Source organism: Manis pentadactyla, chromosome 13, assembly GCF_030020395.1.
Source record: "Manis pentadactyla isolate mManPen7 chromosome 13, mManPen7.hap1, whole genome shotgun sequence".
Classification (NCBI taxonomy): domain Eukaryota; kingdom Metazoa; phylum Chordata; class Mammalia; order Pholidota; family Manidae; genus Manis; species Manis pentadactyla.
The window spans coordinates 78,743,479-78,887,657 of NC_080031.1; the positions used below are offsets into that span (position 1 = coordinate 78,743,479).

General features: G+C 37.6%; 1 pseudogene; it reads left to right on the forward strand.

Moving 5' to 3' along the window:
- Positions 1 to 10,830: 10,830 nt before the first annotated feature.
- Positions 10,831 to 53,858, forward strand: LOC130680246 (olfactory receptor 5F1-like; annotated as a pseudogene).
- The last annotated feature ends 90,321 nt before the right edge of the window (positions 53,859 to 144,179 follow it).

The window sequence follows — 144,179 nt, forward strand, 5'->3', positions numbered from 1 at the left end:
TCTTTTGGATTGGTCACTCAGTTCTCTTACCATTGTTTCATTCCTGGTGATCCTTTTATCTCTCTCTATGTCAGCTTCTATGTGTTCCTGTTCTCTGGTTTAACTTCCATCAATGGCCTCTTGCATCCTATCCATTCTGCTTATAAACCCTTCCAGAGTTTGTTTCATTTCTGTAACCTCCTTTCTGGCATCTGTGATCTCCTTCTGGACTTCATCACATATCTCTTGCATATTTCTCTGCATCTCTTTCAGCATGTTTATGATTTTTATTTTGAATTCTTTTTCAGGAAGACTGGTTATGTCTTTGTCCTTCTCTGGTGTTGTCTCTGTGATCTTTGTCTGCCTGTAGTTTTGCCTTTTCATGGTGATAGGAATAGTCTGCAGAGCTGGGACGAGTGACGGCTGGAAGAACTTCCCTTCTTGTTGGTTTGTGTAACTCCTCTCCTGGGAGAACAGTGACCTCTATTGGCTTGTGCTGTGTAGCTGTGCGCAGACAGGTCATCTGCTTCCTGCTCAGCTGCTATGGAGTTTATCTCCACTGTTGCTGCGTGCATTGCCTGGCTCTGGCTTCTGCTCCAAAGGGGTGGAGTCTTGGGAGGGGGAGTGGCTGGGAGGCTATTTATCTCCGTAAGTGGCCTCCCTGCTCCCTGCACTCCAGGGGATTAGGGTACCCAGAAATCCCTGGATTCCCTACCTCTGAATTAAGTGTCCTGCCCTACCCCTTCAAGACTTCCAAAAGGCACCCGCCAAAATAAAACAATGACCAAAAAAAAAAAAAATAAGAAAAATAAATAAAAAATGGCCGCTCCTTTTTCTTTATTCTCTGGCACCAGCCTCTGGCATCTGCTCACTGGTCTTACTGCCCTGTTTCCTAGTATTGGGGTCCCTGTGCCTTTAAGACTTCCAAACATCGCTCGCCAAATCAAAACAGAAAAAAAAAAAAGAAAAAATGGCTGCTCACGTTTCTTATGTCCTCCAAAGCCAGCCCTACGGTACCCACTCAGTGTTCTTGCTGCCCTATTTCTCTAGTATCCATGGCCCCGCGCACTCACTGTGTCTGTGCTCTGGTCCGGATGGCGGGGGCTGGGTGTTCAGCAGTCCTGGGCTCTGTCTCCCTCCCGCTCTGCCTACTCTCCTCCCGCCGGGACCTGGGGGGACGGGCGCTCGGGTCCCGCAGGGCCGGGGCTTGTATCTTACCCCCTTTACGAGTCACTGGGTTCTCGCAGGTGTGAATATGTTCTGGTTGTTGTCCTGTGTCCTCTGGTTTTTATTCTAGGAAGAGTTGTCTTTGTTATACTTTCATAGATGTATGTGGTTTTGGAAGAGATTTCCGCTGCTCTACTCATGCCGCCATCTTGGCTCCCTCCTCTTTTAATTCATTTTTATTGAAGTATAAATAACATACAATATTTTATTAGTTTCAAGTACACAATATAGTGATTCAACAGCTCTACATAGTATTAAATTCTCACCCAACTAGTGATTTATTATGTCATCATAAGATGTTAGATTTACTGACTACATTACATATGATGCACTTTCATTTCCATGACTAATTTGTAATTGAGATTTTGTGCCTCATTACCCACTTCAGCTATTTCACTGACCCACCCTGACCCCTCTCCCACAATAACCACCAGTCACCTCTGTGTCAATGAGACTGTCTGCTCAATTTTTTTTTAGATTCCACATATTAGTGAAATCATGTGTAATTTGCCTTTCTCTGCCTTACTAATTTCACTTAGAATAATACCCTCAAGGTCTTTCTATGTCCTAAATATAGCAGGTATTCTTTCCTTTTTTATGGTTGAGTAATATTCCACTATATTTATGGGCTGCATCACTATCCATTCATGTATTGATGGACACTGATTGTTCCCACATCTTGGCTACTGTAGTTAATCTGCCAATAAACATAGGAGTGCATATATTTTTGAATCAGAGAGTTTTGTTTTCTTCAGGTAAATTCCTAAAAGTAGAAATAAGGGTTCATAGAGTACTTCTATTTTTAGTGTTTCAAGGAACCTCCATACAGCTTTCCATGGTACCTGCACCAATTTACACTCCCACCTAAAGTGCAGGAGGGTTTCCATTTCTGCACATCCTTGCCAACACTTGTTACTTCTTGTCTTTTGGAGAGTGACTATTCTGACTGGTGTGAGGCGATAACTCACTGTGGATTTGATTTGTATGAACAGACATTTTCAAAGAAGAAATACAGATGGCTAACAGGCACATGAAAATACACTCCAATTCGATAACCATCAAAATTTTAAGCTCTTCGAAAGGCAATCGTAAGAGCATGAAATGAGTAGCTACCAAATGTATAAAACAATGGCAAAACATGTAGTCAACAGAGTATTTTAGCATAAATATCTAAACTCAATAATAAAGCAAAACTAAAAATTCAATTAAGACATAAGAAAAATACACGAAGAGTTATTTCACTGAAGATGTACGCATGGCAATAAGCAATTGATTTTAAAAATTTACATTTATTACCCAGTAAGGAAATGCAAATTAGAATCACAATGTGTTGATTTCAGGGCTTCTCAGCCATAGTGCTATTGATATTTTGGATGTATAATTCTTCACTGTGGAAGGCATGTCCAGTATATTCTAGGATGTTTAGCACCATTCCATCCTCTACCTACTAGATTCTAGTAGCCCTCCTCTCCCTTCAGTCATGATAATGAAAAATCTCTTCTGACCTTGTGAAATGTACTCTGGGGATAAAATTTTCCCCTAAAGCCATCATGGAGACCCACTGATGTAGAGCCTACTACTGTAAATAACCAATGAAATAATCATACATGCCACAAGTAGGTACTAAGAAGAAGAGATATTTAGTCCCCACACAATGAATAATCCTCCATATGAAGTACCAAAGGAGGCATTTAAAACAACTTTAGTTTTCTGCTCATTAAGTTAATTTATAGGTTATTGAAGAAGAGCGGCTTGTAAGTCACAATCTGTTATCACAGCAGAGACCTGAATATATAGAGATTGCATGGCAGCCTCGTACCCAAGATGGCAGGTTATAGAAGCAGAAACTTTTAAAGGATCAGTTGACCCTTAGTGATGAAAATATATTTTCATGGACTGCTTACTGGCTGTGTTTCATCAATCAGCGTATTGCATATGCAGTCTGATTTTATAGTGGCCCCAAAGTTACTTGCACTTTTTAAAATTCAAATAGTTTTATATGAATGGCATTACTAAACTGTTTATTGTTTTACCCAATATACAAAAATGTTACAGAATTTGCATCTGTGATCACTTTAGTGTCAAAACTGCATATGAACCCCATTCTTATTTAGAATTCAAATAATTATCATTTCTTCTTTATTTTTGATGTCGGCCATTTTATGAAATGCCTATTGAACTAAAATAATCAAATGCGAAGAAAATTAAACTACAAAATGATATCATTAAACATCTATCAGACTGGTGAAAGTAAAAAGAATGTCAACCCCAAATACTGGAAATGCTTCAGAGTTACCAAGTAACTCACATGTTGCTGATGTGAAAATAAAATGGGACAGTCAACCTGGAGAGTAGTTTAGCATATCCGTTAAGATAAACAAGCAACTATCACACAATCCAGCAATTTCATCTGGGACATTTACCCCAGAGAAATAATTTGGTTCACAGAAAAATCTCTTCAAGAAGACTTACAGGAGCTTTATTCATAACAGCCAAAACCTGGGAAGAGCTCTTTCGCCCTGGTACAGGTAAATAATTAAAATAAAATACAATGATTTATGAATAATATGAAATACTCCACAATACAAAACAAGAAACTGTCCATACATGCAATAACCTTGTTGATCAGGGGCATTATGCTGAGTAGAAAAAGGCCAGTCTCAAAAGTTTATATATTATATGATCTCATTAATAAAATGTTATTAAAATGACAAAATTGCAGATATATAGAAGATGTTAGTGTTAGCCAGGATTCAGGTGGTGGTGTAGCTATTAAATCGCAACATGAAGAATCCTTGTGGCTTGGGAATGTTCTGCATCTTCAATGTCAATATCTTGGTTGTGATACTGTACTTCAGCTTTTTAAAATTTTATTTGATGTGCAAAAAGGGTATGTGGTATTACATAAATCTACAAATTCATGTGAATCTATAAACTTAAAAATATTTTTAACGAATTAAATAGAAAAATTATCAGAATAGGTGATTTCATTATCCATCCCTTGTATCTTAGATACTATTTAACTGCCTTTCAAATATGTTATATCAGTTTAGCATTCAAACTGTAGGCATGAGACTAGCTTTAGAAAGATACTTGGGATCATTATTATCAGTCCTTTAAATTGTTAGGCTGAGTAAAAACCTGTTTGTTTGCTTGAAATTAATTAATTGTAACTAAAAAAATTATTTATGTTTTTGTATATGTAAAGTTTATTTAGAAAAATTAAAAATCTCTCAATTTGATTTAAAGTATTGTTAAAAATCTTCCATTTTCAGCTCTGTCTTTGAGCTCTTGGTTTTATACTTCATGCTCATGCTTCTGCCCTCTGGGCTCTGGGCTCCACCAAGATTCATCTTATTTTTTCTGAAATGTTGGTAAACAACTGAAAATGAGTATTTCTACCATCCCGCTTATAGAGAGCATAATTTGCATATGTATAAATTTCATGTCCGTCCAGGATACTCTTTCACTTTTTCAGTTCAAGCTCAGCAGGCAGTTTTTCCTGATTCAAAATTGTCAAGAATAAAGTGAAGATTGCATAAATTTCATGGATATTCACTCCACTGCACAAAAGCCAAATTGATATAAAATTGATACACAAAGAATTTCTATAATTCCTTCTCTATTGTTGGCTTTTGTTGAAATGGCTGAGGAACAGACTCTTAAATACCCTACATGGCCTCTAGTTTGAAAAGATTTGTGAGGAGTATCCTTCCTCTCTTGTGAATAAATACTCTATTTCTATCTTCCCAAGTTTCAGAAGAATGTAGTAAAGCCACCCACTAAGTTTTTTTTCTGTGCAATGCTTTCAGCAGACATTTCAGAATTTTTGCTTCTTTTTTTTTTTGGTCTGGGTATGGTACAGCATGACCATTTCTCATGTAATCAAATTCTAATTATTTTATTAAACATTAAGTCTCTCATTTTATGACTTTCCTAGTTTATTATAAGCAAAGAGGATCCTAGGTGCAAGTCCGACATATTCCTTGGAAATATCATCAGCAAAATATTCAAGTTTACATGTCGGAGTCCTGCTTCTCACTAAACTGTAGAACACAATTTAACTAAGAGTTATGTGACTGCATACCACGGAGCCCACTAACTCCAGGACCCAATAACATATTCCACTTCCACCTAAACTCACCTAGAAGCAGTCTCACAGTAGGATTTCTGGCATCAGTCTGCCAACATTACATTTATTAGATTTTCTCCAAGGTGATTTAGGAGTTTTCGATAATGCTGTCCCTTCCTTCTCTTAAAAACAAGACAACAGGCCCTGCGTGGAGTTGCGTATGCTAATTTCCACATCACTAACTTGAGACTTAATTACAGTTTGGTTTCACCAGGAATGAAATCCTAAAGGAGTCACAGGAATCTCCTGATTGTTATTAATTAGGTAATTTGCCTAATAGATATCATCTATCCTCTAAGGAAAGTATCCTTGAAATATCTAATCTGCTCTTTTTCCCACTACAGTTTCCTCATTCCTTCCCCCTTATGCATATAAAATATCTTGCCTTCCATAAAACTCTTCAAAGCCCCTTTGAATGTGCTAGATTAAATGCTGACTCATGGATCACTAAATAGGGCCAATAATACCTTTAAAATTTGTTCAGTTGAATTTTGTTTAACATTACTAAGCTCTCACCAGTGGCATCTTAAATGTCTGTATTTCAACTAACAGTCTGATTCAGGAAAGCTACGTTTGCTCCATCTACACAAAATTATATCCTCTCCCTCAACATGTATTATACTGAATAACATTTAATGGCTATTTCTGCTTAATAAAAATACTCATATATCACCAATTGTATGTTTGTTCCTAATGTTTACACATGATATGATATTGTGTAAGCACAATTTATAATATTACATTTTAATTCCTTAAAATTCATGACCATCTCAAATTTTATCCCCCCCAGCTCATGATAGTAATTTCAGAATATTGTATGACTCCAAGAAAAATCTTGTTTCGTGTTTATTTGGATTTCATTGATTTATTTGGGAAGGAATGAAATCTCCAAAACATTTCATTAGACAAAAGAATATACATGATCCCTGCTGTAAAGTCAAATTAAATTCTATTGCTTAGTTCTGATTCATTTTTTCTTATATATGAGTTACAGATTTTTAAAAACAAAACTATTATTCACTTACTTCGTCATTATGAAAACAAGTTAAGGTTGTTGACTTTTATACCTTATCCTATTTGGGGTTTAAATCCATATAATCATTGTGTCCTACAGGGCACATGAGACCCATTGAATATATCAGTTATTACTTATACTTTATTTATTCTTCCTACAAGCACAGTGAGATGTGGAAGATTTTCTATAATCAAGAAGGTCCCAGAATTAAAGAAGTACATTGTTAATCATTTTTATCAGAGCACAAATCTCACTCATTTTGTCCACTACAGAAACAAATTTCAAACTGTTGCCAGAACCCTCTTTTGAGAGAAGCTAATTACATCAGGATTTTTCTAATAGTTTAAGTGTTTAATTATTTAGTGGAGCCATTTTTTTTTTTACCACTTTATTTTCTCAGGCATGGCTAAACCTTCATTCCACTCCCATTTTTCTTATACCCTCTCATTTCATTAGAACCGTAGTTAGAAACAATTAAGGCTTCATCCATTCACAGAGAGAATACTGACTGACAAAGCCCTTAATGGGCTGAAGTCTTTTGTTATATAAAGTCTTGGAGTTTTGCTCTTACAAATACCTATAAAAATAACTCTTCTATAGTGGAGGCTGTCACTGGTGAGGAAATAACTTTTTCTGACCATAATTTTCATTATGATTTTAACTGTTGATTTGACAGGTAAAGGAATAAAACCGATCTTATTTTTTATTAAGCTTATACGCAAATAGAAATTTTCATGGCTGTAGAAAACATATTAAGAACAAAAATATCAAAAAGGTTTACTGACAACCCACCCATTACAAATAAATGATACACAGTGAAAGAGAGCTTCGGCGAAGCACAGCATTTTTCTATATAAGCTACGGTTTTTATGTGTGAGTGAAGATGCAGCTGGAAAGCAACAGCTCTTTCAACATCAGGGCTTTATAGAAAATATGCCACTGGGCTAGCTGACAAGGATTTTTGTTGCTCTGAAAGCTTTCTTTCCTCCATTAAGAACACAGAATGAGCAATAGCCTTCCATTTTCTTCTGGAATTGCCGCCAGCCCACTGGGCTCTTTGGGGAACGTATCACATTCCTAGACCCCTCCAAGCACCACCATAAATCTGCTCACATTAAAGACCGAATGCCCCCTACTTGACAGGGCTGCTCTGGCATCTGAAATGATGCTACTCGCCTTCTTTGAAGGAGTGACATGATCAGCATCCTCCTCTACACAACAGAAAGGTGCCTTGTAAACGAACGGGCAGGGAGCGCGAGGCGCGGCTCTGCCTCTCGGGATTCCCCAGCAGGAGAAACGCCGGCGCCTCCCCCACCGACTCGCGAGAGGCTTCTTTCCTGCTGCGTGGTAGGCTCCAATGTATTTCTTCCCCTCTCTATCCTCTGTTTTGGTCTTGAATCCTAGAAACAGAGATCTAACTGCTTGATGGATGACGGTTCTTTTCTCTCTGGTGTCCTCAACAACCTCGATGGCAACACTGGTTTCCTTATTTTTAAAAAGTTGGAGCTCTTGTAAACGCTGCTCTTCTTCAGCTGTCAGAACTGTAAATACATCTTCTGAAGGATCCTCCTCATTCACAGGGACGGACAAGTTATCCAAATGGATGATTTTTCCATCTTTTCCTATTTCATGAACCACGACGTCAGAATACCTGTAAGATTCCTGAGAGTCCTTGATGGGCGCTTACAGACTTGGGGACGCCCACGTCCAGTTCGGTGAGGCCAGGCTCCTTCACGTCTGCCGAGCTCTCGGTGTCCTCCCTTCCTCCCCTTTCTCTGAAAGGCCGTCCGTCCCCTCCCCTTCCCGTTCTTCCCGCCGAGCCCCCGAGTTCTCCAGGCTCTCTCCTGCGGGCACAGCCTCAGGTGGCCCAGCACGCCTACACTGCGGGGAGGAGAGTCATTCTCTAGAACATCTGGCCCTTTGGTCACACAGCATTCTGAGACGTTCTGTCTTTTTGCTTCTTCGTTATCTTCGACAGCAAGGGAACCACGCTTCAGTGACACAACAGTCATTTCAGTCATCTCCATTTTTAAGGTTCCAAGAAAACATTTAAGGGAACCAGGGGCCTGGGAGCGTGGGCGCCCCTCGAGCAGAAGGGCAAGAGAGAGGGCGTGCGGCTCCCGGCGCGGGAGCGCGGCGGCGGCCCCTCGGAAAAGCAGGCTACGAGGCGAGCTGCGCATAGGTAGCGCAGTGGGCTCTGCTGGGCCGGAACGCTCGCGCAGACTAGCCAACTGCCGCGCTCGCAAACCTGCCGCGCAGGGACGCGCGAATGCTGGGAGGCCCCATCCACGGGGCGGAGCCCGGGCCTCCGAGGCCCCGCCCCACCGAGGCCCCACCCACTTCCCGCAGCTCAGTGCCGGGAGGCCCTCTTCCGGACATTTTTGTTTTCACGTCATTAGAACTTGGAAAGGCTCTGATGACTATGCAAAAATTCTGCCAGATGGAGTTTTTCTTTTCCCTGTTTTTTCCTTGAAATTGGTCAATATTTTGCTTCAGTTGTTTATTTGTTTTGTGGGACTGCTAATGATTCCGAGTAGCATATATTAACAGATAAAGATCTTTAAAAGAGTCACCAATCCTTTCACTCTTTCCTTAAATGAAATTGTCACCTTGAAAAAATTCCCTCCACTCTCTTTCCTAAAATTGTCACTGTGAGACAGGGACCATGGGCTTAGACAGAAGAGGGTGAGGGCCTCCGGAAAAAGCAAGGCAGGATATTTACAGTCAGAGCAATGTAACCACATGCAAGGAAACCCCCTACCAAATCTCTGTGTTAAACATTAAGCACTAGAGTCATTCTTCAGTGAGATAGGTTGATATGCCCGAGATAAACAAAAGTAGCCCATGTTTTTATTATGCTAATCGTTTGTAATCATGTGTAAGATTCACTTTAGCAAGCTAAAATGGACTTAATATCTCATCAAAGACAAACATCCTAAGGCCACTTTTAACAAGTCCACACCCTAAGCCCTTTATAAGTTCACAAAAATCCTCAACTGCCTATAAATTCCCTAGACAATGCACCACCTAGGACTATCTTGTCTCCTCCTGGCATGAGCCAGGAGCTCTGTCCTCTCACTGTCTGTCTCGATAAAAGCCACTCTCTCGCTCTCCTACTTAGTGTTTACTAAGTTCATTCTTTGACTCCACAAACAAGAACCCTGGCGTCAACTAAAGAACACATTCTTGGTAAAATTGATTTCTCTCTCTCAGGAAAATACAATGCTCAATATATCATACATAAACTCTTCTCTGTAGACCTATGTCTGCAAACTGAATGTTGTGCACATCGTAGAAAAATATACCCAGTGATTTTTATATTTTAAGCTTAGGTTTTGGGATTTTACTCAATTACTTAAACTCTAAACCTGTGAATGTCCAATATGGCAGCCACCTGCCACATGTAGCAGCCTACATTTAAATTAATTAAAATGAAATTCAAATCTCACTTTCTTTAACACGTTAGGCATATTATCACCCTGAAGGACGGCTATTGGATGGTACTGTTCCATATCATTCAGCTCCATCATTTGTTTAATTCAAAACTTTCTGGTTCTGTGACATCAGTTTGCAGAGCCCTCTGAGCAGTCTCTCTAGTGAACACATGGCTTCAGAAGCTCCCTAGAGAAAACTTAACTATTGATTTCTCAGAGCCTCTCTGAGAACATCACTTACAAGTACTTTTTTAAAATTTCTATCCCTTCCTTGCTAGATAGCCAGTTAAAATTACCCAATCTTTCCCCAAACATATGTTGTTTAAAACCTACCCCTCTCCCTGTAATATCTTATAGGTGAGAGAGATCACGTGAAATATTTAACAATGGAAAGATATTTTGCCAAAAACTACCTTTCTTAAGGCATCTTTGATGTCTTTATTCCTCAAGCTATAGATCATGGGATTCAGAGTTGGAGGCATCACAGTATAGAAGACAGAAAAAAGAATATTCACCAGTGATGAGATATCTGACTTGGACACCAAATAGGGAGTAGTGCCAGTTGAGAAAAATAAGATTATGACAAAAAGTGAGGAAGGCAGGTGGAGAAGGACTTTGATCTGCCCTTTGCTGATGGGATTTTCAGCACAGTATGACATATGTAAGTGTAGGATACTATGATGGAAGTAAAGCACCCCAAAGCCAAGAAAAAAATTATGGCAGTTATGACATTCTTCACAATATGTGTCCCAATGCATGAGATTTTCAGTAAGGAAGGAACATCACAGAAAAATTGTTGTATTAGAAAGCTGCAGAAGGTTAATGAGAAGGTGCTAGAAGTGTACATGCCCCCACCTATGCCCCCACTGAACCAAGAAGCTGTGGCTAGGCACACACAGACCTTCCTGTTCATGAAGGCTTCATAGTGTAAGGGATGGCAAATGGCCACATAGCGGTCATAGGCCATCACTTTGAGTAAGACCAGCTCCGAAAATGCCAGGTAGAGGACCAAAAACAGCTGTGTGGCACAGCCTAGGAAAGACATGGTCCTGGTGTGTGTTAATGAACTGATGATAGATTTGGGTACAGTGACTGAGATGAATAAAGAATCTAAGAGGGAGAGCTGCTTCAGGAAAAAGTACATGGGAGTAGAAAGGCGCTGGTCCACCGAGGTGAGGGTGATGATGAGGATATTACCCAGGAGAGCGGTCATGTAGATCAATAAGAATAGGATAGCATGTAAGATTTGAATCTCATGAATCTCTGAGAACCCCATGAGGATGAAGTCTGTCATACCAGTGAGGTTGGCCATTTCCAATGTGTAGGTTCCTCCAGCTGGTGAAAGAAAGGTCAGTGTTCAGAAAGAGAAACAGGGTCCTAGCAAGGTAAGCCAACATCTCACTTATGATATCAATTATATATAATCTTTATTACACAGACGTGTGTGCTTTAACAACCAGTAATTTCACATTTATTCTTACATATATTTCTATTGACAGATAAACATGTTTCATGTGTTTATGAGAAAATAAAAGACACCCTTATACAGAATCATCAATGACATATTTACATAACTCAAAATTTAAATGTGCTTTCATTAGTCCTTGCAAAGAAAGGTTATATATTACATGCAATTCCTATCATATACCCATTTATATATTTTAATCTTTCTACAATTCTGCTCTCGTGAATGTACGTGTAGATGGAAAACCTTTGTATACTGTGCAAAGCATCTATTCAGAAATATCTAAATAATCAACTTGGGATGTATACTTTCACATTCTTTTTACTTGGATTCAGCTGCTTGCCTTACACTTCCTTGTACTTAATTACAGTGAACAAGAATGATAACCAGTTTATTTACAAATATGATCAATGACAGTCTGGGTGGTATACAGATCTCAGTTAGTAAGCCACCGGTCTGCTCTGTGAGTTTTGCAGAATTAGGACAGTAAATTCACTAAAATCAAAGTCCTAAGAAAATAAAGAGCCCAGAGGATCAGTCCTTTGAATTGGAGCCTCATCACCAAATTTATTTCACCTATTTAGGATTAATTTAAGGGTATTGCATTTCTAATTAAGGCTCATTTCTTTTTTGCATAATATGTAACCACATAATGACATGGAAATAGGTATCATGATGACTAATATTTCTTTCCTGTCTTTTTTGCTCAATAGTTACTTTTTTTTTTTCAATAGTTACTTTTAAAAATTTATTTACATACATGTTTTTGAGGGTAAGATGCTGGGACTATTAGAATTCAATGTATGTTGAGAATATGACATATGCACTGAGAATGAACTAAACGCTGTTAGTGAACAATGTCATAAAATATGCAACAAGATTATAAAAACAATCTTGGGCCACATTAAAATAATGTCAGTGTTATCATCTGAACTCTAGTTATGGATCAATTCTCGATATAATGATTATAAGGTAGAGCAACAGAATAAGTCAAAATGAAGCCATCATTTATAGGCAGCCTGAAATATCAAAGAGGTAACAAGGATGAATAAGAGCAAAAAACTGAGTTTTTTCTAAAGCAAACTTAGTTCAATTTCTATAAAAAAACTGAGATATTTCAATACTGGATATATTTACTCTTCCTAGAATATTTAATTAATTTCATGAACATTCAAATTAATGTTTAGCAAAACATAGTAAGTCAAGTCTTATAGATAGAAAGATGGGAAATGGGAATAATTTGAGAGTATAATAGCATTACGTTTCTGTTATTGCAGCAATAAATCATGCTTTAATCAAGTTCTGTCATTAACATATTCTGTAATCTTAAAATATTTCCCTTTCCATGAGTTGCCATATTCAAAATTACCTCTAGAATTTCTGAAATCCTGATAATACAGCTTATCTCTGCCAATAAGTGACTGTTACTTACTACATCAAGTCTAAATTTCTTAATTTTACTTTTTAGTATGGGGTGTTCTACACCTTACACATCCTTATTCATTTCTCGTAAATTCCATCATGAAAACTTTCTTGAAGTATGACATATTTCAAATTCTTTAGAATATCTTACGTTCCATTATGCCTTCACTATATCATTCTCCCTTTCATATAAGACAGACAGACATAAGGTACACTGAGGGTTTTTTTCCAAAACTAAACAATCTTACACTTTTTTATTGTCAATACTAAAATTAGCATTTATTAGTAGTATGTCAAAATAGTAATTTTCTATAAAATGTTTTCCTTTAAATAAGTGTTCTTACACAATGTCTATGGTATTTTATCCCTGAAATTGTTTCAAGCCTGTTAATTGAGGAATATGAGTATTACCTCAAATGTCAATATAGAAAATTTAATTAACACTTAATGTTATAATAAATTCTCAGAGAACTTAAAGTGAATAACTTGCAACTTGGCAGGCTTGTGATTTGTTCTGGCTATTTTCTTCAAGACTACACTTTACTTGAGAAAAGGATAAACTCACTTGATAAACTTGCCCATCAATTTTGGTTAAGCTACTACATGAATGATGAAATCCACTGTTGGCTGAAAAGAAATTCAATTCTAAAGACATATATTTTCCTCTTTTCTTCAGGGTAATATGTCCAAAGTAATGTATTAGATCACCTCTTTGTTCCTCCAGCAGCTTTTAAAGGTTTGCCCGCTCCCTTCCTTACCAGAGTAGGCACGGGCCTCACCCTGGAAAGCAGATTATGTCACATGAAAACAAGTGCTCCAGAGATTTACTCCCAAGAAATTCAACAAATCAGCAATTATGATTAATTGTCTGGTTTGGACCATTTATGAATCGTGATCGCAAAGGATCACTTTTTCTTGTGAATAGCTTTATTGATATTTTCCAAATTACAAAACATATTCATGAACTGAATTTCAAACAGTTACTAGGATGCTTCTATTTTATTAGCATTTTGATAAGCATGCTTCGTTCCATTCTTCCCTCCTGCTATCCCTCCCACAATTATTTATTTAATTACTGCTATGTTATGCAGGGAAAAGTCTGAGGAATGGTATGCTAAGCAGAGAGGAAAGCAAGCTCAAAATCTTGGATTTTTGGTGATTTTGGGGCACTGCAGTTGGGGTCCTGTACCTTAAATACTGTGAGTGATAGGACAAGGAAAAAGTGCAAGGTGATTATTCATTGGTAGCCAAAAGCCAAATAATTATGTCAAAGTGTTCACTCTCTGTGATTTATTTCCAGACTTGGAGGTTTTGTTAAATACTAGTAGGAATTTGCCATCTTATTGAAAGAAGCTTTGGGAAAAGCCCTGTAAGTACTGGACTCTTGTGAGGGAAAAAAGTGATAGATTATTGCATTAAGCATCCTTCCACCACTCAAAAGTTTCACCACCATTCTTCTTAAGTTAGTCAGCTTTTTAAAGATATTGGAATACATTATGCTATTTTTAATTCTCTATTTTCTGTTCATTGTAAGGAATGGCAAACTATAAGAAAAATATTCACTTTTGGGAATTGAGTTTCTATAATTAAAATAGGGAAATATCTGTTATATACTAATTCTTTATTATAAATTGATATTGAATACTACATAGTACAGCCTTATATGTATTAGTGTCATCAAATGTAATTTTTCCCACCAAGTATATTTATGCATATTAATTGTATTTCTATTATTAATGTTTTTTATGAGAAGAAAAGCAGCATAGGTAACTAAATTAGAAAATTCTTAAGAAGTAAAAGATTCAGATTTGTTGTGGGCAAACAGTGGGTATTGTAAATGAACTTTATCGTAAGTACTATAGCTACATGAATCCAAAAGATGTCGAGCAGTCAAGACAAAAAAAGGCAAAGTAATCCATATTGAAGAGAAGAGGAAAAAACATCCTCTATTTGAGGGCATAGATGATGTTGATTTGAGATCTTTCGTCTTGACGTATGCATTGACAACTATGTATTTCCCACTGAAGACTGCCTTCACTGTATCCTGTAAGTTTTTAGATGCTCTGTTTTCATTATTCACCCCTAAATATCTCATAATTTCACTTGTGTTTCTTTTTTGTACAACATGGTTTTTTAGAATGTGTTGTTAAATGTCCAAGTATTTGTGTATTTTCTGGTTTCCTTCTGTTTTTAATTTCCATCTTCATTACTTTGTGGCTGGAGAAAGTATTAATGTAATACCAGAAAATTTTCAATATATCCTGGCTTGTTTTGTGTTTACCACATAGTTTTCCTAGGGCATATTCCATGTGAACTAGAGAAGAATATGAATTATATCACTGTTGTTAGACTGCACTATATATGTTTATAAGGTCTCTGTTTCATTGTGCTATACAAGCCCTCTAATTTTTTTTATGCTTAGATGTTCTATAAATTATTGGAAATGAAGTATTGAATTTACCAAACATACTATAAAACTATTTCTCTATTCTGGCAAAAGTTGCATTATACATTTTGTGGTTCTGTGGTGTAGTGCAAATATTTATATAATTGCTACATCTTCATGAATTAATACTCTATCAAAACATAGAGATATTTTTCACTTTTTAAACTTTTTTGTCTTATAAGCCTATTTTTTCCAAGGTTAGTTTAGTAAACCTAACTCCATGTTTGCTACCATTTGCATTAAATATATTTTTCTGTCCTTTCATTTTCAGTCAATTTGTATCTAAAACAAGTATCCAATGGATGTCCCATAAAAGGATCACATTGTTTCACTTATTCCACTAATTTTGACATTTGATTAGATAGTTTACCACTTACACTTTTAGTGATTATTGATAAAGGACTTAGGCCTGACAATTGCTATTCTTTGTGTATGTCTTTTTTACTTTTTATATCCTCCAACACTGATTCCATTTCTATTTGCCTTTGTAATGAAATGTTTTGTTTCCCTTTGCTATATATTTTTTGTATATTTTAATACATGTTTACTGTTACATTGAAGTTTATTTTTCCCATTATAAATTTACAGCCATCAAATTTGAACTTATGAGAACTTAATATCAATAACATAAAGCTATTTATATGCTCTGTTTCTGTGTTATTGCTGTTGCAAATTACATCTTTTTACGTTGTGAGGCCATTGACATTAATTTTTAGCATTTGTTTTGGAAATCATGTAGAAAATTATAATGCAATTACTCTCTAAAGAAGCAATTATTCTGTATTTATATTTTTCCCATATATTTAACACTATCAAATCTTTAATTTCTTCACAGGGCATTGATTTATTCTCTAGTTTCCTTTCATTTCAGTTGGAATTATTCACTTTAGCATTTCTTATAGGGCAAGCCAACAGGTGACATCTCTCATGTTTTATTTTTCTGTGAATGGCTTATTTTCTCCTCATGTTTAAAGAACAGTGTTACTGGATATAAAATTCTAGTTTGAGAGAGAGGGGGAGCCAACATGGCGGCGTGAGTAGGACAGTAGGAATCTCCTCCCAAAAACATATATACTTTTGAAAATACAACAAACACAACTAGCCCTAAAAGAGAGACCAGAAGACGCAGGACAGTGGCCAGACTGCAGCTACACCAGCGAGAACCCAGTGACTGGTGAAAGGGGTAAGATACAAGCCCCGGACTGCGGGACCCGAGCGCCACTCCCCCCAGCTCCCGGCTGGAGGAGAATAGGCAGAGGGGGAGGGAGACGGAGCCCAGGACTGCTGAACACCCAGCCCCAGCCATCCGGGCCAGAGCGCAGACACAGTATGTGCCCAGGGGGCCCTGGATACTGGGGAAACAGGGAGTAAGACCTCTGAGCGGGTGCCGAAGCTGATGCCCCTGTGACAAATAAAAGCGGGGGCTTTTTGAAAGTCTTAAAGGGACAGGGACTTAACAGCTTGACGGAAACAACCCAGGTCACAGTACAGCAGCTGGAAATTACAGGGAAAACCGGGTGCACTAACCCCCTGGGCAACAGATCTGAGACCCCTCATGGAGGTAAACAGTTAAGCAGCTCCCCCATCCATTACCCGACCCGGCACTGCGAAAGCAGAGAAGCAGCCTGAGACAAATTCCGCCCACTGAAAGGGAAATTTCTCCCTCCCGGCCAGGCAAGACACAAAGACCCACTCTACACACAATTACCCAACGCAAGCCACTAGGGGTCGCAGTTGTCCCAGTAAAGAAAGGCCAGTAGCAAGTGAAAATTTTGGCCCTCCCAGCTGACAGTCAATAGCACCTGTCAACATGAAAAGGCAAAAAAATATGATCCAGACAAGACTAACCCAGACAGCTTCGGCATCTGCTACATCTTCCCCTGAGAAGGAACCTGGGGAGATAGATTTAGCCAGTCTTCCTGAAAAAGAATTCAAAACAAAAGTCATAACCATGCTGATGGACTTGCAGAGAAATATGCAAGAACTAAGGAAGGAGAATTCAGAAATAAAACAAGCTCTGGAAGGAATTCAAAACAGAATGGACAAGATGCAAGAGACCATTAATGGACAAGAAAACAGAGAACAGGAACGCAGAGAAGCTGATGCAGAGAGAGCTAAAAGGATCTCCAGGAATGAAAGAATTTTAAGAGAGCTGAGTGACCAAATGAAAAGGAACAATAAAAGAATCATAGGTATTCCAGAAGAAGTAGAGAGAGAAAAGGGGATAGAAATGTCTTTGAAGAAATAATTGCTGAAAACTTCCCCAAACTAGGGGAAGAAATGGCCTCTCAGACCACAGAGGTACACAGAACTCCCAGGACAAGGGATCCAAGGAGGGCAACACCAAGACACATAATAATTAAAATGCCAAAGATCAAAGACAAGGACAAAGTATTACAGGTAGCCAGAGAGAAAAAAAAGTTTACCTACAAAGGAAAACCCATCAGGCTATCATCAGACTTCTCAACAGAAACCCTACAGGCCAGAAGAGAATGGCATGATATACTTAATGCAATGAAACAGAAGGGCCTCGAACCAAGAATACTGTATCCAGCACGAATATCATTTAAATATGAAGGAGGGATTAAACAATTCCCAGACAAGCAAAAGTTGAGGGAATTTGCCTCCCACAAACCACCTCTACAGGGCATCCTACAGGGACTGCTCTAGATGGGAGCACTCCTAAAAAGAGCACACAACAAAACACCCAACATATGAAGAAGGGAGGAGGAGGAATAAGAAGGGAGAGAAATAAAGAATCATCAGACTGTGTTTATAATAGCTCAACAAGCGAGTTAAGGTAGACAGTAAGACAGTAAAGAAGCTAACCCTAAACGTTTGGTAACCACAAACTTAAAGCCTGCAATGGCAATAAATTCATACCTTTCAATAATCACCCTAAATGTAAATGGACTGAATGCACCAATCAAAAGACACAGAGTAATAGAATGGATAAAAAAGCAAGATCCATCCATATGCTGCTTACAAGAGACTCACCTCAAACCCAAAGACGCGCACAGACTTAAAGTCAAGGGATGGAAAAAGATATTTCATGCAAACAACAGAGAGAAGAAAGCAGGTGTTGCAATTCTGGTATCAGACAAAACAGACTTCAAAATAAAGAAAGTAACAAAAGACAAAGAAGAACATTACATAATGATAAATGGCTCAGTCCATCAAGAGGATATAACCATTATAAATATATATGCACCCAATACAGGAGCACCAACATACCTGAAACAAATATTAACAGAACTAAAGGAGGAAATAGAATGCAACGCATTCATTCTAGGAGACTTCAACACACCACTCACTCCAAAGGACAGAACCACCAGGCATAAAATAAGTAAGGACACAGAGGCACTGAACAACACACTAGAACAGATGGACCTAATAGACATCTACAGAACTCTACATCCAAAAGCAACAGGATACACATTCTTCTCAAGTGCACATGGAACATTCTCCAAAATAGACCACATACTAGGACACAAAAAGAGCCTCAGTAAATTCCAAAAGATTGAAACCCTACCAACCAACTTTTCAGACCGCAAAGGCATTAAACTAGAAATAAACTGTTCAAAGAAAGCAAAAAGTCTCACAAACACATGGAGGCTAAATAACACGCTCCTAAATAATCAATGGATCAATGACCAAATCAAAATAGAGATTCAGCAATATATGGAAACAAATGACAACAACAACACTAAGCCCCAACTTCTGTGGGACACAGCAAAAGCAGTCTTAAGAGGAAAGTATATAGCAATCCAAGCATATTTAAAAAAGGAAGAGCAATCCCAAATGAACGGTCTAACGTCACAACTATCGAAATTGGAAAAAGAAGAACAAATGAGGCCTAAGGTCAGCAGAAGGAGGGATATAATAAAGATCAGAGAAGAAATAAATAAAATTGAGAAGAATAAAACAATAGCAAAAATCAATGAAACCAAGAGCTGGTTCTTCGAGAAAATAAAAAAATTAGGTAAGCCTCTAGCCAGACTTATTAAGAGGAAAAGAGAGTCAACACTAATCAACAGTATCAGAAACGAGAAAGGAAAAATCACGACGGACCCCGCAGAAATACAAAGAATTATTAGAGACTACTATGAAAACCTATATGCTAAAAAGCTGGGAAACCTAGGAGAAATGGACAACTTCCTAGAAAAATAAAACCTTCCAAGACTGACACAAAAAGAAACAGAAAATTTAAACAGACCTATTACCGGCAACGAAATTGAAGCAGTAATCAAAAAACTACCAAAGAACAAAACCCCTGGGCCAGAAGGATTTACCTCGGAATTTTATCAGACATACAGGGAAGACATAATACCCATTCTCCTTAAAGTTTTCCAAGAAAAAGAATAGGAGGGGATACTCCCAAACTCATTCTATGAAGCTAACATCACCCTAATACCAAAACCAGGCAAAGACACCACCAAAAAAGAAAACTACAGACCAATATCCCTGATGAACTTAGATGCAAAAATACTCAACAAAATCTTAGCAAACCGATTTCAAAAATACATCAAAACCATCGTACACCATGACCAAGTGGGATTCATCCCAGGGATGCAAGGATGGCACAACATTCGAAAGTCCATCAATATCATCCACCACATCAACAAAAAGAAAGACAAAAACCACATGATCATCTCCATAGAGGCTGAAAAAGCATTTGACAAAGTTCAACATACATTCATGATAAAAACTCTCAGCAAAATGGGAATAGAGGGCAAGTACCTCAACATAATAAAGGCCATCTATGAAAAACCCACAGCCAACATTATATTGAACAGCGAGAAGCTGAAAGCATTTCAGCTGAGATCGGGAGATAGACAGGGATGCCCACTCTCCCCACTGTTATTTAACATAGTACTGGAGGTCCTAGCAACGGCAATCACACAAAACAAAAAAATACAAGGAATCCAGATTGGCAAAGAAGAAGTTAAACTGTCACTATTTGCAGATGACATGATACTGTACATAAAAAACCCTAAAGACTCCACCCCAGAACTACAAGAACTGATATCGGAATACAGCAAAGTTGCAGGATACAAAATCAACACACAGAAATCTGTGGCTTTCCTATACACCAACAATGAACCAACAGAAAGAGAAATCAGGAAAACAACTCCATTCACAATTGCACTAAAAAAAATAAAATACTTAGGAATAAACCTAACCAAAGAAGTGAAAGACATATATTCTGAGAACTACAAGTCACTCTTAAAAGAAATTAAAGGGGACACTAACAGATGGAAACGCATCCCATGCTCATGGCTAGGAAGAATTAATATCATCAAAATGGCCATCCTGCCCAAAGCAATATACAGATTTGATGCAATCCCTATGAAACTACCTGCAACATTCTTCAATGAACTGTAACAAATAATTCAAAAATTCATATGGAAACTCCAAACAACCCGAATAGCCAAAGCAATCCTGAGAAAGAAGAATAAAGTAGGGGGGATCTCACTCTCCAACTTCAAGCTCTACTATAAAGCCATAGTAATCAAGACAATTTGGTACTGGCACAAGAACAGAGCCACAGACCAATGAAACAGACTAGACAATCCAGACATTAACCCAGACATATATGGTCAATTAATATTTGATAAAGGAGCCATGGACATACAATGGCGAAATGACAGTCTCTTCAACAGATGGTGCTGGCAAAACTGGACAGCTACATGTAGGAGAATGAAACTGGACCATTGTCTAACCCCATATACAAAAGTAAACTCAAAATGGATCAAAGACTTGAATGTAAGTCACGAAACCATTAAACTCTTGGAAGAAAACATAGGCAAAAACCTCTTAGACATAAACATGAGTGACCTCTTCTTGAACATATCTCCCCGGGCAAGGAAAACAACAGCAAAAATGAACAAGTGGGAGTATATTAAGCTGAAAAGCTTCTGTACAGCAAAAGACACCATCAATAGAACAAAAAGGAACCCTACAGTATGGGAGAATATATTTGAAAATGACACATCCGATAAAGGCTTGACGTCCAGAATATATAAAGAGCTCACACGCTTCAACAAACAAAAAACAAATAACCCAATTAAAAAATGGGCACAGGAACTGAACAGACAGTTCCCCAAAAAAGAAATACAGATGGCCAACAGACACATGAAAAGATGCTCCACATCGCTAATTATCAGAGAAATGCAAATTAGAACTACAATGAGGTATCACCTCACACCAGTAAGGGTGGCTGCCATCCAAAAGACAAACAACAGCAAATGTTGGCGAGGCTGTGGAGAAAGGGGAACCTTCCTACACTGCTGGTGGGAATGTAAATTTGTTCAACCATTGTGGAAAGCAGTATGGAGGGACATCAAAATGCTCAAAATAGACATACCATTTGACCCAGGAATTGCACTCCTAGGAATTTACCCTAAGAATGCAGCAATCAAGTATGAGAAAGACCAATGTACCCCTATGTTTATCGCAGCACTATTTACAATAGCCATGAATTGGAAGCAACCTAAATGTCCATCGATAGATGAATGGATAAAGAAGATGTGGTACATATACACAATGGAATACTACTCAGCCATAAGAAAAGGGCAAATCCAACCATTTGCAGCAACATGGTTGGAGCTGGAGGGTATTATTCTCAGTGAAACAAGCCAAGCAGAGAAAGAGAAATACCAAATGATTTCACTCATCTGTGGAATATAAGAACAAAGGAAAAACTGAATTAACAAAACAGCAGCAGAATCACAGAACTCAAGAATGGACTAACAGGTACCAAAGGGAAAGGGACTGGGGAGGATGGGTTTGTAGGGAGGGATAAGGGGGGCAGAAAAAGAGGGGTATTAAGATTAGCATCCATAGCGGGATGGGAGTAAGGGGAGGGCTTTACAACACAGAGAAGACAAGTAGTGATTCAACAACAGTTTGCTACGCTGATGGACAGTGACTGTAAAGGAGTATATAGGGGGGACCTGGTATAGGGGAGAGCCTAGTAAACAAAGTATTTGTCATGTAAGTGTAGATTAATGATTAAAAAAAAAAAAGCAGTTCCTATGTGGTGACCTCTAATGAGTTCTACACAACGATATAAAGGGCATATAAAAGTGTAGGCAAAGGGTCTGTTTGTGTTTATACAGAGGATCAAAGCCTAATTTGGCTACCCCGAAAATGAACTAAGATACGATATGAAAAAGAACTTCCAACATCAGCACTCTCGGGAAGACTCATGACAGAAGATGATCAGCAAAAAAAAAAAACTCCAACAAAGATCCATGCACTGCCACAGATGTAGTTGCACTCATCCCACCAGTTCCTGGACTTGCCATGGGAATGATGAAGGAGATATCTAAGCTGGCCTGTGCATACAGTAAAACAAAAAATTGGACTGGATCTATACTGTTGGAACTAAACTAAGAATTAGGAGAAGTGCAAATTGTAGCACTCCAAAATCTTACAACCACAGACTATTTACTGTTAAAAGAACATATTGGATGTGAACAGTACCCAGGAATGGGGTGTTCTAGTTTATCTGAATTCTCTCAGACTGTTTAAGTTCAGTCGGTCAATATCCACCATATCATAGATAAGTTTTCACAAATGCCTAAGGTGCCTAACTGGTTTTCTTGGTTTCACTGTAGATGGCTGGTAATTACAAGTATGCTTTGGTTAGGTAACTATATTCCTATTATGTTAATGTGTGTGCACAGTTTAATTAGTAGTTTAAAACCTATCCATGCTGAAGTTACTCTACAAGAAGATATGTCAAAGAAATAATCAATCTTCCCATGTTTTCTTCTGCCTGCTACCTCTATAGCTTTTCTTCTTCCTACCTAATCACAACCTTTAAATAGAACTCGTGCCACATGTCGAATTTACCGAGTATCATAATTCTTCCAAGTGGTAAAGACACCTCAAGACAAATGCTGGGCATAGAAGCCACAGGGCCTAAATATGCAAAGAAGTAAAAAGCCAACCTTTTCAAACAAAAGGCTTCTCTCTCACTTACCAACTTAACATTTCCCTGTATGGCCCCGGAAGATGACTGGTTAGCCAGAGATGGGTAAGTTTCCTCAAGGGAGGAACAACCTAAGACAGGCACAGTCGCGGGGGGCCATCTGGTGAGAAAATGGGGAGCAGCGAGGTGAGGCTTAGAACTCCCCCCTCATGTTCTGAGAGAAATCTTCTACATACATGGATGTTTATTGCCCTCGTCTAGCTCGGATTAACACATAGTCTACAGGCACACACCTGATCATCTACATTTGCTGTCTTACCACTCTAAACTCTGTTTTCTACGTTTATCTGGTATCTACCTACCACTTCAGCATTTTATTAAAAATAATAATAATAGAGAAATGTGGTATCCACATATAAATCAAGTTTAAAAATCAAATGAATATTCATATTTGAACTGACTGTGTATAATTCATAATGCATGAACAAAACCGAAAGCTTCTATGATGACTGCCCTTGCACTGTTCACCATGTAACTTATTCACTATGTAAGAATTTTTACTCCATGTAAGAATTTGTTCGTTATGCATCAGAAGATTGGAGACTGACGAAAATTAGGCTTGGGGTGGATTAATGATTGTGCATTGAGTATTGACCCCCCTATACAGAAATTTATTGTTGTTAACAACTATTTGATCAATAAATATGAGAGATGCCCTCACAAAAAAAATATATATATACATATATATATATATATAAACACACTTCCAATTGTAAAATAAATAAGTAACCGGGATGTAATGTATAGCATAAGGAATATAGCCAAAATATTGTAACAACTTGGTATGGTGTTAGCTGGTACCTAGAATTATCATGTATATAAATGTTGAATCACTGTGTTGTACACCTGAAACTAATGTAATGTAATACTGTTGTCAACTACCCTTCAATAAAAATAAATAAATAAATAAATATACCTGGATTGCTATAAAAAAAAATTCTAGTTTGACAGGATTTTTTTCCTTCAGCATTTTGAAAATATCATCCACCTTCCATCCAGTCTGTCTGCTTTCTAATTAGCAACTGACTGCAGTCCACAGAATATCCCCAGTCTGTGAGGATCTGTGTGATACTGGCTTCTTCTAGAAACAGCCTTTGTCTTGGGGTCTCTGTTTTTGCCTTCAACCCCTTTCTTGTAATCTCAGTTGTCAATCTCTTTAAGTTTTTCCTATTCAAAGTTATTTAAGCTTCATGAGTAAATTTGTGTCTTTCATCAAATATAGGGAATTTTGTGCAATATTCCTTAAAACATTGTCACATTCTCTTTTCTTCTTAGAACCTTGCACTCTGTGTACTGGCCTCCTTAATGGCAGAGTATTCTTAGGCTCTAGTCATTTTTCTTCATTTATTCTTCATTCTTGTCATGAGATTCAATAATTTCAATTGTTGTATATTCAAGTTTGTTCTTTTATTTCTCTGCTCATATCTGTTGTTAAACTTTCCTACTAAATTTTTCACTGATTGTGTTTTTCAGCTATAGAATTTTGTTTGGTTCATTTCCATAGTTTCAATAATTTCATTAATAATATTTTGTTAACACATCATTTTCCTATTTTTCTTTATTTTTGGTTTAGGGCTTCTTTTAGCAAGTTGAGCATATTTTGCCTTTGTTATAAATCTCTCTTCAGTCGTTTTAAACACTGAGCTTCGTCAGCAATGGTATTTGTTATTTATTTTATTCCTTTGGGACACAATTTCCTATTTTTTTTGTATACTTCTTAGGTTTGTGTGTGTGTATGTCTGTGTTTATGTGACTATTGGACATTTTCTTATTATGATGTGGTAACTCTGGAAGTCATATTCTCACACCTTCCCTCAAAAATGGCTGATTTAAAAAAAATTATTGAAGTCTCCAATAGTTCATTTGTTTAAGAACCATTCCAATCTTTTTTTAAACAATTTTCCCTGTGTGAAGTCACTGAAGTCTGTCCTGTAATATACCTTCCTTTGTATATATATTGCTCTGTAATATACTTTAGCACACATTTTAACAGACATTCTGTTGAATTCCAGGAAGAAGAGAAAAAGAGAAGAAAAGTAAAAGACACAGCTGCACACTGCTGGTCTATGCACACTGACTTTCTATTAGATACATCCTCCACTCTGGGCCAGCATTGCACTGCTCACTGGTACCAGCCTATGTTAAAAGCTTTGCATCTTCTCCAATCTTTTCTCAGCACATGTTGCCATGACCATTCATATGGATTGCTATAGTGCCGTGTATGCATGACTACTTGTGAATGTCCAAGATTTCCAATGAATTTCCAGAGCTTTCTTGCCCAAGCCTTCAGTAGTTAATTCTGTTTTACCAGTAATATTTTCCTAGTTCTCTGTGATCTGTCAGTGTTCATTGCAATATTTTTTAGTAACGTTTACCAGTCTTCCAGTCTGCATTCCATGTTAGGCAAAACAGGTAAGTCCCTTATGGTTCACTTTCAGATAGTTCCCACACTGGTTTGAATACATACACACACACACACAGATAATAAGTGAGTTGGAGCTGCTCTGTTCCTTCCCGAACCAGTGATTAAGGTACCTACTGGGGATGTGGTCTATCACTGCTTTGGACTGTTGCTGATTTAATAATCCACTACTGCACAATGGAGGAGATTGGGATAAAGGAATTTAAAAATAACATACATAATCCTACTCTGTGCAAGTTGCCTTTTTTCAACTTTCAGCATTTCTTAGGTTGCTGGGAAATGCTGGACATTTTTCTGGAGTTATGATCGCTCTTGATCTGAGAGTTTCTGCTCAATTTTCAATATTTCTTAAAAGAAAAAGCTCTTGGAGATGCTTAATCTGCCACTTTGCTGACATCACACTTCAGGTTTTTTGTAGTTTTAAATAATGTCATTGTAATATTTTAGTTTTTAACTTCTAATGTTTTCTCTCTTTAGAAATGAATTTTATACTTTATACCAACTGTGTAAGTTTTAGCATATTTTTGTTTCTTCAACAGTTAATATAATCAATAATAATGGCTTAATTTAAAAGTTAAGCCAGTGTTTCATTTTTAGATATTACAACACATACTTTGTCTTTGTTTAATTAATGGCTGGTTTGATTGTTTTTTCAGTGTTACTGAACATAGTGTCATATAATTTTAATTTTTGTTTTTCTGCTGAACTTGTATGTTACCCCTGTGAAGGTTTATAAAAGGGGTGCCTCGTGTTTTATAAACAATAAAAAGTTACAGGTGATGAAGTTATTTTTAAACATACTTATTAAGATATTCTGAAGTGATCATCAATTAAAAATAAATTAATGTTAAACTACTTATGCTATGAAACAATCTGAAAAAATAAGAAAAAATAGGAAATATAGAGTTTAAATATTGTGATACTGAAATCTTAGTCATAAGTATGGTTAGAAGAAAAAAATTGAAGACTTGAAATAAGGAATACTCTATATTTACCCAGTTTACATTCATAAACATTATTTTTTTCAGTGTTTTTTTTTTTTCAGTACATATAAGCCAAAAGAAAACATTCAGTAAGTGCAAATAACAACCTGAGGTGCATTTTCTGTGGTATAACTGAATCAAATCAGCGATCATAAGAGAAATGTATGTCAAAATCTTCAAATATTTTGAAAAATTTAAAATGAATATAGATGAAGAAATGACAGACACATAAATATTTTGTGCTTTTTAACAAATGTATTATCAAAAGAGAAATACAGTTTTAAATGCTGACACAGGGAAATGAAATTTATAAGACGAATCTTCTACTTTAGGAACTAGAGAAATAAGGACAGATCAAAGCAAGGTAGGGTAATATAAAGAAATAATTATAAAAACAGAAATCAATGAAATACAAAGGAGAAACATAGAGAATGTCAATGAAATTTAAAATTGGTACAAAAAATATTAAAATCAAAATACGGAAGTCTGTTTCCTAGCTAATCAAGAAAAAAAAAACTTTCAGTATCAGGAATTAAGGAAGATATACCAGGCAGTAGAAAGATAAAAGTATTACAGCCTGCTCTGCCAATAATTGCAACAACATAAATGACATTTACAAATATCTTAACAGACACAAATCATGACAATTTCCTCTATAAGAAATACAAAACCTGATCGGTCATATTTTGGAAATATACTGAATAATAAAATATCCTTCCAAATCATTTTATTGAGCAGACAGTGATGTGAACTTATCAAAAGTAAATAATTTTGAACCCTTCATTAATACATTTTGTGAAGAAATAAATACCCTCATGGACCCCTAAGCATATCAAATATTCCAAAGTATTCAAAGATAACACAACATGACCAGATGAAATATATTTAAGAAATGTGAAGCTGCTTTAACATTTGAAAACAGGCAATGCTACTTTCCATACAAAAATAAGTGTTAAAAATGATAAGAATGTCTCAATAGAAAGAAGGATTATAACATATGAGAATTTCAGCAGTGTTCTGTGTTTCAATAACAACAGTCACAGCAAAAACACTCTCAGCAAACTATAACAGAAAGGGATTTTGTTAATCCTTTAAAGAGCTTCTATTAAAAAAAACCTGTACCTAACATCTTAGTTAATAGTGGAAAACTGAAATCCTTCTTTCAAGAATAGGCACAAGGTACGTCCAAACTCAGTATTTCCACTAGAGAGCCTCAAAATAAGGCAAGATGAATGATGAAGGCACAGTTAAAAGTCAGCATATTAAGTTGAGAGAATGAAGAAAACTTTATTTGTAAATAAAATTATTGTGTATATATGAAATCACAGAGACTATGTTTTAAAATTTTACTAGAAGCAGCAAATTAATTTATACAAATCACAGATTACAAGGTCATTATACAAAATCAAATGTATTTTTACATTCAAACAACAAAAAGTAGAAACTTATATTTGGAAAACACTTTTAATAACAATAAAATATTAAATGTAAAGGATAATTTTTAAAAAGCAAGAGGAATACCTTACAAAATATTGCTAAAAGAAATTAAAGAAGGTCAAATAAATGGTAAAATATGCCATGTTCATATTCAGAAGACTCAAAACTCCAGAAGATGTTTGTGTGTGTGTGTTTTTAAGTTGATAAGCTTCTTGTGAAATATTTATGGAAATCTATTGGTTTAAATAGGGCAGAACAATTTTTAAAAAGTAAATCAAACTTGGAGAAAAATGTGGAATTGAGATCACTTCAATCACCTGTTATACCTGTACACCAGGGAAGAAACTACATTGACTATAACACTGAAAATGACCTGCAAAATTCATAATAAACCATCTATAACTGGCAAGGAAGGCAAGACCACACTGAGAAGGGTAAGGTGGCATAGCCATTATCATCTGTGACCCAAGCCATCCCCTTATAAAAGCCCACAATCAGGAGGGAGAGAAATGGAATAGGGAGGGGATAATCAATTGGTAATGGCTCTGGAGATAAGAACTGGGAAGAAGGGTACACATTGAATTGGGGCTTGATGATCAGCAGGACCATATGTCAGGGAGAGCTGGAGCTATGGGAAGGAGAGCAAGGCTCCTCTCACTTGTGGAGGACCAGTGTGCTCTGTCAGTCCTGTTGGGACCCAAACCAGAGCTGGCAGCCTGAAATATGTGCTAGATGTTGGAAGTGTGCTACAATGGCAGGGTCTGAGGGAGCAATCTCTAGAGAGAGGAACACATTCCCAGCTGCCCTCAGACCAACTGGACAGATGTTTTCAGAAACCAGTTCTGCTGTTCTACACCTGCCCCTCTGGTTCATCTCCAGCTTTCCCTTGGAGACCTGCCCCACCTAAAACTCTAGGCCCATTAGAGGTCTGTCATTAATAATAGACATTCCCACTGGGATTCCCAAAAGAAATCCCTCACTTCAGACAAAGGACAAGCAGAGGCTTGTTGTGGACCCACCATTAGTGGCAGAGAAGTTGAAAGGCAAGCCCCATCCACAGACCACCAATGGCAGACTCTCTTGGCCACCAGTCAACCACAGCAGAAAACTGGTCTCTGTCTAGCAGAGCATTTGAGCTTCTGGGCACCACAGGCCACCTTCTGCACACAGCCACTACGTCCAACACAAGGCAGCATTGCTGATCTATCTAACACAAAGGAAGAAACAGAAACCTTGACAAAATTAGGGCACAGTGGAATATGTCTCAAAGAAAAGACAAGATAGACACATGTACGTGGAACAAAGATAAACAATCTTCTTGATAAAGAATTAAAAGTAGCAGCCATAGGGATATGCACCTGAATGGGGACAAGAATTGAGGATGTCAGTGAAAATTTCAATGAAATAGAAAATATGAAAAAGACCCATTCAGAGCTGAAAAATACAATAACTGAAATGAAAAATACACTAGAGGGAATGAATAGTAGACAGCAGCAGCTGAGGAAAGCATCAGTGAGGTAGAAATTGGCAAGTGCAGAGTAACCAAGCTGAGAAACAGTGTAAATAACAATATTTAAAAATGAGAAGATGCTAAGAAAGCTCCACAACAATTTCAAATGAAAATATATTTGCCCCAGGAGGATATTAAATATCCTAATCCCAGAAGGAGAAGAGAGAGACAAAGGGATAGAAAATCTATTGGAATAAATAATAGCTGAAAACTTCCACAGTCTGGGGAATAAAATAGACATCCTGGTCCTAGAATGCAGAAAGCCCTTAATACAATGAACATCAGGAAGACAATACAAAGAAGAATAGTAACTAAAATGGCAAAGATTGAAGATAAAGAGAGAATCTTAAAAGCATTAGGAGAAAGGAAGACAGTTACTTACAAGCTGAACTTCATAAAGCTATCAGATTTATTAGCAAAAAGTTTACAAACCAGAAGGGTGTGGTATGAACTATTCAAACTACTGAAAGGGAAAAATCTACAACCAAGTATGCACTACCCAGCAAGGCTGTCATTTAGAATTGAATTAGAGATTAAAAGTTTCCCAGATAAACAGAGGTTAAAAGAATTCATGACTATTAAAACAGCCTTAGGGGATATGTTAAAGGAACTTTAGATGGAAATATTTTGTCAAAATATTTTTCATCAATGAAAATAAACTTACAGTAAAGGTAGTATACCAATTACTTACAAAACAAGTATGAAGTTCAAAACACAAAAGTAGGAAAAGCAACTATAATGACATAAAAAAGATGCAGGATATAACATATACATAAACTGTGGAGGAGGAATAGGAATAAAAAATTACTATGCTTGGAGTATGTTTGAAATCAAGCAACTTATTATAGACTATTATATATTTAATAAAGTGTCTATGAATCATATGGGAACCACAAACCTAAAGCCTATAATAGATAAACAAAATAATGAAAAGAAAGGAATCCAAGCAAAACACTAAATAAAATCATCAAATCACAAGGGAAGCGTGCAACAGTGGAAGGATGCAAATATAACACAAAGAAGAAAGGCAGAGACAGGAATTACAAAAGCAACCAGAAAACAATTAACAAGGTGCCAATAAATACATACCTATCAGTAATTATGTTAAATGTGAATGGACTAAATGCACCGATCAAAACAAGATAAAGAAACAAGACCCATTTTCATGCTAGTAAAAGATATTAATGTCAACATAAAGACATACATAGATTGAAAGTGAAAGGATGAAGAAAGATATCCCATACAAATAGAAGAGAGAGAAAAAAAGGAGTAGCATTACTTATATCATGAAAAATAGACTTCAAAACAATGAAATGAAAAAGAGATAAAAAGACATAAAATTATAAACAGATCAATCCAAGAAGAAGATGTGACAAATATAAGTATCTCTGCACCCCAATATAGGATCAGATAATATCAAAACAAATACTAACAGACCTATAGTGAGAAATAAACAACAACACAAAAATAACAGGAGATTGTAATGCCCCATTTATATCAATGGAAAGAACTTTCATAAAGAAAATAAATAAACAGCGGCACTGAATGCCACATTATTATAAATGGATTTAACAGACATATAAAGAATATTCCATCCCAAAACAGCAGAGTTCACACTCCTCTCAAGTTCACATGGAACATCCTCAAAAACAGATCACATATTAGGAAACAAAAAAGCACAAACTCAAGTTTAAAACTGTATTAAGCATCTTTTCATTACAATGCTATGCAAGATTAAACTAATTTCATGAAGAAAACCAAAACTAATTACATGAAAAAATATATATATATATATGGAAACTAAACAACATGCTTCAAAATAATCAATGAACAAATGAAAGAGAAAATAAAACAATACCTGGGGACAAATGAAAACACACAAAAAATAGTTTAGTATGGGAAATGCAGCAAAAATGATTCTAAGATGGAAGAACAGCAATACAGGCCTAACTCAAAAAACCAGAATAATCCCAAATAAAAAATCTAACCTCAAAACTAAAGGAACTGAAAAAAAAGTAAACAAACAACAAAGTTAGTAGAGAGAGGGACATAATGAATATTGTGCCATAAATAAATAAAATGGAAAATAAGAAAACAATAGAAAAATAATCAGTGAAACTAAGAGCTGGTTCTTTGCAAAGATAGGCAAAGTAGACAAGACCCCAGCCAGACTTTTCAAAAACAACATAAGATAAAAATAAACAAAATCAGAAACATAAAAATCTTATCTGTCATTTTCCTTATTATTCCTACTATTGTGAAAAATGTTGTGTCTGTGTTTTCTAATAAAGGTCCCAGTTCTGCCTATATTCATAGTTATATTAAAATCCATAATTAACAGCAATACGTGGCTCATATGTGTTCAGTATATGTTTATTGAGTGAATTATTTTGAGGTACAGAGAGATACTATTGTAAGAGCCCTTGTACCACATGGACTAACACTGTTCCATTTAACAGATTCAATTTTTGGCCTAGGACAACTGCTGAGTTGTAATTTATAAAAACATTTAACTGAAATACTATATGGGATTAAACCAGCCCATTTTATTATTGGGAATACCTTGTGGGCAATAAATAATCTTGTGCTATCATTTTATCATTGTGTTGTATGAAAAGAGTCTTAAAAACAAAATTATGCATTGTAAAATATCTATTTTAGTGTAATTCAATGCAAATATGTAAAGTTCAGAGAGACATCTGTATCAGGTGGTATCAATTACATAATGTAATTTTCAGTACTTACTATTTCCAAATGTTTTCTGAGAATCCATTCTAAATTGCTTCACAGAGTTAGTTGCTCAAGTATTATGTATGTTTCTGACCAAGAAGAACCTTTTTTGTACTACAACTTTGCTGAAAGCTTTCTTCACATCTTTGATCTGTCAGAGTGTATATGAGAGTATTTACCAATGGGGTGACCACACAGTAGATCACAGAGACCACTTTACCAATGGTGAAGTTCTACTTGGCTGGAGGCAGACATTGACAAAAATGATGGTGCCATAGAAGATGGTGATGGCAGTGAGGTGGGAGGCACAGGTGGAGAAAGCTTTATTCGAGCCTCCAAGGAAGACAGTCTGATTATTTTTACCACCATGTGTTCATAGGATGACATGGTGAGAATAAAAGAACTGAGAATCACACAGAGCTACATGTGTAGCTCAAGGCCTCCACCAAGAATGTGTCTGAGCAAGAGAGTTTATAGGTGGGGTCTGAGTCACAAAAGAAATGGTTGATCTTCTGGGGACCACAGAAGTTCAGATGAGAGATAAGTATGGTAGATAGAAGAGGGGCAATGAAGCCCCCAATCCAATATCCAGTGGAAAACTGCCAGCACACTGGAATACTCATGAACAGTGAGTATCTTAGAGGATTGCAGATGTCCAGGCACCCGTCTTAGGCCATCACTCCCAGTAGGATGCACTCGGTAGCTCCCATGGAGAAAAAAAAGTAGTACTGAGCTATACAGACAGACAAAGAGATGGTGACACCCTGTGACAGGCAGGTGGCCAGCAGTTTGGGTACTGTGACTGTGGTATACCAGATCTCCAGGAAAGAGAGATTTCTTAAGAAAATGGACATGGGCATCTGGAGTGTGGGCTCCATCAGAAGTGAATATGATGAGGGTGTTTGCCACGAGGGAAAGTAGATACACAGTGAGAAACATCACAAACAATGTGAGTTGCAGGTAGAGAATACCAGGAAACCCAAGAAAAATGTACTTGGTCACTGTGGTCTGGTCTGTCACCTCCATAGCTCATCCTCTCTGATCTGGAACCAACAAAGCCCGGATGATGGATGAGCAAGAATGGGATATTTTAATATTCATTTACTTCATGATGATAAAAGACCTCTAAACATATTAAAATTAATGGCTACCAAAAACATAATTGTTGTCTTTATAAAAATTTTACATGGAACAGGTCATTTAATTAAAAAAATTAATTTTTAAGGTTAATAGTAAATACTTGACCAACATGAATATTTTACCAATGAAGATACTAAGGAAAGACATTATTTTCCCTAAGTTACATCACTTTATATGGTGGGGCACATTGTACTCAAGTGGAGTGTTTTAGAATACTACAGCGCAAATTAATTCATAAAATTAGTGGCTGCTGCAAGAACATGACATTGTACCATCAGCAAGTATGTCCCATTCCAGACATATAAGATGGTGAAGAAATCAGCACCATGCATATCAAAGGCCAGTGACCATGGCTGGATGTCAGATGGAACTCCTGGGCCACACCTATTGCCTTAGGAACCCAAGGCTTTGCTGCAGTATGGACATTACGGCCCCTATCCCACATCATCTCTCAGGGCTGGGTGCAAGATAGGAACTGGAGGAAATGCCATCACCAGTAAACAAAGCAGAAAGTAAGATTCAACATCTATACAAATATGATTTTTTCATAAATATTCTTCTAAATTCTATTCTTGGCTTGTTTTGCTTCAGAATAAGTTCAACCATAAATTTTCCTACACTGGTTGGTAACAGTCAAGCAAATAACTTTAAAGTCAAAATTCTAATATTTCTTCAATGGACATACAGTTTTTTCTATAGCTTAGCTATTATGAAAGAACATTTAATATGAGATATACCCATTTATGAATTTTTGAGTGTATGATACAGATTTTATAACTATATTTAAGTGTTCTTTCTAAAATAAAAAAAATACAGAAATCCTTTTTGTAGAGAAACAGTTTTCCAATGAATGTAATATACACATGTACTTTAGTACTTTAGCTCCAAATATCCACATGATAAGTGTATAGTAGAAAAAATTATTTGTTTCCATAGTAAGAACTTTGTGGTATATATTCAATACAATTTTTACTATTTTAAAAATTCCTTGCCATAAAGGTGCAGACTTGATAGCTCCTATATCACAGTGAAAAAATCAGCAAAATGAAACATGAAGGCAATTATGTTCATGTCTACACATTTCTGTGTTAAAGTCTTAGGAAACTCCCAATCATAAAACTTTATGGAAAGATGTGTGAAGGCTTCATGCCACACCATTACTGTTTCCTATTGTGCACTATTGATGTAGTATAATATATATATATATATATATATATATATATATATATATATATATATATATATATATATACATGATGGAAATTATTAGTTAGACCTGGTTAAAATTGAAAGTATGTTAGTATGGTCTAGGGATATTTTATTTGTCCCACTAAATTAACCTCTAAATATTAAATTCCTAAAAATATTAACACTTTCCATATTATTCTAAGTAACAAAAATCAATACATGCATTTCACAGGCTAGAGCAGTTTACAAAAATATTTGAAAATATTATGACTAACAGTCACCTAGAATTTATAATTTAAGAAAATCATTCGGATGAAAAAACTAGGACAGATTTTTTAAATAGTTTCCCTGAGATTGATTCTTTTTTTAAAATTTGTTTCATTTTATTTTTTTCTTTATTTACTTTTTCTTATTTTGGTATCATTAATCTACAATTACATGAAGGACTTATGTTTACTAGGCTCCCCCCTTCACCAAGTACACCCCACATCCAAGTTCACAGTCACTGTCCATCAAAATAGTAAGATGCTGCAAAATCATTACTTGTCTTCTCTGTGTTGCAAAGCCCTCCCCGTGCCCCCCTTAAAACTATAAATGCTAATCATAATGCCCCCTTTCTTTTCTTCCCACCCTTACCCCTTCCATCCCACCCATTCTCCCCAATCCCTTTCCCTTTGGTAACTATTAGTTCATTCTTGGGTTCTGTACTTCTGCTGCTGTTCTGTTCCTTCAGTTTTCTTTTGCTCTTATACTCCACATATGAGTGAAATCATCTGGTACTTGTCTTTCTCCACCTGGCTTATTTCACTGAGCATTATACCCTCTAGCTCCATCCATGTTGTTGTGAATGGTAGGATTTGTTTTTTTCTTATGATTGAGTAATATTCCACTGTGTATATGTACCACATCTTCTTTATACAATTATCTACTGATGGACACTTAGATTGCTTCCATATCTTGGCTGTTGTAAATAGGGCAGAGATAAACATAGGGGTGCATCTGTCTTTTTCAAACCGGAGTGCTTCATTCTTAGGGTAAACTCCTAGAAGTGGAATTCCTGGATCAAATGGTATTTCTATTTGACCATTTTGAGGAAAATCCATACAGCTTTCCACAATGGTTGAACTAATTTACATTCCCACCAGCAGTGTAGGAGGGTTCCCCTTTCTCCACAACCTCGACAACATTTGTTGCTGTTTGTCTTTTGGATGGTAGCCATCCTTACTGGTGTGAAATGATATATCATTGTGGTTTTAATTTGCATTTCTCTGATGACAAGCGATGTGGAGCATCTTTTCATGTGTCTGTTGGCCATCTGAATTTCTTCTTTATAGAACTGTCTATTCAGCTCCTCTGCCCATTTTTAAATTGGATTATTTGCTTTATGTTTGTTGAGGTGTGTGAGCAATTTATATATTTTGGATGTCAACCTTTTATCGGATATGTCATTTATGAATATATTCACCCATACAGTAGGATACCTTTTTGTTCTACTGATGGTGTCCTTTGCTGTACAGAAGCTTTTCAGCTTGATATAGTCCCATTTGTTCATTTTTGTCATTGTTTCCCTTGTACAGGGAGATATGTTCAAGAAGAGGTCACTCATGTTTATGTCTAAGGGAATTTTGCCTATGTTTTTTTCTAAGAGTTTTATGGTTTCATGACTTACATTCAAGTCTTTGATCCATTTCAAATTTACTTTTGTATATGGGTTAGACAGTGATCCAGTTTCATTCTCTTACATGTAGCTGTCCAGTTCTACCACCACCATCTGTTGAAGAGACTTTCATTTCCCCATTGTATGTCCATGGCTCCTTTATGGAATATTAGTTGACCATATAAGTTTGGGTTAATGTTTGGAGTCTCTATTCTGTTCCATTGGTCTGTGGCTCTGTTCTTGTGTCAGTAACAAATTGTCTTGATTACTGTGGCTTTGTAGTAGAGCTTGAAGTTGGGGAGTGAGATCCTCCCACTTTATTCTTCCTTCCCTGGATTGCTTAACTATTCGGGGTCTTTGGTGTTCCATATGAATTTTTGAACTATTTGTTCCAGTTCATTGAAGAAAGCTGTTGGTAATTTGAGAGGGATTGCATCAAATCTGTATATTGCTTTGGGCAGGATGGCCATTTTGACGATATTAATTCTTCCTACCCAAGAGCATGGGATGAGTTTCCATTTGTTAGTGTCCCCTTTAATTTCTCTTAACAGTGTCTTATAGTTTTCAGGGTATAGGTCTTTCACTTCCTTGGTTAGGTTCATTTCTAGGTATTTTATTCTTTTTGATGCTATTGTGAATGGAATTGTTTTCCTGATTTCTCTTTCTATTAGTTCATTGTTAGTGTATAGGAAAGCCACAGATTTCTGTGTGTTAATTTTGTATCCTGCAACTTTGCTGAATTCCGATATTAGGTCTAGTAGTTTTTCAGTGGAGTCTTTAGGGTTTTTTATGTACAATATCATGTCATCTGCAAATAGTGACAGTTTGACTTCTTCTTTACCAACCTGGATTCCTTGTATTTCTTTGTTTTGTCTAATTGCCGAGGCTAGGACCTCCAGTAATATGTTGAAAAACAGTTGGGAGAGTTGGCATCCTAGTCATGTTCCCGATCTCAGAGTAAAAGCTTTCAGCTTTTCGCTGTTCAGTATGATGTTGGCTGTGGGTTTACCATATATGGCTTTTATTATGTTGAGGTACTTGCCCTCTATACACATTTTGTTGAGAGTTTTTACATGAATGGATGTTGAATTTTATCGAGTGCTTTTTCAGCAAGTATGGAGATGATCATGTGGTTTTTGTCTTTCTTTTTGTTGAAGTGGTGGATGATGTGGATGGATTTTCGAATGTTGTACCATACTTGCATCGCTGCGATGAATCCCACTTGGTCATGGTGTACTATCCTTTTGATGCATTTTTGAATTCGGTTTGCTAATATTTTGTTGAGTATTTTTGCATCTACGTTCATCAGGGATATTGGTCTGTAGTTTTCTTTTTTGGTGGGGTCTTTGCCTGGTTTTGTTATTAGGGTGATGTTGGCTTCATAGAATGAGTTTGGGAGTATTCACTTCTCTTCTATTTTTTGGAAAACTTTGAGGAGAATGGGTATTATGTCTTCTCTGTATGTCTAATAAAATTGCGAGGTAAATCCATCTGGCCCGGGGGTTTTGTTCTTTGGTAGTGTTTTGATTACTGCTTCAGTTTTGTTGCTGGTAATTGGTCTGTTTATATTTTCTGTTTCTTTCTTGGTCAGTCTTGGAAGGTTATATTTTTCTAGGATGTTGTCCATTTCTCCTAGGTTTCCCAGCTTGTTAGCATATAGGTTTTCATAGTACTCTCTAATAATTCTTTGTATTTCTGCGGGTTATGTCATGATTTTTCCTTTCTCATTTCTGATTCTGTTGATTTGTGTTGACTCTCTTTTCCTCTTAATAAGTCTGGCTAGAGGCTTATCTATTTTGTTTATTTTCTCAAAGAACCAGCTCTAGGATTCATAGATTTTTGCTATTGTTTTATTCTTCTCAATTTTATTTATTTCTTCTCTTACCTTTATTATGTCCCTTCTTCTGCTGATCTTAAGCCTCATTTGTCTTTCTTTTCCCAATTTCGATAATTGTAACATTAGACGCTTCATCTGGGATCTTTCTTCCTTCTTTTAATATGCCTGGATTGCTATATACTTTCCTCTTAAGACTGCTTTTGCTGCTTCCCAGAGTAGTTGGAGCTTTGTGCTGCTGTTGTTGTCATTTGTTTCCATATATTGCTGGATCTCCATTTTAATTTGGTCATTGATCCATTGATTATTTAGAAGCATGTTGTTAAGCCTCCATGTGTTTGTGTGCCTTTTTGCTTTCTTGGTACAATTTATTTCTAGTTTTATACGTTTGTCATCTGAAAAGTTGTTTGGCAGCATTTCAATCTTTTGGAATTAACTGACACTCTTTTTGTGGCAAATTATGTTGTCTATTGTGGAGAATGTTCCATGTGCACTTGAGAAGAATGTATATCCTGTTCCTTTTGGGTGTAGTGTTCTATAGATGTCTATTAGGTCCATCTGTTCTAGTGTGTTGTTCAGTGCCTCTGTTTCCTCACTTATTTTCTGTCTGGTGGATCTGTCCTTTGGAGTGGGTGGTGTGTTGAAGTCTCCCAGAATGAATGCATTGCATTCTGTTTCTTCCTTTAATTCTGTTAGTATTTGTTTCAGATATGTTGGTGCTCCTGTATTGGGTGCATATATATTTATAATGGTTTTATCCTTTGTTGGGCTGAGCCCTTTATCATTTTGTAATGTCCTTCTTTATCTTTTGTTACTTTCTTTATTTTCAAGTCTATTTTCTCTGACACTAGTATTGCAACACCTGCTTTTTTCTGTATGTTGTTTGCATGAAATATCTTTTTCCATCCCTTCACTTTAAGTCTGTGCATGACTTTGTGTTTGAGGTGAGTCTCTTGTAAGCAGCATATGGATGGGTCTTGCTTTTTTATCCATTCTATTACTCTGTGTCTTTTGATTGGTGCATTCAGTCCATTTACATTTAGGGTGATTATTGAAAGGTATGTACTTATTGCCATTGCAGGCTTTAAGTGTGTGGTGCCAAAGGTTCAAGGTTAGCTTCTTTACTATCTTACTGTCTAACTTAACTAGCTTATTGAGCTATTATAAACACAGTCTGATGATTCTTTATTTCTCTCCGTTCTTATTCCTCCTCCTCCCTTCTTCATATGTTGGGTGTTTTGCTCTCTGTTCTTTTTAGGAGTGCTCCCATCCAGAGCAGTCTCTGTAAGATGCCGTGTAGAGGTGGTTTGTGGGAGGCAAATTCCCTCAACTTTTGCTTGTCTGGGAATTGTTTAATCCCTCCTTCATATTTAAATGATATTCGTGCTGGATACAGTATTCTTGGTTCGAGGCCCTTCTGTTTCATTGCATTGAGTATATCATGCCATTCTCTTCTGGCCTGTAGGGTTTCTTTGAGAAGTCTGATTTTAGCCTGATGGGTTTTCCTTTGTAGTTGACCTTTTTTTCTCTCTGGTTGCCTTTATTACTTTGTCTTTTTCTTTGATCTTTGCCATTTTAATTATTATGTGTCTTGGTGTTGCCCTCCTTGTATCCCTTGTCATTGGAGTCTTTGTACTTCTGTGGTCTGAAAGGGCGTTTCCTCGCTTAGTTTGGGGAAGTATTCAGCAATTATTTCTTCAAAGACACTTTCTATCCCTTTTTCTCTCTCTTCTTCTTCTGGTACCCCTATAATGCGGATATTGTTCTGTTTCAATTGGGCACTGAGTTCTCTTAAAATTCTTTCATTCCTGGATGTCCTTTTATCTCTCTCTGCATCAGCTTCTCTGCATTCCTGTTCTCTGTTTTCTAGTCCATTAATGGTCTCTTGCTTCTCGTCCATTCTGTTTTGAAGTCCTTCCAGAGCTTGTTTTATTTCTGTCTTCTCCCTCCTTAGTTCTTGCACATTTCTCTGCAAGTCCATCTGTATGGTTATGACTTTTGTTTTGAATTCTTTTTCAGGAAGACTGGTTAAATCTATCTCCCCAGGTTCCTTCTCACGGGAAGATGTAGCAGATGTCAAAGCTGTCTGGGTTAGCCTTCTCTGGACCAAATTTTTTGCCTTTTCATGTTGATAGATGTAGTGGTGAGCTAATTGACTTTCTGTCTTCTGGGAAAGCCAAGGTTTTCCAATAGGTCCTGGCCTTTCTTTACTGGGACAACTGCGACCCCTAGTGGCTTGTGTTGGGCAATTGCATATACACTGGGTCTCTCTATCTTGCCTGCCGGTATGGAGGAAGCTCCCTTGCTGTGGAGGTGGCCAGCGCCAGGCGGCTACTCTGCTATGGCGGGGCCCCGGAGGGTTAATGGACAGGGGGCTGTTTGACTGTTTACCTCCGTGAGGGGTCTCAGATTTGTTGCCCAGGGGTTTAGTGCACCCTGGGTTCCCTGGAATTTCCAGCTGCTGTACTGTGACCCGGGAAGCTTCCATCCAGCTGTGGTATCCCTGTCCTTTAAGACTTTCAAAAAGCATTTGCTTTTTCTTTGTCACAGGGTTGCCAGCTTTAGGACCTGCTCAAAGTTCTTGCTGGCCTGTTTCCCTAGTTTCCAGCACCCCACGTATGCACTGTGTCTGTGCTCTGGTGTAGATGGATCGGGCTGGGTGTTTAGCAGTCCTGGGCTCCCTCTCCCTCCCCACTCCAACTCCTCTCCTCCCGCTGGGAGCTGGTGTGAGTGGTGCTCGGGTCCCGCCGGGCTGTGGCTTGTATCATACCCCTTCCACCAGACGCTGGGTTCTCCCAGGTGTGGATATAGTCTGGCTATTGTCCTGTGTCTTCTGTTCTCTCTTTTAGGATTAGTTGTATTTGTTGTATTTTCCAAAATATGTATGTTTTTGGGAGGAGATTCCCACTGTCCTACTCCCGTCACCATCTTAGCTCTGCCCCTCCTGATTTTGATTCTTTAGTTCCATAAGAAATATATTAACATTTATATTATTCATATAAGACCAGAAGTCAAAGGTATCTTTTATTGTGATTATTTAATGAACATAGCTGGACTATCTTTCTCCTAGCATTCACAGAAAGAAATCAAATAACAATTTGGAAATAATGTATGTAGTTCTTTGTCAACAGATTCAGGTGAACATCATCCCAAAGACAATATCCCTCTTCTTTTTCTAAAAGACATCCCAGTTACTAATTCTGCCTTTCACACAAGTAGGATTCTACACTCCCAAGTTGTATGTAACTTAAAGAAGGGACAAAAAGATAGAGGAAATTAATTTTAAATCATTTAACACTTTTGATCAAAATAAAATTACATATAAAGAGGAACTGTAGCTTATAAGTTACAGTTATATGACATAAGCTGTAGTTCATATATAAGTTAATTACTCATTTTACATGACAAAGGAATGTCTGACAAAGAACAGTGCCACTGATTACAGAATATCCAAAATTAGAAATGTTCTGTTATGAAAATCCATTACTCTCCTGGAAAGTAAAAAATGACATTGTTTATGTGTCCCCTGGTAAACTCACAAGCCTTTATTCCATTTGGTTATTTTCAAAAATGGAATATTATGGGAAAATTTTGTTTAAACTCTCTTTTTCACCAAGCTCTGTATTAGAGCACACTACTTTCAATTTGTTCATAATTAATTAATTATGCCCTGCTGCATCATTGGCTGTATCACCCCATCGGTGGTATAAATGAACACCAAATTCCTCTTTTTTTTTTCTGCATTTTCCCCTCTGTGGCCAAGATGCCCAAAAAAGCCTGCTCTGAGATCTCCCCTGTGAAGATGAACGGGGTCATGTCAGCTTTGAGTCTTGGAAGTTTGCCCTTCTCATTGAGACATTTGTGTAGATTCCCAGAGGACTTTCCTTTGGAGAGGGTCAGGATCCTCTTCCTTAGGGACCAAAGGAAGAAGTAACTCTGGAAACTATTAAAAATGACTTTGCAGGAACTGAAGGAATAACATCCTAAGTGGTTTCTTTAGCTCCCATTACCCATCTTATCCACCCTTCAGTTTTGATTGCAGAATTGTATTCCTCAATATTTCAGTCACCATAAACACAGCCAGAAAATCATATTATCTAGCTAAAAAGCTAATTAAGAGATTAGCCTGGATATCTCCCTTTACAGTAATACAGTGCAAAAAACAACCCTGGCTTGCATCTCTATAGCAAATGCTTCAATGGAGAAAGCATTAATTAGATGTTTGGGAAAATTATGCTTCCTACTGGAGTAGATACCAAGATTGAGCCACTTCACGAGACATTTATGTATGAGAGCACAGTGCCTATATGAAAATGGTAAAAAAAAAAACCTGATAAAATTTGTTAGCAGAAGAGAACATCAACGTAGAAGACTGAATAGAATAAGTCTAGACGATATCCACATATGTATAGTGATAAGGGAATTTACAATATAACTTTAAGCTTGCTTAAATAGTTCAAGAAAAAGAATATGTTGTTTAGCATGTTTTGTGGACATTAGTTAACCCCTTTATAAAATCAAATAAAAATTCAATTCTTAGGCATAAACGCCAAGTACATCAGACATTTACCCATTAGGGAAAGAAATTGTAAACCAGTGGTTATAAACGAGGCAGTGGAAGTCACCAGGAGATACTTGAAAATGTGTGGAACAATCTGTTTACAGTGATATGGAATGTTGGTGGCATGTACGGGTATGGGCATGAGTGATTATAATTATCTAAGGCAGCCAAATTCTATACCCAAAGGTAAATGTTTGAATAGTGTGTATTGTACTGTTGTTGGGTGGGATTTCTATACATACATCTGTTAAGTTTATTTGGTCTAAAGTGTGGTTTCATTTCAATGTTTCCTTTTCTGATTTTCTGCCTCTGATTTTCTTTCAATAGCTGAGAGTGTGGTCTCCCCTTATTATTTATTGTTGCCTTATTCTACTCTCAGATTTGTTAATACTTGCTTAATATCATTTGGTGCACCAAAGTTGGGTATGTGTATAATTTCTAAATTTATTTTTGAATATAGTTGACCTACAATATCATATTGGTTTCCAGTACTCAGCAGTTATATATGTTATTAAATCCTCACCCCAATTAGCATAGTTCCTGGCAACATATAAAGATGTTACAGAACTGATTACATTCCTTATGCCGTACTTTCATCCCCATGACTAATTTATATTGTGTTTTGAGATTTTGTGCCTCTTTATCCCCTTCATCTGATTCACCCACCCTCCCCAACCCATCCCCTATGGTAACCAATGGCTACATCTCAATGTCTATGACTATACTGTTGTTTTGCTCATTTTCTTTTGTTTTATTTTTAGATTCCACAAATAAATGAAATCATCAAGTATTTGTCTTTTTTCTGCCTGGCTTATTTCACTCAGCATAATACCGTGTAAGCCAATCCATGTTGTCACAAATGGAAGGATTTCTTTCTGTTTTATGGATGAACAATATACCACTGTATATATGAACCAGATCTTCTTTATTTATAGCCAATAGATGTATTTACAGACACTTTGGTTGCCTCCATATCTTGGCTATTGTAAATAATGTTACAAAAATATGGGTTTATACATCTTTTAAAATCAGAGATGCTGTTTTCTTTGAGTAAACTCCTAGAAGTGGAAATACTGTGTGGTAAGGTATTTCTATTTTTAATTTTTGAAGAACCTCCATATTGTAGCTGCACCAATTTACATTCCCACCAACAGTGTAGGAGGGTTCCCATTTCTCCACATCCTCACCAACACTTGTTATTTCTGATCTTTTGGATAGTGGCCATTCTAGACAGTACTTTTTAAAACTCTTTCTAATCACTTAGAATATTAAGCTCTGTCAGAAATATCTGCCAATTAATTTTTTTCCTTTAAGATACCCTTTGCTACTTTTTTGTATGCCTCATTATTTTTTGTGAATTATGGGCATTTTCTTTTTATAACATGTTAATACCAGAATTTGTATTGCCCTTTCCCATATTTTTCTGATTTTTTAAATCGATGATGGTTCTAATTGTTCATTTATTTAAGTACCACTCAACTTTAAATACTTTGCTTTATGTTTTACTGCTTCTTTGTGCTTTAGTTCACTATAGTTTGCGTTTAGCTAATATTTTTATATATTTTTATTAAAATGTAGTTGACATACAATATCATATTGGTTTCAAATATACAACATAGTGAATCAATAGTTACACACATTATTAAATCCTCATCCCAACTAGTGTAGATACTGTCAACATAGAAAGATGTTACAGATCCCTTGACTGTATTCTCTATGCTGTACTTTCATCCCCATGAGCAATTTATTTTTTGATCGAGATTTTGAGCCTCTTTAGCCATCCCCTTCACCTACCCACTCCAGCCCCTCCGCCACAGTAACCAGCAGTCACTTCTCAGTATCTAATTGCAACAATAACATGGAAACGTTAAAATCTCTTGAAAGACACAAATTATGGCAATCTCCTCTATAAAAACGTGCAAAACCTGATTAGTCATATTTTGTAACTATATTCTGTAATTAAATATCCTCCCAAATAGTATCACTGGCCAGGCATTTATGTGAATAAAAGCAAGAGGAATGTCTTCATGAATATGCCATCAAATGTCCTCATTAAAACACAGTAAAATAAAATCTATCAATATATTAAGGATCATAAATCATTGACAAAAGGAATGTAAGCAAGAAATGTGAAGGGGGTTTAACAAAGAAATAAAGCACATAGAAATAATAAATCTTAAGAATGTTATAAATATCTCAATAGAAGCATTTGTAGCATTGGAAAAATTCAAACCTTTTGTGTTTTAACAGCAAAAAGCACACTTATCAAACTATAATAAAAATGGTTTTCATGAATTTAAGAAGACATCCTATTTGTTAAAAAATAAGCAAAACACCTGTACCTAATACAACAATTAATAGTCGACCACTAAATCCCTTATTTTCTGATTAAGGACAGGAGAGCAATATCTAATCATAATATTTTACTAGAGGTCCTGGGAAGCATAATATGGCAAGTTAATTTAATATAATCATTCTTATAAGTAGGAATATTGATTGGGAAGAAAGAAGATAGGCTTATTTGTAAATAATATTGCTTACATATAAAATCATAAGTAATGTATTTAAAAACTACCAGAACTAGAAAATGAATTTAGTTAGATCAAAGATCACAAGGTCATTAAACAAAAATCAACTGCATTTTTATAACAAAAATTAGAAAGTGAAATTTGATAAACACTACTTTAATAGAACTCATTTTAACGAAGTGTATAGAAGGTCTTTAATTTTAAATATATATGGGGGAGCTTTGTGCTTACATATATAAAATAGTGCTAAGAGAAATTCAAACAGCCAAATAAATGGTAAGATATACCATATTCATGCATCAGATCACTCAAAATTCCAGTGTGTGTGTGTGTGTGTGTGTGTGTGTGTGTGTGTAAATTTATGAGATGCTTCTGAAATGTTTAGACTAGGAAAACTATTTTGAGAACATAAAGTTGGAGGATTTTTACTGATTTCCAGGTGAAATATAAAGTGATGTTAGTAAACACTATTATTTGCCTAAATTTAAACAAATGCTTCATATAGAGTCATGAAATAGACCCACCGTTTCATAATTTTCCAAAAAAAAAGCAAAAATTCAGTGAACAAAAAATTGTATTTGTTAAAATAGCATAGAAAATCGATTCTGGAAATATAAAATCTGAAATTTCCCTTTATGCCATGCACAAAATTCACTAGAAAAGACTCATTACATAAATGTAAGATTTGAAACTATAATTTTCTAGAAGAAATATCAAAAACATCATAAACTTGTAGTAGTATAAGTCTTATAAAAGACCCACAACACCAAGAATAAATCATAAAAGATTAAAATGGTAATACTGACTTCATGAAAATTAAAACTTTTGTTCTTTAGGAAACATTGCCAAGGAAATGAAAAAGAAAATAAAAACTGAAAGAAAAATATACACAAACACATCACACATACCTATAAATGGAACTAGAACGATTAAATAATGGGGTAAAATAATCAATTATAAATGCCCACATTTGGGCACTTGACAAAATGTCATAATAAATGGCCAGTGAACACCTGAAAAGATGTATCATTAGTCATCAGAAATGAAAAGTGAGAAATGAGATACACTGCACACACACTAGAACAGCTAAAATTTAAATGGGGCAATATCAAGGGTGGGTGAGAATATGGAAATGTAAAATTTTGCAACAATTTTGGAAAAGCCATGGTAGTTTCTTACTAAGCAAAATAGGCACTTACCACACCTCGGCAGTTGCACTCCTAGCTATTTAATCAAATGGAAGGGCGAATGATTGTGACAAAGATTTGTACATGAAAATTCAGTGGCTTTTTTCTTATTAATCCCACATTGGAAGCAGTCTAAATATCTACCAAAAGGTAAATAGATGCTTAAATTATTGTGTACTTGTTTAAAGGGATGCAACTCAGCAATTGAACAGACTTACAAAACACTCAGCATGGAAAAATCTCTAAATTATGATGTTGTAAGAAGCTTGACACAAAAGAATACATGACCTATGCTTCTGTATGTGTGAAAATCTGGAGTAAGCAGGGCTAAGCAATAGTAACAAAAACGAGAGCCTTGGTTGGTTGGGCCTAATGGGAAAATTGAATGAGTGCATGAGGCATGAGGAGACTTTCTGGAATGAATAAGAATGTATCTTTCTTGATAGCAGTTGTAATTACATAAATTTGCCACATCAAACCTATATGTGTAATAGGTATAATTTATCATATGCCAATTAGAGCTCTAAAAGTTCATTTAAAAATTATCCTCTGTACCCTTAGCACAGTGATCCTTAGTGGGATCTCTATTAATACCTTCAGAGGGCTTTTGGTATTTTCAAGACAATTTTCTTCATGCCCATACCAATACATGAAATTGACATTCCATGTTATTGCAAACACACTACCTCCACACATTTTCAAATATCTCCTGGTGACTTACACTTCCTGACAGCCTCTAGTTGATACTTTCTTTAATAGACATAAAGATATCATCTAGATTTGTTTTATTCAGTCTTATAGGTAGCTGTTTTGTTCTTTTCTAATACCAAGTTTTTTCAGACTTTTATACCCTCTTCACATATTCACTAAGGCCCTAGAACATAACTGTTACATGAAATGGTTCCATCTGCTAGAGTGGGTGACAGTTTCCACATTCAGTCAGCAAGTGCTTTTTAGTTTAGTTATTTGCTATAAAGAGATGTCAAGTAACAAGACACGTTTTTGCTTGTCTGGTTTTGACTTTGTTTTGTGGCTTTCTTATTGGAAAAGAAGACTGTTTCTGATGTACTTTGTACTTTGGATGTTGGAGAATGCTATATTCTGGTCATGACTTGTGGTGACTGAAATATTGAGAAATGCCATTCTACAATCATATTTTGAAGGGTTAATACCAGAGGCAGTGGCTTCTAATGCTGCCAGTTGGGAAGACATTCTTTCCACTACCATGAAGGCATTTCTAATGGTTCCCAAAGTTTCTTTATTCTTCCTTTGATCCGAAGGGGAAAGTTCTCTGACCCTCACCAGATGAAAATCTTCAGGGAATCTATGTGGACGTCCCAAAAGAGAGAGCAGATTAATGAAACTCAAGATTGATGAAATCCTAATTCTTCTCACAATGGGATCTGAGGTAATGCCTTTCTTTGCAGCTTGATCGCAGAGGAGAAAAAGAAAAAAAATAAAGAAATTTGATGTTTATCTATAGCACAGATGGTGACCCACAGCCAAAGGCACACCAGGGAGGAGCTTCCATGGCTAATTCCGTTAAGATCCAATTGAATGTGGTGTACTCTAATGTACAGCCTTGTTGAAAGGGAGGATTTAAAAGAAATGTAACTAATAACATTCCAGTCCTGAAAAATATTTGAAACAGTATATATGCTCCGAGTATATGTGTGAGGGTTAATCTGTGTAATTCATTTGTCTAGAGTAATAGAGTTCTATAGCAATTCTTTTATAACTTTTATAATGTGTAATCTGAGGCAATATACTTTCTCAGATATTCATTTAGCATGTAGGATGAGTGACTATTGTTTAAAAATTAAAATACCAAATAAATAAAAATTATATGTAAGATACTTTTTATAAGTAAAAGTTATTTAATTCTTATAAAAGTGTATATTTTTTTTAAATTAAATCTCCCCATCATCCAGTTTCCTCCTAAGGTTCTAAATAGATAGAGAGTGTATAACCCTAATCTTTGCTATAGGAAGAGTTAGATAACCATCACATCTTTTACAAAAGAAAATAGATTTCTCTTTGTGATGATGTTCCCTTGATTCTGTTCTAAACCTTCACTTATATAATTTCCAAATAGTTAATATGTGATTAAAGGTAGGAGAAGAAGTGTTATGTAATATCCTTTTCATAATAGCAGTAAGAAATACTTTGGAATCTTGACAGTAAATTAATAATATAAATGTTAATAATTTTCAAATGGAACCAAAAACAAAATCAGGGAAAGGTTTTTTAAAAAACAAGTCTAAGTTCTTTCCTTGAAATTTTCTTAATTTAAAATTCTAGGTTGGTTGCTAGTCATAATACTTTGCAAAGATTTTGAATAGTGGTATAGCCTGCAAGAAACAAAATTTTAGTTTTACAAAAAGTCAGGATTTTTATAGTATTAAGATCTACAGATTGGGTTTCTGAGACAAATAAAATATCCCTTGGCCATACTAGTGTAATTTAAATTTTAACCAGATGTAACTAAAATTTTTATAATGTATATTTTGAAAACTTCTGTGGTGTCAACAGGGCACCCCAGAGACCATTAATATTATTGCATAATATCTGTACATATTTTTCAATAGTATTTCGAGATTCAAAATCTCCATAAAAGTTTAATCCAGAAATATGTGAATATGAATCCAATAGTCTTCACATTTTTTTCAGCCAGTTTTTCATTATGATATAAGAGATAGTAAGTCTGTATCTTTATTATAGGAATTTTTAAAAATGGTAAAAAATATGTATTATTGTTACGTGGAAGAAATAGATATGAGCTGGTGGAGAGAGAATAGGCCAGTAAAGCCCACTACAAGGGACTCAAAGAGTTATCAAGATAAAACTAGAGAGCCAGAAAAGTCAGAGTTAATCCCTGTAATAAAAAATTATTATATATAAAAATCCCTATGATAAGTCTGCCTTCACCTACCTTGCCTCTCGTCTGCTCCTCCTTCGGACTGTATGCAAGTAAAACTTCTGCTCTGCTTCACTGCTGTGTCTCCGCCCCTCAGTTCTCTGTTGCAGTGGGAACAGGAACAGAGGAGAGCAAACCGAAGCCCCCTAACATTAGCATATTGCATATGAAATACTTTATGTATGAAAGTAATACATATATATAAAAAAAGCTTTTATTATTGCTACTAATATGTTACCACTATACTTTACAGCTATCATCTGGATGTTTTGGCCCTAAAGCACATGTATCCATTGGAAAAATTGTTTTCATAAAAATGATACTTATCTATTTTTTATTTTGATAAAAATGCAACATAATTATAACTAGCATATTGTATTCTTATATTTGCTATGACTCTATGTCTCATATAAAGTGTTCTTATGCTGTGGAAAGAAACTCTATGTCCTCTAAAGGATTAATGGACTTTTGAATTTAAAATTATTAGCTTGGAGTTTGTACCTCTTTATCCCCTTCACCTTTACCACCCACCCCTTCATCCTCTTCCACACAAACTTCAAATTATAAAATAAAGTGGTCATAGGAATGGAAGCACAGCATAGATAATATAACTAATAATACTGAAATATTTTGGTGTGTTAGCAGGGTATAACTATATTTAGCATGGTGATCATTTGGTAATGTACATTTGTCACTATGTTGTACATGAGAAACAAATATAGTATTGTATATTAAGTAGTTCTCAATTTAAAAAAGAAAATTTTATGTTTGATTGTTTCCAACCAATGTAGAAAAACTGGGGGATACACTGACTTAAAAAACAAGTATCTAAGAGTAGTAAGCTTTTAACAAAATATTTTTATTTTCTTTGCTTACATGCACATAATATATACATACATATGTGTATATATATATATATATATATTATATTTTGGTATCATTAATCTACAATTACATGAAGGACAATATGTTTACTAGGCTCCCCCTTTTACCAAGTTCCCCCCACATACCCCTTCACAGTCACTATCCATCGGCATAGTAAGATGCTGTAAAATCACTACTTGTCTTCTCTGTGTTGCACAGTCCTCCCCGTGTCCCCACACAATATACATGCTAATCATAATGCCCCTTTCTTTTTCCCAGACCTTATCCCTCCCTTCCCACCCATCCTCCCCAGTCCCTTTCCCTTTGGTAATTGTTAGTCCATTCTTGGCTTCTGTGATTCTGCTGCTATTTTGTTCCTTCAGTTTTCCTTTTTTCTTATACTCCACATATGAGTGAAATAATTTGGTACTTGTCTTTCTCCACCTGGCTTATTTCACTGAGCATAATACCCTCTAGCTCCATCCATGTTGTTGCAAATTGTAGGATATGTTTTTTTCTTATAGCTGAGTAATATTCCATTGTGTATATGTACCACATCTTCTTTATCCATTCATCTACTGGTGGACACTTAGGTTGCTTCCATATCTTGGCTATTGTAAACAGTGCAGCGATAAACATAGCGGTGTATCTGTCTTTTTCAAACTGGAGTGCTGCATTTTTAGGGTACATTCCTAGGAGTGGAATTCCTGGGTCAAATGGTAAGTCTACTTTGAGCATTCTGAGGAACCTCTATACTGCTTTCCACAATGGTTGAATTAATTTACATTCCCACCAGCTGTGTAGGAGGGTTCCCCTTTCTCCACAACCTCATCAACATTTGTTTTTGTTTGTCTTTCGGATGGTAGCCATCCTTACTGGTGTGAGGTGATAGCTCATTGTGGTTTTAATTTGCACTTCTCTGATGACAAGCAATGTGGAGCATCTTTGCATGTGTCGGTTGGCCATCTGAATTTCTTCTTTAGAGAACTGTCTATTCAGCTCCTCTGCCCATTTTTTAATTGGATTATTTGCTTTTTGTTTGTTGAGGTGTGTGAGCTCTTTATATATTTTGGGTGTCAACCCTTTATCAGATCTGTCATGTATGAATATATTCTCCCATACTGTAGGATACCTTTTTGTTCTATTCATGGTGTATTTTGCTATACAGAAGTTTTTCAGCTTGATATAGTCCCACTTATTCATTTATGCTTTTGTTTCCTTTGCCTGGGGAGATATGTTCAAGAAGAGGTCACCCATGTTTATGTCTAAGAGATTATTGCCTATGTTTTTTCTAAGAATTTTATGGTTTCATGACTTACATTCAGGTCTTTGATCCATTTGGGGTTTACTTTTTTGTATGGGGTAGACAGTGATCCAGTTTCATTCTCTTACATGTAGCTGCCCAGTTCTACCACCACCATCTGTTGAAGAGACTGTCATTTCCCCATTGTGTGTCCATGACTCCTTTATGGAATATTAGTTGACCATATAAGTTTGGGTTAATGTTTGGAGTCTCTATTCTGTTCCATTGGTCTGTGGCTCTGTTCTTGTGCCAGTATCAAATTGTCTTGATTACTGTGGCTTTGTAGTATAGCTTGAAGTTGGAGAGTGAGATCCCCCCCACTTTATTCTTCCTTCTCAGGATTGCTTTCGCTATTCGGAGTCTTTGGTGTTTCCATATGAATTTTTGAACTATTTGTTCCAGTTCATTGAAGAATGTTGTTGGTAATTTGATAGGGATTGAATTGAATTTGTATATTGTTTTGGGCAGGATGGCCATTTTGACAATATTCATTCTTCCTAGCCAGGAGCAAGTGATGAGTTTCCATTTGTCAGTGACCTCTTTAATTTCTCTTTAGAGTGTCATAGTTTTCAAGGTATAGGTCTTTCACTTCCTTGGTTAGATTTATTCCTAGGTATTTTATTCTTTTTGATGCTCTTGTGAATGGAATTGTTTTCCTGATTTCTCTTTCTGTTAGTTCATTATCAGTGTAAAGCAAAGCCATAGATTTCTGTGTGTTAATTTCGTATCCTGCAACTTTGCTGAATTCCGATATTAGTTCTAGTAGTTTTTCAGTGGAGTCTTTAGGGTTTTTTATGTACAATATCATGTCATCTGCAAATAATGTCAGTTTGACTTCTTCTTTACCAATCTGGATTCCTTGTATTTCTTTTTAACAAAATATATTTCATTTACATGCTGACTACTATTCTGTTTTCTAGATACACAGTTCATTCATGTATAAATTTACCCCTAAGTTCTGAATGATGGCATATAATGAGGGTCACAATGTTAAAACCAAAGCAGCCCTCTGTCTTCATGAGGAAACTGGCATGGCTTAGGACCTCTGTTCTGAAGCCCTCTTTACTGGATCTACAGGTCTCTGACCAGCATTGCTGTGGATATATTCATCATCTAATGTTTAGGGTGTGTATTCCTCCAGGACGGACAATGCCATGTTCTTCTAGTAGCCACGTTTCTGCATGGATTAGCTCAGTTTGTGACCCTTCATATTCCCCTACCTGGATACAAATTCTACCCCAACACTTAATGTGATGAAACTGAAGGAAAACTGCTTCCTCCCTTAATATCTTCATTTGCAGAGTAGATTACTAGATTATTTACTTTGGAGATGTATTATTTAAATTAAATGAGCTAATTCATGCAAACTGTTTATAAAGACAGCAATTATGTTTTTGGAAGCCAGTAATTATAATGTTTGGCAGGACTTTATCATCATGAAGTAAATGAATATTAAAATATCCCATTCTTGCTCATCTATTATCCGGGCTTTGTTGGTTCCAGATCAGGGAGGATGAGCTGTGGAGGTGACAGACCAGACCACAGTGACCAAATTCATTTTTATTGAGTTTCATGGTATTCTCTACCTGCAGCTCGCATTGTTTGTGATGTTTCTCACTGTGTATCTGCTGTCACTTCTGGCAAACACCGTCATCATATTCACTGTTGTAATGAAGCCCACACTCCAGACGCCCATGTACATTTTCTTAGGAAATCTGTCCTTCCTGGAGATCTGGTACACCACAGTCACAGTACCCAAACTGCTGGCCACCTGCCTGTCATGGGTGTCACCATCTCTGTGTCTGGCTGTAGAGCCCAGTACTACTTCTTTTTCTCCATGGGAACTACCGAGTGCATCCTCCTGGCACTGATGGCCTATGACCAGTACCTGGCCATCTGTAACCCTCTAAGATAATCACTGCTCACGAGGATCCCAGTGTGCCTGCACTTCTCTGCTGGATTTTGGACTGGGGGCTTCATCACCCATCTTGTGCCTACCATACTAATCTCTCAACTGAGCTTCTGTGACCCCCAGAAGATCAACCATTTCTTTTGTGACTCAGATCCCATCTATAAACTCTCTTGCTCAGACACATTCTTGGTGGAGGCCTTGGGCAACACATGTAGCTCTGTTGTGATTCTTAGTTCTTTTCTTCTCACCATGTCATCCTATGAACACATTGTGGTAACAATAATCAGACTGTCTTCCTTGGAGGCTCGAAGAAGGCTTTCTCCACCTGCGCCTCCCACCTCACTGTCATCACCATCTATTATGGCACCATCATCTTTGCTAGTGTCCGCCCTCCAGCCAAGTGCAACTTCACCATTGGTAAAGTGGTCTCTGTGTTCTACTGTGTGGTCACCCTGTTGGTACATCTTCTCATATACGCCCTGACAAACAAAGATGTGAAGAAAGCTTTCAGCAAATTTGTAGCACAAAAGAGTTTCCTCTTGGTCAGAAACATACATAAGATTTGAGGGATCAACTCTATGAAGCAATTTAGAATGGATTGTCATATCACATTTCAAAACAGTAAATACTGAAAATTATGAGATTGATACCACCTGATATGGACATCTCTCTGCACTTGACATTTTGTATTGAATTATTTTAAAGTAGAAATTCTGTAAATATCTTGTTTCAACGTTGTCGCTGTGTAATGGCTCAGTGATAAAGATGTAGATACCACAAGCTCACTGCCCACAAGCCATACCAATTCAGAAATAGACTGGCTTAGTCTCATACAATGTTTCCATTGAATGTTTTAATATTTTAATCTTATCAGCAATCATGGGACAAAAATTACTTCTGCTAAATGGAGCAGAGTCATGGAATCTGGTCGTTGACTACTAACATATATAAAACAGTTTTATATAATTGATTAAATAAACATTTTGTTTTTCAAAGTTTATTCAATAAAAGTATTAAATGTATATGATCAGCCATGTGTTCTATACATGGATGTGTTTAATAGTGAATTTAACATAAATGGAGATTTTCTTACAAAATAGTAGGAAAGTATTAATTAGGATTTTTTCTGGATAATATAACTGATTATCAACATATATAGATTTTAAGAACAAGAAGTTAAGGTTAACGTTGGAGGGAGACCAAAAGGAAAAACTTAGAACAGACAGTACAAAAATGTTCAAGCACTCATTTCAATTTACCAGTGGAGAATATAAATGAAAGAAAAGAAAATGGTTTTTCCATTGCTATGTTCACTTTCTATGTTAATTAACAACCTATAATTTTCAGGTTTTCAGCACAGTGTGTAACAAAACAGATGACAAGGGTGCTGGAAGAAAAAACTATCCAAGCTTTTTAGGATGAATGTTCTCCACTCGATTGCCTCCTGAAATCTAGCTTTTCAAAGCATAAGCAGTGTTCTAGAAGCATCAGAGTAATGTGGAACTTGTTAGAAATGCATATCGAAACCCAGACATCTTGAAGGATACTAAGCATGGCAACAAGATCCCCAGTTGCCTCGTAGGCAGATTAAATCACTAAAAGCACCATTTTAGACAAACAAAGTTTTAAATTGCCTACTGTAATTGCAAAAGGATATAATGAAATCAGGAGTTTCTTGCACATGCCAATACTTGAAATTTTTCTTAGTATAACTTCATCACATTATTTCATAGGATAAATTAAATCTAAATTTTCTCTCAAATGTCCAATTAATTTTTTTAATAGTACACATAATGGAAGTTATCATAAAAAATACCTGTACATCTGAATGGAAAACATACTGCACCTTTCCCTTTTTTTTTCCAACCCTTCCTTTTCCATCAGAATATCAAAATCCATAAGCAAACTCTCACAATAACAGGGAAAAATTCTGTGTTCTCACACAGGAATTTCTGTGTGCTATCCTCATGTAGGGGAGGCCAGATTGCTTCTACTGTCTTTGGTTGTATGCCTCAACTAGGTATTGGACTAACATAAGACAGATTAACAGGAGAAAAGCACGCACATTTTATTATATTTTGTATGTGCCCATAGGTGATTTCAAAAGGAAAATGAACATGAAGAAGCTGTTATAACCATTGTCTTATATACTTTTAACAAAGAATAATAAGCTGTGGGTGTGTAATAAGTAAAGGGGCTTGAGATCAGGATGGGAAATTATAGGAAAATACCTAAGAAATAGAAAAATATAAAGAGAAAATTAAATCAAAAGATAAGATAAATTGTACTGGCCCATTTTGGCACCAACACCCAGTTTGCAATGATAAGATTCGCAGGGAGAGCACTTTGCAATAACAAGTGTTATGATCTGCTTTGGGACAGACCTGGGCAGGTCATGGAGTCCTGACTGCATCCACTTTTTCTCAAGTGCCTTCAGCTCAAAATATTCAGTGTGCCAAAGCAGAATATTTTATGTTCCATGTTCTTAACCACTCACAACTAAGGAGAGACTTATCTCAGTAACGGTGGTATCACTCAAGTCCAATTCCTTGGCAGAATGTACATATAAGTCTTCCTCCTTTTATTACTCCACTTATCCCAAAATTATAAATTGGTTTTTTTCTAGGGCAAGTCAGAAACAGTGCATGATTTTGAAATATTCATAAAGGAGAGAGTATGCTGTCTACACCAAGTACAATTTAAAGACATACTAAAGAAGCCTGCTTGATTCATATATTCATTTTTATATCATTCTTATATTTTTGTGAAGTCTGGTCTTACTTTCAAAAGCTGCAATAATGGTGGTTTCGCTGGAAATAAGAGAACTTGGTAGTAAAGTAAGTATGACTTTATAGAAGGATGCATTAAATCAGACTATTATGAAATTTCAGAATCTGTTTTGGTGATGGTCTTCATAAAGCATGGTAACAGCATAAAACAAAATGCAAAGATGAGTCAATATAAGAAATCCCAATAAAAATTAAAATTTAATTCAAATAGTATTTAATTTTATTTTGATTATAGCACTAGAAGGTAGTTGATGAAATTAGACAGAACATGAAGAATATTTTATATAGAGAATAACAAATACTTGTAAGTTGTTTTCTAAATTTTGACAGTGTATTTACAGACATCATTTTATGAATGGGAATGACAATGTATATAAGGTAATCTGTATAAGTAAACCACTTCCTGACTTAGAAAATTGTAAACATATTATTTATTTGGCTGTACCTTTTCCTGTGGCTTAAATTTGCTTAAAAATGTTTATAAAACCCATTTATATTTTGAATATTAAGTTTATACTCATGTGTTCCCTTGAAATGGAGGTATACTGAATGACACATAAAATATGTCTGCTTCATATTTCCTTGTTAATAGAGGGTTGAATTATAGATTATCTTTAAACGTAGAAAACTGAAGTCAGATTTATGGCACTATCCTCAAGGAAAAAATAAAACAACTACATTGTGTAGTGGCCCCTCATTATTTTTATCAGAAACCTGGCACCTTAGCATTTTCCCTGTTATCCCCTGTTTCATAACTATTCATAGCTAATCATCACAAATTTGTACTTTTGTTGCCAAGTTATTTTCATATGCACTAACATATTTTCATTTCCTTAGGCACTAGCAGAATCTGCACTAGATACGTCTTTATTTGAGCACAGCAGTGTTCTCTTCAAGGGTCTGACACTTGCCTTTAAGGATGTCATCCAACATAACCTGCATGTGAACATGTTTACTTCCTTATAAGATGGATAAAGATATTTGTCCTGCTGTAATAATATAAACTAAACCATTCACCCTGAACTGGAAGTCCTATGTGGTTTTCTTATTTCTTTCTTATTTCCTCACTCATCTTGCCAAAGATAAACAGGTAGAAAAAAGGTTATCGCTTCTGCCTCCATACTGTACCTCTCTTTGCTTCTTTAACCACTGAGCCAGAAGAAAAAGCAAATGGAAAGGGCTTCTGCCCCTACTCACTCCTGCAGAACCACATGTACGCTTGGAATCATCATGCCAGTCAGACTATGCTCAACTGTATTTTCACATAATCCACAGTTATAAGATCATGGGAATAAATTCATCTTATTTTATTTCTTTTCTAAGTTGTCACTTGTTTAAAAAAATCAAAGCTATATGAATGATAAATATTCAGAAATCACAATGTTTCATTTTACTTTAACTCTGGAGGAAACCTGTTCCCAACACAGGGCAAATTACCTGTGAAACCAAACATCAGTCAAAGGGAGAAATAAAGGGGGAGAAAACATTTATTGCCATTTATGGGCAAGCAGTCATCCACTTCTGCTTGCCCACATCTCTCATGACCCAGCTGCAAAAAGAGGCCCCATCCAACCTCTCTGGTCCAGATATGTCCTCACTCCACCAAGTATTCACCTATTCTTATGGAGATGGCCTACTTCTCTCCACCCTCTGGAAACACCTATTGATATGGAGATGAATGAGGCCAAGTGAGAGATTCTGGAAATATTGACATCTTACCTACACTTTTCTATCCTGTTTTATTTGTTTACATGGATAAAAACTTCAAAGTGTTTTCTTTTATAGAGGTCCAGTTTTTACCTGATATTCTTCTCAATTTTATATTGGGGAGCTCAGGGGTACAGTCATATAAAATAAAAATCAATTTATAATACCTCCTACACAAAGATTAAATATAGTATATACATTGTTTTTTGGTTTGTTTTTATTTAATTGTATTTGATGCCAGGGCAAAGAGAGGTTTTTATTTGTCTGTCTATGTTGATGAATTATTGCATATCATTTCAATTCCTCTAGTATTGGACATTGTTTCTAGCCCTTATACATTATGGCATTTCCCTAATCTGCAATTACATGAATATTCCATTAAAGGTCAACAATCTGTGTATGAAATTCTTGGGATCTTAGAGTAATTTCTGGTTCCCAAGAATTTTGCCCAGTTTTTATGTAATTAAAAGGGTGTCTCACCTATTTATCTGCCCTGCACCATGTACACAATGGTGAAATTTACAAGTGTATAAGCTCCAAACTTTATTGGAACTTGTAGTCAGTTTTCTTATTTGAGGAGAACTAATAACAGCAAAATATAATATTTATAAGTACAAATACCATATTTTTTAATTCATAAGATACCAAATTCCACCACTCTTCAGAAATATAATCCATATTAAGCAGGAAACATTTAAAATGCAGGTAAAGGAAATTAGATTAACTAAATTAAAATAAATTCTCAAGAAAGAATTAGATGCACCTGAGAAAAAACAGCACAATTTCTAAAAGAGCCATTGTATATAAAATAAAAAGTTAGGGACTATTTAAAATGTTAATAGAGGTCTCTCCAATATGAAGATCACACTCATCAGGGAAAATTAATCACTGGGTTATTTACTTACTGAACATGTTAAATTATCCAATATAACACTTAAACTTACATTGTAGTCAGAGAAACAAAACATACACAAAAACAAATGACACAATATATAATATAAGGCATCAAACTGGCCTCTAAAATCTGACTTTGAAAACATCATCAGTTGGGCTGCTGGTAAGACAAAATTGAATCTATTGCCAAGAGCCATAGATCCTAGATTGAACCAATAGTCCAAATATCATCCCCAATCTGAACAGACCATCTGATCAGATATGTTGTTTTTAGCCAAATTATCCAATTGTATGTTTTCTTGGACTATGCCCTTGATATTTTTGAAAAACTGAAGAGAACTGATATAACATTCTTTTCCTAAAATAGCACATATTTCCTCTCCAAGAGCCACTCACATCCAAAGGAGTTATCCTTGGAAACAACTACCCAGTTTTATGATACTCTCAGGAAAGAAGTTCTTGGTCTTCATGACATTATCTAAATATACTTCTATTCCATCAACCATACTATGCAGGATTCATCCTATTTTATGGGCTTCTTTTAAAGTATGAAATTAACAGGTCACAGAAGAGAGAATAAATACCAGAATTACACTAGCATAGTTAAAACTTCAGTCCTTGAAACAGGAAACAGTTTTTTTCCCCACTTTCAACATTGGATTAATCCTTTGGACAGTAAGGAATCATTAGACTTGAATTATAGTTTAGACCAAACAGACCTAACAGAATCATATGGAACATGCCATCCAACAGCCCCTTAATATACATTCTTCCAAAGCACACACAGAACACACCCCAGTGTAAAACTATCCTACATGGGGAACAAAAATGAGTCTTAGCAAATTTAAGAATATTGAAATAAAACCAAACTTCTTTTGATATCTTCCTCAGTATTACTTTTTTTTTTTTTTCACTGTGTAAGTTATTGTTTTTCTAATTTTTGATAGTTTATTGTTTGTTATAGAAACATACCATATTTTGTATGTTGATTTTGTGTTTAGCAACATTAGTGAATTTATTAGTACTCTTTTCTAAATTGAGTCTCTTGGTGTTACGTATTTATATATAATATATCATCTGAAAAAACACACAATTTATTTTCTTCTTTTTCATATTTGGATGTCTATTATTTATTTTTCTTGTCTAACTGCTCTGTGTTGGACTTTCACTATTATTCAGAAAAGAAGTGGTGAGAGTTGGCAACATTGCACCAGATCTTATAGGGGAAACTTTCTATTGTCCCTCTTAATTATGTTTGAGCTTTAGGGTTCTCATAGGTGGCCTTAATTGCACTGAGATAAGATCCTTCTAATTTTTTTAGAATTCTTATGATAAATATATGTTGTCCTTTGTCAAATGCTGTTACTGTGTCTATTGAGATGGCCATATGTTTAGTTTTTTCCAGCTTTATTGGCATATAATTCACAAATATTATATTTATTTAAGGAGCACAATTTGGTAATTTGATATCATTATATTCTGTGAAATGATGGCCACAATAAAGATAATTATCACACCCATCATCTTACACAGTTACCACAATTTTGTGCATTCTCTTAGCAAATTTCAGTATATACTGATATATCAGTATACACTGATATAGTACTGTTAACTAAAATCACAAAGCTGTACATTGGATGCCCCAATTTTTTCACCTTACAAATGAATGTTTTCACCCTTTGTGTATCATCTCCCCATTTTCCTCATCCCCTAGGCCCTGGCAGTCACCATTCTAACTGCTTCCATTAGCTAGACATTTTGAGATTCCTCTTATCAGTAAAATCATACAGTATTTGTCATACTGTGTCTGAATTAACAGCCATAATGTCCTCCAGATTCATACATGTTTTCCAAATGGCAAAATTTCTTTTAGCCCCTGAATAGTCCCTGTGTGTGTGTGTGTGTGTGTGTGTGTGTGTGGACATCTATATCCCATTTCCTTTTCCCCTTATAGATTGTTGGACAAGAAGGTTTTTTCATGTCTTGGACATTGTGAATGATGCTACAATAAACATGGGAGAGTGGATATATAATTGTTAGATATATACTTAGGAGAGGAGTTGATGTATCATATGGTAGTTGTTTTTATTTTTTGAGGAATTTAAATACAATTTTCAATAAATGCTGTACCAATTTACATTTCTGACAGCATGCAAGAAATCCCTAATCTCCAGATCCTTGCCAACTGTTATCTTTTGTTGTTTTGTTAATAATCATCCTATTATTTCAATGCTGTTTTTTTTTATTTCTATGATGATTACTGATATTGACCATTTTTTCATATACTTGCTGGCCTTTTGTACGTCTTCACTGAAAAAATTTCTACTCAGGTTTACTGCCATTTTTACATCAATTTTTGTGAGATATTTTTGCCCCTGAGTTATAGGACTTCCTTCTATATTCTTGATTTAACACCTTATCAAATATATGATTTGTATATATAATCTTCCCTTCCTTAATTTTCCACTAAATTTTTTTTTAATCATTCCTTTTATGTGCAGAGTATTTTTAGTTAGCTTAATCTCAATGTTTATTTTTGCTTTTTTTCTTCAGTACATTTGCTGTCATATTCAAAAATCATTGCCCATGTCAACATAAGTTTTCCCAATATTTTACTTGAAGTGTTTTCTATTTTCAGGTCTTACATTTAAGTCTTTCATCCACTTTTAGTTACTTCTTATGTAGGAATAGATTATGTAAATTTAATTCTTTGCATTTGACTTTCCAGCTTTATCTGTACCATTTATTGAAGACATTTTCTCTATTGTTTTCTCTTTGAGTCCTTGTAAAAGATTAGTTGTTAACACATGCAACTCTTTATTCTTTTCCATTTGTCCATAATTCTTAATTCCATGACCATACCGTTTTGATCACAGTAGATTTATAATATATATATTGGATTCTTTGGGAGAGTTGGATCTTTCTTACATCCAGTTTTCAACCAAAATCACAAGTTATGCAAGGAATCAAAATTTTGTATTATGATAGGAATCACAGCTGAACCTACCCATGAAGGAACGCAGGCAGTAGATGTAAGACAATGATATTTTAAATTGCCTTACATATGATAAAAAGCTAAAGGAAAGACACGGAAAAGCAACTGAAGGAAAATAATATCGACAAAGAATATTAACAAAGAGATAGTAATTGTACGAAAGAGCTAAACAGAATTTTCTCTAATATTAAATATTAACTGTGTTGAAACAAAATCAGTAAAGGTTTCTAACAGCGTACATTCAGTAACATTCAGGAAAATAATTGAACGCATTTGCGGATAAGACATTTGAACTTTTGAGGCTGAGGAAAAAAGACACAAGAACGAAAAAAAGTGAACAGAGCCTAAGGAAAATTTTGGAGAACACCAAGTGGAAAAATGCATGCAGTATGGGAATCCCAGAAATAAAAGAGAGAAAGAACAGTCCACAAAGATTATTTGAAGAAATAATGACTGAAATCTTCCCAGAATGGAGGAAATACTTAAATCTGCAAATCCAGGAATGTCAATGAACTTCACATAGGTACCCAATGAGATGCTTTATAATCAAACTGTTGAAAGACAAAAGAAACAGTCTTGCAAGTAGCAAGAGAAGAGTGACATTTGAAGGAAGCACACAGAGAAAAGACTAAGAAGGAATCTGTTAGTAGAAAACCTATAGAGCAGTAGGCAGCCAAATTACATATTTAAGGTGCCTGAAGGAAAATAAAAAAGCTGTCAACTGAGAGCTATATCTGAAAACTGTACTTCAAACATGAAGGAGAAATTAAAACAGCCCCAGAAAATCAAAAGAGAGACTCATTACTTCAAATCCTCCCCTAAAGGAATGTTAAACTGAGTTTTTTGTTGTGAAATGAAAAGACACTAGAGAGTAATTATATGCTTTACAAAGTTACTAAGTTCCAGGAAATGGAAATAGGTGGACAAATGCAAAAATGAGTGTTATTACAAATGAGCGTTATTGTCAAAGATTTGCTCAATACAGGTTTGCCTTCACTTTGGAACAAACAGAATATCTATGAATTTCAGTGAAGTGAAACACAATAAAACGAATATGTCCATTTAACCTAGTGGGAATTCCCTTGTATGTGAGAAGCCTCTTTTTCCAAGCTGTTTTAAAAACGATTATTCTTTAATTTTTGACTGCTGATTACAAAGTGTCTCAATGAAGTCTTCAATTTGAACCTGTAGGGGGCATTTATCCACCATGTACACAGATGCCTATCTCTCTCCCCAGAGTTTGGAAGTTTTCAGTCACTATATTTTTAAAGTAAGCTTTTCTACCTTTTTTCTGTATGTTTTCCTTCTTGGACACCCATAAAGCATATATTAACTCCTCTGATGAAGCTCCATAAATGCAGAAGGCTGCTTTCTTCATTTGCTTTTTGGTTGTTAAATTTCCTCTGTCTGGATTTACAAAGATCTTCTCTTTGAGTAAGTGGATTCTTTCTTGAACTTGAATAACTTTATTTTCTTGAAGAAAGAGAAACTTGTTTTCTCAAAGAACTTCTTTTTGAGTTCAAATTTCAAGGACTTCTTCAACTGTCCTTATGTTATTTTCTGAATATTGTTAAACAGATGGTATTTGCTAAGCTTTTTCCAAAAATCTCACAAGAGTTATAAAAATGACTGGAATTTAACACATCATAGTAATGTGCATTTCCATTGCACTCAGTCTCAAGGAATTTGTGTACATGACTGCCTATCAATTATTGAACATTCTCTATATGTGAGCTAATTTATTATGTAGTCAGTGCTAAGTATAAGTAAATTAATTGTTGTTGGTTAAATTATCTTTCATATGCCTCACTGCCTGTATGACTGGATGTTTTTGAGTTTGTGATATTGATTGATATCTGTAGATACCCCAGCAGTTAACCTTGCTGTAATTTAGTTCCTGCTTAAGCTTAGTCTACAGCTGAAACTAATCTAAGAGAGAAGACCTATAGGCGCTGTGTGTTGGAATCTGGTGCGAGTCATGAGAAGTGTGACAAGGACTACAAACAGTTCTTGGGATCCTTTCCAAGGCAAACTCATTTGAGGATCACACCGTGAGGCTCACGTGGCCGGATGACCTGATGAGACATAAGAGAAATTTTAAGAAATAATTAGCTTGCAATTATTTAGCTTGATGAAAAAACTCATCCTATAATTGTTAATAGATGCCTGTGTTTTTGCTTGCTATAACAATAAAAGCGCAGGGGAGCGCTGCCTTGGTGCTTAGTCTCCAGAAAAAGTCTAAGCCCTCTGCTTAAAACGTCATTCTGACTCGGTTTCTCATTTTCGCAGTCCCCGACTGCTACTGATATTAACCATTGAAATCACGTATTTGTTAGCCCAGATCTCTACAATATGAATGGACACTCCAACACTACAAGTGGAAATATGACTTTGTGATTTCAATATCCTAGGTTAATAAAAGTGTAATTGTACTGGGAATAAGATGACCAGCACCTGGAAAAGTGCCAGGTAAATGGCTCTTCTCCATAAGAGCTCATTGGGTGTCTGGGTAAATATATTTCTTCAGTGCCTTCTTACCAATTATGGAGATTCTTGACTGCATGCCAACATAGGAAGTGATTCATTAATTAAGGAAAGGCCGTTGTGCTACTTTATTTTCACAGGTTGCATAGTGCCAAGATTTGTTCCATAACAGTGAGGGACAGATCACATAAGCCAATTCCAATGAAAGTGGCATCATTTCCCTTTGGAATATTCCAGAGTTCAAGCCTTTGGGAGACGGAAAACTGATATCATCGTCATACTCGTTCTGATTGCTCTTTATAAAAACTGTGCTAAAGTTGAGACATCAAGAATCAAAGTGACTTTCAGGAAAGGAGTTTATCAGTTCTTGAAAGTCAGAATTAGTGATGTCCTCCTGGATTAATCATCGGTAATACTTTCAGCAGCAACTATACTCAAAGCTTGCTGCTGTCTTGAATCTTCTACAGAACAGACACTTTAGTGAGTTTATTTTCTTTTAATCTCGTTGTTGATAATTATTTCTGCCAGAAAAGCATAGACCTGCTAGAAAATTCTTAAATTCTTCAAAAGTTTCTTGGGTCATTACATGTTAATTTTAAGATTTCTAAACTATGGGTTTGCTAACAGGCCACAGGAAAACGATATGTATATATTTACTTATGTTCCAAAACATGAGCTCATATACCAAATACATATTAGACTTTGAAACAGTTATTTAAAGAACTATTTAAAGCATAAAAGGATGCTGAGTTCACTGGAATCAATAAAAATCGGTTAAGATATTAGGTACATTTTATTTCAGTTATAAGCAGAAAGTAATGAAGAATGAAGTAAAATAATGATGTGAAGTAATTAAAATATAGCTGATTTGGAAATAAATACAACTAAAATATACAGAATATAACTTGGATCATAAACTAGTGTCTTAATAAACATTGCTTAATTTTGATTCATACGAAATGGGAAGGTGCCATAAATGATGGGTTAGATAACAAAAATACTTCTAAAATTCTAAGCATTTGATTATGCGTGATGCAGATTCTGGTATAATTCAGTTATAAATCTCTTCTCCACTATTAAATCTGATAATCTGTAGTGAATATAATTTTGAAATTGTTGGTTCTAAATGGTTTTCTTCTAGTAAAGGATGAGAGCAGATATATTGTGTTTCAAATATCCAATTGCAATCATTATTTATTTATTTATGTATTTATTATTTATGTATATTACTCAAAGTATAAAACAGGACACACATACACATACAGTGCCTAAAACTTGTGTGTATGTATGTTTATTTATACATGTGCAGAGAGAAGGGGAGAGGGAAGGAACATGTAGCATTAGTGGGATAATGAAATAAAAAGAAGCCTGGACCAAAACTAGTAAATAAGAAGATACACTAATAGTATTATGAGAGTTAAGTGAAGGAGTATTTTAATAAAACTTGTGCACTGAAGAAAATGACAAATACCTGCTTGAAATGATTGCTATTGTTTACTCCTGTTATTTAAAAGATCAGAGGGCTTTGGAGGGAGCCAATCTTTCTATCATCTTTCTAGGCATATAGATATCAAAAATGTATGAAATGACCTTAGAGAATGCCTATTTTGTGAAGTTCGTATTTAAGATGAAAATGAGAACAATTAAGTTTAAGTCAAATAATCCATTGATTAAAAGTCAAAAATTGTAAAGCACAAGGATAAAGGGCATGGCATGCAATGTTTGCATTTTTCCTATCTATCCCTTCACTTCCTTTCACATGTAAATCAATATTTTTCTCCATGAGCGATAGATAGCATGGTGCAATGAATATGGTAAACAATTTGTACACATGCTTCCATTGCATTATAACACTTAGACACCTAGAGAAACAGAAACTTTGAAAAGAAAGGTACATATACAACACATGACTAATTAATTGGATTATGTTGTTGGAGAAAATATACTCTTAAAACTGTTTTTCACTTTCTCTTTCACTCAAACACAAATACACATGGACACACACATTCAAGTGACAAACATTAAAAAGGAACACAGTTTTTCTTTAGCTATAATGAAGTAAAATTAAGTATTTGTAGGATTTTGACCACTTTAACCATACCTTTTCTTTTTTTAAATGTAGATCATTTCATCAAGAATGAAGAATATCTCAGTGGTGACAGAATTTCTTCTCTTGGGCTTTTCTGTCCCATTGAGGTTTCAGTTCTTACAATCTGGGATCTTCGTAGTGATCTACCTGATGGGCCTAGTGGGGAATGGCCTCATTGTCACCATAGCATCCTTGGATCCCTGCCTGCACACACACGTGTACTTCTTCTTAAAGAATCTGTCCCTTTCTGATGTTTGCCTCATGTCTTCCACTGTGCCCAAAACTGTTGCCAACTCCTTGACACACATTATTTCCATCTCATTCTCTGGCTGTGTCATGCAGGTCTTCCTGGTGCCATTTGTCGCAGTGGCAGAGCTGTTCCTGCTCACAGCGATGTCCAATGACCGCTATGCTGCCATCTGCCAACCTCTGCACTATGAGCTCATCATGAGCAGGGGCCTGTGTGTGCACATGGTGACTCTGTCCTGGCTCAGTAGTGGCCTGATATCAGTTATACATACAGCAGGAACCTTTTCCCTAACTTACTGTGGGCCCAATGAAATCCAGCTATTCTTTTGTGACATTCCCCAGTTGCTAGCTATTACTTGTTCAGAGACTGTAACTGCAGAAATCGTGCTCATTCTTATCAATGCAGTCTTGTACTTATGTTGCTTTATCTGCATCATAATCTCATACATATACAACTTCTCCGCTGTGAGAAAGATTCCATCCACAGGACAGTCAAATGCTTATTCCACTTACCTCCCACACCTGGTAGTGGTTGCGCTTTTTCTCTCAATTGCTTTTATTGCTTATCTGAAACCTATCTGAGGGACTACATCAGTCACTGATCATGTTCTATCATCTTTCTATATTTTGTTGCCTCCTTCCCTTAATCCCATCATATACAGCCTAAGAAACAAAGCCATGAGAGCTGGTTTGGATAAGCTGATCACTAAGAAGCTCTGGGTGAAGGGAATATCATTTTTCTCCAAGAATAAAGGCATTTTATTCTTAAGATTTGTGTAAGTCCAAGATTAATTTACCTGCTCAGTTGCAAATCTGTGCTTATCTCCAGGGTTACGTGGAACGCTGGTGGTGATTCTGCAGCAAATTGGAATAAAGTATACTAATGGAAGTGAATGAAGTTGTCCTCAGGTCTGACAGTTACGGCTTTCAAGCATTGGTAGAAAAAATGTGCACATTCATATTTGTACTCGGTTTCTGTTAGGCTCTCTTGATTTTTGTTTATTGATCATGAATCCTGCTTTTGGGTAATTGAGTAGATAGTCAGAAAAGTCTCATACTTGAAAGGGAATGTGAATTCCCAGGTGTTCTGGTTTGCAACCCAGAGGAAACATGCCCTCTGTGACTAAGAATGGCCCCTGGAAACAGCCTGGGTGTTCTGAATCTCCTTAATATTGCCTAAAATGTCTGTGTTCTTCCTGCACTATACTGTTTAACTAATCTTTCCTTAGCATGCACTGGCAGATTATAGTGCTTCTTTTGTATTATCTAAATCTAAAACCTGGAACAGTGGCAAATAAAACATTTGCTTCTATCTCAAAAGCAATTCATAAGGAGAATAAAAGAGGAATGACACTTCTTCCTGGGAGATTCACTTCTCCATAGACAGGCAGTTCTTCTACCACTCCATAAACTTTGTATTTGCTACACCCATGTGTATACATTATTTCAACAACTTTTTAATTCTATCACATTTGGAAAAAACTAAGAATGTATTAATAATTTGTGGTCTAATTGCAGAATTAGTTGTTCTATTTATTTTAAAAATTTCACTTTACAATCTACTTTTATATAACATTTTAAAAATGGTATTAAGTTTCCATTATAACTGACCAGGACACAAATATAAATGATATGGGATTCCGTGATGTGTGTTTTATTAGAGTTCATTTTAGGCACTGCCAATTCAACCTCTGTATCAAATAACTACAGGAAGAAAAATCTGCTAAAGAACAAACTCAAATTTCTCAGATAATATTGCTGAAATATACATCTATATATATATATACATATGTGCATAAGTTTCTATACTTTTCTGGCTCATGATCTCAGCTAATGTGCATCAAATAAATCTTTACATGAAAAGAAGTGTTAGAATTTACTGGAGAAAAGTGTGGGGTAATGATGTGAGCCTTCTCTGCTTATGCTTTTATTACATTCTCAAATCTTCATTTTTTGAAATGATTGACTTAGTTTTTGACAGTGAGTATAATATTTTTCACCACTAGTATAATTGGTACATATTTATGTTTTAGAAGAAAAGTTTAGCATATTACAATCATGTCTTCAGAAATGTACAAGGGTTAATAAATTTATGACTTCAATACTGGTTACTTAATTTGAATTTCACATTATACTTTACATTTATTTATAATTACATATATACACATATGTACTCATTTTCTTTGATTCTATATTTTAAAGTGAATACAGTACGTTGTTTATACATATGTGCCCCTATGCTTCAAATCCCTGCTCTAGAGCCTCCTTATTACCCCCCCCTTTTATCTGACCCCATCCGGCAAGCGAAAATTTCTCTAACTAAAGAAGTATCTTCCCTTAAAGAACTTTTGTTGCAAAAACGTGAGCATGTTCAGCTCATTAAAGAGATCAAAGCCCTTGAGGCTGAGCTGACATCGTTGAGCCCCGCGCAACCTCCCTCACTCCCCAAAAAACCCATAAAGAATGCAAAACTAAAAGACCCAGTCCTTGCCTTTCCAGTCACCCGCGGCCGACCGCTCACCCGCGGTCGCCGCCCAGAAACACCCCCAGAAGCCATAGAAGAGAGCGAGGACGAAAACGTCCCAGACTCCCAAGACCCAGATACCCCAGACCAAGAGCAGGATTCTGAGGGGGAGCCTTCAGACAATGAAGAGCCTAAGAGTAATAAAGAAAACCTCGCTAAAACCCAAAAATACCGCCGCCTAAACCTTAAACACTTAAAAGATTTAAAAGCAGCTGTTAACAGTTACGGCCCCACAGCTCCTTTCACACTAGCTTTAATTGAAAGCCTGAGAGATCGGTGGCTGACACCTAATGACTGCTTTCTCTAGCGCGAGCTGCATTTTCCGGGGGAGAGTATGTCTTGTGGCGTACTGACTTTGTAGAAAATTGTCGTGAGACTGCACAGCGCAATAGTGAAAGTAAAACCTCGCACTCATGGATGAGAGAGAAATTACTCGGGCGAAGCCCTTATGAAACAAATGAGGCCCGAGCAGCCTTTCCCCCTGGTCTTTTGGCTCAGGTCCAAAACGCAGCCTTAAAAGCCTGGCGGCGCCTTTCCGCTACTACCTCCCTAGCAAAAATCCGCCAAGGGCCTGACGAGCCTTACAGCGACTTCATTAGTCGTCTAACAGATGCTGCCGAGCGACTAGTTGGGGGAGGAGAAACAGAAAGTGCCTTTGTTAAACACCTGGCTTATGAAAATGCTAATCCGACCTGTCAAGAGACCATAAGACCCCACCGTTGTGGGAGTCTTTCTGATTATACTAAGCTCTGTTCCGGGATAGGAACTTCACATACAATTGGACTGGCCATAGGGATGGCCCTAAAAAATATTAATAAAGATAGCAATAAACAAAAAACTTGCTTTAATTGCAATCAGCCAGGACATTTCGCCCGCCAGTGTCAGGCAGAGATTCAACTTCACCTGCCTAGAGCTGCCCTGCCCCAGGGTCCCCCAAAAACTCTTTGCCCTAGATGTCGGCGTGGCTATCATTGGGTTAAAGAGTGCCGCTCTAAGACAACTGTTGAAGGCACACCCCTTCAACCTCAACCATTTCAGGGAAACTCCCAGAGGGGCCAGCCCCTGGCCCCACCATCAAGCGCGAACCAAGGGGCTGTCAGGTTCGTTCCCCCAGCTCAACAGTAGCAGTTTCTCCCTGCGCAGACATCCACTCCCTCTCCCGTGCCACCCCGGGAAGTGCAGGATTGGACCTCTGTTCCGCCACCAGCACAATATTAATTCCTGACCAAGGGGTCCAGCTGCTCCCCACAGAAACTTATGGACCCTTACCTTCCAGCACCTTTGGTCTAATCTTAGGACGAGGGAGCTCTGCATTAGTTGGCCTCCATATTATACCAGGAGTTATAGACAATGATTATACAGGACAAATTACCCTCCTAGCCTCTGCTCCTATGGGTCCAATATCTATATCAAAAGGGAAACGAATAGCCCAACTCCTACTACTCCCGTTAGATTCAACACATAAAAGTTATAATAAAAATTTTAGATTAAATGCTGCCTTTGGCTCCTCTGATGCTTATTGGGTACAACAAATCACCACCGAAAGGCCATTGCTAACCCTACAACTAGATGGCAAGTCCTTTGAAGGATTAGTTGATACAGGAGCAGATGCTACAGTGATATCAGCCCAACAGTGCCCTCCTAGTTGGCCCTGTAGTACAACTGTAACCCATCTCAAAGGCATTGGCCAATCCACAAACCCCAAACAAAGTTCTAAAATCTTAACCTGGAGAGATAAAGAAGGGAATTCCGGACAAGTCCAACCTTACATAGTAGCTGGATTACCCATTAACTTATGGGGACGTGACATTTTATCCCAATTAAAACTTGTCATGGCCAGCCCAAATGATGTTATTGCCCAACAAATGCTTAACCAAGGCTATTTACCCGGTCAGGGCCTAGGAAAAAATAGTCAAGGCATAAAAGAACCCCTTATTGTCACACCCAAAACTGATCGTTTAGGATTAGGGAATAAAAATTTTCCATGATGGCCATTGACTTTCCTGTACCCCACGCAGATAAGATAAAGTGGAAATCAGACTCCCCTGTCTGGGTAGATCAATGGCCTTTAAATCAAGAAAAACTCACAGCAGCTACTAAGTTAGTACAGGAACAATTAACTGCTGGACATTTAGAACCCACCATCTCTCCTTGGAACACTCCTATATTTGTAATTAAAAAGAAATCAGGAGAATGGAGGCTCCTTCAGGACCTCAGAGAAATCAACAAAACCATGTTCTCAATGGGGGCCCTTCAACCCGGTCTCCCCTCTCCCATAGCCATCCCAGCTAATTATTTTAAGATCATCATTGATCTTAAAGATTGTTTCTTTACTATCTCTCTCCATCCCCAAGATAGAGAACGCTTTGCGTTTAGTATTCCTGTCACCAATTTCAAAGGGCCAACGCATCACTACCAGTGGAAAGTCCTCCCTCAAGGTATGGCGAACAGCCCCACACTGTGTCAAAAATTTGTAGCTCAAGCCGTAGATCCCCTCAGGTCCAGATGGCCTTCCATCTATATCATTCATTACATGGATGATATCCTCCTGGCTGGGGCATCCAACTCTGAAGTCCTGAAATGTAGTCAAGAATTGACCACCCGTCTCACCTCTTTCGGTCTCCAAATTGCTCCAAACAAAGTTCAATTAACAGATCCCTATTACTACCTTGGCTTTGAACTAACTCCAAACAAAATCACTACCCAAAAGATTCAATTAAAAACATCACACTTACAAACACTGAATGATTTCCAAAAATTCTTGGGAGATATTAATTGGCTTAGACCCTATCTCAAATTAACTACTGGAGAGTTAAAACCCCTTTTTGATATACTGCAAGGAGATTCTGATCCCCTATCCCCTCGGAAATTGTCTATTGAAGCGAAGAAAACCTTAAACATTATTGAAACAGCTATACAACAACAACAAATTACATTCTTATCCTATGACAGGCCCTCGCTCTCATCATCTGTAATACGCAACACACCCCTACTGGAGTTTTATAGCAAGGTAATCCTTTATTGTGGATCCATTTGCCCTCTTCCTTACCTAAAGTCCTTATCACATACCCTTCATTAGTTGCAAAGATCATAAAAGCAGGCAGAGAAAAAAGCCGCCATCATTTTGGCAGAGATCCTGATCAGCTCATCATTCCTTACACAAAAGAGCAAACAGATTGGCTTTCCCAAAATGTAGATGATTGGCTTATATCCCTTGCTTCCTTTCAAGGTAAAATTGATAATCACTATCCCTCACATAAACTCTCCAATTCTCACAACTACATCCCTTTATTTTCCCAAAAAGAACCTCATCCACTCCTTTAGAAAATGCCTCTTTAGTTTTCTCAGATGGCTCCTCCTCTGGCATTGCTGCCTATGTTATTGGCTCACAGAGTTACAGTATCCAATCACCCTTTAAATCAGCTCAACTCGTAGAATTATTTGCTATTTTACAAGTTTTCAAAATGCTGAGCCAAATCCCTTTTAATCTGTATACCGACAGTGCCTACATAGCATATTCAATTCCTATTTTAGAAACTGTTCCTTACATTAAACCCTCTACCAACGCCATTTCCCTCTTTCAACAACTCCAAACCTACATATTACTTAGACAAGCCCCTTTCTATATAGGCCACCTGCGAGCCCACACCGACCTCCCTAGTCACCTCTCCCAAGGTAATGCCCTTGCAGATAAAAACACCCGATTTATGTATTTTATTATGACTGATGCAGTCACCAAAGCTAGTCAATACCATTCTCTTCATCATGTGAATGCTCACACTCTTCGACTTTTATTTAAACTCACCAGAGAACAAGCTAGGCAAATTGTTAAAAATTGTCCCGGGTGTGTTACCTCACTGCCCCTTCCTCATTTAGGAGTTAATCCGAGAGGCCTACTCCCTAATGAAATCTGGCAGATGGATGTTACTCATATTTCTGAATTTGGTGCTCTTAAATATACTCATGTGACCATTGATACTTACAGTGGTTTTATATTTGCCACTCTCCACAGTGGTGAAGCCGCCAAAAATGTTATAGCCCATGTTCTTCAATGCATTACTGTTATTGGCAAACCTCAAATCATTAAGACAATGGACCAGGATACACCTCACAAGCATTTCAAAATTTTTGCCATCAATTTCAAATTAAAAACATCACAGGTATCCCCTACAATCCCCAAGGACAGGGAATAGTCGAACGAGCTCATCAAACTTTAAAAGGTATGATCAATAAACTCAAAACCAATACTGTGTATCCTGTAAAAGGCTCTCCAAAGAATCTCCTCAATCATGCCTTGTTCACACTTAATTTTCTACAATTAGATGATCATGGTAAGTCTGCAGCAGATAAGCTGTGGCACCCTGAAACCAAAACAAAGTTTGCAGAAGTTCTATGGAAAGATCCGCTTACCTCCAAGTGGCACGGTCCCGACCCAGTTCTTATCTGGGGCAGAGGCCACGCCTGTGTATATGATACACTGGGAAATGGACCTCGATGGTTACCTGAACGCCTTGTCAAACCCATCAATACCACTGTGAAATAAAAAATACCTTAACACATCCCAGAGAGGAGAATCCTCCCTGAGAGCTGTCCTTTTGTGTTTTTGACTCTAAAGAAGGAGGAGCCAGATGGCTCCCTGAAAGATTAATAAAACCTGTTGATAAACCAGTAACAGGTAACAAGAACTAAAAACCTGGCTCCCTGAAAGATTAATAAAACCTGTTGATAAACCAGTAACAGGTAACAAGAACTAAAAACCGCTAAAGTTTTATAAATGCCTCATAACCATCTCCCAGGGTGGTGCCTGAGAAGTACTTTGTATTGTGTTTTGTTTTAGATGATCCTGCTGCTGGTTGCCATCCTGATGTGCCCCATCACTATCAGGGGCCAGCGACTGGGACCCAGGGCTGGCTCCACATATCAAATATGGAATTACACATGGACAATAAGTAACCAAGTGGGAGATGTTGTTTCAGCTAAATCAAACTTAGGAGACTCTCCCTCATGGGATCCTTTAGAAGTTGACCTGTGCAAATTAGCCTTGGGGGCCAGCCCAGATTGGGGAACACCGGATATTTTCTGGCCACAAGACGCTCCCCAAGGCAGCCCTAAGCCTGGCCTACGGGACAATCAAGGCCCTGGGTGTGCTAAACCTTTCAACAGAAAAAGCTTAAATGATTATCTCTCTCTTAACCAGCAAATGGCTGGTACTGGCTTTTACGTATGCCCTGGCACCCATCGATCCCACTCCCTTAATTGGAAGTGTGGGTTTGAAAGTGATTTTTTCTGTGCTTCCTGGGGATGTGAGACCACAGGGATAACCTATTGGAAACCCTCCTCTAGCTGGGATTATATTAGTATTGGAGCTCAGACACCGAGAGTTCCTGTAGAAAATTGTACCACAGGAAGGTGGTGCAATCCCCTCAAAATTAACTTTACCTCCCACGGAAAAAAGGAGAGCTTGTGGATCTCTCGACCTCTCACCTGGAGTTTACGGCTTTATAAACCCCAATATGATCAGGGTCTACTGTTTAAAATAAAACTCCTAAAAGGGGTTCCGATCCAGAACCGGGCCTCAGTGGGACCCAATAAACAACTACACCAACCCGGGACCCCACCAAAATCAGGGGGTGCTACCGCTTCAACCCACCCAAAAACTACTATGTACCAGCCTACTATTCCCCCAGGTCCTGCCTCCTCCACGTCCCTCATCATGGCAGTTGTTAACGCTTCGGTGCAAGCTCTAGTAGCTGCGACCAATGCTACCACTAATGTCACCTCCTATACAGAGTGCTGGATATGTTACTCCTCAGACCCACCGTTTTATGAAGGTATTGCCATATTTGATAATATTACCTATACCAATGACACCTCCCTGCTATCCTGGGGGCCTGTTGAATTAACCCTTACTGAGGTTTCAGGACTTGGCACTTGTCTCCTCGGACCAAACATGATTACCCCTGTGCAATTATTGAAGATTTGTAACAAAACCCGAGTTGTTACCACAGCTTCTCAATATGCGAAAGCACCTAATAACACCTATTTGGCCTGCTCCATGGGCTTGACTACCTTTATATCCACCAGGACCTTTATTACAAAAAGGGTCTACTGTGTGATGGTTCGCCTATATCCCAAGTTCACCATACATGAAGCTAGTGAATTCTTAAACTTTTGGGAGAAAGGATTACAGGATAGACCTAGACAAAAAAGAGAGCCCCTCACAGCAATGACAATAGCTGTCCTTTTAGGGCTTGGAGCCGCTGGAGCCGGGACCGGTATAGGAGCCCTTGTTACTTCTAGCCACAATTACAACCAGCTTAGCTTAGCAATAGATAAAGATTTAGCAGAACTAAGAGATGGGCTTGCAAATTTGAAAGACTCAATTACATCTTTGTCAGAAGTAGTGTTACAAAATAGGCGAGGTTTAGATTTACTCTTCCTCCAACAGGGTGGACTTTGTGCAGCGTTAAAGGAAGAATGTTGCTTTTATGTGGACAAAACTGGCTTAGTAGAAAATAGTCTTAAAAAGGTAACCGATAGTCTAGAGAAGAGAAAAAGGGAACGGGAACAACAAGAATCTTGGTATAAGAATTGGTTCTCTGTCTCTCCGTGGCTATCTACCTTGCTTCCTTCCATATTGGGGCCCTTGGTTGGTCTTATCCTGCTTATATCCTTTGGCCCCTGGGCTTTTAAAAAACTTACAACATTGATCAAACAGAAAATTGACTCTCTTATAGCAAAACCTTTTCAAGTCCATTATCATCGCCTTGACTTGGCAGACCAAGGTGAAGATCCTTAACTGGGGCCTCATACCCGAAGAGACCCAACAGTAACCAGGGAGTAAAACTGAGACAAGCCATGTCAAGGTTACTTGACAAACATTCCTGGGCAATTAGATGGGTAGTCAATGACGGGTAACTAAGAGGATATACCTGCAAACAAACATAAGACCTCTAGGGGCCGATCTAATACTGGGGCAAGCTCCTATGCATATAGGCCGATTCAGTATTAGAGCAAGCTCCCCTGAAAACTCCAGGCCAACTCCAGAAGGAGGCAAGCTCCTGGAAACAGAGGCCTGGTAAAAAACCTCTGGACCTAAGATAGGCACCGTCTGCCCAGAAGATAAATGGCTTAAAACACTTCAATAAGTGCTCCAATCCCTCCTAAAGGAATAGAAAAGGGGGAGATGCCGGGGACCAAAAGGACCCCCCACCCACAAAATGGCGAACTCCCCGCTTCTCTTCCGGGTCCTCTGCTCCCGCCGGTGCCAGCCAAGGCCCAATCACCCCTCTACACCTTCCCGCCGGCGCCACCTAAGGTCCAATAATCTTTTGACCCACCCCTTCCTTGCTAGCCTGTATAAATTGAGCCTGCAAACAATAAACTGTGCCAGCTTGATCAGACATCCTGTCTTGCTGGTCGTGCTTTGTGTCCCTTGCTTGTTTCATTTCTGCAGGTTTCTCGTTTTGGCCCTCGTTGATAGTCCCGCGGGACGGGACAATCCATCATGTGTATAGCTAATAGCTTCCTGTTTTAATGGCACTGATATTCTGGAACATTTGCATGATATATGAGCAATGGATCATTTAACACTTAAGTATTTTTATAATTTTAATGGGTTATAATTTATTGTTCATATAATTATGTGTTAAGAATAATACATGAAAATACATATATGTGTATTCATACACACATTGATCTAAAAAAATAAATATTCAAGTGGTCCATTCATTCCAGTAGTTGACTCATAAGATTAACATATGCCATATATTTTAAAACTAAAAAAATTAGAATAAAACAAAGTGTGAATAATAATTATTGACTATAAAGATTTGAAAAAACTTACTAGAACTAACATAAATGGAAACAGATTGTTGTTTAAATTAAAAATTAAATGAAAGCTTAAAGATTAAAAGAAGTTGATGAACTCAACATGAAGATGAACCAGAACATTTTACAACCACCCACGCATACACAAACATACACATGAGTAAAATATAAAGTTATATAGGGAATAAGGAAGGAAAGTATGAAGAGACACTTTGTCTTAGTGTGGGCAACATCATTTACTGGACATGTCTTTTCATGAACGCAGGGAGGCATTTCTGCTGGAATCCCACGGGACGGCTGAGCTGGCTGAGAGGTCTTCCCAGACAAAAGCTGATACGGCAGTTTCGCCCAGAGTTGAACTGAGTTGACAGAAGTGTCCACCCGGAGCTGAGACCTTCGTCTTTCAGACCACATACCCCATATGGAAACCTTCAGTTAAGGTTCCAAAGGAATAGTTGGTAGTGTACACAGGATGACCTTTTCTTGGTTGTTTAATAGATGTGGTTTAGTCTTCAGGTGTTTGCACTTCATTCAAGTTTCCTTTTTGTAATTGATTTCTTGATTTATACCACCGTGTTCAGAAAGTTGCTTCATATTGTGTCAGTCCTCTTAAATTTATTGAGACTTTTTTGGGGCCTAACATTGATCTACTCTGGACAATGTTCCACTTCCACTTGGAAAGGATGTGCATTTTGCTGCTTGAATACAATGTTCTATGTGTGGGTGTGTGTATATATGTATATAGTGAAGTCCCTCTGTTCTCATGTGTCATTAAAGGTCAAAATTTCCTTACTGATTTTTTCTGTCTGGGTGATCTATCTATTGATGTAAGTAGGTGTTACAGTCCCTACTATTATCATGTTGCTTTTGCTTCTCCTTATCCCTTTATATCTCAGTAGTTGCTTTATAGAATTAGGTGCTCTTAGCTGGGCTGCGTAGATATTCATAACCGTTATAAGTATTTTGTTACAGTAGTTGTTTTGAAGTCTATTTGTCCGATATGAGTCCAGCCTCCTTTGGTACCATTTGCATGGTGACTCTTCCATCCTTTCACTGTAGGTCGGTGAGTGTCCTTACGATTTAAGTAAGTCTGATGCAGGTGATATATAGAAGGGCCTCTTTTTTTTCCCTCCATTCAGCCACCTATGTCTTCAACTGGAGAATTTAGCCATTTATTGGCAAATAAATTATTGGCAGGCATGTACTTCCTGCCATTTTGTTAATTGCTTTTCTCACTTTTTTTGTAGTTTCTCTGTTCCTTTCTTCTTTCTCGTTTCCCTTGTTATTTGAGCATTTTCATAGTGTTATGTTTAGATTCCTTTCTCTTTTTCATTTGTGTATTTACTATAGGTTTTATCTTTGTGTTTTCTGTGACGATCACATATAACATCTTATGTATATCTCAGTCTCTGTTAAGTTGATAGTAACATAATTTTAAACATATTCCCAAGTATTACATTTTTACTCACAGCCCCATGTGTTATATTTTGGATGACACATCTGATATTTTATTTTATGTATGCATTAACTATTGTATTTTTAATTTATAATTTTGTTCTTTTATCTTTCATACTTGATTTGCAAGTGATTAATCAACTATCTTTATTATTTACTTTAACCAGTTAGATATTTACTTTTGTATGTCTTGTTTTTTTTTTTTTTAATAATTATTTTTTATTGAAGGGTAGTTGACACACAGTATTACATTACATGAGTTTCAAGTGTACAACACAGTGGTAGAACATTTATATACATAATTCTAGGTTCCAGCTATCACCCTACCAGGCTGTTACAATATCTTGACTATATTCCTTATGCTATACCTTACATCCCGGTTACTAATTTATTTTACCATTGGAAGTCTGTCCTTTTTTTTTTTTTTTTTTTTTTTTTTTGTGAGGGCATCTCTCATATTTATTGATCAAATGGTTGTTAACGACAATAAAATTCTGTATAGGGGAGTCAATGCTCAATGCACAATCATTATTCCACCCCAAGCCTAATTTTTGTCACTCTCCAATCTTCTGAGGCATAACAAACAAGTTTTTACATGTAGAACAAATTCTTACATAATGAATAAGTTACATAGTGAACAGTACAAGGGCAGTCATCACAGAAACTTTCGGTTTTGCTCATGCATTATGAACTCTAAACAGTCAGTTCAAATATGAATACTCATTTGGTTTTTATACTTGATTTATATGTGGATACCACATTTCTCTCTTTATTATTATTATTTTTAATAAAATGCTGAAGTGGTAGGTAGATACAAGATAAAGGTAGAAAACATAGTTTAGTGTTGTAAGAGAGCACATGTAGATGATCAGGTGTGTGCCTGTAGACTATGTGTTAATCCAAGCTAGACCAGGGCAATAAAACATCCACGTATGCAGAAGATTTCTCTCAGAACGGGGGGATGAGGTTCTAAGCCTCACCTCTGTTGATCCCCAATTTCTCACCTGATGGCCCCCCTGCGACTGTGCCTGTCTTAGGTTGTTCCTCCCTTGAGGAATCTTACCCGTCTCTGGCTAACCAGACATCTTCCGGGGCCATACAGGGAAATGTAAAGTTGGTAAGTGAGAGAGAGAAGCAATATTGTTTGAAAAAGTTAGCTTTTTACTTCTTTGCATATTTATGCCCTGTGGCTTCTATGCCCAGCATTTGTCTTGAGGTATCTTTACCACTTGGAAGAATTATGATACTCGGTAAATTTGATATGAGGCACGAATTCTATTTAAGGGTTGTAATTAGGAAGGAAGAAGAAAAGCTATAGAAGTAGCAGGCGGAAGAAAACATGGGAAGATTGATTATTTCTTTGATATATCTTCTTGTAGAGTAACTTCAGCATGTATAGGTTTTAAGCTACTACTTAAATTGCACACACACATTAACATAATAGGAGTTTAGTTACATAACCAAAGCATATCTGTAATTACCAGCCATCTGCAGTGAAACCAAGAAAACCAGTTAGGCACCTTAGGCATTTGTGAAAACTTATCTATGATATGGTGGATATTGTCCAACTGAACTTGAACAGTCTGAGAGAAATCAGACAAATTAAAACAACCCATTCCTGGGGACTGTTCACATGCCATATGTTCTTTTAACAATAAATAGTTTGTAGTTGTAAGACTTTGGAGCGCTACAATTTGCACTTCTCCAAATTCTTGGTTGAGTTCCAACAGTATAGATCCAGTCCAATTTTGTTGTTTTACTGTATGCACAGGCCAGCTTAGATATCTCCTTCCTCATTCCCATGGCAAGTAAAGGAACTGGTGGGATGAGTGCATCTACAGCTGTAGCTGTGCGTGGATCTTTGTTGGGGTTTTTTGATGATCATCTTCTGGCATGAGTCTTCCAGAGGGTGCAGATGTTGGAAGTTCTTTTTCATATCGTATCTTAGTTCATTTTCGGGGTAGCCCAATTAGGCTTTGATCCTCTGTATAAACACAAACAGACCCTTTGCCTACACTTTTATATGCCCTTTATACCCTTGTGTAGAACTCGTTGGAGGTTACCACACAGGAACTGCCCTTTTTTTTTTTTTTTTTTTTTTTTGCTATCACTAATCTGCACTTACATGACGAATATTATGTTTACTAGGCTCTCCCCTATACCAGGTCTCCCCTATAAACCCCTTTACAGTCACTGTCCATCAGCATAGCAAAATGTTGTAGAATCACTACTTGCCTTCTCTGTGTTGTACAGCCCTCCCTTTTCTCCTACCCCCCCATGCATGTTAATCTTAATACCCCCCTACTTCTCCCCCCCTTATCCCTCCCTACCCACCCATCCTCCCCAGTCCCTTTCCCTTTGGTACCTGTTAGTCCATTCTTGAGTTCTGTGATTCTGCTGCTGTTTTGTTCCTTCAGTTTTTCCTTTGTTCTTATATTCCACAGATAAGTGAAATCATTTGGTATTTCTCTTTCTCCGCTTGGCTTGTTTCACTGAGCATAATACCCTCCAGCTCCATCCATGTTGCTGCAAATGATAGGATTTGCCCTTTTCTTATAGCTGAGTAGTATTCCATTGTGTATATGTACCACATCTTCTTTATCCATTCATCTATCGATGGACATTTAGGTTGCTTCCAATTCTTGGCTATTGTAAATAGTGCTGCAATAAACATAGGGGTGCATCTGTCTTTCTCAAACTTGATTGCTGCGTTCTTAGGGTAAATTCCTAGGAGTGCAATTCCTGGGTCAAATGGTAAGTCTGTTTTGAGCATTTTGATGTACCTCCATACTGCTTTCCACAATGGTTGAACTAACTTACATTCCCACCAGCAGTGTAGGAGGGTTCCCCTTTCTCCACAGCCTCGCCAACATTTGTTGTTGTTTGTCTTTTGGATGGCAGCCATCCTTACTGGTGTGAGGTGATACCTCATTATAGTTTTAATTTGCATTTCTCTGATAATTAGCGATGTGGAGCATCTTTTCATGTGTCTGTTGGCCATCTGTATTTCTTTTTTGGAGAACTGTCTGTTCAGTTCCTCTGCCCATTTTTTAATTGGGTTATTTGTTTTTTGTTTGTTGAGGCGTGAGAGCTCCTTATATATTCTGGACGTCAAGCCTTTATCGGATGTGTCATTTTCAAATATATTCTCCCATACTGTAGGGATCCTTCTTGTTCTATTGATGGTGTCTTTTGCTGTACAGAAGCATTTCAGCTTAACATAGTCCCACTTACTCATTTTTGCTGTTGTTTTCCTTGCCCGGGGAGATATGTTCAAGAAGAGGTCACTCATGTTTATGTCTAAGAGGTTTTCGCCTATGTTTTCTTCCAAGAGTTTAATGGTTTCATGGCTTACATTCAGGTCTTTGATCCATTTTGAGTTTACTTTTGTATATGGGGTTAGACAATGGTCCAGTTTCATTCTCCTACATGTAGCTGTCCAGTTTTGCCAGCACCACCTGTTGAAGAGACTGTCATTTCGCCATTGTATGTCCATGGCTCCTTTATCAAATATTAATTGACCATATATGTCTGGGTTAATGTCTGGATTCTCTAGTCTGTTCCATTGGTCTGTGGCTCTGCTCTTGTGCCAGTACCAAATTGTCTTGATTACTATGGCTTTATAGTAGAGCTTGAAGTTGGGGAGTGAGATCCCCCCTACTTTATACTTCTTTCTCAGGATTGCTTTGGCTATTCGGGGTCTTTGGTGTTTCCATATGAATTTTTGAATTATTTGTTCCAGTTAATTGAAGAATGTTGCTGGTAGTTTCATAGGGATTGCATCAAATCTGTATATTGCTTTGGGCAGGATGGCCATTTTAACGATATTAATTCTTCCTAGCCACGAGCATGGGATGAGTTTCCATCTGTTTTGTCCCCTTTAATTTCTCTTAAGAGTGACTTGTAGTTTTCAGAGTATAAGTCTTTCACTTCTTTGGGTAGGTTTATTCCTAGGTATTTTATTTTTTTGGATGCAATTGTGAATGGAGTTGTTTTCCTGATTTCTCTCTCTGTTGGTTCATTGTTAGTATATAGGAAAGCCACAGATTTCTGTGTGTTGATTTTGTATCCTGCAACTTTGCTGTATTCCGATATCAGTTCTAGTAGTTTTGGGGTGGAGTCTTTAGGGTTTTTTATGTACAGTATCATGTCATCTGCAAATAGTGACAGTTTAACTTCTTCTTTACCAATCTGGATTCCTTGTATTTCTTTATTTTGTCTGATTGCCGTGGCTAGGACCTCCAGTACTATGTTAAATAACAGTGGAGAGAGTGGGCATCCCTGTCTAGTTCCCGATCTCAGCGGAAATGCTTTCAGCTTCTCGCTGTTCAATATAATGTTGGCTGTGGGTTTATCATAGATGGCCTTTATTATGTTGAGGTACTTGCCCTCTATTCCCATTTTGCTGAGAGTTTTTAACATGAATGGATGTTGAACTTTGTCAAATGCTTTTTCAGCATCTATGGAGATGATCATGTGGTTTTTGTCTTTCTTTTTGTTGATGTGGTGGATGATGTTGATGGACTTTCGAATGTTGTACCATCCTTGCATCCCTGGAATGAATCCCACTTGGTCATGGTGTATGATCCTTTTGATGTATTTTTGAATTCGGTTTGCTAATATTTTGTTGAGTATTTTTGCATCTACGTTCATCAGGGATATTGGTCTGTAGTTTTCTTTTTTGGTGGGGTCTTTGCCTGGTTTTGGTATTAGGGTGATGTTAGCTTCATAGAATGAGTTTGGTAGTATCCCCTGCTCCTCTATTTTTTGGAAAACTTTAAGGAGAATGGGTATTATGTCTTCCCTGTATGTCTGATAAAATTCCGAGGTAAATCCATCTGGCCCGGGGGTTTTGTTCTTTGGTAGTTTTTTGATTACCTCTTCAATTTCGTTGCTGGTAATTGGTCTGTTTAGATTTTCTGTTTCTTCCTGGGTCAGTCTTGGAAGGTTATATTTTTCTAGGAATTTGTCCATTTCTCCTAGGTTTCCCAGCTTGTTAGCATATAGGTTTTCATAGTATTCTCCAATAATTCTTTGCATTTCCGTGGGGTCCGTCGTGATTTTTCCTTTCTCGTTTCTGATACTGTTGATTTGTGTTGACTCTCTTTTCTTCTTAATAAGTCTGGCTAGAGGCTTGTCTATTTTGTTTATTTTCTCGAAGAACCAGCTCTTGGTTTCATTGATTTTTGCTATTGTTTTATTCTTCTCAATTTTATTTATTTCTTCTCTGATCTTTATTATGTCCCTCCTTCTGCTGACCTTAGGCCTCATCTGTTCTTCTTTTTCCAATTTCGATAATTGTGACATTAGACCATTCATTTGGGATTGCTCTTCCTTTTTTAAATATGCTTGGATTGCTATATACTTTCCTCTTAAGACTGCTTTTGCTGTGTCCCACAGAAGTTGGGGCTTAGTGTTGTTGTTGTCATTTGTTTCCATATATTGCTGGATCTCCATTTTGATTTGGTCATTGATCCATTGATTATTTAGGAGCGTGTTCTTAAGCCTCCATGTGTTTGTGAGCCTCTTTGCTTTCTTTGTACAGTTTATTTCTAGTTTTATGCCTTTGTGGTCTGAAAAGTTGGTTGGTAGGATTTCAATCTTTTGGAATTTTCTGAGGCTCTTTTTGTGGCCTAGTATGTGGTCTATTCTGGAGAATGTTCCATGTGCACTTGAGAAGAATGTATATCCCGCTGCTTTTGGATGTAGAGTTCTATAGATGTCTATTAGGTCCATCTGCTCTACTGTGTTGTTCAGTGCTTCCGTGTCCTTACTTATTTTCTGCCCAGTGGATCTATCCTTTGGGGTGAGTGGTGTGTTGAAGTCTCCTAGAATGAATGCATTGCAGTCTATATCCCCCTTTAGTTCTGTTAGTATTTGTTTCACATATGCTGGTGCTCCTGTGTTGGGTGCATATATATTTAGAATGGTTATATCCTCTTGTTGGACTGAGCCCTTTATCATTATGTAGTGTCCTTCTTTATCTCTTGTTACTTTCTTTGTTTTGAAGTCTGTTTTGTCTGATATTAGTACTGCAACCCCTGCTTTCTTCTCACTGTTGTTTGCTTGAAATATGTTTTTCCATCCCTTGACTTTTAGTCTGTACATGTCTTTGGGTTTGAGGTGAGTTTCTTGTAAGCAGCATATAGATGGGTCTTGCTTTTTTATCCATTCTGTTACTCTGTGTCTTTTGATTGGTGCATTCAACCCATTAACATTTAGGGTGACTATTGAAAGATATGTACTTATTGCCATTGCAGGCTTTAAATTCGTGGTTACCAAAGGTTCATGGTTAGCCTCTTTAGTATCTTACTGCCTAACTTAGCTCGCTTATTGAGCTGTTATATACACTGTCTGGAGATTCTTTTCTTCTCTCCCTTCTTGTTCCTCCTCCTTGATTCTTCATATGTTGGGTGTTTTGTGCTGTGCTCTTTCTAGGAGTGCTCCCATCTAGAGCAGTCCCTGTAAGATGTTCTGTAGAGGTGGTTTGTGGAAAGCAAATTCCCTCAGCTTTTGTTTGTCTGGGAATTGTTTAATCCCACCGTCATATTTGAATGATAGTCGTGCTGGATACAGTATCCTTGGTTCAAGGCCCTTCTGTTTCATTGTATTAAATATATCATGCCATTCTCTTCTGGCCTGTAGGGTTTCTGTTGAGAAATCTGACGTTAGCCTGATGGGTTTCCCTTTATAGGTGACCTTTTTCTCTCTAGCTGCCTTTAACACTCTTTCCTTGTCCTTGATCTTTGCCATTTTAATTATTATGTGTCTTGGTGTTGCCCTTCTTGGATCCTTTCTGTTGGGGGTTCTGTGTATTTCCGTGGTCTGTTTGATTACTTCCTCCCCCAGTGTGGGGAAGTTTTCAGCAATTATTTCTTCTAAGATACTTTCCATCTCTTTGCCTCTCTCTTCTTCTTCTGGGACCCCTATAATACGGATATTGCTCCTTTTAGATTGGTCACACAGTTCTCTTAATATTGTTTCATTCCTGGAGATCCTTTTGTCTCTCTCTATGTCAGCTTCTATGCGTTCCTGTTCTCTGATTTCAATTCCATCAATGGCCTCTTGCATTCTATCCATTCTGCTTATAAACCCTTCCAGAGTTTGTTTCATTTCTGCGATCTCCTTTCTGGCATCTGTGATCTCTTTCCGGACTTCATCCCATTTTTCTTGCGTATTTCTCTGCATCTCTGTCAGCATGTTTATGATTCTTATTTTGAATTCTTTGTCAGGAAGACTGGTTAGGTCTGTCTCCTTCTCTGGTGTTGTCTCTGTGATCTTTGTCTGCCTGTAGCTTTGCCTTTTCATGGTGATAGGAATAGTCTGCAGAACTGGGACGAGTGACGGCTGGAAGGACTTCCTTTCTTGTTGGTTTGTGGCCCTCCTCTCCTGGGAGAACAGCGGCCTCTAGTGGCTTGTGCTGCGCAGCTGCGCGCAGACAGGGTTTCTGCTTCCTGCCCGGCTGCTATGGAGTTAATCTCCGCTGTTGCTGTGGGCGTGGCCTGGCTCGGGCAGCTACTCCAAAATGGTGGAGTCGCGTTGGAGCAGGAGCTGCTGGGAGGCTATTTATCTCCGTAAGGGGCCTCCCTGCTCCCTGCAGCCCAGGGGTTAGGGTGCCCAGAGATCCCGGATTCCCTACCTCTGGATTAAGTGGCCCGCCCTGCCCCTTTAAGACTTCCAAAAAGCACCCGCCAAAACAAAACAACGACCACAAAAAAAAACAAGAAAAAAAATTTTTTTAATTAAAAAAAAAAAAAAATTTTTTAATTAAAAAAAAAAAGGTGGTCGTTCGTTTTTCTTTATTCTCCGGTGCCAGCCTCAGGCCTCTGCTCACCGGTCTTTCTGCCCTGTTTCCCTAATATTGGGGTCCCTGTCCCTTTAAGACTTCCAAAAAGCGCTCGCCAAAACAAAGCAGCAAAAAAGCAAAAAAAAAAAAAAATGGTCGCGCGCTTTTCTTATGTCCTCTGTCGCCCAGCCTCCAGTGCCTGCTCACTGTTCTTGCTGCCCTGTTTTCCCAGTATCGAGGGCCCTGCACTCTGGCCCAGATGGCTGGGGCTGGGTGTTCGGCAGCCCTGGGCTCCGTCTCCCTCCCGCTCTGCCTGCTCTTCTCCCGCCGGGAGCTGGGGGGAGGGGCGCTCGGCTCCCGCGGGCCCGGGGCTTGTATCTTACCCCCTTCGCGAGGCGCTGGGTTCTCTCAGGTGTGGATGTGGTCTGGATATTGTCCTGTGTCCTCTGGTCTTTATTCTAGGTAGGGTTGTCTTTGTTATATTTTCATAGATATATGTTGTTTTGGGAGGAGATTTCCGCTGCTCTACTCACGCCGCCATCTTCCGCCCCACCTGTCTTGTTATTTTTAACTAGTTCCACTTATTAGCTCAGAAAATTCCTTTTTATACTTCCTGCAAGGCCAGTTTAGTGGTGATAAACCCCTTTAGCTTTTTTTTATCTGGAAAACTCTTATTCTTATCATCAATCTGAAAGACAACCTTGCCAGTTAGATAATTCTTTGTTGTTAATATTTCTTCCCTTTCATTATTTTAATTATGCCATGTCTCCCTTCTGGCCTGTTAGGTTTTGGCTGTTAAATCTGCTTATTGTCTTATGCAGTTTCCCTTATAGGTAATATGCTGGTTTTCCCTCCTGCATTTAAGATTCCTCTTTTTTTATCCCTAACTTTCACCATTTTAATTATAATTTTTCTCCATGTGTTTCTTTTTTAGTTCCTGGCACTTGGAACTCTTGTTATTCCTGTACCTGGATGTCCGATACTTTCTCCATATCACAGAAGTTTTCCACCATTATTTATTCATGCAGTTTTCCTGGCCCTTTCTTTCTCTCTTCTCCTTTTGGGGCCCCTCTAATGAAAATGTTGTTCTCAATGTTGTCTCAAAGGTTCCTAACGGTGGCCTCACTTCCTAGAATTCCTCTGTCCTTCTGCTCCTCTGCCTGGGTATTTCCCATTGCTTTGGCTTCCAAGTCACCGATTTGTGTTTGAGTTCATCCATTCTGCTGGTGAACCCTTCTAGAACATTTTTCATTTCAGTTATAACTTTTCTTTGGTACTTTCTTCTTTTTTCTATCACTTTATTGAAATTATCATTGTGTTCTCCCATTCTTCTGAGTTGGGTGAGCATCTGCATGACCGTTGGTTTGAACTCTGTCAGATTGCTTATCTGTTCCATTAATGTTTATTACTGTGGATTTGACTTGTTCTTTGGTGTTGCACATATTCCTCTGTCTCCTCATGTTTCCTATCTCTCTCTGTTTGTCTTTATATATTAGGGGAAGTGGCAACCTCTTTCAGTTTTGAAAAAGTGGTCTTTGTAGAAGCTTTGTTTGGTGGCCCAGAGCTCAGCCTACACTGGACGCCAGAGCCAGGAACTCTGTGGGAATCTCTTGTGTGCCTGGGAGTGTCAGCTGGTTATGATATGGCTGCAGCTGCTGTGTGTGCAGGGCAGGGCTTGGTGCACTTCGCCACCTGATTGTAGTTTGGCCACTAAAATGGGAGAGTGGGGTTTGGGCCGCTTTCTCACCCCAGTTGCAGTAGTGTCTCTGCATAAGTTGGCCAGAGCTCAGGGTGCCCTTCCTGCTGGGGACAACTTGCTACCTGTACAGTGAAGATGATGCTCAGGGTGGCTGCCAATCCAGATGGTGTCTAGCCACTATATGGGGAAGTTGGGCTTGGTGTGCTGACATGGCCTGTTTACACCTTCACTGCTGCTCCAGGATAATGGTGCTCAGGACCTATGTTCTGGCTGTGTCTCTGTATGGTGTGGGTTGGGGCTGATCCTGGATGGCCCTGCTGAAGCTTGAGTTATGCATACGGTGGGTGGGGCAGTAGCCCAACCCAGTTACAGCACAAAGTGGGCAGAACACACTCTCTGGGTCTTGCAGGCCAGAAGGAGGGCACCAGAAATGGATTCTATCAGCTCCATCCCCACAAGTTAGGATGAGACAGCAAAAATGTCCACCAGTGCTTCTCCCCTTGAGGGTAGTCCATGCAATTCCTGCCTCTACAGCAGTCACTGTAAAATTACGACCATTTGGTACACTCCCCATAGGTCTATGGTTCTCCTGTTAAATCCTGTTGATCTTCAAACTTGACATTTTGGTGTCTCATCTGTATGGCCTGGAAGTGCAGTCTGCCCCTGCCCCGAGAGCCAGACACCCTATTGGTGTCTCTTTATGGTTGACATTGCCCGCTGTTGGAGATAAAGCTGCGGTTGCCATGTGGTGATGGTCTGGACACTTCAGAGTCCAGGTGTCTGATGTGGGCAGTCCTTTAACTCCGTGAGAGTTCAGTATTTTGTGATCCCTCTTGATTGTGTGTTTCTAAGAGAGGCTGCGTCTTTGCCTTTCCTAAACTTCTCAATGTGTCTCTTGTCTTTTCTTGTAGAGGTGCTGTTCATTTAGTTCTCAGGTCTTTTTGAGGATAATTATTTCATATTTAGGTGTAATTTTGCTGTGTCTATGGGAGGTGAGTTCAGGGTCCTCCTGTTCTGTCATCTTGAACCAAAATCCAGGAGGTTATACTTTGTGCTTTACAATTTGGCATATGATCCACACTGAGTAAATTTTATTGCTGTTTTCTTTTTATGTAAGAAATCAGCAATAAAATTTACTCAACGTGGATCATGCATTTTCAAAAATATGTGCAGATGGTCATTCCAAGTCCCTATCAGAAGACAGGAAGTGACTTCAAAAAAGATTCCTGGTGCCCCACTCAGCCACCTGCAAATTTATCACTACATAAGCAAAAACTGTTGGGGTTTTTCCAGAATAGGTTAGTTTATTTTGATCTTTTATAAATGGAGTGAACACATGGAGATCGCACTGATACTATGTACTTATTGCACATATCAGTAGAGTTATCTTTTTTAATGTCATAAAATACTAAGACAGTGAGCAAATCTACCAGAAATTTTGGTTTTTCAATTTTCTGATACTTGGACCTAAAATTTGAGGCTATTATGAATAGTATTTCATGAGTATTCTTTTAAAGCCTGATTCTAAAAGTAGGACTAAGGAATGGATAAATGAGGTTCATTTTTATTAAAATAATCAATATATACTTTTCTATTACAACACTGTACCTCTGAGCATTTTACTCAGTACAAACGCAAGAGATGCAAATATTGTTATTCCAGGGCCTCCCACTTACCAGGAAAGAGTTGGGAAAATGTGTATGGGCTTAAAGTCTTGCACTGGAATTTGCAAGTATCAGAAGAATGTAGAATTGTTTGCCTTAAGCAAAATGACCTTTGCACTAATGGATGTGGGCAACTGATTTTTGCCCTCCACATAAGGATGATTTCTATCCACAAACACAGAGTTGTAAAGTGTATGAAGGTGCATGGTCTCTAGAGCCAACATATAAGAAAAAGCCATGCACTAAAGCCATAGCCACGTTACTTTTTAATATTAAGCTAGGGATTTCAGGTTGAGAATTTGCATAAATACAAGATGGGTATTTTAATAGTTAAAATTTATCTCCTTGGACATTCTAAACATGACAAACAGCTCCTAGATTTCATAAGAACAGATAGATATGAAAATATTGTATACATTGTATATTTTGTATAGATTTAGATGGGTTGTGTGCATCTTCTAATGTGTGTTTGTGTGTTTCTAACAGGCATTTCTAACCATGAAGGAAAAGAGAGATTTGGAGAAAATGCCCAAATATATATCACCTTGTGCCCATAGAGCTGTCATTTTTGCAGCTATTCTTAGAGTGACAGTGCTTGGCTACTTGTTTTCTGATATTTTTGTGGTATTTTTAAAAATTAATAAAATTTTATGTACCATTATTACTTCTTAGGTTATAATTATTGCTTCTTTGTTTTGTAGAAGTAATCTTTCCTTACCCCAAGGTCACAAAGTTGTTTTCCTATGTGTAGCTCTTGGGGAAGGGTGTTCCAGCTTGGGGTAAATGCCCCATGAGACTGGGAAAACTGCAATAATTCAAGGGACAGTGTGGGCTGGGGGAAACCACTTTTCTTGCTAACAGCCTGCTAGCCCTGTCTGGTGCCTCTGGCTGCTGTTTTCACTCTACCCCCGTGGTAGAACTATTTTATTAAATAAAAATATTATTAATATTCTCTTATGCTGGCTTTTCAAGGAGGAGTTCTAGATTACTTTGAAATATCTTTATTAATATTGCTAAATAAATTCTGTTAGCCACTACCCAAAACATACCACAATAGTTGTCTTCCACTGATATCTTGAGGTGTTATTTCCATGTGTCTGAAGAACATTCCGGAGAGGCTAAAATACTACAATAATTTTAAGATACATCCCCATTATTTAAATGATAAATTTGAAATTGATGTATCTCGGGACTAATGGGAGACTTCTCTCTAAAATAATCAAATATATTTAATTTGCATTAAGTGATACAATTCCAAGGACTTTCCCAACAGTCAATTTTATGTCTTGTTTCTAAGGCTGTAAACCATGGGATTCAGTAATGGAGGAATCACTGTGTAAAAGACTGATAGAGTGATATCTAAGTATGACCTCACCTCAGAGGCTGGCTTCAGGTAGGCCACGACACCTGTTGTAAGAAACACAGTCACAATGATCACATGAGTGAGGCAGGTGGAGAGGGATTTGGACCGGCCCTCCAGGGAGGAGATTCCAAAGACAGCAGAGAAGATGTGCACATAGGAAGATAGAGAGGAAAAAAACCAGTGCAATAATTGCATTAAGCACTCTCTGCCACTTCATTTATATTCATTTTGATTTCTAAAATAAAATTAATTTAAGGGATCTCACAGAAGAAATGATGGATTTTATTGGACCTAAAAGTTGTGGAATAAGTCGCGGCAGTGTGCATGGCTCCATATACCACAAAAATGATGTATGATGCCACGACCATCCACCCACAGGCCCCCTTGTCATGATAGTCTCATAGTGCAGCGGAAGGCAGATGGCCACGTAGAGATTATAGGACATCACTGTGAGGATGAATAACTCAGAAGCAGGAAAAGTCACAAAGAACAACACCTGGAAAACACATCCAAGGAAGGATATTTCATTCCGTTTCATCAGGGAGTTGAGAACAAATTTAGGAACAGTGTCAGAAATGAGGCAGAGATCAATGAATGATAGGTACTTCAGGAAGAAGTACATGGGTGTGTGAAGCTGAGGATCCCAAGTGATAAGAATGATGATGAGACCATTTCCTAACCGGGTTGCCAGGTAAGCCACAAGGAACAGGACACCATGGAGGGTTTGCATCCTCGGGTCCTCAGAGAATCCCAAGAGGAGGAACTCAGAGATACCTGTGTGGTTGCTCATTTCATGCAATGCCATGTTTCCAGGAGTTAACTGTTTTCTGTAATCAAAATCATAGAAATAAAGGGAAATGGTCCCTAATTGGGCTAATGGATATATTAATTATCTTCTCTTTGGTTATTATTTCACAATATTTGCTCAAGAATTTACATAGCACATATGTGTATCTCCATATCAGTTATACACATTGATTAAATATATATATTATTTGCCATTTAATGTCAAAAAGGTGGAAAATAAAAGGAACAGTGTCAAGAAAAAATTAAGATGTTAAGGTTGTAATTCTAACAGTGTAATTAACTTTAGTGATTCCAAGTTGCAGGGATTCATTGATTTTCTATTGTGATGATGGGTGCACAGCTGTTTAATGAGTGGCTGGGATGGATGGATGAGGTGACCATTTAATGTTTGTAAAGTCCAGTGAGGTCATCAGGATTACAGCTGTGTCAGCTTTGCAAAGGGTCACACCTAACAGCGAGTAAGGAATAAATTCTGGAAATTCCTCTCCAAGCTGTTGCAGGAAACTCCAGCTCATCACTATAAAACAGATCCAAGAAAACCCAAACAACAGGCAAAACCAAGGTCTTCCTGGAAACTTATTTAAACATTCTCAGTATATGCATATATAACAATGCATTGACATGTTTTCTTGGTTTTATTCTCTTTAAACATGAGTTAGTCTGGAGTACATAAGGTCATTAAAATAATGCAGTTGCAAAATGACAAATACTGTATGATTCTATGTATATGGTTTCTCTGAAATAAATATCCATAGACAGAGACTAATGGTGATGGGAAGGGCTGGGGGAGATGAAGGAACTTGGAGTCATTGTTTAATGAATACAGTTTCAGTTTTGCAAGAAGAGACAGTTCTGTAAATGGGTGGTGGAGATGGTTGCCCAACTGTGTGAATAGAGTTACTACGACTTGACTGTACACTTAATAATGGTTAAAATGGAAAAATTATTACCTTTATTTTGCCACAATTAAAAGTAATTTAGCACTGATGGACCAAAGTTTCTAAGACTCAGAAAAGATTCCTGTGATATGAATGTTTGAAGAAATGAAATCTGAGTTCTTACTGTAAAGTCACAGCAGAAGAAACATGTTCTATTTTCAACATTTGTCAGATTTTTTGGGGAACATTTCTTATTTGTGCAGAAGGTGTAAAATAATTCATTCCATTTCTGAATTTTAGTAAGCTAATTTTGGGAAAAAGAATTCTCTACAGGTTTATAGAAGGACTCTGAGATTCTTTTAATAAAGGAGAAAGGACAGATCAGGGATTAGAAAAATGCTTGTTTTCAGTCTGAATCTGTCATGTAGTGGATTAATTACCTCGTGGTATTTGCTTAACGTTATATGTGACCAAGTTTTACAACAGTTAGCAAAAGATTACATGTGGAATCCCATGAGAGATTGTTAAAAGGAATAGGCATATTTTTATATTACTTCTAGAAATAAGTAAACATCAATGTCTGTAAGCAGCTGGTAAATAAGACAGTTAAAATAAGAATTTTTAATTGACATTTATTATTTATTATAAGATTTGATTATAGACATTTGCTTAGTATTTATTTCACATCAGGTACAGTTAAATGCAGTGGGTTAAAAGCAAGGCTACCAGAAATTTTCATTTATCCCTTATTGTTGTTCCTTACCAGTTATAGACATTTGACAAGTTACTTGAACCCTCTGTGCCTAAGTCATGAATTTGATACAGGACTCTTTTAGGTACTAAGTTAGCACATATTTAGAAGTCTCTGAAGCACTTTACTAATAAAATGATTTTGTCAGTGGTGATGGTCATCATCACTATGAACAGCTGAAGATGTTGAAGATCTATTTCTTAAAAATTCTAGTCCACACAGTGAACAAGAGAGTAGGGTGCCAATACTACTGTCATTTCCCCACTGAGGATAGTAAGACTTGGAGAGGGTGACTGTTCCCCCATCTCCGGCCCCAGTGTAAAGGGACATAACCAGTAAATGGCAGAGATGGGAGAGGATGGTTTTTCACTGACTTCTATGCCTCCCTGTTCTCTGAAGAGACACACAGCATAGGGAGATCTTGGCAGGCTGGAGACAGTAGATGGAGTTTAGAAAACAATAGAAGATAAGTTTGATTTTAGCCCAACATGAATGTTAAAGTTTAGAAAACTAGAACCAGGCCATTTAATTGGTGCCAACAACTTCATCTCAGAAGATCCTGCCATTCTACCTGAAGGAAAGGCTGCTTAAGTATGTGTGCAGCTACTGCACTTAGTATTTTGTATAAAGGGCAGGAAAAGAGAAAATTGTCTCAATTTGAGGTATGCTTAAGTCCTTCCAGTTCTGGTTTTTAAAAAGAATTAAGTATGCATCACATACTACTTGTGTTTACACTTTCAGAATATATTCTTTCCAGTTTACTTGTTTACTTCACCCTGAGTCTAGATGGCAGGATCCTCCACCTGTAATTTCAGCTTTTTCCAATTTATAAGAAATTTTCTGAATTCAACAGGAAGAATGGCAAAACTTTTAACTCAAAATTCCAGGACTCAAAAGAAATTACATTTCGTCCTCTGGCCGTGGCCTTAAATACTGTTGCCTTTTATTGAAAACAATGTCCTTGACTTGTTTCTGAATTTTGTTCAGTGTCTCTGTCTTAATTACCTAAGATATAATACAGCAATGTTTCCTCATCTTTAAGTGGCTTTGTAAAGTCCAAATGACAAAGGATTCATTCATGAAATTGGGTCCATGAAGAAAGTGATGGAAACATTTCTGATAATGCCTGAGAACATTTATAGATTTCCTAGTCCCATTTGAACTTGGATTGTATGTGCATATGAATCAGCAAATGTAACTCAGTCCCCTAGGGTATGTCAGCATCAACTATTGCTGTGGCTTAGAAAACTGTCCTGCATCTGGGGTGCAGATCATGACTGTCCAGTGATGCAGAATTTGCCAAAGATTGTGGGCAGGCTCATTCTCAGGTTGAGCCACTTCCAGGCTTTGTGTACTCTGGGGTTAGATATCTCTTTCCAAATCTATTTTAAAGAGAGCCTTGGAAAAAATAATCACAGAGAAACCCTTTTTCCTGTATTATAATTTTGATAAATGTTTCTAATCACTGTTTTATCTTGACTGGAAAAAGCTCATGATTCATTGTCCTTTCTGGCTTACTGTAGGGTTAATTTTTATGTATATAAAAACGTACTTATCAGAATATATTTTGAATATGTAACATAAATTTAAAATATTTACTAACTTTCTCATAAATTAAATAAAAAAATTGTCAGAATTTATTTTCAAAATGAAATTGGAAGGTGTTTTTAAAAATAAATAGGGAAAGGTACCAAAAACTAGAGATTCTTATACGTTATGGAAGGTATTTTGATTTTTAACCTTATGACTTTTTGTTGGATTTGGGAACTCATTGGGACAGAAAAAAATACTACTTACTGTATTTCTGTGTATTTTTTGACAAATGGCTTTATCCATACCACAATCCTATTTATACTTCCCTATTTATGCACGTATGAGTGTGCTTTAGCATGCATGCATGTGTATATGTGTGTGCCTGCTTTTACTTACGCTCACAACTATCTTTTATCTTTGATTTTAGGATATTTCTTCTTTAACTCTGTGAACAAATAATAAAAATTTTCAACAAAACTCATGATCATTGTATAGGTTTTGAATCAGGGTCTAAAAATCTACAGGTGAAAGGATTACACCTAACTTTTCAATTGGATCATATGTTAGAAAAATAATCCTTTCTATGTACAAGGAGTATTTTATCATATCCAGAAGTGCCAAATAAAGGTTACTTACATTTTGACCATGCATTAATCTCTGAAAAACTTCACTGTAAAAGAGACTGTTTCCTTATTATAGCAATTTTGCATGTGACTTGAATTCTCCAATCTTCAAACATTCTCTTCAGGAAAATTTGTTCCAATCTATTGTAACAGGAATTATTATTGGCTTGCAACTCAACTGGAACTGTTGGGAACTCAGTAATCCTCTCACTGAGAGAGCACTTCTTGGCTGCCTAAGAAAAGGCACATTGTTGCAGCTCTGAGGCTCTGGTGTCTCCCCTGAGTCCATCCAAGAACTCCCAGGAGAGGAGGAGGAGGGAGCAGACCAGGAAAGCCAGTTGCCAGTCAGGGACCTGGGGTATCAGACCAGAGAATAAGCCCATAGGTTTGCTTCAGAGAAAAGTGTGTCTTTTGTGACACTGGTTGGGTGGAAAAAGACCAGCTTAGCAAAGCAGTTCAGCATTAAGCTAGGAAGCCTCTAAGAGAGTTAAAATCCCTTGTGCTGATCTACCAACTTCATTTTTTCAATACCTAGAAATGCAAAACCTTTTCTGTTGTCTAGAATAAGAATTTTCATAATTAAAAGTTAAATATTGTCTTTAAAATGTCTCTATATATTACACAACATATATCCATTGAGCTAATTTTTGCCTTCATTGTGCATGTTTCTTTGGTTTTACATTAAAAATTATATTACCCAGGTTTTCTAAAATATTACTTATATTCCAAACAGATATTAATGTTTTAAAATAAGGATCTAGTGTTAGTTTTACTGGAGGGATGATTAATTTGATGTAATTATTATTTGCTCCTGCTGAAACAGATGTGATTATTATTTTACATGTTATCTTCTGTTACTTTTTGTTTAACGTGATGAAAAACAAGAGTAGTAATTGCAAATATGGAATGAGTAGGAGATGCCTTTAAAACTGCCTGAACCACATAAGGAACATAAAATTCAACTCCAGAGAAAATTGTCTGAGGAGGGGATGCGCTGCTTAGAAATCTAGAAGTAGCTTCTCAAAGTGTGTAGATATGTGACATACTTTTCAGATATGTAACATTTACAAGAAGGCTGAAATCAAGAACAAAGAATTAGAAAGAACCCTTTCTCACTATCAAAAAGAGATTCTCTTCTGTAAGAAATTCTCAAGTTGTTTGGCACCTCTGTCCACTAGAGGAAGTTCAAGGAGCTGAAAAAAGAAATCATCAGGGAAATACTTGCTAACCTCAAGTTCAAGTTCAGCCTTTCCCACGGGGCCCTTTTGTTCCTACTGTTCCATGCCCAGCTCACAGTTATCAGAATTATCACAGAATCCTCCGGGCCTTGAGGTCCCCAAGTGAAGAGCCCAGTCATAGTTTCAGGGCTCAAAAATCAGGGGTCCCCTACAGATTTGACTTGGCTTTTACAGAAACTGATACCTGGACACCCACAGATACAAGATAATAACATTTATAAGTCTCTTCCCTCTTCATACTTCATAATAACTTCATTAGTTTAATTGTAAATTCCTTGAATAACTAAGGGAATTAAGAATTTCAACCTTTTGTTTCATGTTTTGTCATTTTTTGAACCTTTGTTTTGTGTAAGATATTTGTCATTTACTGAAATACTACATAATTTTGTTCAGTCAAAACAAATTTTGCCATGATGCAAAAAGAAAAAATAACACATTACAAAACGAACCACAGATATTTAGAAACTTCTTCCAAGTAATATATCCAAATAAGAGACTTTATCTAAGATATAAAGAAAAATGGATATATAATTCTCATCACACATTCACAAGAAAACTTAAAACATTGACAAATAATATGGTATAGTCCTTCCACACTTAAGTATTTATGCAGGGTAACCAGAAATTCCTGGCAATAAATGTTTTCCAGTAAGTTATTTTTACTAGGCTGTAACTAGAAACAATACATGTTCATCAACAGAAAATGGATAAATGAAGTGTGGTTATGTCTTACATTCAAAAACTACTTTGCAATAAATGAATAAACTGCTGATTCAGAAAATCTCATGGATGACACTGAAAATTATGATCAGTGATGAAGCCACAAAAACAAGCAACTGCTCTATTTATACATAACTAAAGAATTCAAATACACATATAGTCAGAGAAAGCAGATCAGAGATTGGGGGTTTGGGAGACAGGGAAAGCCAAATGGAAGGATGACCACAGGGCCCAAGGAAACTATAGAGGGTGATGTTTGTGTTTATTTTGACATGAAGTAAATATTTCAAGGGTGTGTACACTTGACTGTGTACGTTTTCAGTTTGTGCACTGGAAATATATTCAGTTTATTTCAGTCATACTTTAATTAACCTGTTAAAATAAAACAACAAAAATCAAGTGTACTAGGTATTTTTTTTTTGTTTTGGTGTCATATAAAAAAGATCATCTTCCAGACCTATGTCCAGGAGTTCACTGCATAAACATTTTTCCTAAGAGTTTAATGATTTCTGGACTAACACTGACAAGTTGATGTCAGTTTGAGTTATTTTTGCATAGTGTGTAAGACAGCAATAGTTTTATTCTCTTGCTTGTGGCTGTCCAGTGTTCCCAACCTCATTTATTCAATGTCCCATGTGTACATCCCAGGTATATATTTTTGTCTCTTTTGCCATATATTAATCAACTACACATGTGGGCTTACGTCTGGGCTTTCTAGTTTCTTCATTGATGTATGTGCTTCCTTTTAGGAAAATACTACACTGTTTTGATTACTATAGGCTTATAGTATAGTTTGAACCTGGGGACCATGCTTTATCCAGGTTTGTTCTTTCTCAAGATTTCTATGACAGTCTGGATCATTTGTTCCATAAAAATGTAAGGATCATTTTTCCTACTTGTGTGAAATATGCCACTGGAAATTTGACAGGGATTACATTCAGTCTGTAGATACTTTGTGTAGTATGGACGTTTTAACAATATTAATTTTTCTAATCTACGAGCATGGAGTATCATAAAAATTATTTGTGCTTTTTAAATTTCTTTTCTCAATGTATTTTAGTTTTTAATAAACAGGTCATTTCCTCATGGTTAAAATATTTAAAAAATTGTATTATTTTTCTTCAGTTGCAAATTATTTCATTTCAGTGACTGTACCAACTTATATTCCCACCATCAGGCTAGGATGGTTACCCTCTTTCCACATCCTTTAAAAATTTTAATATATAAGTTAAACCAGACTATTGTTAATAAATCATGAGTCAGGTGTTTCTATGAGAAAGGCTGTAGAATATTTGCATTACATCTCATGATATTCTATCTTATCTCTTGACTTGTGAATACTGTGTTATAGGTTTTTACTGTATACCATAGTATAACAATATGAATAATTAACAAAAAATAAAGCAAACAGCTTGATAATTTTTATAAACTCACTAGGGGACTGAAACAACCAAACAAATCAAGAATAACAATTACTACCATTCCAACAATATAGTTTTTGTCCACTTTCAGTCATTGAGCTTTTAAGGTGAAACAATGGAATGACTTCAAACTGTCAATTAGCATGGATGACTTTATGTCTGTTATTAATGGAATCATCCTTTGAGGTTTGCTTTTGTCAATCTCCATTTTATTATGACTGTGATTGACTCAATATTGTTTTTCTAATGTCACCATCAGGAAATCATAATGCATCTTTTAAACTGAGTTTCCGCATTGTGTTAGTTTCAAGTCTGTGTAACCGAAATTACAGGACATGCACTTTGTTGAATGTAGGTAGGCATTTCTGCTGGAATCCCACGGGATGGCTGTGTTCTGGGTAAGTGAATGTCCATGGCATGTCCCCAAATGCCTTCACACCACAGCCACATTCCCATGAGCACCACGGGGGGGAACGAGGAGGGGGCTCCTGACCATAAGGACATGTCCCTTAAGTTTCATGTCACTTTACCTCTGACACTGCCCAGAACATAATCACATGTTCTTTAACAGTTGTAATGGAGGCTTTTTTGTAATGTCCAAGTGTCAGGAAGAGCACAGGGAAATAGCACTGTTGACATGAGGCACTTACTGAATGTGTACTGTAAACACATTGTAGCAGTGGGACAGCGTGGTGCACAGGCGGTCTCGCCTCCTTGCCCTGCAGAGGGACATACCTGGGCAGCCTCTTGGCAAGAGGAAGAAGGTAAAAACATTAGGAGAGAGTAGGCTTCTCTCTGCCGACACACCCCTTTATTTTCTATTTAATTGTGAGCCTAAGAAAGAAAGGAAAATTGCATTTTTCCTTTATAAGGATAAATGATCTCTCATTCTGACAGTCTGAACAGCAAAGGCTGTGGTTTCATACCTGGGCCAGGCTGTCCAATCCGAGGTTCTGGGCACAATAAAAACAGGGTGTGGATCCACATGACATGAAATGATATAGCAGTAAGGGCCCTAAAAATCTAGGAAATGTAAGCAACATATTTGATAAACTGTAGGATCATTCTTCTGCAGGGTCAGGTATTTTTGAAAAAAAAAGTACATAATATGTTATTACTCATCTCCTCATAAACTGATTTTATAATGAGGAAGTGTAGTTTTATTTTTTTTAAATATATATTGCTAAAGATATTTTGCTAGCCACTGCCCCAAATATACCAGAGTAATATTGTTCCACTGATAGCTTTGTTTCTTCCATTTGTCAGGAGAACTTTCTTCACTGACAGCTCTACTGTTGTTCCCAAATGATTAAGATAGTACATTAATAATATGATACATGAAAGGGATGTGTGCTATGACTAAGGACAAAATTCTCTCAAAACTACCAAAATATTTTTAATTTGACTTAATTACCAAAACTACAAGGAGTTTTCCCAGAGCTACCTTAATGTCCTTGTTTCTAAGGCTGTATATGATGGGGTTTACTGATGGAGGAACCACTGTGTAAAATACAGACAAAACCAGGTCTACAACAGACTTCAATTCAGAGGTTGGCTTCAGGTAGGCCAAGGCACCTGTTGAAAGGAACACAGTCACAACAACCACATGAGGGAGGCAGGTGGAGAGGGATTTGGACCTGCCGTCCCGTGAGGAGATCCTTGAGACAGCAGAGAAGATGTGCACATAGGAATATAAAATAAATAAGAAACAAACCAGTGCAATACTTGTACTAAATGCACTCACTGCCACTTCATTTATATTCATTTTGGTTTCTGAAATCAAAATAATTTGAGGGATATCACAGAAGAAATGATGGATCTTATTGGACCTAAAATTTGTGTTAAAAGTCACGGCAGTGTGCATGGCTCCATAGACCCCCACAGTGATGTATGAAGCCACCACCATACGCCCACAGGCCCACTTGTTCATGATGGTCTCATAGTGCAGCGGATGGCAGATGGCCACGTAGCGGTCATAGGACATAACTGTGAGGATGAATAATTCAGCAGCAGCAAAAGTCACAAAGAACAACACCTGGAAAACACATCCAAGGAAGGATATTTCATTCCATTTCATCAGGGAGTTGAGAACAAATTTAGGAACAGTGTCAGAAATGTAGCAGAGATCTATGAATGACAGGTTCTTCAGGAAGAAGTACATGGGTGTGTGAAGCTGAGGATCCCAAGTGATAAGAAAGATGATGAGCCCATTTCCCAACAGGGCAGCCAGGTAAGCCACGAGGAACAGAACACCTAGGAGGGTTTGCATCCTTGGGTCCTCAGAGAATCCCAGGAGGAGGAACTCAGAGATACCTGTGTGGTTGCTCATTTCATGCAATGCCATGTTTCCAGGAGTTAACTGTTTTCTGTAATCAAAATCATAGAAATAAAGGGAAATGGTACCGAATTGGGCTAATGAATATATTAATTATCTTCTCTTTGGTTATTATTTCACAATATTTGTTCAAGAATTTACATAGCACATATGTGTATCTCCATATCAGTTATACACATTGATTAAATATATATATTATTTGCCATTTAATGTCAAGAAGGTGGAAAATAAAAGGAATTGTGTCAAGAAAAAATTAAGATGTTAAGGTTGTAATTCTAACAGTGTAATTAACTTTAGTGATTCCAAGTTGCAGGGATTCATTGATTTTCTATTGTGATGATGGGTGCACAGCTGTTTAATGAGTGGCTGGAATGGATGGATGAGGTGACCATTTAATGTTAGTCCAGTCCAGTGAGGTCATCAGGATTACAGCTGTGTCAGCTTTGCAAAGGGTCACACCTAACAGCGAGTAAGGAATAAATTCTGGAAATTCCTCTCCAAGCTGTTGCAGGAAACTCCAGCTCATCACTATAAAACAGATCCAAGAAAACCCAAGCAACAGACAAAACCGAGGTCTTCCTGGAAACTTATTTAAACATTCTCAGTATATGCATATATAAAAATGCATTGACATGTTTTCTTGGTTTTATTCTCTTTAAACATGAGTTAGTCTGGAGTACATATGGTCATTAAAATAATCCAGTTGCAAAATGACAAATACTGTATGATTCTATGTATATGGTTTCTCTGAAATAAATGTCCATAGATAGAGACTAATGGTGATGGGAAGGGCTGGGGGAGATGAAGGAACTTGGAGTCATTGTTTAATGAATACAGTTTCAGTTTTGCAAGAAGAGACAGTTTTGTAAATGGGTGGTGGAGATGGTTGCCCAACTGTGTGACTAGAGTTACTACGACTTGACTGTACACTTAATAATGGTTAAAATGGAAAAATTATTACCTTTATTTTGCCACAATTAAAAGTAATTTAGCACTGATGGACCAAAGTTTCTAAGACTCAGAAAAGATTCCTGTGATATGAATGTTTGAAGAAATGAAATCTGAGTTCTTACTGTAAAGTCACAGCAGAAAAAACATGTTCTATTTTCAACATTTGTCAGATTTTTTGGGGAACATTTCTTATTTGTGCAGAAGGTGTAAAATAATTCATTCCATTTCTGAATTTTAGTAAGCTAATTTTGGGAAAAAGAATTCTCTACAGGTTTATAGAAGGACTCTGAGATTCTTTTAATAAAGGAGAAAGGACAGATCAGGGATTAGAAAAATGCTTGTTTTCTGTCTGAACCTGTCATGTAGTGGATGAATTACCTTGTGGTATTTGCTGAACATTGTATGTGACCAAGTTTTACAACAGTTAACAAAAGATTACATGTGGAATCCCATGAGAGATTGTTAAAAGGAATAGGCATATTTTTATATTACATCTAAAATTAAGTAAACATCAATGTCTGTTAGCAGCTGGTAAATAAGACAGCTAAAATAAGAATTTTTTATTAGACATTTATTATTTTAATTTATTGTAAGATTTGATTATAGACATTTACTTAGTATTTATTTCACATCAGGTAAAGTTAAATGTAGTGGGTTAAATATAAGGCTATCAGAATTTTTCATGTATCCCTTATTGTTGTTCCTTACCAGTTACAGACATTTGACAAGTTACTTGATCTCTCTGTGCTAAGTCATGAATTTGATACAGGACTGTTTTAAGTACTAAATTAGTACATATGTAGAAGTGTCTGAAGCACTTTAATAAAATTATTTTGGCAGTGGTGATGGTCATCATCACTATGAACTACTGAAAATGTTGAAGTTGTTATTTCTTAAAAATTTTAGTCCACACAGTGAACAAGAGACTAAGGTGCCAATATTATTGTCATTTCACCTTTGAAGATAGTTAAGACTTGGAGAGGGTGACTGTTCCCCCACCTCCGGCCCCAGTGTAAAGGGACATAACCAGTAAATTGCAGAGATAGGAGAGGATGGTTTTTCACTGACTTCTATGCGTCCCTGTTCTCTGGAGAGACACACAGCATAGGGAGATCTTGGCAGAGTGGAGGCAATAGATGTAGTTTAGAAAGCAATAGAAGATAAGTTTAATTTTTGCCCAACATGAATGTTAAATTATAGAATACTAGAACCAGACCATTTAATTGGTGCCAACGACTTCATCTCAGAAGATCCTGCCATTCTACCTGAAGGAAAGGCTGCTTAAGTACATGTGCAGCTACTGCACTTAGTATTTTGTATAAAGGGCAAGAAAAGAGAACATTGTCTCAATTTGAGGTATGCTTAAGTTCTTTCTGTTCTGGTTTTTAATAAGAACTAAGTATGCATCACATACTCTTTGTGTTTACACTTTCAGAGTATATTCTTTCCAGTTCTTTGTTTACTTCACTCTGGGTCTAGAAGACAGAATCCTCCACCTCTAGTTTCAGCTTTTTCCAATTTATGAGAAATTTTATGAATTCAATAGGAAGAATGGCAAAACATTTAACTCAAATTTCCGGGACTCAACAAAAATTACATTTCCTCCTCCTCTGGCCATGACCTTAAATACCTTTGACTATTATTGAAAACAATGTTCTTGACTTATCTCTGACTTTTGTTCAGTGTCTCTGTCTTAATTAATTAAGATATAATACAGCAATCTTTCCTCATTTTTAAGTGGCTTTATAAAGTCCAAATGACAAAGGATCCATCCATGAAATGGTGTACATGAAGAAAGTGATGGAAACATTTCCGATAATGCCTGAGTACATTTATAGATTTCCAAGTCCCATTTGAACCTGGTTTGCATGTGTATAAGAATCAGGAAATATCAATCAGTCCACTAGGGTATGTTAATATCAAGTATTGCTGTGGCTTAGAACACTGTGGTGTGTCTGGAGTCCAATGATGCAGAATTTGTCAAAGATTGTGGGTAGGCTCATTCTCAGGTTGAGCCACTCCCAGTCTATGTGTAATATGGGGTCAGATATTTCTTTCAAAATCTAATTTTAAAAGAGCATTGGAAAAAGAAATAATCTCAGAGAAACCCTTTTTCCTGTATTATAATTTTTTCTCCTCTTTTTTTGATAGGGCATCTCTCATATTTATTGATCAAATGGTTGTTAACAACAATAAAACTCTGTATTTGGGACTCAATGCACAATCATTAATCAACCCAATCCTAATTCTCAACAGTCTACAATCTTCTGAAGCATAATGAACAAGTTATTACACGGTGAACAAGCTCTTACATAGTGAATAAGTTCTTACATGGTGAACAGTGCAAGGGCATTCATCACAGAAACTTTCGGTTTTGATCACGCATCATGAACTATAAACAGTCAGGTCAAATATGATAATTCGTTTGATTCTTATACTTGATTTATATGTGAATACATTTCTCCCTTATTATTATTATTCTTATTTTTAATAAAATGCTGAAGTTTTAGGTAGATGCAAGATAAAGGTAGAAAACATAGTTTAGTGCTGTAAGAAAGCTAATGTAGATGATCAGGTGTGTGCCTATAGACTAAGTATTAATCCAAGCTAGACAAGGGCAACAAAACATCCACGGATGCAGATTTCTCTGAAAATAGGGGGGGTGATGTTCTAAGCCTCACTTCTATTGATTTCCAATTTCTCACTTGATGGCCTCCCTGTGACTGTGCCTGCCTTAGGTTATTCCTCCCTTGAGGAATCTTACCTGTCTCTGGCTAACCAGTCATCTTCCGGGGCCTCCTGTATTATAATTTTGATAAATGTTTCTAATCATTGTTTAATCTTGACTGGAAAGAGCTCATGAGTCTTTGTCCTTTCTGGCGTACTGTAGGGTTAATTTTTATGGAAATAAAAACATACTTATCAGAATATATTTTGAATATGTAACATAAATTTAAAATGTTTACTATCTTTCTCACAAATTAAATACAAAAAATTGTCAGAATTTATTTTCAAAATGAAATTGGAAGCTGGTTTTAAGAATACATAGGGAAAGGTACCAAAAGCTACAGATTTTTAAAGGTTCTGAAAGGTATTTTGATTTTTAACTTTATGACTTTTTGTTGATTTTGGGAACACATTGGGACAGAGCAAAGTACTACTTACTGTATTTCTGTGTATTTTTTGACAAATGGCTTTATGCATACCACATTCCTATTTATACTTTCCTATTTATGCATGTATGAGTGTGCTTTAGAACGTATGCATATGTATATGTGTGTGCCTGCTTTTACTTATGCTCACAACTATCTTTTTCCTTTGATTCTAGGATATTTCTCCTTTAACTGTGTCTGCGACCAAATAATAAAAATTTTCAATAAAACTCATGATCATCATATAGGTTTTGAATCAGGGTCTAAAAATCTACAGGTGAAAGGATTACACCTAACTTTTCAATTGGATCATATGTTAGAAAAATAATCCTTTCTATAGACAAGGAGTATTTTATAATATCCAAAAGTGCTAAATAAAGGTTACTTACATTTTGACCATGCATTAATCTGTGAAAAACTTTGCTGTAAAAGAGACGGTTTCCTTATTACAGCAATTTTGCAAGTGACTTGAAATCTCCAATCTTCAAACATTCTCTTCAGGAAAATTTGATCCAATCTATTATAACAGGAAATAGTATTAGGCTTGTATCTCAACTGGAACCATGGGGAACTCAGTAATCCTCTTACTGAGAGATCACTTCCTGGCTGCATTAAAAAAGGCACATTGTTGCAGCTCTGAGGCTCTGGGGTCTCCCCTAAGTCCTCCCAAGAACTCCCAGGAGTGGAGGATGAGGGAGCAGACCAGGAGGGGCAGTTTCCAGTCAGGGACCTGGGGAATCAGACCAGGGAATAACCCACAGGACTGCTTCAGGGAAAAGTGTGTCTTTTGTAACACTGGTTGGGTGGAAAAAGACCAGCTTAGCAAAGCAATTCAGCATTAAGCTAGGAAGCCTCTAAGAGAGTTAAAATCCCTAGTGCTGATCTACCAACTTCATTTTATCAATACCTAGAAATGCAAAACCTTTTCTGTTGTATAGAATAAGAATATTCATAATTAAAATTTAAATATTAAATCTTTAAAATGTCTCTATAACTTACAGAACATATATCCGTTGAACTAATTTCTGTCCTCATTATGCATGTTTCTTTGGTTTGATATTAAAAATTATATTACCTAGGTTTTTCAAAAACATTACTTATTTATATTCCAAACAAATGTTAATATTTTTTTAATAATTATTTTTTATTGAGGGGTAGTTGACACACAGTATTACATTACATTAGTTTCAGGTGTACAACACAGTGATTCAACATTTATATGCATGATAATTCTAGGTACCAGCTATCACCATACCAAGTTGTTAAAATATTTTGGCTATATTCCTTAGATATCCCGGTTACTTATTTATTTTAGAATTGGAAGGGTGTACCTTTTTTTTTTGGTGGTGGGGCATATCTCATATTTATTGATCAAATGGTTGTTAACAACAATAAAATTCTCTATAGGGGAGTCAATGCTCAATGCACAATCATTAATCCACCCCAAGCATAATTTTCATCAGTCTCCAATCTTCTGAATCATAAAGAACAAGTTCTTACATGGAGAACAAATTCTTACATAGTGAATAAGTTACATGGTGAACAGTACAAGGTCAGTCATCACAGAAACTTTCAGTTTTGCTCATGCATTATGAACTATAAACAGTCAGTTCAAATATGAATACTCATTTGAATTTTATACTTGATTTATGTGTGGATACAACATTTCTCTCTTTATTATTATTATTTTTAATAAAATGCTGAAGTGGTAGGTAGATACAAGATAAAGGTAGAAAACATAGTTTAGTGTTGTAAGAGAGCACATGTAGATGATCAGGTGTGTGCCTGTAGACTATGTGTTAATCCAAGCTAGACCAGGGCAATAAAACATCCACATATGCAGAAGATTTCTCTCAGAACGGGGGGATGAGGTTCTAAGCCTCACCTCTGTTGATCCCCAATTTCTCACCTGATGGCCCCCCTGCGACTGTGCCTGTCTTAGGTTGTTCCTCCCTTGAGGAATCTTACCCGTCTCTGGCTAACCAGTCATCTTCCGGGGCCATACAGGGAAATGTAAAGTTGGTAAGTGAGAGAGAGAAGCAATATTGTTTGAAAAAGTTAGCTTTTTACTTCTTTGCATATTTATGCCCTGTAGCTTCTATGCCCAGCATTTGTCTGAGGTATCTTTACATCTTGGAAGAATTATGATACTCGGTAAATTTGATATGAGGCACGAACTCTATTTAAACGTTGTAATTAGGATGGAAGAAGAAAAGCTATAGAAGTAGCAGGCGGAAGAAAATATGGGAAGATTGATTATTTCTTTGACATATTTTCTTGTAGAGTAACTTCAGCATTTAGAGGTTTTCAACTACTAATTAAATTGCACACACACATTAACATAATAGGAGTATAGTTACATAACCAAAAATACCTGTAATTACCAGCCATCTCCAGTGAAACCAAGAAAACCACTGAGGCACCTTTGGCATTTGTGAAAATTTATCTATGATATGGTGGATATTGTCCAACTGAACTTGAAAAGTCTGAGAGATATCAGACAAATTAAAACAACCCATTCCTGGGGACTGTTCACATCCCATATGTTCTTTTAACAGTAAATAGTCGGTAGTTGTAAGATTTTGCAGCGCTACAATTTGCACTTCTCCGAATTCTTGGTTGAGTTACAACAGTATAGATCCAGTCAAATTTGTTGTTTTACTGTATGCACAGGCCAGCTTTAGATATGTCCTTCCTCATTCCCATGGCAAGTCCAGGAACTGGTGGGATGAGTGCATCTAAAACTGAAGATGTGCGTGGATCTTTCTTGGGGTTTTATAATGATCATCTTCTGGTATGATTTGTCCAGAGAGTGCTGATGTTGGTAGTTCTATTTCATATCATATCTTAGTTCATTTTTGGGGTAGCCCAATTAGTCTTTTATCCTCTGTACAAACACAAACAGACCCTTTGGCTACACTTTTACATGCCCTTTATATCCTTGTGTGGATCTCATTGGAGATCACCCCACCAGAACTGCCTTTTTTTTTTTTGGTATCATTAATCTACACTTACGTGATGAATTTATGTTTACTAGGCTCTCCCCTTTAAACCCCTTTACAATCACTGTCCATCAGCATAGCAAAACATTGTAGAATCACTACATGCCTTCTCTGTGTTGTACAGCCCTCCCCTTTTTTCTAACATGCCATGCATGCTAATCATAATACCCCCCTTCTTCTTTCCCCCATCCCTCCCTACCCACCCATCCTCCCCAGTCCCTTTCCCTTTGGTGCCTTTTAGTCAATTTTTGAGTTCTGTGATTCTGCTGCTGTTTTGTTCCTTCAGTTTTTCCTTTGTTCTTATATTACACAGATGAGTGAAATCATTTGATATTTCTCTTTCTCCGCTTGGCTTGCTTCACTGAGCATAATACCCTCCAGCTCCATCCATTTTGCTGCAAATGGTAGGATTTGCCCTTTCTTATGGCTGAGTAGTATTCCATTGTGTATATGTACCACCTCTTCTTTATCCATTCATGTATCGATGGACATTTAGGTTGCTTCCAATTGTAAATAGTATTGTGATAAGCATAGGGGTGCATTGCTATTTCTCAAACTTGATTGCTGCATTCTTAGGGTAAATTCCTAGGAGTGCAATTCCTGGGTCAAATGGTAAGTCTGTTGTGAGCATTTTGATGTACCTCCATAATCCTTTCCACAAGGGTTGAACTAATTTACATTCCCACCAGCAGTGTAGGAGGGTCAACGTTTCTCCATAGCCTTGCCAACATTTGTTGTTGTTTGTCTTTTGGATGTCAGTCATCCTTACTGGTTTGAGGTGATACCTCATTGTAGTTTTAATTTGCTTTTCTCTGATAATTAGCGATGTGGAGCATCTTTTCATGTGTATGTTGGCCAACTGTATTTCATTTTTGGAGAACTCTCTGTTCAGTTCCACTGCCCATTTTTTAATTGGGTTATTTGTTTTTTGTTTGTTGAGGCGTGTGAGCTCTTTACATATTCTGGACGTCAAGCCTTTATCGTATGTGTTATTTACAAATATATTCTCCCATACTGTAAGGTTCCTTTTTGTTCTATTGATGGTGTCTTTTGCTGTACACAGGCTTTTCAGCTTAATAGAGTCCCACTTGTTCAGTTTTGCTGTTGTTTTCCTTGCCAGGGGAGATATGTTCAAGAAGAGGTCACTATGCTTATATCTAAGAGGTTTTTGCCTATGTTTTCTTCCAAGAGTTTAATGTTTTCATGACTTACATTCAGATCTTTCATCCATTTTGAGTTTACTTTTGTATATGGGGTTAGACAATGGTCCAGTTTCATTCTCCTACATGCAGCTGTCCAGTTTTGCCAGCATCATCTGTTGAAGAGACTGTCATTTCACCATTGTATGTCCATGGCTTCTTTATCAAATATTAATTCACCTTATATGTCTCGGTTAATTTCTGGATTCTCTAGTCTGTTCCATTGGTCTGTGGCTCTGTTCTTGTGCCACTACCAAATTGTCTTGATTACTATGGCCTCTATAGTAGAGCTTGAAGTTGGGGAGTGAGATCCCCTCTACTTCATTCTTCTTTCTCAGGATTGCTTTGACTATTCGGGGTCTTTGGTGGTTCCACATGAATTTTTGAATTATTTGTACCAGTTCATTGAAGAATGTTGCTGGTAGTTTCATAGGGATTGCATCAAATCTGTATATTGCTTTGGGCAGGATGGCCATTTTGACGATATTAATTCTTCCGAGCCACGAACATGGAATGAGTTTCCATTTGTTAGTGTCCCCTTTAATTTCTCTTAGGAGTGACTTGTAGTTTTCAGAGTATAAGTCTTTCACTTCCTTGGTTAGGTTTATTCCTAGGTATTTTATTTTTTTTGATGCAGGTTCTGAATGGAGTTTTTTTTCTGATTTCTCTTTCTGTTTTTTCATTGTTAGTGTATAGGAAAGCCACAGATTTCTGTGTGTTGATTTGTGTCCTGCAACTTTGCTGTATTCCGATATCAGTACTAGTAGTTTTGGGGTGGAGACTTTAGGATTTCTTATGTACAGTATCATGTCATCTGCATATAGTGACAGTTTAACTTCTTCTTTACCAATCTGGATTCCTTGTATTTTTTGTTTTGTCTGATTGCCATGGCTAGGACCTCCAGTACTATGTTAAATAACAGTGGAGAGAGTGGGCATCCCTGTCTAGTTCCCGATCTCAGAGGAAATGCTTTCAGCTTCTCGCTGTTCAATATAATGTTGGCTGTCAGTTTATCATAGATGGCCTTTATTATGTTGAGGTACTTGCCCTCTATTCCCATTTTGCTGAGAGTTTTTATCATGAATGGATGTTGAAATTTGTCAAATGCTTTTTCCGCATCTATGGAGATGATCATGTGGATTTTGTGTTTCTATTTTTTGATGAGGTGGATGATGTTGATGGACTTTTGAATATTGTACCATCCTTGCATCCCTGGGATGAATCACACTTGGTCATGGTGTATGATCCTTTCGATATATTTTTGAATTCAGGTTGCTAATATTTTGTTGAGTATTTTTGCATCTACGTTCATCAGGGATATTGGTCTGTAGTTTTCTTTTATGGTGGGATCTTGCCTGGTTTTGGTATTAGGGTGATGTTATCTTCATAGGACGAGTTTGGGAATATCCACTCCTCCTCTATTTTTGGAAAACTTTTAGGAGATTGGATATTATGTCTTACCTGTATGTCTGTTAAATTTCGAGGTGAATCCATCTGGCCCGTGGGTTTTCTTCTTTGGTAGTTTTTTGATTACTGCTTCAATTTCGTTGCTGTTAATTTTTCTGTTTAGATTTTCTATTTCTTTCTGGGTCAATCTTGGAAGGTTGTATTTTTCTAGGAAGTTGTCCATTTCTCCTAGGTTTCCCAGCTTGTTAGCATATAGGTTTTCATAGTAGTTGCTAATAATTCTTTGTATTTCTGTGTTGTCTGTTGTGATTTTTCCTTTCTCCTTTCTGATACTGTTGATTAGTGTTGACTCTCTTTTTCTCTTAATAAGTCTGGCTAGAGGCTTATCTATTACATTTATTTTGTCGAAGAACCAGCTCTTGGTTTCATTGATTTTTGCTATTGTTTTATTCTTTTCAATTTTATTTATTTCTTCTCTGATCTTTAATATGTCCCTCCCTCTGCTGACCTTAGGCCTCATTTGTTCTTCTTTTTCCAAGTTCAATAGTTGTGACATTAGACCATTCATTTGGGATTGTTCTTCCTTTTTAAAATATGCTTGGATTGCTATATACTTTCCTCTTAAGACTACTTTTGCTGTGTCCCAAAGAAGTTGCGGCTTAGTGTTGTTGTTGTCATTTGTTTCCATATATTGCTGGATCTCCATTTTGATGTGGTCATTGATCCATTGATTATTTAGGAGCGTGTTGTAAAGTCTCCATGTGTTTGTGAGCCTTTTTGCTTTCTTTGTACAGTTTATTTCTAGTTTTATGTCTTTGTTGTCTGAAAAGTTGTTTGGTAGGATTTCAATCTTTTGGAATTTACTGAGGTTCTTTTTGTGGCCTAGTATGTGGTCTATTCCGGAGAATGTTCCATGTGCACTTGAGAAGAATGTGTATCCTGTTGCTTTTGGATGTAGAGTTCTGTAAATGTCTATTAGTTCCATCTGCTCTACTGTGTTGTTCAGTGCTTTTGTGTCCTTACTTATTTTCTGCCCAGTGGATCTATCCTTTGGGGTGAGTAGTGTGTTGAAGTCTCCTAGAATGATTGCATTACCGTCTATTTCCCCCTTTAGTTCTATTAGTATTTGTTTCATGTATGCTCGTGCTCCTGTGTTGGGTGCATATATATATTTAGAATGGTTATATCCTCTTGTTGGACTGAGCCCTTTATCATTATGTACTGTCCTTCTTTATCTCTTGTTACTTTCTTTGTTTAAGTCTATTTTGTCTGATATTAGTACTGCAACCCCTGCTTTCTTCTCGGTGTTGTTTGCCTGAAATATGTTTTTCCATCCCTTGACTTTTAGTCTGTACATGTCTTTGGGTTTGAGGTGAGTTTCTTGTAAGCAGCATATAGATGGGTCTTGCTTTTTTTTCCATTCTATTACTCTGTGTCTTTTCATTGGTGCATTCAGTCCATTAACATTTAGGGTGACTATTGAAAGATATGTACTTATTGCCATTGCAGGATTTTAATTCATGGTTACCAAAGGTTCAAGGTAAGCCTCTTTAGTATCTTACTGACTAACTTAGCTCACTTTTTGAGCTTTTATATGCAATGTCTGGAGATAATTTTTTTGTCCCCCTTCTTATTCCTCCTCCTCCATTCTTCATATGTTGGTTTTTTTTTTTCTGTTCTCTTTCTAGGAGTACTCCCATCTACAGCAGTCCCTGTAAGATGTCCGGTAGAGGTGGTTTGTGGGAAGCAATTTCCCTCAGCTTTTGTTTGTCTGGGAATTGTTTAATCCCACTATCATATTTGAATGATAGTCGTGCTGGATACAGTATTCTTGGTTCAAGGCACTTCTGTTTCATTGCATTAAGTATATCATGCCATTCTCTTCTGGCCTGTAGGGTTTCTGTTGAGAAGTCTGATGTTGGCCTGATGGGTTTTCCTTTATAGGTGACCTTTTTCTCTCTAGCTTCCTTTAAATCTCTTTCCTTGTCCTTGATCTTTGCCATTTTAATTATTATGTATCTTGGTGTTGTCCTCCTTAGATCCTTTCTGTTGGGGGTTCTGTGTATTTCTGTAGTCTGTTCGATTATTTCCTCTCCCAGTTTGGGGAAGTTTTCAGCAATGATTTCTTCCAAGATACTTTCCATCACTTTTCCTCTCTGTTCTTCTTCTGGTACCCCTGTAATACAGATACTGTTCATTTTGGATTGGTCACACTGTTCTCTTAATATTGTTTCATTCCTGGAGATCCTTTTATCTCTCTCTATGTCAGCTTCTATGCATTCCTGTTCTCTGGTTTCAATTCCATCAATGGCTTCTTGGATCTTATCCATTCTGCTTATAAACACTTCGAGAGTTTGTTTCATTTCTGTAATCTCCTTTCTGGCATCTGTGTTCTCCCTCCGGACTTCATCCCATATCTCTTGCATATTTCTCTGCATCTCTGTCAGCATGTTTATGATTTTTATTTTGAATTCTTTGTCAGAAAGACTTGTTAGTTCTGTCTCCTTCTCTGGTGTTGTCTCTGTGATCTTTGTCTGCCTGTAGTTTTGCCTTTTCATGGTAATACGAATAGTTTGCCAAGCTGGAACGAGTGATGGCTGGAAGAACTTCCTTTCTTTTTGGTTTGTGGCCCTCCTCTCCTGTGAGAACAGCAACCTCTACTGACTTGTGCTTGGTAGGTGCGTGCAGACAGGGCTTCTGCTTTCTGCCCTCGTGCTATGGAGTTTATCTCCACTGTTGCTGTGGGCGTGGCCTGGCTCCGGCCGCTGCTCCAAAGTTTTGGATTTTTGCTGGAGGGAGAACGGCTGGGAGGCTATTTATCTCCGTTAAGTGACCTCCCTGCTCCCTGCAACCCAGGGGATTATGGTGCCCAAAGATCCCCGTATTCCCTACCTCTGAATTAAGTATGCTGCCCTGCCCCTTTAAGATTTCCAAAAAGCACCTGCCAGAACAAAGCAACGACCACAAATAAAATGAAATAAAATAAAAAATTTTAAATTAAAAATATTAATGAATACATAAAAAATGGCCACTTGTTTTTCTTTATTCTCTGGCACCAGCCTCAGGCATCTGCTCACCATTCTTGCTGTCCTGTTTCCCTAGTATCCAGGGCCCCATGCACACACTGTGTCTGTGCTCTGGTCCGGATTGCTGGGGCTGGGTGTTCAACAGTCCTGGGCTAACACTCCCTCCCGCTCTGCCTACTCTTCTCCCGCCAGAAGCTGGGGGTATGGGCACTTGGGTCCCGCTGGGTGGGGGCTTATATCTTACCCCTTTACGAGGCACTTGGTTCTCGAAGGTGTGGATGTGGTCTGGATGTTGTCCTTTGTCCTCTGGCCATTATTCTAGGAAGAGTTGTCTTTGTTATATTTTCATAGTTATGTGTGGTTTCGGGAGGAGATTACTGCTGCTCTACTCACGCCGCCATCTTGGCTCCTCCCTCATATGTTAATGTTTTAAAATAAGGACCTAATGATAGTTTTTCTTGAGAGATGATTAATTTGATGTAGTGATTTGTTCATGCTGAAATAGATGTGATTATTATTTTACATTTTATTTTCTGTTATTTCCTTTGTTTAATGTGATGAAAAACAAGAGTAGTAATTGCAAATATGGAATGAGTAGGAGATGCCTTTAAAACTGTCTGAACCACATAAGGAACATAAAATTCAACTCCAGAGAAAATTGTCTGAGGAGGGGATGCGCTGCTTAGAAATCTAGAAGTAGCTTCCCAAAATGTGTAGATATGTGATGCACTTTTCAGATATGTAACATTTACAAGAAGGCTGAAATCAGGAACAAAGAATTAGAAAGAACCCCTTCTCTCTATCAAAAAGAGATTCTCTTCTGTAAGAAATTCTCAAGTTGTTTGGCACCTCTGTCCACTAGAGGAAGTTCAAGTAGCTGAAAAAAGAAATAATCAGGGTAATACTTGCTAATCTCAAGTTCAGCCTTTCCCACAGGGCCCTTTCGTTCCTACTGTACCATACTCAGCTCACAGGTACAAGAATTATCATAAAATCCTCTGGGCCTTGAGGTCCCCAAGTAAAGAGCCCTGTCATATACTCAAGGCTCAGAAATCTGGGGTCCCCTCCAGATTTGACTTGGCTTTTACAGAAACTGATACCTGAACACCCACAGTTATAAGATAGTAAAATTTATGAGTCTCTTCCCTCTTCATGCTTCATAATAGTTTCATTAGTTTATTTATAAATTCCTTTAATATCTGAGGGAATTAAGAATTTCAGCCTTTTGTTTCATGTTTTGTCATTTTTGAAACCTTGGTTTTTTTGTGTAAGATATTTGTTGTTTACTGAAATACTCCTTAATTTTTTCAGTCAAAACAAATTTTCCTGTGATGCAAAAAGAAAAAGTAACACATTACAAAACAAATCACAGATTTTTAGAAACTTTTTCCAAGTAATATATCCAAATAAGAGACTTTATCTAAGTTATAAAGAAAAATGGAAATGTAATTCTCATCACACAATCACAAGAAAACTTGAAACATTGACAAATAATATGGTATAGCCCTTCCATACTTAAGTATTTATGCAGGGTAAATAGAAACACTTGGCACTAAATGTTTTCTACTAGTTTATTTTTACTAGGCTGAAACTAGAAACAATACATATGTTCGTCAACAGAAAATGGATAAATGAAGTGTGAATATGTCCTACATTCAAAAACTACTTTGCAATAAATGAATAAACTGTTGATTCAGAAAATCTCATGAGTCACACTCAAAATTATTCTGATAAGTGATGAAGCCAAGCAAAAACAAACACCTGCTTCATTTATACATAACTAAGGAATTCAAACAAATATATAGTCAGAGAAAGCATATCAGAGATTGGGGGTTTGGGAGACAGGGAAAGCCAAATGGAGGGATGACCACAGGGTCCTAGGAAACTATAGAGGGCCATGTTTGTGTATATTTTGACTTGAAGTAAAGATTTCAAGGGTATGTACACTTGACTGTGTACATTATCAGTTTGTGCACTGGAAATATATTCAGTTTATTTCAGTCATACTTTAATTAACCTGTTAAAATAAAACAACAAAAATCAAGTGTACTAGGTATTTTTTTCCTTTGTTTTGGTGTCATATACAAAAGATCATCTTCCAGACCTATATCCAGGAGTTCACTGCATAATCTTTTTCCCTAAGAGTTTAATGATTTCAGGATTAACATTGGTATGCTCACATCAGTTTGAGTTATTTTTGCATAGTGTGTAAGACAGCAATAATTTTATTCTTTTGCTTGTGGCTGTCCAGTATACCCAACCTCATTTGTTCAATATCCCATGTGTATATCCCAGGTATATTCTTGGCTCTTTTGTTTTATATTAATCAACTCTTCATGTGGGTTTTCATCTGGGCTTTCTATTTCCTTCACTGATGTATGTGCTTCCTTTCAGGAAAATACTACACTGTTTTGATTACTATAGGCTTACAGTATAGTTTGAAACTGGGGACCATGCTATACCCAGTTTTGTTCTTTTTTCTCAAGATTTCTATGACAGTCTGGGTTCATTTGTTCCATAAAAATGTAAGGATCATTTGTCCTATTTATGTGAAATATGCCATTGGAAATTTGACAGGGATTGCATTCAATCTGTAGATACTTTATGTAGTATGGACATTTTAACAATATTAATTTTTCTAATCTACGAGCATGGAGTATCAGAAAAATTATTTGTGCTTTTTAAATTTCCTTTGTCAATATATTTTAATTTTTAATAAACAGGTTATTTTCCTCATTCTTAAAATATTTTAAAAATTGTATTTTTTCTCAGTTGCAAATGATTTCATTTCAGTGACTGTACCAATTTATATTCCCACCAACAGGGTAGAATGGTTACCCTTTTTCCACATACTTTAAAAATTTTAATAAATAAAATTAAACAAGACTATTGTTCCTTAATCATGAGTCAGGTATATCTATGAGAAAGACTGTGGAATATTTTTATTACATCTAATGATATTTTATCTTATCTCTTGATTTTTGGATACTGTGTTATAGGTTTTTACTGTATACCAAAGTATAATATGAATAATTAACAAAAACGTTAACCATACAGCTTGATAATTTTTATAAACTTCCTATAGGACTGAAACAGCCCAACAAATCAAGAATAAAATTACTACCATTCCAACAGTATAGTTTTTGTCCACTTTCAGTCATTGACCTTTCAAGGTGAAACAATTGAATGACTTCAAACTGTCAATTAGCATGCATGACTTCATGTCTGTTATTAATGGAAACATCCTATGAGGTTTGCTTTTGTCAGTCTCCTTTTTATTATGACTGTGATTGAATCAATGTTTTTCTAATGTCACCATCAGTAAATCATAATATAACTGTTTAACTGGGTTTCAGCATTGTGTTTGTTTCCAGTGTGAGCAACATAAATTATTGGACATGTCTTTTCATGAATGTAGGTAGGCATTTTGCTAGAATATCACAGATGGCTGTGTCCTGGGTAAGTGGATGTCCATGGCATGGTCCCAGATGCCTCCACACCAGAGCTGCATTCCTGTGAGCACCACAATGGGGAGGATGAAGGGCTCCTGACCATGAGGATATGTCCCTTAAGTTTCATGTCACTTTACCTCTGACACTGCCCAGAACATAATCACATGTTCTTAAACAGTTGTAATGGAGGCTTTTTTGTAATGGCAAGTGTCATGAAGAGCACAGGGAAATAGCACCATTGACATGATGCACTTACTGTATATGTATTGTAAACATATTGTAGCAGTGGGACAGCGTGGTGCACAGGTGGTCTCGCCTCCTTGTCCTGGAGAGGTACATACCTGGGCAACCTCTTGGCAAGAGGAAGAAAGTTAAAATACTAGGAGAGAGTAGGTGTCTCTCTACCCACACACCTCTGCATTTTCTATTTAATTGTGAGCCTAAGAGAGAAAGGAAACCTGCACTTTTCCATTATAAGGATAAGTGAACTCTCATTCTGACAGTCTGAACAGCAAGGGCTGTGGTTTCATACCTGGGCCAGGCTGTCCAATCTGGGGTTCTGGGCACAATAAAAACAGGGTGAGATCCACATGACATGAAATGATATAGCAGTAAGGGCCCTAAAAATCTAGGAAATTTAAGCAACATATTTGATAAACTGTAGGACCATTCTTGTGCAGGGCCAGGTTTTTTTTGAAAAAAAGGGCATATTATGTTATCACTCATACCCTCCTAAGTAATTTTATAATGAGGAAGTGTAGATTTTTAAAAAAACATATTGCTAAAGAAATTTTGCTAGCCACTGCCTGCCCAAAATATACCAGAGTAATAGTGCTCCATTGATATCTTTGTGTCTTCCATTTGTCAGAAGAAACTTCTGCACTGACAGCTCTACTGCTGTTCACAAATGACCAAGATAGTGCATTAATAATATGATACATGAAAGGGATATGTGTTAGGACTAAGGACAAATTTCGATCAAAACTACCCAAATATATTTAATTTAATTTAATTACCAAAACTACAAGGAGTTTTCCCAGAGCTAGTTTTATGTCCTTGTTTCTAAAGCTGTATATTATGGGGTTTACTGATGGAGGAACCACTGTGTAAAATACAGACAAAACCAGGTCTACAACAGACTTCAATTCAGAGGTTGGCTTCAGGTAGGCCAAGGCACCTCTTGAAAGAAACACAGTCACAACAACCAGATGAGGGAGGCAGGTGGAGAGGGCTTTGGACCTGCCCTCCAGGGAGGAGATCCTTGAGAGAGCAGAGAGGATATGCACATAGGAATATAAAATAGAGATGAAATAAGCTAGTGAGATACTTGTACTAAATGCAGTCAATGATGCTTCATTTATGTTCATTTTGGAGTCTGAGATCAAAATAATCTGAGGGATATCACAGAAGAAATGACGGATCTTATGGGAGCTAAAAGTTATGGAAAATGTTGCTGCCTTGTGCATGGCTCCAGAGAGAACTCCACTGACATATGAAGACACCACCATCTACCCACAGGCCCCCTTGTTCATGATCGTCTCATAGTGCAGTGGACGGCAGATGGCCACGTAGCGGTCATAGGACATCACTGTGAGGATGAATAATTCAGCAGCAGCGGAGCTCACAAAGAACAACACCTGGAAAACACATCCATGGATGGATATTTTGTTCCTTTTCATCAGGGAGTTGAAAGCAAATTTAGAAACAGTGACAGAAATGTAGCAGAGATCTATGAGTGACAGGTTCTTCAGGAAGAAGTACATGGGTGTGTGAAGCTGAGGGTCCACAGTAATGAGCATGATAATGAGTCCATTTCCTAACAGGGCTGCCAGGTAAGTCACGAGGAACAGGACACCCTGGAGGGTTTGCATCTTAATGTCATCAGAAAATCCCAGGAGAAAGAACTCAATGAACCCTGTATAGTTGATCATTTCATCCAATATTGTGGTCCCCAGGAGTAAACTGTGTACTGTAAACAAACATATACACTAAAGAAAATGTTACCTGGTCACATTGATGGACATGTGAAGTATCTGTATTCGCCATTTCACAATGTGCTGTGTGTGTGTGTGTGTGTGTTTATAACTTCTCTTTGTTACTAGTTGCAGACATTTGTTAAGTTACTAAAACCCTGTGTACCTGTTTTGTTATTTTCTAGCAGAACGGTTATAAATTAATAATATCTACCTTTAGAAGCTTTTGAAAAACTTTATAAAAGGACACAAAATAAGCAACAAACAAGTGGTACTACATCAAACTTAAAAGCTTCTGTACAGCAAAGAACACCATCAGCAAAACAAAAAGACATCTGGCAGTTTGGGTGAATATATTCATAAGCAACTTACCTGATAAAGAGTGAATATTCAGAATATCCAAAGAACTCATTTGCCTTAACATCCAAAAAAGAAATAATTTGATTAAAAAACGGGCAGAGGACTTAAACAGACACTTCTCCAAAGAAAAAATAAATGGCAAACAGGCACAAGAAAAGCTCCATATGGCTAATCATCAGGGAAATGCAAATCAAAGCCACAATGAAGTATCACCTCACACCTGTTAGGATGGCCACTATTCGAAACAAGAAATAAATGCTGGCAAGGGTGTGGAGAAAGTGGAATCCTCCTACACTGTTGGTGGGAATGTATATTGGTGCAACTGCTGTGGAAAGCAGTATGGAGATTTCTCAAAAAAAACTAAAAATAGAAACACCATTTTATCCAGTAATTCTACTAATAGGAATTTACCTGAAGAAAACAAAATACCTGACTCAAGAATATCAATGCACCCCTATTTTTATTGCTGCACTATTTGCAATAGCCAGTATGGAAGGAACCTAAGTGCCCATCAATAGATAAATGGATAAAGAAGAGATGGTACATATACCCAAGGGAATATTATTCAGCCAGAAAAGGAAAGAAGTTCTGCCATTTTTAAGAACATGGATGGATCCAGATGGTATTATTTATGCTCAGTGAAATAAGCCATACAGAGAAAGAGAAACGCCATATCATTTCACTTGTATGTGGACTATAAGAACTAAGCAAAATGGAAGGAACAAAACAGCACTAGATTCATAGACACTGAGAAGGGACTGGTGGTCACAAAGGAGGAGAGGGATGGGGATAAAGAGGCACAATAATCAATGACAATATAAATTTCACGGCACGGAGAATATAGTCAATGATGCTCTAACATCTTTCTAAGTTGATAGTAATGACACTAGACGGGGTGAGCGTTTAATTATATGGGTAACAGTGAACCACTGTGCTATATTTGAAACCTATAGAAAATTGTATATCAACAGTACTTCAATAAAAAAAGTTTTGGCAATGGTGATTCATCACCACATTCGTTGTTGAAGATACTGAGGTTGTTATTATTAATTGTAATCAGAACAACAAGCAAGAGAGTTAAGTCCCTACACTATTTTAATCTCAGAGCTGAAGAAATCAGACAAAGAGGGGCTGCCACAACTCTTTCCCCACCCCAGGGTCAAAGGTCATAACCAGTTTATGGCAGAGATATGACTGGTCAGTGGTTTCTTTGACTTCATGCCTGCCTGTTTTCTGCGAAGACACACAGCATAGAGAGTTCCTGGCCAGAAGCAGGGAATGGATGTAGCATAGAAAACCATAAAAAGTTAGTTCTTTTAACTCAACATTATTTACAGTTAATTGGAAAATAAAACCAGGCCATTTTATTGCTGCTAAGAGCTTCATCTCAGTAGTTCCTGCCATTCTCATGGGACAGAAAGAGTGTGGTTATATGTGTGCAGCTTGTGCACTTAAACGTTGGTGGGTGAAGGGGAAAATCAGGATAATATTTTCTCAGTTAGTGGCTTGTCTAGAACTGGCCAGATTTTTTAAGTAAGCATTTATTATCAATTACACATTGTTTATATATTTTCAGAATAATTTCTTCCTTGCTCATTTGCTTACTTCAGCCTGGGTCTAATGGCAATGACCAACCACCTATGGTTTCAGCTGTTTCCTAACCTGTGGGAATTCTAACTTAAAATTCCAGGAGTCAACAAAATGTACACTTTCTCTTCCTCTAGTCATGGTCTAAATACCACTAAACATGAAAGACACAGTTCTTGGCTTTGTTTAGTTTATGTGCTTTAATTCTCGGATGTATAATACAGCAAATTCTTTCTCACCTCTAAATTGTTTAATGAACTCCAAATAGTGAGGGACTCATTCTATGAAACAGACTTCATGTAGTTGTGACTGGAAACATGTCTGGTTCACCCTGACTATATTTGTGGATTTCCAAATCCAACTAAATGTGGATTTCACATTTGTACAAATCAGAAAATGAAACTCAGTTTCCCAGTAAGACATGTATTGTGCCTTAGAAACCCCTGTACTACATCTGAAGGCGTAACACTCAGCTGTTGATGCAGAATTTGCCAAAGACAACAGGTGGGCTATTCTCATCAGGCCACTCCCACTTTGTTCAGTCTACTGCTGTGTGACACTCCCTGATCCGGGGCATGTGAGGGTTGAGAAATGAAAAGTCTGTTGTCCTATTTGTGGGCCCTGGACACTATTTATCTTGGTGCTAGATTGATATGCAGAGTCATCTCTACATAAAACACTGTTTTAGTTCCCAGGAGAGAGGTTTTGTTCCTTTTCATTAGAGAGTTAAGAAAAAATTTAGGAACAGTGAAAGAAATATAGCAGAGATCTATGAATGACAGGTTCTTTATGAAAAAGTGCATGGGTGTATGAAGTTGAGGATCCCAAGTAGTAAGGATCATGATGTGTCCATTTCCAAACAGGGCCGCCAGGTAAGCCATGGGGAACAGGACACCATGTAGGGTTTGAATCCTTGGATCATCAGACAATCCCAGAAGAAAAAACTCAGTGACACCTCTGTGGTTGATTGACATCCAGTCGCTTCCAAAGGGTGAGCTGTGTACTGTAGTCAACACATAGAAAGAAATAATATGGTGCCTACTTGTGCTATTAGATATGTTAATTATCTTACCTGTGGTCATTACCTTACTAATTGTGTGTGTCTATTTATATTTATATATATATATAAAGTATATGTATACCTATACATCAAGTTGAACCCTATAAATATATACAATTTTATATTATTTATACTTTTAAAATCAGGAAAAATAAAATATATGAAGTAGGTTCTTTCAAAATTAAGGTATTAGTTTATATGTGTAAGCAAGGAAATTAATCTTTCAAATTCCCTGTTACACTGATCTATTTGTTTTGTGTTACTGTGACTGGCTCATGTATGTGTGACAATGTCTGTGATGGATGAATGAGCTGATCATTCAGCATTTGCAAGTTTATGTGATGTGTTCCCAGTTGTGGCTTTATCAAGTTACCCATGTGCTATCCACTAACACAAAGTAAGTTATGATCAAAATACACTTCCAGCTGTTAGAAGAAACTCCAGCACATCTGTATAAAAGAGATTCAAAGAAAACCAAAGTAGGAAGCAAAGACCAAGGTATCCCTGGAAAGTTATATATTTTGCTTCTTGGTTTTATTGCCTTTGAAAAGGAGTGAGTCTAGAATACATCAAAATAATCTAATCATAAAATGATAAAAACTGTGATTCTCTTAAAATGTACCTACAGTAAGTTCTTATCGATAGAAAGCACATGATGTTTGTTGAGGTCTTGGGGAGAATGAATGTGGAGTTACGCTTTACTGGGTAAGAATTTCAGCTTCTCAGTGTGAAATAGTTCTGGAGATGGATGGTGAATGGATGCCAGGCAATGTGAGTGTCGTCACCAGCACAGAAATACAGTTAAGAATAGTTAAGGTTTCCTACGATACATGCCTTTCCTCAGAATTAAAATAATTAAAAAAATTTCTAACTTTCAGAACTGATCTCTCTGAAATGAATGATTTATGAAACATATATTGTAAGACACATTTTAAAATAATAGCCAAAAATATGCACATTATCAGAACACTTCTAATTTGTACAAAAGATATTAATTTCATGAACTGCTGAATTTTAGCCAGCTTCTTTGGAGATAAAGGGGGAATTTTGTATGGGTTTATAATAAGGAGTCTGAGAGTCAGTATAATGTAGAAGAAATTACAAGGACCAGGGACTAGAAACATTTTGGTTTTCAATCTGTCTGCCTTGAACTGGGTGAATTACTTTGTGAAACTTTGTGAATATTTAAGAGACTAAGTTTTACAGTTACTTTATAATTGATTGTAAGTGGAGTCCCATGGAAATTTACTAAGAGCAATAGGAGTACTCTGTACACAGTATTTAACACAAGGTAAACATTCACTGTAAACAGCTACTAATGAGATAAATAATAGGTAAAATTGGCATAGTATTTACTCTACCTCAGAGAGTTAAATATAGCGGTTGAAAGCAAGGATACAGAAGCCAGAACTGTGGGGCGTGCGCTTCCTCATTACTGCTCAACATCTGTAGACATTTGCCAAGTTGCATAAACCCTTGTGTTTGTTTCATCACTTCTCGCAGGACTGTGCTAGGCACTAAATTAGTTATGTAAAGAAGTTACTGAAACCCTTTGTTGACTGGAAGATTTTGGCAATGATGATGGTCATCATCAACACTGAATTGTTGGTGATGTTGAACATGTTATTTATTATTAATTTAAATTTTCTCTGTAAACAGGACAAGATGTCAATACCACTGTCATTTCGCAGCTGAGGACAGTAATACAAAGAGAGGCCAAAAGACCCCTGACCTTCCCCGAGTGGCGCGGGGCATGGCACATAAATGGCAGAGGTGATACTGGAAAGTGGTTCCCTTGGCTTCCGTTCCTGACTGTCCTCTGCAAAAACACACAGCACAGAGAGTTCTTGGCTGGGCGGATGCAATGTGTGTATTACCTAAATAAATGGTTATTTATTTAGCCCAACATGTATTTTAGATTATAGAAATATAAGATCATGTCATCTAGTTGCTGCTAACATCTTCACAGCCATAGTTATTGTCATTTGCACGGGACAGAAAGGGTGTGTTTCTATGTGTGCAACTTGTGCCCTTCAATATTGGTGAGTGAAGGGGAGGAGGGGAACACTGTCTCAATCACAGGCATATTTAAATTCTCCTAGTTGGGTTTTTTAATTAAGAGTAAGTATCACATACTATTTGTCTTCTACATTTTCAGGATAATTTGCCAGACTATTTGCCTACTTTAGATGTCATTGTTCCATCACTTAAAGTTTCAGCTGTTTCATAACACATAGGAAACTTCCTGTCCCAGGTAGGAGTGATGGCAAAAATTTGAACTCAAAATTACAGGCTGTAACAAAAAGTACATTTCCTCCTCCACTCCTGGTGGTCTTAAACACCCTTAGCCATTATTGAAAGACTTAGTTCCTGGCTTTTGTTCATTCCCTATGCTGTAATTATCAGAGATAAAACACAGCTAATTCTTCCTTATCTCTAAGTGGTTTTATAAAGTGCAAACATGTACCAAAGTGTTCATCGATGAAAAGGAGTCCACGAAGGTAGGGATGTACACATCTCTGAAAATGCCTATCTTTATTAATGCATTACCAAATTCCGCATGACACTGGATTGTGTATGTTCATGAACCAGCTAATATAGCTCTGTTTCCCAATGTGCTCTGTCAGAGTGTCAATGATTTCTGTGGCTCTGAAAACTCTTACACGTCTGAGGGCTTTGTTAACTATGTCCTAATGAGGCAGCCTTTGCCGGAGGTAGTGGGCAGGCTCCTTCTCAAACTGGCCACCCCAGAGCTGCTCAGCCTCCTGACATCTGACACTCCTCAATCCAGAGCACCTGAGTACAAGGCATGAAAATGCTGTTTTCATTTTCATGGACTCTGGGCACCATGTGGTGTCTTGGTGGTAGTTGAAATGCTGAAGCATCCCTACATAAAATCACCATGTGTTAGTGGCCATTTTGCAATTCTACACATCAAACTAATTTAAGTGCTAAAATCTCAGTTTTTCATTTTTCTGTCTAGAGTAAAACATAGTAATGTATTGCGGATAATGTTGTAAACACACATTTATAAAGATGTGTACACGTTTGTTGGGTAGTTACTTTTGTAAGGGAAGAATGGAAAGAGGGCTGTTCATAAATCCTCTAATTGAGAGAGAGCCATGGACAAAGAGATAAAGAAAGACACACCCGAGCCCTCTGCGCCCGCGCAGTCCAGACCCCGGGAGGCACGCCCGCCTTCGCACGCCCCGCCGCGGCCCTCGGGCATTGGGCGCCGGCGTCGCATCTGGGAGTCACGCGGCTGCGGGCTGTCTCCGCCGCGGGGGCACCCGGCTCCTGCGTGCCGCCACCGCGGCCCTCGGCGGCGCGGCCCACTGGTGGCTGCTTCTCGCCGGCCCCGAGCCGGATCCAGGAGCCTCACGGACTTCCAGGGGCTGGGCGGAAGCGCCGAGCGGGACCTGGGGGACGGTTTCAGGGCGCCAGGAGCCCTGAGCGCGTTGGCGCAGGTGCACCGCAGGTGCATGTGAGGGTACCCTGGCTTGCTCTACCTGTCATCTCATCTTTGAAGACCACATATTTGAGAAGTTAGACGCAGTGACTGATGAGGACAATGACATGCTTGATCTGGCATATGGGCTAACAGATAGATCCCGGTTGGGCTGCCAAATCTGTTTAACAAAGTCTATGGACAATATAACTGTCCGAGTACCTGATGCAGTGGCTGTTGCCAGACAGTCCATTGATATGGGCAAGAACTCCTAAATAAATATGAGAATTTTCTCAGAATGTTAATCTATTTTTACAATTATCATTATTAATGCAATTGAGAGCATGGATGAATCCGTTTATTATTATAACTAGTTTTAGTACTTTAATTCACCTTGTCTAACTACTGAGTTTCATCGTTCTGAAAGTATGCAATCTTTATTTTGGTAAGACTATAAAAAGAAAATCAAATGTTAGATATGGTTTATATGATAAAACTTTATGTATTTTACCCTATGTTTGTTTAGTGATTTTGGCAAATTTTTTCATATAAATCTTATGTCTGCTACCTATAAAGGAACTTTATAATACTGGTATTATTATTCCTATTAGATGTGGGTGAGGATAGAACAACAAATTAGAAGATCTGTACTTGAATCTGCATCTTGTTACTACAAATTGTATGTTCAGATTGAAACTGGAGAAATTACAAATATCTTCTTTACAGCAATAACGTGTGAATGAGTATGGACAAAACTGCTCAGTAAACTGCTTAATTTCAAAGACAGTTATTACCTTATAAATAAATATTTCAAAATTAAAAAAAAAGATATAACCATTTCATTCATATTATAATTTTGAGAAACACTGCTCCTAATAATTACTTAATATGATGTGTGAGAACTTGAGTCATTTCCTTTCCTAATTTGTAGAATGATGTGTGGAAATAATTTATGTGTAAATAAGAAACTTCCAATCAGGGTGTATTTTGAATACATAGCACTATTTAAAAAGTACACAACATTCTCATAAATGAAATGCATGTGTCAGAATGTATTTTATCAATATGTAAGATAGGCTTAATGAATGTAGAGGCTATAGGGCCCCATATATAATGTATATATTTTGATTTTAACTTTACTGTCAAACTTTTAGTTATATTAAGGAGCACATTTGGGCAGGAAAAACCTTGCTAACTGTGTTTCTGTGAAGTGATTATATTTAAAAAATGATTTTATCTATACCACATTCCTAATTCTGTTTTCCTTATTTATGTGTATATGTGTCTGTCTGATTTTCCCTGATGCTTATATCTGTTTGGGTTTTTTTTCTTTCAATTGTATCTGAGACAAAAATTGAAATATTCCATAAAATTCAAGTTCATTTGAGAATAAACGCAACTTTTGAATTAGGGTCTACATACGTATAATAGAAAGGGTCACAGTAATTTAATTGGGTTAGAAAAATAATTATTTTTATATAGACAAGGATAATTTCATCCTCCCCAAAATTACAAATAGTTGTTACTTACATGGTGCTCATGTGTTTATGTTGGAAAATCCAGGCTGTAAAATAAACAATTTCCTTACTACAGGAATTACACATGTGTTTTGAACTCTTCAATATTCATAGATTCTCTTCATTGAGGGATATTTGTTCTCATCTAATGTAATAGAAATTAGTAGCAGGCTGTATCCCAGCAGGAACTGGGAGAACTGTTATCCTCTCACTGAAAGAAGAACCTCCTCAAGGTATTCTAACGAAAAGGTGAATTGTTCCATGTAGGAGGTGGTGGTGTGTCCCCTAAGCCCTTTCAAGAACACCAAGGGGGGAAGAGTTGGGACAGGGGAGACCAAAGGGAGGTGGTTATAGCCTGACGACATGGGGAGCTAAAACTGAGAATAAACGCAGAGGTCTACTGAGGGGAGGGAAAAGTGTTCCTGTTGTGATACTGGTTGGGAAGAATGTGACAGGCTCAACAAAGCAACTGAACATTAAGCTAAGAAATCTCAAAAATCCCTGATGCTGAGCCACCAAATTAATCATTTGAGTACATAAACGTACAAACATTGCTTACAAGTAATCTAAAGTATTTGTTAGCTATAACAATAATTTATGTAAGTGAAAGTTAAATTTATCTTTAATGTATATAATTATTATAAATAAAATATTAATTATATGTACAAGTAATTATATGGCTACTTTCAGAGACATATACATTGAATATTCATACTCTATGGAATATACTAAAGAATCCATTTAAGCCCATTTCTGACATCATGGTTCATGCTTCCTTGGTTTTAAATGAAAAAACATATTGCCTGGGGATTCTTTAGAAATTACTCACTTTATTTATATTTCATTTAAGTTAGTATTTTACAGTACAATCTAGTGGTTAGTTACAACAACTGCTTTAGAAAATTTAGCAAGATAACATGTTTTCTTCTGGGATGATTAACTTCATGCACTAATAATATTTCTGCCAGCTGAAATAGATGTAAATATTCTTAGGTAACCCGTGGTACTGTAATACTTTTCTTTAAAGTTATAAAAATAAAAATAATAATTGCAAATGTGCAATGTGTGGAAACACCTTAAAATAATCCCTGAATCTCATAAATAGGATACAAAGCAACTGCAGAGAAAAATTGTTGGAGCAGTAAATACCCTGTTTAGAACCCAGAATTAACTTACCAAAGTGGGTGGAAATTTGAGCTTCATATAGCAGAAATGTAACATCTACAAGAAGGCTCAAGTCCTGGAGAAAGGAATGGAATGAAACACTTCTTTCTCTCAGGAGGAATTATTTTCTATGGGAAAAGAGCTCTGGAAAGTTGGAGGACAGCTTTGTAAACTGAAAGAAAGTTCAAGGAGCTTAGAAAAGAAAATGACCCCATCCAGCAAATACTACTTAACATTGGGTTGAAGTTACAGGCTTCATCAAGTGACCCCCTTATCGTCTCCTCCATGCACAGGTCACAGTGTCCCAGAATTAGTATGGGACTGTGTGGATCATCATACACCCAAGGAAGGAGCAAAGCTACACTTTCTGGGGGCAGGCATCTGGGGTAACCGGTTTGACCGGGCTTTCTCAGCACCTGAGTCCCGACACCTGCAGTCACAGGGGAAATTCTACCTCTGTAACTGGCAGGTTTTCTTACATTTTATATATAGAAAAGTATTCTTCATAACATGATATACACAACAAGGATACATTTGTTTATTTCTACCTACTAAATTTTGTTTTATATATTTTATTTGTTTGTTTTACTAAATTTACTAAATTTATTTTATATATTTTATTGCATAGGTGGGGAAATCTGGAGCACAGGTAGGTTATAGTTAATATCCAGATGCCAGGCTCATGGGCTTGCTCCCCTGGGCCCCACACCACAGCTGCATCCCATGAGCACCATGGGGCGCAGGAGAAGGTGGCTCCTGAAAATGAGGACATGTCCCTTAAGGTTCATGTCACTCCCCCTCAGACATTGTGCAGAAATCTCAATTACATACTCACAACTAGTTGCAATTGAGGGTTTTGAAAAAACAAAGCATCATGAAGAGCATAGGGAATCACAGCAGTGTTGGCACGTGAGGCAGATCAGAACTTGCAGTGTCAGCAGCATGTGGAGCAGGGAGTGAGCACAGCAAACAGTGGCCTGCAGCCTCACCATCATGTGCAGGAGCCTCCTTGGGCACTGGGCTGTCATCAAGAGGAAGCAGGCAAAGTTACAGGAGGAAGAAGCCTTCCCTCCAGCCTCCCAGCCCTGCTGTTTCTAATTATACATGAGACTGCAAGGGGGAGAAAACCTTGATTTTTATATCATGAAGATAAAACGGAATTTCTCAGTCTAACAGTCTATACTGCAAGAAGCAGGGATTCTTTTCTGGGCCCTTCTGTGCACACTGAGATTCTGGGAACAAATGGACATGCTTCATTGGGCAGAAAATGATACAGCAGTAAGATCACCCCAAATCTAGGAAATACAGAGGGAAATTTTATCTTCTAAATTATAGAATCATTCTGATTTGTGGAAGCCCATGTTTTTCTAATTTCATTGGATTGTGTTTATAAATATCACTGCTGATGCAATAATTTCTTTTTTTTTTTTTTTTTAAATAATTATTTTTTATTGAAGGGTAGTTGATGCACAGTATTACATTACATTAGTTTCAAGTGTACAACACAGTGGTAGAACATTTATATACATAATTCTAGGTTCCAGCTATCACCCTACCAAGCTGTTACAATATCTTGACTATATTCCTTATGCTATACATTACATCCCGGGTACTTATTTATTTTACCATTGGAAATCTGTCCTTTTTTTTTTTTTTTTTTTTTTTGTGAGGGCATCTCTCATATTTATTGATCAAATGGTTGTTAACGACAATAAAATTCTGTATAGGGGAGTCAATGCTCAATGCACAATCATTAATCCACCCCAAGCCTAATTTTCGTCAGTCTCCAATCTTCTGAGGCATAACAAACAAGTTCTTACATGGAGAACAAATTCTTACATAATGAATAAGTTACATGGTGAACAGTACAAGGGCAGTCATCACAGAAACTTTCGGTTTTCCTCATGCATTATGAACTCTAAACAGTCAGTTCAAATATGAATACTCATTTGGTTTTTATACTTGATTTATATGTATTCTGAAGTTATTGCACCACATAAATATATTATTACTGGAGCCAACATGGTGGCATGAGTAGGAGAGTGAGAATCCCCTCCCAAAACCATATACATTTTTGAAAATACAACAAATACAAGTAACCCTAAAAGAGAGAGCAGAAGACACAGGACAACAGCCAGACTACATCCACACGTGCGAGAGCCCAGCGCCTGGTGAAATGGGTAAGATAGAACCCCTGGCACAGTGGGACATGAGCACGCTTCCCCCCAGCTCCAGGCGGGAGGGAGAGGGAGCCCAGGACTGCTAAACACCCAGCCCCAGCCACCCGCACCAGAGCACAGACACAGTGCATGCGTGGAGGGCTGGAAACTAGAGAAACAGGGCAGCAAGAACTCTGAGTGGGTGCCAAAGCTGATGCCCCTGTGACATAGAAAAGCGAGTGCTTTTTGAAAGTCTTAAAGGGACAGGGACTTAACAGCTGGATGAAAACAACACAGGTCACAGCCCAGTGGCTAGAAATTACAGGGAAAACTGGGTGCACTAAACCCTTGGGCAACAGATCTGAGATGACTCACGGAAATAAACAGCCAAACAGCCCACCTGTCCATTACCCCTCCGGGCTCTGCGAAAGCAGAGAAGGAGCCTAAGGCAGACCACGCCCACAGAAAGGGAAATTTCTCAACTCTGGCCGGGCAAGGTACAAAGACACAATCTACATGCAATTACCCAAAACAAGCCACTAGGGGGTCACAGCTGTCCCAGTAAAGAAAGGCCAGTAGCAAGTGAAAAGTTTGGGCCTCCCAGTTAATAGTCAATAGCACCTGTCAACATGAAAAGGCAAAAAAATATGATTCAGACAAGACTAACCCAGACAGCTCCGGCATCTGCTACATCTTCCCCTGAGAAGGATCCAAGGGAAATAGATTTAACCAGTCTTCCTGAAAAAGAATTCAAAACAAAAGTCATAACCATGCTGATGGACTTGCAGAGAAATATGCAAGAACTAAGGAAGGAGAATTCAGAAATAAAACAAGCTCTGGAAGGACTTCAAAACAGAATGGATGAGATGCAAGAGACAATTAATGGACTAGAAAACAGAGAACAGGAACGCAGAGAAGCTGATGCAGAGAGAGGTAAAAGGATCTCCAGGAATGAAAGAATTCTAAGAGAGCTGAGTGACAAATCGAAACGGAGCAATATCTGCATTATAGGTGTACCAGAAGAAGAAGAGAGAGAAAGAGGGATAGAAAGTGTCTTTGAAGAAATAATTGCCAGAAACTTCCCCAAACTAGGGGAAGAAATGGCCTCTCAGACCACAGAGGTACACAGAACTCCCAAGACAAGGGATCCAAGGAGGGCACCACCAAGACATATAATAATTAAAATGGCAAAGATAAAAGACAAGGACAAAGTATTAAAGGGAGCAAGAGAGAAAAAAAAAAAAGGTTACCTACAATGGAAAACCCATCAGGCTTTCATCAGTCTTCTCAACAGAAAACCTACAGGCCAGAAGAGAATGGAATGATATACTTAATGCAATGAAACTGAAGGGACTCGAAACAAGACTACCACATCCAGCATGAACATCATTTAAATATGAAGGAGGGATTAAACAATTCCCAGATAAGCAAAAGTGGAAGGAGTTTGCCTCCAAAAAACCACCTCTACAGATCATCCTACAGGGACTGCTCTAGATGGGAGCACTCCTTAAAAGAGCACAGAAGAAAACACCCAATATATGAAGAAGGGAGGAGGAAGAATAAAAAGGAAGAGAAATAAAGAATCATCAGACCGCGTTTATAATAGCTCAACAAGTGAGTTAAGTTAGACAGTAAGATAGTAAAGAAGCTAACCTTGAACTTTGGTAATCACAAACTTAAAGCCTGCAATGGAATTAAGTACGTACCTTTCAATAATCAACCTAAATGTAAATGGACTGAATGCACCAATCAAAAGACACAGAGTAATAGAAAGGATAAAAAAGCAAGATCCATCCATATGCTGCTTACAAGAGACTCACCTCAAACCCAAAGACATGCACAGACTTAAAGTCAAGGGATGGAAAAAGATATTTCATGCAAACAACAGAGAGAAGACAGCAGGTGTTGCAATTCTTTTATCAGACAAAACAGACTTCAAAATAAAGAAAGTCAAAAGACAAAGGACATTACATAATGATAAAGGGCTCAGTCCAACAAGAGGATATAACCATTATAAATATATACATCCAATACAGGAGCACCAACATACCTGAAACAAATACTAACATAAATAAAGGGGGAAATAGAATGCAATGCGTTCATACTAGGAGGCTACAACACACCACGCACTCCAAAGGACAGATCCACCAGACAGAAAATAAGTAAGGACACAGAGGAACTCAACAACACACTAGAACAGATGGACCTAATAGACATCCACAGAACTCTACATTCAAAAGCAACAGGATACACATTCTTCTCAAGTGCACATGGAACATTTTCCAGAATAGACTACATACTAAGCCACAAGAAGAGCCTCAGTAAATTCCAAAAGATTGAAATCCTTCCAACCAACTTTTCAGACCACAAAGGCATAAAACTAGAAATAAACTCTAAAAAGAAAGCAAAAAGGCTCACAAACATATTCTATGAAGCTAACATCACCCTAATACCAAAACCAGGCAAAGACCCCACCAAAAAAGAAAACTATAGACTAATATCCCTGATGAACATAGATGCAAAAATACTCAACAAAATATTAGCAAGCAAAATTCAAAAATACATCAAAAGGATTTTGCACCATGACCAAGTGGGATTCATCCCAGGGACGCAAGGATGGCACATCATTGGAAAGTCCATTAACATCATACACCACCTCTACAAAAAGAAAGACAAAAACCACATGATCATCTCCATAGATGCGGAAAAAGCATTTGACAAAGTTCAAGATCTATTCATGATAAAAACTCTCAGCAAAATGGGAATAGAGGGCAAGTACCTCAACATAATAAAAGCCATTCATGATAAACCCACAGCCAACATTATATTGAACAGTGAGAAGCTGAAAGTATTTCCTCTGAGATCGGGAACTTGACAAGGATGCCCACTCTCCCCGCTGTTATTTAACTTATTACTGGAGGTCCTAGCCACAGCAATCAGACAAAACAAAACAATACAAGGAATCCAGATTGGTAAAGAAGAAGTTAAACTGTCACTATTTGCAGATGACATGATACTATACATAAAAATCCCTAAAGACTCCAACCCAAAACTACTAGAAGTGATATCAGAATACAGCAAAGTTGCAGGATACAAAATCAACACACAGAAATCTGTGGCTTTCCTATACACTAACAATGAACCAACAGAAAGAGAAATCAGGAAAACAACTCCATTCACAATTGCATCAAAAAAAATAAAATACCTAGGAATAAACCTAACCAAAGAAGTGAAAGACTTATACTCTGAAAACTACAAGTCAATCTTAAGAGAAATTAAAGGGGACACTAACAGATGGAAGCTCATCCCATGCTCGTGGTTAGGAAGAATTAATATCGTCAAAATGGCCTTCCTGCCTAAAGCAATACACAGATTTGATGCAATCCCTATGAAACTACCAGCAAGATTCTTCAATGAACTGGAACAAATAATTCAAAAATTCATATGGAAACGCTGAAGACACCAAATAGCCAAAGCAATGGTGAGAAAGAAGAATAAAGTAAGGGGGACCTCATTCCCCAACTTCAATCTCCACTGTAAAGCCATAGTAATCAAGACAAATTGGTACTGGCACAAGAACAGTGACACAGACCAATGGAACAGACTAGAGAATCCAGACATTAGTCCAGACATATATGGTCAATTAATATTTGATAAAGGATGTAGGGGCCGGCCTACGGCCGAGGCTGAGTCCCACTATGGCTGAACACCGCCCTTCCACTCTAGTTGACCAATGCCCTAAGATGGTGCACGCTTCCTGGCAAAACCCTGCCTGGTTTGGTGGCATTAGCATAAGGAAGTTGCTCCTATAGGCTTGCATGATCTTGATCACCATAGGCCAGCTTCCTTTATATAAGGCATAAGCAGGAAAGAGAAGCACTCTCTCACTCTCCCACTCTCTCACTCTCTCACTCACTCACTCTCTCAGTCTCTCACTCATTCTCTCTCAATCTCTGCCTCTCTCTCCTCTCATTCTTCCTCTCATTCGCTCCCCCCGGCTGTTGCTTCTTCTCACTCACCTTCTCCCGGCCTTCCGAGCAACAATAAACAACTGAAGTGAACCAGGTCTGTGTACATATCGCTGTCGTCACCGCCACAAGGGGCGAACGCGGTATCTGGTGCCGAAACCCGGGAGTTTTTTTCTCCAACCACCCAGAGGAGAATCTGCTGGACGCAGATGCCATAGAGCTTCTTACCCTGAAGCAGTACCTGTGGACCCCTTTTGGAAGGATTGCTCGGGAAGGCACCTCAGATGAGAAGGGTGAGTGGACCAATGAGCAAAGCAAATGTAGGAGTAGGAAAGGAGATAGCAAGTGGCTGTGGTGGGGATTTCTGTTTTGTCTGTCCGTCATAGTGTTCTTTGTTGTACTGTTTTGTTTTGTCAAAAATGTTATGAAAAGTTAGGGCGCCAGTGAAAGTTCGCGGGATAGCAACGAAGCCAGGAAAGTTCGCGGGATAGCGACGAAGCAAGGAAAGTTCGCGGGATAGCGACGAATGCAGGTTAGCGATAAGAGTACCCTTTACCCATAAACTTAGAAGTAGCCTTTTATCCTTTAATCGCTAACATGGGATCTGAAGAGTCTAGAATTAGAATAGAAGAGCCTTTGAGAGCACTCCTGAGGGCCAACGGAACCTCATTAAAAACAAAAACCGCAAGGGCTTTCCTCCACACGGTGGAGAAGCATGCTCCGTGGTTCCTAGATGCAGGAAGAATCACTACCCCCGTGTGGGAAAAGTTAGGCGAGGATCTGCGCAACGCAGATCGCAGGGAGCCGCTCCCGGCTGGGACGCTCCCCATATGGGGGCTGGTTAAGAGCTGCCTAAAGGAGAATAAACCTAGTTGTAGAGAAGCCATAAGGGAGGGAGAGGAGATTCTTGAGGAGGTGAAAGAGGAAAGAGACTCTGCGAGAGCATCTGAAAGAGGATCTACACAGGGGGGGTCCTCTGATGAGGACGAGGACCAAGAATTATCAGGAGAAGAGTTAGAGGCTAGGGCTGCTCAGAGAGGGCATCGGCCCACATTGTGCTCCTCACTGAGCCGACTGAGAATAAGCAGAGAGGAAGGAGAGACTAGCTCAGCCCCTCTCCCCAATAAGAGCAGTAAGGTAGAAGAGATTGTGCCAACAGCCCCAAATTATCCATTTTGCTCTCCAACCTATAGAGCAGAGCCACCCCTTTACCAGAGTTACTCATATTGTGGTGGCCAGGGGTGCCAAGAACAATTGGGCAAGAATAGATGGAGGGAATAGCTAACCATGAAAGGGAATGCAGCCTTCCCAGTAATAGAAGATCCAAACACCCAGCAAAGATACCATCAAGCCCTAGATTTTAAGCTTGTTAAAAGCCTAAAGGAAGCTGCCACCACCTATGGAGTGCAAGCAGCGTTCACTGTGGCCATAGTGGAGTCATTAGCCACTCAGAATCTAACACCAGATGATTGGGCTAATGTAGCCAGAGCATGCCTTACTGGAGGTCAGTACCTGCTATTCAAAACTGCGTGGGCAGAGCTTTCTCAAGACACTGCCCGGTGCAACGCTGCCGCAGGGAACAATCAGTGGAACCTAGAGATGCTAATGGGCACAGGACCTTACCTAGGACAGCATAATCAGATAAATTACCCTCCTGCTGTGTATATGCAAATAGCTACAGCAGCTGTCAAGGCCTGGAAAACACTCCAGGGCATTGGTGATTTACAGGGTCAATTATCTAAAGTACTCCAAGGACCAAATGAGCCTTATGCAGACTTCTTGGCAAGGTTGATGCAAACTGCAGGCCGTATATTTGGAGATGTTGACACAGCAATGCCCCTAGTAAAACAGTTGGCCTATGAGCAAGCAAATAGATGGTGTAAGGAGGCTATCAGACCTTGGAAAAATAAAGATTTAAATGTGTACCTCAAAGTTTGCAGGGACATCAATGACACTGTAGTGCAAGGACAGGTAATGGCTGCAGCTATAACTCAGGGACTGCAAAATGCACGCAGCAGGGCTACCCCTTCCGGGGCATGGTTCTATTGCAAGCAGATGGGTCATTTAAAGCGAGATTGCCTGAAATTATGGCGATCAGAGGAGCCCGTGTGGGTTCCTCAGTGGCCCCTTACCAGAGAGAAAAAAGAAGCAGCCCACACATTAGTGCAAGAGCAAATTGCCGCAGGGCATCTTCAAAGTTCTACTTCCCCATGGAATACACCCATATTTGTCATAAGAAAGAAGTCAGGAAAATGGAGATTGCTGCATGATTTAAGAGCTGTAAATAATCAGATGATTCTCATGGGATCAGTGCAATTAGGGTTACCATTGCCTATGGCCCTGCCAAAAGATTGGAAATCAATTGTAATAGATATCAAAGATTGTTTCTTTTCCATCCCTCTTCATTCTGAGGACTGTAAAAAGTTTGCCTTCACTGTACCAGCCATCAACCATGATTGCCCAGATGAGTAGTATGAGTGGAAAGTGTTGCCACAAGGCATGGCAAATAGCCCTACTATGTGCCAGTAGTATGTGCATGAGGCCCTGGCAGAAGTTAGAAAAAAGTTCCCTGATGTAATTATCTATCATTATATGGATGATATTCTCTTATGTCATGAAAAGAATAGTAAAGTAGAAGAAGCCCTCTGCTTCTTGCAAGCACACTTTAAGATATGGGGCCTGGAACTAGCACCAGAGAAAATACAGGCAACTTGCACCAAACAGTATTTAGGAATTAAATTGGAAGATACTATTGCTAGGCCATTAAAAATAACCATAAGAACAGATCAATTAAAAACCCTTAATGATTTTCAAAAACTACTTGGAGATATAAATTGGGTAAGGCCATTCCTAAAGCTTACAGATGAAGAGCTCAGTCCATTATATGAGACACTGAAGGGCGATTCTGATTTATCATCTCCGCGCTCTCTCAGTAAGCAAGCCAAGGAAGCCTTGAGCATAGTCCAATCCCGCTTACAGCTTGCCCAGGTAGATAGAATAGACTATGGCAAATTGCTATTCCTTATAGTGATACCCAGTAATAATAGCCCAACAGGGGTACTTTGGCAGGAAGGGCCAATTCTCTGGGTATATCTGGCCCACTCTCCAGGAAAAACATTAAGATGGTATCCTCAGAGTATAGCTGATTTGATCATCAAGGGAATCAGGACAGCTATAAAAACATTTGGGATTCCCCCAAACATAATAATAACGCCTTATACTGCTGAGCAGATTGAATGTCTTACTGCATGCTGTGATGCATGGGCTGTTGCTTACACAATCACCAATGCTTCCTTTGACAACCACTACCCAAAACATCCTTGGCTACAGTTCTGCCTCTCTAATCCCGTCATCTTTCCTAAAAACACGAGATGTAATCCCATACCCAAAGCTAAGGTGGTGTTCACTGATGGGTCAAAGAATGGCATCGGGACTGTGGTCACTGGTGACCAATCTTGGACATTCAGTTTTCCAACCACTTCAGCCCAACAAACAGAGCTGTTGGCTGTAGCACAAGCCTTTACGCTTTTCTCACAGGAACCTTTTAACCTTTTAGCAGATAGTCAGTATGTAGTGACTGTTGTGTCCATCTTAGAGAATGTAAGTTATATTAGCCAGTCTTCCCCTGTTGCCAGTATTTTTAGAAAGCTACAACAACTGATCTGGGATCGATCAACACCTTTCTTTATTGGGCATGTAAGAGCCCACACTTCCCTCCCAGGACCCATTGCTGAGGGAAACAGACGTGCCGATGCCCTGACCCGTGAGTTTAACATCTTAGCTCTATTTGACCCTGTAGAACAAGCTGCTCAATTTCACAAACAATTCCATGTCAATGCACATACCCTTCGCCTAAAATATAATATTAGTAGAGACCAAGCAAGAGCCATAGTAGTCAGTTGCAAATGGTGTGTCACACTCCTACCCTCCATCTCAGAAGGTGTTAATCCAAAGGGGCTACTCCCCAATCACATTTGGCAAATGGATATTACCCATATTCCAGAATTCGGTAAGATGAAATATGTCCATGTGTCTGTAGACACCTGCTCAGGCATCATTTTTGCCTCTTGCCATACAGGAGAAAAATCTAGAGATGTCATATCTCACTGCCACCAGGCATTTTTGGCCTGGGGAAAGCCCAAACATTTAAAAACTGACAATGGGCCAGCATATACATCCCAATCGCTCCTCAGCTTTTTAAAAACAATGGATATCACCCACACCACGGGCATTCCCTATAACCCTCAAGGGCAAGGCGTGGTAGAGCGCGCCAACCTGACCCTTAAAAATGCTCTCTATAAACAAAAAGGGGGAATAGGGGCAGACTTCAGATCCCCCAGAGACAAACTTAACATCATAGTGTTCATTTTAAATTTTTTGACATTGGACAAAGATGGCCAAAGTGCAGCAGAGCGGCATAATCGCCGTTCCAGGCCTAAAGACATGCCCGCAGTTATGTGGAAGGATGTATTGGAAGGATCATGGAAAGGCCCGGATCCAGTGTTAATCTGGAACCGAGGCTCTGTTTGTGTTTTCCCACAGGACCGAAACAATCCCATCTGGGTGCCTGAACGCCTGACACGGAGAGTGGCAAGACCAGAACCGGAAGTGCGAGATGCCGATGCCACTGATGCTCATCCTGCTACTGATTCTTCAGCAGGCGATAGCGGAACCCAGAGAACTATGGGGTCTTGTGAAGGCTTGGCCTATTCCACTCCCGGTGACTGAAACTGCACATACCTTTCCTGCCTTTTTCTCTACCTATAGTACACTTAATCTCCCATATCTGCCTTTTGACAGCTCTATGTGTTACTGGCATTCCTTTCATAACCTCTCTAAAGCTGCCAATCTGTCCAGGAAATTAGGCAAGATGTTATCCACCAATTGGTCCAGTGAGTTTGATGTGCTCACCACTCAGCTATGGCAAGAAATATTGAATGTTAGTCCCCAAAAGGTAGAGGTGCTGTCTGTAGCTCAGTTTGCTTAAGCCATGCTAAATGCCACCAAAGCCTGGTCAGGCATGGGTGTTCTGTTCCATGCAATGGCAACATTGGAAAGTGCGGATGGCTCTGGTGCAGGCCATGGCAGCTATAGAAGAAGGCATCTCCCCTAGGGTGTAGCACAATATGTTGGACCAGTAGTCAAAGACGGGTAAGATCAGGAGGTATGCATACCAACCTAAGACAGGGCGCAGACCTTAGCTGTCTGTTGCCCTATGACGGGTAAGGATGCTGCACCTCCCTGACAACCTAAGACAGGCATGGTCCCTGAGCCTCATTGTGCTAAAAAACAAAAAAGGGGGAGATGTAGGGGTCGGCCTACGGCCGAGGCTGAGTCCCACTATGGCTGAACACCGCCCTTCCACTCTAGTTGACCAATGCCCTAAGAAGGCGCCCGCTTCCTGGGCACCACCCTGCCTGGTTTGGTGGCATTAGCATAAGGAAGTTGCTCCTATAGGCTTGCATGATCTTGATCACCATAGGCCAGTTTCCTTTATATAAGGCATAAGCAGGAAAGAGAAGCACTCACTCACTCTCCCACTCTCTCAATCTCTGTCTCCCTCTCTCCCCTCATTCTTCTTCTCATTCGCTCCCCCCGGCTGTTGCTTCTTCTCCCTCACCTTCTCCCGGCCTTCCGAGCGACAATAAACAACTGAAGTGAACCAGGTCTGTGTACGTATCGCTGTCGTCACCGCCACAAGGGGCGAACGCGGTAAAAGGAGCCATGGATATACAATGGAAATATACATATCTCCCCGGACAAGGGAAACAACAGCAAGAATGAAGAAGTGGGATTATATTAAGCTGTAAAGCTTCTGTACAGCAAAAGACACCATCAGTAGAACAAAAAGGAACCTTACAGTATGGGAGAATATATTTGAAAATGACACATCCGATAAAGGCTTGACATCCAGAATACATAAAGAGCTCACACGCCTCAACAAACAAAAAACAAATAACCCAATTAAAAAATGGTCAGTGGTACTGAACAGAGAGTTTTCCAAAAAAGAAATTCAGATGTCCAAAAGACACATGAAAAGATGCTCCACATCGCTAATTATCAGAGAAATGCAAATTAAAACTACAATGAGGAATCACCTCACACCAGTAAGGATGACTGCCATCCAAAAGACAAACAACAACAAATGTGGGCAAGGCTGTGGAGAAAGGTTAACCCTCCTACACTGCTGGGAATGTAAATTAGTTCAACCATTGTGAAAAGCAGTATGGAGGTACATCAAAATGCTCATAACAGACTTTCCATTTGACCCAGGAATTCAACTCCTAGGAATTTACCCTAAGAACACAGCAATCAAGTTTGAGAAAGACAGATGCCCACATATGTTTATCGCAGCACTATTTTCAATAGCCAAGAATTGGAAGCAACCTAAATGTCCATCGATAGATGTATGGATAAAGAAGATGTGGTACATATACTGAATGGAATACTACTCAGCCAGAAGAAAAGGGCAACTCCTACCATTTGCAGCAACATGGATGGAACTGGAGGGTATTATGCTCAGTGAAATAAGCCAAGTGGAGAAAGAGAAATACCAAATGATTTCACTTATCTGTGGAGTACAAAACAAAGGAAAAACTGAAGGAACATAATAGCAGCAGAATCACAGAACGCAAGAATGGACTAACAGGTACCAAAGGAAAGGGACTGGGGAGGATGGGTGTTTAGGGAGGGATAAGGGGAGGAAGAAGAAGGGGGTATTATGATTAGCAAGCATGGGGGTGTGGGAGAAAGGGGAGGGCCGTGTAACACACAGAAAACAAGTAGTTATTCTACAACATTTAGCTATGCTGATGTACAGTGACTGTAAAAGGGTTTGTAGGGCGGACCTGGTCTAGGGGAGAGCCTAGTAAACATAATATTCATCATGTAAGTGTAGATTAATGATAAAAACAACAAAAAGCAGTTCCTGTGTGGTTACATCCAATGAGTTCTACACAATGGTACAAAGGGCATATAAAAGTGGAGGCAAAGGGTCTGTCTGTGTTTATACAGAGGATCAAAGTCTAATTTGGCTACCCCAAAAATGAACTAAGATACGATATGAAAAAGAACTTCCAACAAAAGCACTCTCTGGAAGACTCATACCAGAAGATGATCATCAAAACACCCCAACAAAGTTCCACACCCTGCTACACCTGTTGATGCACTCATCCCACCGGTTCCTGGACACGACATGGGAATGAAGAAGGAGATATCAAAGCTGGCCTGTGGATACAGTAAAACAACAAATTTGACTGGATCTATACTGTTGGAACTCTACCAAGAATTGGGAGAAGTGCAAATTGTAGCACTCCAAAATCTTACAACTACAGACTTTATATTGTTAAAAGAACATATGGGATGTGAAAAGTCTCCAGGAATGGGTTGTTTTAATTTGTCTGATTTCTCTCAGACTCTTCAAGTTCAGTTGGACAATATCCACTATATCATAGATAAGTTTTCACAAATGCCTAAGGTGCCTAACTGGTTTTCTTAGTTTCACTGGAGATGGATGGTAAATATAGGTCTACTTTTGTTATGTAACTGTACTCCTATTATGTTAGTGTGTGTGTGCAATTTAATTAGTAGATTAAAACCTATACATGCTGAAGTTACTCTACAAGAAGATATGTCAAAGAAATAATCAATCTTCCCATGTTTTCTTCCGCCTGCTACTTCTATAGCTTTTCTTCTTCCTTCCTAATTACAACCCTTAAATGGAATTCATGCATCATATCAAATTTACCGAGTATCATAATTCTTCCAAGTGGTAAAGATACCTCAAGACAAATGCCTGGCATAGAAGCCACAGGGCATAAATATGCAAAGAAGTAGAAAGCTAACTTTTTCCAACAGTAAGGCTTCTCTCTCACTTACCAACTTTACATTTCCCTGTATGGCCTGGAAGATGACTGGTTAGCCAGAGACGGGTAAGATTCCTCAAGGGAGGAACAACCTAAGACAGGCACAGTCACAGGGGGGCCATCAGGTGAGAAATTGGGGATCAACAGAGGTGAGGCTTAGAAACTCACCCTCCCTGTTCTGAGAGAAATCTTCTGCATCCGTGGATGTTTTATTGCCCTTGTCTAGCTTGGATTAACACATAGTCTAAAGGCACACACCTGATTATCTACATTTGCTGTCTTTCAACACTAAACTCTGCTTTCTACCTTTATCTTGTGTCTACCTACCACTTCAGCACTTTATTAAAAATAATAATAATAAAGAGGGAAATGTGGTATTCACATATAAATCAAGTATAAAAATCAAATGAATATTCATATTTGAACTGATTGTTTATAGTTCATAATGCATGAGCAAAACCGAAAGTTTCTGTGATGACTGCCCTTGTATTGTTCACCATGTAACTTATTCACTATGTAAGAATTTGTTCTCCATGTAAGAACATTTTCATTCTTCTTCAGAAGATTTTAGACTGATGAAAATTATGCTTGGGGTGGATTAATGATTGTGCATTGAGCATTGACTCCCCTATACAGAATTTTATTGTTGTTAACAACCATTTGATCAATAAATATGAGAGATACCCTCTCAAAAAAAAAAGTACACACTTCCAATTGTAAAATAGAGAAGTAACCGGGATGCAATGTGTAGCATAAGGAATAGTCAAAATATTGTAACAACTTTGTATGGTGATAGCTGGTAGCTAGAATTATCATGTATATCAATGTTGAATCACTGTGTTGTACACCTGAAACTAATGTAATACTTGTGTCAACTAGCCTTCAATAAAAAATAATTATCTACCAAAAAATATATTATTAATACCCTCGCATGATGGCATTTCAACTAGGAAGTCTAGATTCTTTGTAATCTTTCTCTTAATATTGTTACATATACTTTGTAGCCAATGCCAAAAACATACCACAGTAATCATGTTCCTCTGACGCCTGTGTTTTCTCTATGTGTCTGAAGAACATTCTGCAATGTTAGGTCTATTCCTGCTAACAAGTGAATAAAATAATATGTTAGTTTTAAGATACATCCCCACCAAATAAATTGTAAAAATTTAAAACAATATACCTTGGACCTAAAGAGAAACTTCTTTGTAAACTACCTGAATATATTTAATTTTACTTAAATGCTACAATTCTAAGGACTTTCCCCAGAGTCAATTTTATGTTCTTGTTTCTAAGGCTGTAAATGATGGAATTCAGTGATGGAGGGAGCACTGTGTAAAACACAGACAGAGTGCTATCCAGGTGTGACCTCACCTCAGAGGCTGGCTTCATGTAGGCCAAGGCAGCTGTTAAAAAAAACACAGTCACAACAACCAGATGAGGGAGGCAGGTTGGCAAAGCTTTGGACATGCCCTCCAGGGAGTAAATCCTTGAGACAGCAGAGAAGATGTGCACATAGGAATATAAAATAGAAGTGAAACAAGTTAGTGAGATAATTATAACATATACAGTCACTGCTGCTTCATTTATGTTCATTTTGGGGTCTGAGATCAAAATAATCTGAGGGATATCACAGAAGAAATGATGGATATTATTAGAACTAAAAGTTACAGAAAATGTTGCTGCTGTGTGCATGGCTCCAACAATCCCTGCACTGACATATTAAACCACCACCATCCTCCCACAGCCCCCCTTGTTCATGATGG